The following is a 144,179-nucleotide window of genomic DNA, read 5'->3' as shown; positions in this document are numbered from 1 at the left end:
CCATGTATTGTAGTATCTCTCCCCATGAATTGTAGTCTCTCTCCACATGTATTGTAGTCTCTCTCCCCATGTATTGTAGTCTCATCCCCATGTATTGTAGTCTCTCCATATATTGTAGTCTCTCTCTCCATGTATTGTAGTCTCTCCATGTATTGTAGTCTCTCCCCATGTATTGTAGTCTCTCTCCATGTATTGTAGTCTCTCTCGCTACTTGTATTGTTGTCTCTCTCCATGTATTGTAGTCTCTCTCTCCATGTATTGTAGTCTCTCCATGTATTGTAGTCTCTCCACATGTATTGTAGTCTCTCTCCCCATGTATTGTAGTCTCTCTCTCATGTACTGTAGTCTCTCTCCCCATGTATTGTAGTCTCTCTCTCCATGTATTGTAGTATCTCTCCCCATGTATTGTAGTCTCTCTCCACATGTATTGTAGTCTCTCCATGTATTGTAGTCTCTCTCCCCATGTATTGTAGTCTCATCCCCATGTATTGTAGTCTCTCCATGTATTGTAGTCTCTCTCTCCATGTATTGTAGTCTCTCTCGCTACTTTTTTTGTTGTCTCTCTCCATGTATTGTAGTCTCTCTCTCCACATGTATTGTAGTCGCTCTCTCCACATGTATTGTAGTCTCTCTCCATGTATTGTAGTCTCTCCACATGTATTGTAGTCTCTCCCCATGTATTGTAGTCGCTCTCTCCACATGTATTGTAGTCTCTCTCCATGTATTGTAGTCTCTCCCCATGTATTGTAGTCTTTCCACATATATTGTAGTTTTTCCACATGTATTGTAGTCTCATCCCCATGTATTGTAGTCTCTCTCCACATTATTGTAGTCTCTCTTCATGTATTGTAGTCTCATCTCCATGTATTGTAGTCTCTCTCCACATTATTGTAGTCTCTCTTCATGTATTGTAGTCTCATCTCCATGTATTGTAGTCTCTCTTCATGTATTGTAGTCTCATCTCCATGTATTGTAGTCTCTCCGTGTATTGTAGTCTCTCTCTATGTATTGTAGTCTCATGTATTGTAGTCTCTCCATATATTGTAGTCTCTGTATTGTAATCTCTTCCCACCTTGAGAGAGAGAGAGAACTTGGTGAACTGGTGTTGGGCTCACTTCTAGCTGTGGAGAGAACGTCTTTAAGGTGGGCTAGTGTGGGGACATAGATCTGTCATCAACCCCTTTATGGATACATTGTGTCTGTCCTTCTTTTAGCCTATAGGCCAAAGTACACTTGCACACACACACAGGACCCTGTCCTGTTCTAGCTGGCTACCACCCGCTACTTTATATACTGTCTATACACACCATTATACTGTATGTATATATTATGTGTAAATACAGTATATATATATATATATATATATATATATATATATATATATATATATATATATATTTATATTCATGTTATTCTTAATTTTTTAAACTTCTGGATTATGTTTATTGTGTTATTATTATCGCACCTGCGATAACATCTGCAAATCTTTGTATGCAACCAATACATTTGTATTTAATTTGGAATTTGACACACAAGCACACATAGCACCATACCAAAGAGATGGGAGTAGAAGTCCACACAAAAGGAAATCAGCCAGACAAATTAGGCCTCTGGAGAAAAGCACAATGAAACCAGGAAGAGAAGAGAGATTGTGTGCGTGTGTGTGTTTGTTTGTGTGTGTGTGTGTGTGTCAGACTACAGAAGACTAATAAACTATGCAATGCGACAAGGCCTGTCTGGATTCGGAGGAATTAACATTCCATATTACATTAAACCACAAACGGATATGTACAATATAGCATCATCACTGGGGGTGGAAACAGGACATCAACTGAATGATCAAACTCGTATCATATGACCCAAATCAAGAGAGAGAAACTAACATACATGTTGACATTTTCATGGAATGCTGAGAGTGCTATTACTGTATATGATACAATATCAGTGCTTGTTGCATTTACAATTTGTCTAAATCCTATCATCAACTGATTTCAGCCAGTATATGGCTGTGGATTGACTGCATTGAATGTAAGGTTTGCATATTAGCAGTTCATTTGTAAAATGTATGTAGTCATTCTTCCAAAACTGTCTGGCTAGCTAACTAACAAACATACAATGCAGATAAATTATTTAAATTCATTATTTTACACTATCTTATTACAGCACTAGCAAACCATGGTTAACCATCTCACTGACCAAAAATGGCTGACCTTTATCTCATCATAAGAAGGTTCAAGTCCATTCTAGTATTCTAATTCTATGGGGGTGACCTTCAGAGAAAAAGAGAAAAGAGAGATTAAGAGAGAGATGAAGAGAGGGGTGAAGAGAGAGATGAAGAGAGCGAGATGACGAGAGAGATTAAAAGAGGGATGAAGATAGGCTTGGGCGGTACCCAGATTGTCATACCTTCACACCGACCTTGTGCCATACCGGGATATTGGGTATTACCAGCACTGACCACAAGGAGCGCTGTTTTCAAACCCCACTGATACTCTGTAATCTGAAGGTTAACAATACTAACAAGTACATGTAGAATCCCATAGAGAATGCTAGCTAAATGCTAACGAGCACATTGCGAACTGTTTGTACAATTTTTGACCTAAAATATACATGCATACAAGTAACTCAAAAATGCTACTCACAGTTTGTTGCACACACAAAACAAATACTAGCCAGCAAGGCTCTTGATGCAGGAGGGAAAGAAGCTAACCACTTAGCTAGATAGATAACTAGCTACTAAATTAGAAAACCAAATGCACAACTGCAGAGCATTTAGCACATTTTTGACAGCTAAATTAATAGTTATAAGATATCTAGCTGGCAAACATTTTGTTGTGAAGTCCATACTGTAATTAGATCACCTAGCGCTGCACAACAGTGAGTGACTCGCAAAGCTCCAGTCTCTCATCAGCTTGTAAACAAACACCACGTGACATGTGACTGGGAACTAAGCTTCATAATAATGTGACAGCTGAATTGAAGAATGCAATGTTCTTTATCTCCTAACGTATTGAACAAGTTGACTGCCGGTATTTACTTAAATCAATCACATTTATTTATAAAGCCCTTTTTACATCAGCTGATGTCACATAGTGCTATACACAAACCCTGCCTAAAACCCCAAACTGCAAGCACTGCAGATGTAGAAGCACGGTGGCTAGGAAAAACTCCCTAGAAAGGCAGGAACCTAGGAAGAAACCTAGAGAGGAACCAGGCTCTGAGCGGTGGCCAGTCCTCTTCTGGCTGTGACGGGTGGAGATTATAACAGTACATGGCCAAGATGTTCAAACGTTCATGGATGACCAGCAGGGTCAAATAATAATAATCACAGTGGTTGTAGAGGGTGCAACAGGTCAGCACCTCAGGAGTAAATGTCAGTTGGCTTTTCATAGCCGATCATTCAGAGTTAGAGACAGCAGGTGTGATAGAGAGAGAGTCAAAAACAGCTGGTCCGGGACAAGGTAGCACGTCCAGTGAACAGGTCAGGATTCCGAGGCCGAGGATAGCCCACAAAGATCTCCGCCACGACACAACCCAAGGGGGGGGCGCCAACCCAGACAGGAAGATCACTCAAGTGACTCAACCCACTCAAGTGACACACCCCTCCTAGGGACGGCATGGAAGAGCACCAGTAAGACAGTGACTCAGCCCCCGTAATAGGGTTAGAGGCAGAGAATCCTAGTGGAGAAAGAGGAACCGGCCAGGCAGAGATAGCACAGGTGGTTCGTCGCTCCAGTGCCTTTCCGTTTACCTTCACACCCCTGGGCCAGGCTACACTCGATCATCGGACCTACTGAAGAGATGAGTCTTTAATAAAGACTTAAAGGTCGAGACCAAGTCTGCATCTCTCACATGGATAGGCAGACCATTCCATAAAAATTGAGATCTATAGGAGAAAGCCCTGCCTCCAGCTGTTTGCTTTGAAATTCTAGAGATAATAAGGAGGCCTGCGTCTTGTGACTGTAGCGTACGTGTAGGTATGTACGGCAGGACCAAATCGGAAAGATGGGTAGGAGCAAGCAATGCTTTGTAGGTTAGCAGTAAAACCTCAAGTATTAAAAAACTTGAGTGTCTCCCTTGATCCTTGATCCTAGGTCCTGGCAGTGTTGTGCAAACTCAGGACAATTGAGCTTTGCAGAAATACGCAGATTTAAAGACGAGTCCATAATTTGCTTTCTAATGATCATGATATTTATGAACCTCTACCTGCCCTTTGCCTGCCCCTTTGTTATAATAAATATTCTGAGAACCAAACTATCCGCCTCCTGTGTCTGCATTTGGGTCATATCCTTAGTCTTGATAGTACGAACTGGCCTTGACTGACCCAGCAGACTGACCAGCTCCCCAACGCTGGCTCTTTCAAAGAAGCTGCCATTGGAAGACACAACATGTTATTTCAAACCCTTATGAAGGACTCCAGACCTTGGTGGGACGCACGCCATGACCACGCTTTCACTGCATTGCTGGAACAATTCCCGGATTATCTGCTAGGCAGCAAGCCACAGCAACCCTGGTTATCTCCTCCGAAGCGCTACACTGGAGATCCATAAACCTTCCGGCCGTTTCTCTCCCATTGCTCCCTCATCTTCGAGCTGCAGCCATCTTCGTTCCCCTCGGATCGCTCAAAAATAGCGTACCCGATAAATCTGATGTCCGGGAGGGCACTCGCCTGGGCTACGGCGGTGTGGGAGCAACAATCCACCATTTGCCTCAATCTGGAGGAGTTTGTGACAGAGTTTAGAATGTTGTTCAATTATCCGTCGTCCGGGAGAGAGGCTGCTCTGAAGCTACTTCAACTGGCAGACTACTTGGTGGATTTTTGCACTTTGGCCGCCGAGAGTGCCGGGAACCTGGAGTCTCTGTTCGTCACGTTCCTTCATGGATTATCGGAGGTGGTTAAAGATGAGCTCACAGCCTCCAGAGGCACAATCCCCCGATCGACTGGGCTACTGGTTGTATCATTGGTTGGAGCCTGTTCTGCCATGCGCATTGTCTGAAGTCAACGCAACCTGCCCCAGAACGTCTTCCTGTCGGCTTGGGAGAAGCCTCGGATCTCTCCGCCATTCCCGTGGAGTACCAGGATCTCTGGGAGGTTTTCAACAAGGCCCACGCTACATCTCTCCCTCCGCATCGACCCTACGACCGTGCTATCGACTTTCTCCCAGGAACTACAACGCCTCGGGGGCGACTTTATTACCTGTTGGGTCCGGAGACCAAGACCATGGAAATGTACGTTGAGGACTCTCTTGCTGCAGGGAGTATTTGCCCATCTGCCTCCCCCGCCGGCGCAGGGTTCTTTTTTGTGGAGAAGGACAAAACCCTGCGCCTGTGTATCGACTATCAGGGCCTTAAAACATGTTAGTATTACAGACTCAGACAGGGAGAGGTTGAAAATGCCAGTGAAGACACTTGCCAGTTGTTCAGCGCATGCTCGCAGTACACGTCCTAGATAATCCCTGCGGCCTTGTGAATGTTGACCTGTCTAAAGGTTTTACTTACATCGGCTGCAGAGAGCATGATCACACACTCTTCCGGAAGAGCTGATGCTCTCATGCGTGTTTCAGTCTTTTTTGCCTTGAAGTGAGCATAGAAGTAGTTTAGCTTGTCTGGTAGGCTCGTGTCACTGGGCAGTTCTCGGCTGTGCTTCCCTTTGTCTGTAATGGTTTGCGAGCTCTGCCACATCCGACGAGCGTCAGAGCCGGTGTAGTATGATTCGATCTTAGTCCTGTATTGACGCTTTGCCTGTTTGATGTTTCATGTCATGGACCATAGCGGGATTTCCTATCAGCTTCCGGGTTAGAGTCCCGCTCCTTGAAAGCAGCAGCTCTAGCCTTCAGCTCAGTGCGGATGTTGCCTGGACTTATTGATGAAGCCAATGACTGATGTGGTGTACTCCTCAATGTCATCGGAGGAATCCCGGAACATATTCCAGTCTGTGCTAGCAAACAGTCCTGTAGCTTAGCATCTGCTTCACCTGACCACTTTTTTATTGGTCTAGTCACTGGTGTTCCTGCTTTAATTATTGCTTGTGAGCAGGATTCAGGAGGATAGAATTATGGTCAGTTTGGTCAAAACTCTCTAGGAGGTAGTGTGGTCTACTTTTTATCATGAGATACTCGACTTCAGGCAAGCAATAGCTTGAGACTTCCTTAGATATCTTGCACCAGTTGTTATTTCCAAACATACATCGTCCGCCGCCACTTGTCTGCTCGTTCAGCAAAGTCTCCTTGAAGCATAAGATATTACAGTTTTGAATGTCCCGTTGGTAGTTTAATCTTCCGCGTAGGTCATCTATTTTATTGTCCAAAGATTGCACGTTTGCTAGCAGAATGGAAGGAAGTGTGGGTTTATTCGATCGCCTACAAATTCTCAGAAGGCAGCCCACCCTCCGGCCCCTTTTTCTCCGCATCCTCTTCATGCAAATCACGGGCATCTGGGCCTGTTCCCGAGAAAGCAGTATATTGTTCGCTTCGGCCTCGTCAGACTATAGGAAAAAAAGGATTCTGCCAGTCTGTGTTGAGTAATCGCAGTCCTGATGTCCAGAAGTTATTTTCGGTCATAAGAGACGGTAGCAGCAACATTATGTACAAAATAAGTACAAATTTAAGTTACAAACAACGCAAATAAATAAACAAAAAAACACAATTGGTTGGGGACACGTAAAACGTCTGCCTTCTTCTCCGGCGCCATCTTTTTCTTACATATAAAACTTGTATGTTTATTTGTTCATTGAAAATTGTGAATAACTCACTACAGGTTCATGAGAAGGGTTTGCTTGGAATGATGCACATACCTCTGCAATGTTGGGTTGTTTTGGACAGAGTCTCTGTCTTAAATCATTTTCCACACACAGTCTGTGCCTGTATTTCATTTTCAAGCTAGTGAGGGCCGAGAAACCACTCTCACATAGGTAGGTACGTGGTTGCAAAGGGCATCAGTTTTCAGCGTGATTTGCAGGATACTCTGAGTGCAGCCCAATCCGTAAATCTGGCAGTGGCTTCTGATTAAATAAAATTTTCACAGAACCACTTGTTGCAATTTCAAATATAGATAAGTGGACTGGAGGCAGGGCACGAAAGGGTTAACGAATCCAGTTGTTTGTGTCATCCGTTTCCAAACTCACTCTTGTGCTTCGCTATAACAAATTTGAATTGTCCATAGGCTTGAGTTAATTTGCACACCAAAAAATCATACAATGATGGAAAGACCTGTGTATTGTCCTTGTTAATGCAGACAGAGAAGAGCTCCAACTTATTAATCATAGCCTCAATTTTGTCCCGCACATTGAATTTAGTTGCGAAGATTCCCTGTGATCCTAGATTCAGATTATTCAGGTGAGAAAAAACATCACCCGGATAGGCCAGTCGTGTGAGAAACTCGTCATCATGCAAGCGGTCAGACAATGTCCAGTCTCTTGACAACAAGGTTGATGAAATCCGAGCAAGGGTAGCATTCCAGAGGGACATCAGAGACTGTAACGTCCTTTGCTTCACTGAAACATGGCTCACTGGAGAGACTCTATCCGAAGCGGTGCAGCCAACGGGTTTCTCCACGCATCGCGCTGACAGAAACAAACATCTTTCTGGTAAGAAGAGGGGCAGGGGCGTATGCCTCATGGCCAACGTGACATGGTGTGATGAAAGAAACATACAGGAACTCAAATCCTTCTGTTCACCTGATTTAGAATTCCTCACAATCAAATGTAGACCGCATTATCTACCAAGAGAATTCTCTTCGATTATAATCACAGCCGTATATATCCCCCCCCAAGCAGACACATCGATGCCTCTGAACAAACTTTATTTAACTCTCTGCAAACTGGAAACGATTTATCCGGAGGCTGCATTCATTGTAGCTGGGGATTTTAACAAGGCTAATCTGAAAACAAGACTCCCTAAATTTTATCAGCATATCGATTGCGCAACCAGGGGTGGAAAGACCTTGGATCATTGTTACTCTAACTTCCGCAACGCATATAAGGCCCTGCCCCGCCCCCCTTTCGGAAAAGCTGACCACGACTCCATTTTGTTAATCCCTGCCTACAGACAGAAACTAAAACAAGAGGCTCCCACGCTGAGGTCTGTCCAACGCTGGTCCGACCAAGCTGACTCCACACTCCAAGACTGCTTCCATCACGTGGACTGGGAGATGTTTCGTATTGCGTCAGATAACAACATTGACGAATACGCTGATTCGGTGTGCGAGTTCATTAGAACGTGCGTTGAAGATGTCGTTCCCATAGCAACGATTAAAACATTCCCTAACCAGAAACCGTGGATTGATGGCAGCATTCGTGTGAAACTGAAAGCGCGAACCACTGCTTTTAATCAGGGCAAGGTGTCTGGTAACATGACCGAATACAAACAGTGCAGCTATTCACTCCGCAAGGCTATCAAACAAGCTAAGCGCCAGTACAGAGACAAAGTAGAATCTCAATTCAACGGCTCAGACACAAGAGGCATGTGGCAGGGTCTACAGTCAATCACGGACTACAGGAAGAAATCCAGCCCAGTTACGGACCAGGATGTCTTGCTCCCAGGCAGACTAAATAACTTTTTTGCCCGCTTTGAGGACAATACAGTGCCACTGACACTGCCTGCAACGAAAACATGCGGTCTCTCCTTCACTGCAGCCGAGGTGAGTAAGACATTTAAACGTGTTAACCCTCGCAAGGCTGCAGGCCCAGACGGCATCCCCAGCCGCGCCCTCAGAGCATGCGCAGACCAGCTGGCCGGTGTGTTTACGGACATATTCAATCAATCCCTATACCAGTCTGCTGTTCCCACATGCTTCAAGAGGGCCACCATTGTTCCTGTTCCCAAGAAAGCTAAGGTAACTGAGCTAAACGACTACCGCCCCGTAGCACTCACATCCGTCATCATGAAGTGCTTTGAGAGACTAGTCAAGGACCATATCACCTCCACCCTACCTGACACCCTAGACCCACTCCAATTTGCTTACCGCCCAAATAGGTCCACAGACGATGCAATCTCAACCACACTGCACACTGCCCTAACCCATCTGGACAAGAGGAATACCTATGTGAGAATGCTGTTCATCGACTACAGCTCGGCATTCAACACCATAGTACCCTCCAAGCTCGTCATCAAGCTCGAGACCCTGGGTCTCGACCCCGCCCTGTGCAACTGGGTACTGGACTTCCTGACGGGCCGCCCTCAGGTGGTGAGGGTAGGCAACAACATCTCCTCCCCGCTGATCCTCAACACTGGGGCCCCACAAGGGTGCGTTCTGAGCCCTCTCCTGTACTCCCTGTTCACCCACGACTGCGTGGCCACGCACGCCTCCAACTCAATCATCAAGTTTGCGGACGACACAACAGTGGTAGGCTTGATTACCAACAACGACGAGACGGCCTACAGGGAGGAGGTGAGGGCCCTCGGAGTGTGGTGTCAGGAAAATAACCTCACACTCAACGTCAACAAAACTAAGGAGATGATTGTGGACTTCAGGAAACAGCAGAGGGAACACCCCCCTATCCACATCGATGGAACAGTAGTGGAGAGGGTAGCAAGTTTTAAGTTCCTCGGCATACACATCACAGACAAACTGAATTGGTCCACTCACATAGACAGCATCGTGAAGAAGGCGCAGCAGCGCCTCTTCAACCTCAGGAGGCTGAAGAAATTCGGCTTGTCACCAAAAGCACTCACAAACTTCTACAGATGCACAATCGAGAGCATCCTGGCGGGCTGTATCACCGCCTGGTATGGCAACTGCACCGCCCTCAACCGTAAGGCTCTCCAGAGGGTAGTGAGGTCTGCACAACGCATCACCGGGGGCAAACTACCTGCCCTCCAGGACACCTACACCACCCGATGTCACAGGAAGGCCATAAAGATCATCAAGGACATCAACCACCCGAGCCACTGCCTGTTCACCCCGCTATCATCCAGAAGGCGAGGTCAGTACAGGTGCATCAAAGCTGGGACCGAGAGACTGAAAAACAGCTTCTATCTCAAGGCCATCAGACTGTTAAACAGCCACCACTAACACTGAGTGGCTGCTGCCAACACACTGACACTGACTCAACTCCAGCCACTTTAATAATGGGAATTGATGGGAAATGATGTAAATATATCACTAGCCACTTTAAACAATGCTACCTTATATAATGTTACTTACCCTACATTATTCATCTCATATGCATACGTATATACTGTACTCTATATCATCGACTGTATCCTTATGTAATACATGTATCACTAGACACTTTAAACTATGCCACTTTGTTTACATACTCATCTCATTTGTACATACTGTACTCGATACCATCTACTGTATCTTGCCTATGCTGCTCTGTACCATCACTCATTCATATATCCTTATGTACATATTCTTTATCCCCTTACACTGTGTACAAGACAGTAGTTTTGGAATTGTTAGTTAGATTACTTGTTATTACTGCATTGTCGGAACTAGAAGCACAAGCATTTCGCTACACTCGCATTAACATCTGCTAACCATGTGTATGTGACAAATAAAATTTGATTTGATTTGATTTGATTTGACAAGTGAAAATTATGGTCAGTAAAGAAAACATTAAGCTCGTCTCTCAATTTAAAAAAACACGTCAATACTTTGCCCCTTGATAACCAGCGCACTTCTGTATGTTGTAAAAGCGTTACATGGTCGCTGCCCAAATCATTTCATAGCGCAGAAAATACACGAGTGTTCAGGGATCTTGCTTCAACAAAGTTAACCATTTTCACAGTCGTGTCCAAAACGTCTTTCAAGCTGTCAGCCATTCCCTTGGCAGCAATAGCCTCTCGGTGAATGCTGCAGTGTACCCAAGTGGTGTCAGGAGCTACTGCTTGCACACGCGTTACCAGTCCACTATGCCACTACCATCAGTACAGATACCAACATGAACAGCAGCTACGTTTGGCAACATAAGGACCGTTAGTGAAAATCCGCTTAAGAGTATGGTTATTATCTTTGGAAGTTAATTATTTGACTAGGCTACCTGTATTTGACGTTGCTGTTATTTCGCTGAACACTAGATGTTTTATTTTTATTTAACTAGGCAAGTCAGTTAAGAACATTAAGAACAAATTCTTATTCACAATGACGGCCTACCAAAAGGTCTTCTGCTGGGACGGGGCCTGAGATTTAAAATAAATAAATACAATATAAATATAGAACAAAACACACATCACAACAAGAGAGACAACACAACACTACATAAAGAGAGACCTAAGACAACAACATAGCAAGGCAGCAACACATGATAATACAGCATGGTAGCAACACAACATAACAACAACACGGTAGCAACACAACACAACAACATGGTAGCAACACAACATGGTAGCAGCACAAAACATGGTACAAACATCAATGGGCACAGACAACAGCACAAAGTGCAAGAAGGTAGAGACAACAATACATCACGCGAAGCAACCCCAACTGTTAGTAAGAGTGTCCATGATTGAGTCTTTGAATGAAGAAATGGAGATAAAATTGTCCAGTTTAAGTGTTTGTTGCAGCTCTTCCAGTCGCTAGCTGCAGCGAACTGAAAAGAGGCGCGACCCAAGGATGTGTGTGCTTTGGGGATCTTTAACAGAATGTGACTGGCAGAACGGGTGTTGTATGTGGATGATGAGGGTTGCAGTAGATATCTCAGATAGGGGGGAGTGAGGCCTAAGAGGGTTTTATAAATAAGCATCAACCAGTGGGTCTTGCGATGGGTATACAGAGATGACCAGTTTACAGAGGAGTATAGAGTGCAGTGATGTGCCCTATAAGGAGCATTGGTAGCAAATCTGATGGCCGAATGATAAAGATCATCTAGCTGTTCGAGAGCACCCTTACCTGCCGATCTATAAATGATGTCTCCGTAATCTAGCATGGGTAGGATGGTCATCTGAATCAGGGTTAGTTTAAAGAGGAGCGATTACGATAGAGGAAACCAAGTCTAGATTTAACTTTACCCTGCAGCTTTGATATGTGCTGAGAGAAGAACAGTGCACTGTCTAGCCATACTTGTATGAGGTGACTACCTCAGGCTCTAAACCCTCATAGGCAGTATTAACACCTTTGGGAAGAGGGGCATTCTTCTTACCAAACCACATTACCTTTGATTTGGAGGTGTTCAGAACAAGGTTAAGGGTAGAGAAAGCTTGTTGGACTCTAAGAAAGCTTTGTTGCAGAGCATTTAACACAAAATCTGGGGAGGGGCCAGCTGAGTATAAGACTATCATCTGCATATAAAATGGATGAGAGAGCTTCCTACTTCCTGAGCTATGTTGTTGATGTAAATTTAGAAGAGCGTGGGGCCAAGGATTGTGCCTTGAGGAACTCCCTTGCTGACAGGTATGGGCTGAGACATATTTTCTGACTTTGTACTGCAATATTTGAGAGAGGTAGTTAGCAGACCAGGCCAAAGACACCTCAGAGACTCCTTAGCCGGCGCACAAGAATGGAATGGTCTACCGTATCAAAAGCTTTGGCCAAGTCAATAAAAATAGCAGCACAAAATTGCTTAGAATCAAGGACAATGGTGACATCATTGAGGACCTTTAAGGTTGCAGTGACACATCCATAACCTGAGAGGAAACCAGATTGCATACACGAGAGAATACTATAGACATCAAGAAAGCCAGTCAGTTGATTATTGACAAGTTCTTCCAAGACTTTTGATAAACAGGGCAAAATAGAAATAGGTGTATAACAGTTAGAATCAGCTTGAGCTCCCCCTTAAAATAAAGGACGAGCCGTGGCTGCCTTCCAAGCAATGGGAACCTCCCCAGAAGGGAGAGACAGGTTGGAAAGGTTGGAGATAGGCTTGGTGATGATAGGGGCAGCAACCTTAACCCAGATGGTTTTTTGGGGTCAAGTTTAAGGAGCTCTTTTACCACCTCAGACCCAGTAATGGCCTGCAGGGAGAAACTTTGTAGCGGGGCAGGGGAAAAGAGGGAGGAGCATCGGGGATAGTTGCATTAGAAGGGTCACATGACAGCTCGATCAGCTGTTTGATGTCACTTACCGGCATGTCATCTGAGCCAAGATCACAGTCAAACGGATTGGGAAGTAGGTACCAAAGTGCCCTTCCAAGCATTAAGGTGAGCAGTCATCACTCGTGTGGGACACTTACTGATGCAGTTTTCTGTTATTTTCTTTTCATTACACAGGAAGTCAACCAGGTCTGTTTTATTTATTTACAACAGTTCCCCTCTCATTGCGAAAAGTCTTTCAACATTCCCCCTCTGGCCACCAAGGCTCTGTGTGAAATAGAACATCGTCATTCTCTGATCCCGTGTCTCCACATAGTTTAGCGAACAGGTGTGTGCGCAGTGGATGTGGTTTGATGTAGTTTACAATGGAAGTTACCTGCTGCAGTACATCTCAGAGTTCTGTGCTCAGCTCTTTTGCTGCCAGTTACTCTCAATGTATTATATGATGGGTCCATATGGCAGAGGGAGACCCATAACTCGGGTGCAGATGACTGCCCGCCGTCCAGCCCTAGATGGAGTATCTGTGCAAAAGCCCACCGTTCAATCCCATGGAATCTGTTTCATCAATTTAGGCATGCAGCTAACTGAACATCCCATATTCCGTTTCATGCTCGGGAATCACGAGACAGGACAATATATCCTTGTGAATGCATAACCCAACATGTATAGTGAACAAAAGTCAATGCATGGGCATCTCGGCCCTTAGAGCTAATGTCCATTTGGAGAGCATAAGCTGGGGAGTTTTTGAGTCGTTCAGTCAGTATAAATTCGTTGTTGAACAGTGTTATCTGACAAAGGTACTGATGTGAGTTTCTGTGTCTCTGCCTCACCACAAATTGTTTTCACCATATTAATTGCAGCCGGTAATATCAAAGTCTCTGCAATGATTCAAGTGGGAATGATTCAAGTGCAACGGTCAAGTGCGGCCTTTTCCCATGATCTAAGGGCACTCTTGTTGAATTTTATCTTTTAGATTTGAATAGTTTGATTTAGATTTTGAAGGTTAACCACGTGACAATGATTTTGAGATACAAAGACGATTTTATAATATATACCTGTATATATATATATATATATATATATATATATATATTTTGTTTATTTGTTTTGTTTTTGTTTATTGGATATTTCAAACTTTTTTAACAAATCAAAAACTGAAAAATTGGGCGTGCAAAATTATTCAGCCCCCTTAAGTTAATACTTTGTAGCGCCACCTTTTGCTGCGATTACAGCTGTAAGTCGCTTGGGGTATGTCTCTATCAGTTTTGCACATCGAGAGACTGACATTTTTTCCCATTCCTCCTTGCAAAACAGCTCGAGCTCAGTGAGGTTGGATGGAGAGCATTTGTGAACAGCAGTTTTCAGTTCTTTCCACAGATTCTCAATTGGATTCAGGTCTGGACTTTGACTTGGCCATTCTAACACCTGGATATGTTTATTTTTGAACCATTCCATTGTAGATTTTGCTTTATGTTTTGGATCATTGTCTTGTTGGAAGACAAATCTCCGTCCCAGTCTCAGGTCTTTAGCACACTCCATCAGGTTTTCTTCCAGAATGGTCCTGTATTTGACTCCCTCCATCTTCCCATCAATTTTAACCATCTTCCCTGTCCCTGCTGAAGAAAAGCAGGCCCAAACCATGATGCTGCCACCACCATGTTTGACAGTGGGGATGGTGTGTTCAGGGTGATGAGCTGTGTTGCTTTTACGCCAAACATAACGTTTTGCATTGTTGCCAAAAAGTTCAATTTTGGTTTCATCTGACCAGAGCACCTTCTTCCACATGTTTGGTGTGTCTCCCAGGTGGCTTGTGGCAAACTTTAAACAACACTTTTTATGGATATCTTTAAGAAATGGCTTTCTTCTTGCCACTCTTCCATAAAGGCCAGATTTGTGCAATATACAACTGATTGTTGTCCTATGGACAGAGTCTCCCACCTCAGCTGTAGATCTCTGCAGTTCATCCAGAGAGATCATGGGCCTCTTGGCTGCATCTCTGATCAGTCTTCTCCTTGTATGAGCTGAAAGTCTAGACGGACGGCCAGGTCTTGGTAGATTTGCAGCGGTCTGATACTCCTTCCATTTCAATATTATCGCTTGCACAGTGCTCCTTGGGATGTTTAAAGCTTGGGAAATCTTTTTGTATCCAAATCCGGCTTTAAACTTCTTCACAACAGTATCTCGGACCTGCCTGGTGTGTACGCCCAATTTTTCAGTTTTTGATTTGTTAAAAAAGTTTATATCCAATAAATGTCGTTCCACTTCATGATTGTGTCCCACTTGTTGTTGATTCTTCACAAAAAAATACAGTTTTATATCTTTATGTTTGAAGCCTGAAATTTGGCAAAAGGTCGCAAAGTTCAAGGGGGCCAAATACTTTCGCAAGGCACTGTATATATATATATATATATATATATATATTTATTTTTTTTTTTCTTCAGGATTTTGGAAATTCTCACGACCCCTTGTTTGGGAACCATTAGAATACATGGAATGGTATTAAACATATTGAAACCACACTTTTTTTCCTTTCCTTCTATCGTTCCTCCCACCAGCCTCCTCTGGTGTGTGTGTGTGCGTGCGTGCTTGTAGTGAGGAGTGTGTAATTAGTGATGGTAACTGGTCACTGCATGGGCCAGACAGACTGCTTCTCAGAACAACAATAATCTTTTTGTAACACTGCCAGGGTGGAGGGGGGGTTCACAGCATTTATACAATATACAGCAGTGGAGGCTGCTGAGGGAAGGACGGCTCATAATAATGGCTGGAACAGAGTACATGGAATGGCATCAAACACATGGAAACCAAGTGTTTGATGTATTTGTTACCTTTCCACTTATTCCGCTCCAGTTATTACAACGAGCCCATCCTCCCCAATGAACGTACCAGCATCCTCCTGTGATATACAGTAGATCCACGGACAGAGACATTTCTTCCTCTTTTCTCTCTCCTCTTTCTCTTCATCTCTCTCACCATACAACAGTACCCATCACAACCAATCTCTCTCCCAGGATGTGTTAATTAACTCATAATGAGTGAGGAGTTTAGAGTGAAGAAGGGTGTTGTTTTGTCAAGGCAGATAAGCACCATTGGTGGGGGTGGTATGTGTGTGTTCCATCCTGTCTAATTGGCTGTTGGATGTGTCAACCTTGTTCTGGCACAAGTGTTCTGTTACAAGGTGTTTCTTGGAACAAGGAATGATGTAGCGAGGGAGAGTATGTGGGGAGGTAATCTGTATTTAAAAAAATGTTACCTTTATTTAACTAGGCAAGTCAGTTAAGAACAAATTCTTATGTTCAATGACAACCTGAATTGCCTGTTCAGGGGCAGAACAACAGATTTGTACCTTGTCAGCTCAGGGGTTTGAACTTGCAACCTTCTGGTTACTAGGCCAACACTCTAACCACTAGGCTACCCTGCCGCCCCAAGTGAGGAAACCTATTCTCGTCTACTTTGTCATGAAGGCAAAAGTGCCATAAACTCACAGTATAACTGTAACAGCATGTTACCTCACCAACAGTTCTCCCTGAATGAGGAGAACGGGCATCCTAAAATGACCTGGGCTAACCTGGCATAAAGCATTCACAGCACATCTTCAATGAACAGCGATAATAAACATCCCTTAAACGGGACATACCAGGCAAGAGAAGCTCTCAACCTGTGGCTAAATCCATGAATTCAACTGTGCGCACCAACCTTGAAAGAGCAAGTTCAGAGCAGCGCTAGGTAGAGACAAGTTGGTGAGAGAACCAAAACAAATATGAAGCTAAACATTGCTAAATTACTGATATGATTACCAGACTCTGGTGTTTGTTTTAAGTTGACAAAACACAATTATTAACTTCTTCATTCTCTCTGGTAAATATTAGATACACAAAAACTAAATATTTGAAATCTGTCCCAACTCCCAGATCACACAGGTTTATATCATAGGTTTATACAACTGTAATCCCTGACCTTTCTCTGTTTGTTCACTTTTGTGAAACTGTTGTCACTGACAATTGATGTGTAGTAATTCCTATTTCTTAAATATAATTTGAACAACCACAATAATAACAATACAACATTGTAATATGATATTTTTCACTGCACTATGAATGTGAAAATGTAATACATTTTACAATAATCTAGCTGTTATTCTAAATAGGATAGTTTGTAGCCCAGACCATATTCTCCAGCCCAGGAATAGCAGTCTTCAGTTACAGTGTTCTGTTTTACTTCTCTGTGGGCCCATGTGGCCTAACACAACTAGAGTAATGATCACAAACACAGGCATAGACTAGTGTTATCTCCATGTCTTTCCAATAGAACATGTTTGGGACAGATATTGTGCAGATATGACCCTTATCTGCTGAACCTTCACACTTAGTTTGTGTGTGCAAAATGTACATGGGTCTGTCCCTGCGTGCGCACGCGTGGTGTGTGTGCATCCATGTGTGTGTGTAAATGTGAAATTGATTGGGGCAGATGTTGCAGATGGCCAATGCTACAGATGGTCAGTCCTGTGCTGTGCTGTCCTGTGTTATCTTGGCTGGCTGGTCATTAGACATGCAGGCATCTCTGTCCTCCTCTCCTTTCGTGAGGCTCTCCAGCTGCTACTGCCATTGTTCCTTCATGCTTGTGTGTGTGTGTGTGTGTGTGTGTGTGTGTGTGTGTGTGTGTGTGTGTGTGTGTGTGTGTGCACACTATGTGTATGTTTGAGAAAGGTCTAGCAGGTTTGAGTCTTTGTGGTTGTGTAACTAAGCCAGTGTTTATATGAGCATAAGACATAGGGAGAGAAGAAAGTGTGTCAAGTCTACAAGAAATGTGGGTCTTATGTGTATGAATTTATGTTCAGAGATGGGCAAAAATGACTAAATACAATTACAAAATACCATAAAGATCATTGTATCAAAATTATAAACTATAAAATACTTTTAAAAAAAAATGTATTTCATTAAAATACATATATTTTGTATTTTAAAATACAGTCAGCCCGAACCGCAACAACATTCTCAGTAGTGTTTACAGAAACTGTGACTGTGATATGTTGTTGTTAATTACTTTAGTTGAATGCACTGACTGGAAGTCACTCTGGATCATGTCTGCTAAATGACCAAAATGTATATGTATTATATGTGAAAATGAACATACTAAAATGCAAATCACACTGGGTATTATTATTGGCCTTGTCATGGAGCAGAATCATTTTCAGCATGCTTTGCAATTGTTCATTTCTACGTATACATTTACAGTGCCTTGCGAAAGTATTTGGCCCCCTTGAACTTTGCGACCTTTTGCCACATTTCAGGCTTCAAACATAAAGATATAAAACTGTATTTTTTTGTGAAGAATCAACAACAAGTGGGACACAATCATGAAGTGGAACGACATTTATTGGATATTTCAAACTTTTTTTAACAAATCAAAAACTGAAAAATTGGGCGTGCAAAATTATTCAGCCCCTTTACTTTCAGTGCAGCAAACTCTCTCCAGAAGTTCAGTGAGGATCTCTGAATGATCCAATGTTGACCTAAATGACTAATGATGATAAATACAATCCACCTGTGTGTAATCAAGTCTCCGTATAAATGCACCTGCACTGTGATAGTCTCAGAGGTCCGTTAAAAGCGCAGAGAGCATCATGAAGAACAAGGAACACACCAGGCAGGCCCGAGATACTGTTGTGAAGAAGTTTAAAGCCGGATTTGGATACAAAAAGATTTCCCAAGCTTTAAACATCCCAAGGAGCACTGTGCAAGCGATAATATTGAAATGGAAGGAGTATCAGACCACTGCAAATCTACCAAGACCTGGCCGTCCCTCTAAACTTTCAGCTCATACAAGGAGAAGACTGATCAGAGATGCAGCCAAGAGGCCCATGATCACTCTGGATGAACTGCAGAGATCTACAGCTGAGGTGGGAGACTCTGTCCATAGGACAACAGTATATTGCACAAATCTGGCCTTTATGGAAGAGTGGCAAGAAGAAAGCCATTTCTTAAAGATATCCATAAAAAGTGTTGTTTAAAGTTTGCCACAAGCCACCTGGGAGACACACCAAACATGTGGACGAAGGTGCTCTGGTCAGATGAAACCAAAATTGAACTTTTTGGCAACAATGCAAAACGTTATGTTTGGCGTAAAAGCAACACAGCTGAACACACCATCCCCACTGTCAAACATGGTGGTGGCAGCATCATGGTTTGGGCCTGCTTTTCTTCAGCAGGGACAGGGAAGATGGTTAAAATTGATGGGAAGATGGATGGAGCCAAATACAGGACCATTCTGGAAGAAAACCTGATGGAGTCTGCAAAAGACCTGAGACTGGGACGGAGATTTGTCTTCCAACAAGACAATGATCCAAAACATAAAGCAAAATCTACAATGGAATGGTTCAAAAATAAACATATCCAGGTGTTAGAATGGCCAAGTCAAAGTCCAGACCTGAATCCAATCGAGAATCTGTGGAAAGAACTGAAAACTGCTGTTCACAAATGCTCTCCATCCAACCTCACTGAGCTCGAGCTGTTTTGCAAGGAGGAATGGGAAAAAATGTCAGTCTCTCGATGTGCAAAACTGATAGAGACATACCCCAAGCGACTTACAGCTGTAATCGCAGCAAAAGGTGGCGCTACAAAGTATTAACTTAAGGGGGCTGAATAATTTTGCACGCCCAATTTTTCAGTTTTTGATTTGTTAAAAAAGTTTGAAATATCCAATAAATGTCGTTCCACTTCATGATTGTGCCCCACTTGTTGTTGATTCTTCACAAAAAAATACAGTTTTATATCTTTATGTTTGAAGCCTGAAATGTGGCAAAAGGTCGCAAAGTTCAAGGGGGCCGAATACTTTCGCAAGGCACTGTATATTTAGTTAATTCAGCAGACACTCTTATCACACCATGGTGCCATCAGACTTCTGATACCAATATAGGGTGAAAGGAGACCACAAAATGTGAACCACTATAAAAAATGGAATAGAAAAGCAGGGTGGTAGTCAAGTCATTAAACCTCAAGTCTGAGTCTTGCCCGAAGTCCCCTGTGCCCAAGTCCGAGTCGAGTCACCAGTCCCAGTGCTCAAGTCCGAGTCGAGTCACCAGTCCCAGTGCTCAAGTCCGAGTCGAGTCACCAGTCCCAGTGCTCAAGTCCGAGTCGAGTCACCAGTCCCAGTGCCCAAGTCCGAGTCGAGTCACCAGTCCCAGTGCTCAAGTCCGAGTCGAGTCACCAGTCCCAGTGCTCAAGTCTGAGTCACTGGGTCTGAACTTATCAAGAAATACGACATTAGTGTTGATATATATGCATATAAAAAAAACAGAATGATTCATGAATCTGTATATATATTTGGTATTTTGGTTACTGCTGTTTTCTTTGCTAAGTGTGTACGATCCATATGTCAGACGGCGGCAAGGATGAGGCGTGAGGGGGGCTGTTCTAACAATTCTGGCAGGTGTCCTGGCCCTCTGTTCTGACCCTGTCCTTCTCCTGGCCTTCTGGCCCCAACACTCATTAACTGGCGAAACGACAGAACCTCCTGTTGCTCTGGGGCATCTTAAGACATGGCGTGTGTGTGTGTGTGCCTATGTGGTGAGGGCTGCTTCTTAAGATCGGGGCCAAAGGTCAGACAATAGGATGGTTTGTGTTTGACTGACAGTCAGGGAAGTGCTATTGTTAGTCTCAAGACAAACACAGACACGCCAGACATTATGGCCTGCTGTCACTGAGTGTGTACAACATGTCTGCTGTGCCACGTGTCAGGGAGCGCTCTCTGCTGTCTCTATCATCTGCTCTTTTTTAACATCTTTTTAAAATTTCACCTTTATTTACTCTTTACCTCATTTCCTTTCTCTTCTACCCTCTCCTTTTTTCATCTCTCTTCTCATTGCAGTCTCTCTTTCTCTCTCCCGCTCTCCCTCTCTCCCTCTCTCTCTTTCCTCATAGTCTGCCTGATGATGTCATGGTCATTGTGGTCTCTTTCCCGCTCTCCCTCTCTCTTTCCTCATAGTCTGCCTGATGATGTCATGGTCATTGCAGTCTCTCTCCCTCTCTCCCTCTCTCTTTCCTCATAGTCTTCCTTGATGATGTCATGGTCATTGTGGTCTCTCTCCCTCTCTCCCTCTCTCTTTCCTCATAGTCTGCCTGATGATGTCATGGTCATTGCGGTCTCTCTCCCTCTCTCCCTCTCTCTTTCCTCATAGTCTGCCTGATGATGTCATGGTCATTGTGGTCTCTCTCCCTCTCTCCCTCTCTCTTTCCTCATAGTCTGCCTGATGATGTCATGGTCATTGTGGTCTCTCTCCCTCTCTCCCTCTCTCTTTCCTCATAGTCTGCCTGATGATGTCATGGTCATTGTGGTCTCATTGTGTTACAGCAGTGTTATTGTGTTTCACTGCTTAATTCACTTAGTGGGTTTTTCAGTCTATAGTAATGGGTAAGGGGATTGTTTCGTGCTTTTCTAAATTAAGTTATTAACATTTATCACATTTAAAATGGCTGTTGACAATTAATTAGACATATAGCACATTCATTAACCCTGAGAGTCAGCAAATAATAACAAGCCTTTCTTTCATGGTTCAACAAAGAGTCCAGAGAGGGTCATCTCCTCCATCAATCTGTCCTGTGTGTGTCTGTGTGTGTGTTTGTGTCAGGCCTGTGTGTGTGTGTGTGTGTGTGTGTGTGTGTGTGTGTCAGGCCTGTGTGGTGTGTGTGTGTCAGGGCTGTGTGTGGACCATCTGATGCTGCTGACAGATTGACAGGAAGCTGTTTGTGAGAGGGGGGTGGAGTAGCCTTGTAATTACCAGACTACTGATTACTGCTGCAGCGAACATTCATGTAAGCTCGCAAGATCAAGCAGCTTGTGAGGCTAGGGGTGGATAGGAGTATGGTGCATCACTGTAGTCATGACAACTCTTACCCAATTACCGGCTAGGCTTGCTCCTCTCTCTCTCTGTCTGGACTAGATCATTTTTTTGTCTCTGTCTGTTTTTCTGACGTTCACGTAACAGGAGTTGGGAGGGTTGTTGTGTAGTGTGATAACACCTCAGAACCAGCTGAGCACAAAGGTCGTTTGGTGAGCGGTCACATCTCAGTCACAGAGTCAAGCATCCTGGTCTTACAGAGTGAGTGGTCACATCTCAGTCACAGAGTCAAGCATCCTGGTCTTACAGAGTGAGTGGTCACATCTCAGTCACAGAGTCAAGCATCCTGGTCTTACAGAGTGAGTGGTCACATCTCGGTCACAGAGTCAAGCATCCTGGTCTTACAGAGTGAGTGGTCACATCTCAGTCACAGAGTCAAGCATCCTGGTCTTACAGAGTGAGTGGTCACATCTCAGTCACAGAGTCAAGTATCCATCCTGGTCTTACAATGTGAGCGGTCACGTCTCAGTCACAGAGTCAAGCATCCTGGTCTTACAGAGTGAGTGGTCACATCTCAGTCACAGAGTCAAGTATCCTGGTCTTACAATGTGAGCGGTCACGTCTCAGTCACAGAGTCAAGCATCCTGGTCTTACAGAGTGAGTGGTCACATCTCAGTCACAGAGTCAAGCATCCTGGTCTTACAGAGTGAGTGGTCACATCTCAGTCACAGAGTCAAGCATCCTGGTCTTACAGAGTGAGTGGTCACATCTCAGTCACAGAGTCAAGAATCCTGGTCTTACAGAGTGAGTGGTCACATCTCAGTCACAGAGTCAAGTATCCTGGTCTTACAGAGTGAGTGGTCACATCTCAGTCACAGAGTCAAGCATCCTGGTCTTACAGAGTGAGTGGTCACATCTCAGTCACAGAGTCAAGTATCCTGGTCTTACAGAGTGAGTGGTCACATCTCAGTCACAGAGTCAAGCATCCTGGTCTTACAGAGTGAGTGGTCACATCTCAGTCACAGAGTCAAGCATCCTGGTCTTACAGAGTGAGCGGTCACATCTCGGTCACAAACAGAGTCAGACAATCCAGTCAGTCAGATCAGAACGTCCTGGTTCTGAAGGGGTCGTGGCCCAGAGACGTGACTGTATCATTTATCTAAGAAGCCTGGACTGACTGCTCTTTCTCTAGTCAAATCCTGTTTTTACTCCTGATAGTGGATTATTGGACAGTCACCATGTCCACAGGTGTTATGGCCTCATTCATCATGTGGAGGAGTGTGTGTGTCTGTCTGTGCGTGTGTATGATTCATGTGTCCCTTGGCTGTCCTCTTGGTGCTTCATATAAAGCCGTGGAGATTAATGGAGAGAGGGCAGACCTCCAGGCCCTCCAGCAGAGCAGCCCCAACCATCCACTTTGGACATACTGCGGTTCTCTATTCTCTATTTTCCTGTAAAATTCTGATGTCGGACTCATCTGTCTCTCTCTGTGTATCATGTCCCTCTATAACCCTCCAGCTCTCTGTGTGTTTTGTGTCCCTCTATCCCCCTCCAGCTCTCTCTGTGTTCCATGTCCCTCTATCCCCCTCCAGCTCTCTCTGTGTTCCATGTCCCTCTATCCCCCTCCATCTCTCTCTGTGTTCCATGTCCCTCTATCCCCCTCCAGCTCTCTCTGTGTTCCATGTCCCTCTATCTCCCTCCAGTTCTCTGTTTTCCATGTCCCTTTATCTCCCTCCAGCTCTCTCTGTGTTCCATGTCCCTCTATCTCCCTCCAGCTCTCACCCTCATTTTTACTCCCTCCCTCTGTTCTTTCATTTCCTCCCTATCTCTGTAGCTCTAAATATTTAAACAGCTCAATTAGTGTGGTACCTGATGCCGATGAGAAGGGCCATTTTATACTGAACAAATTATACATGCAACATGTAAAGTGTGATGTCATGTCATGAGCTAAAGTAAAAGATTCCAGAAATGTTCTCAAAAATGTTGGGAACAAATTTGTTTACATCCCTGTTAGTGAGCATGGCTCCTTTGCAGAGATAATCCACCCAACTGACAAGTGTGGCATATCAAGAAGCTGATTTAACAGCATGATCATTACACAGGTGCGGCTTGTGCTGGGGACAATAAAAGGCCACTCTAAAGTGTGCAGTTTTGTCTTACAACACAATGCCACAGATTACTCAAATTTTGAGGGAGCGTGGAATTGGCATGTGGACTGCAGGATTGTCCACCAGAGCAGTTGCCAGAAAGCTGAATGTTAATTTCTCTACCATAAGTCGCTTCCAACATCATTTTAGAGAGTTTGGCAGTATGTCCAACACGTGTAACCACACCAGCCCAGGACCTCCACATCTGGCTTCTTCACCAGCAAGATTTTCTGAGACCAGCCACCAAGACAGCTGGTGAAACTGTAGGTTTGCACAACCGAAGAATTTCTGCACAAACTGTCAGAAACCATCTCAGGGAAGCTCATCTGCGTGCTCGTGGTCCTACCCAGAGACTTGACCTGACTGCAGTTGGGCGTCGTAACTGACTTCAGTGGGCAAATGCTCACCTTTGATGGCCACTGGCACGCTGGAGAAGTGTGCTCTTCATGGAAGAATCCCGTTTTCAACTGTACCGGGAAGATGGCAGACAGTGTCGTGTGGGCTAGCGCTTTGATGATTTCAACAATGTAAACAGAGTGCCCCGTGGTGACTGTGGGGTTATGGTATGGGCAGGCAAAAGCTACGGAATAAATGAACACAATTGCTTTTTATCGATGTCAACTTGAATGCACAGAGATACTGTAACGAGATCCTGAGGCCCATTTTTGTGAAATTCATCCACCGCCATCACCTCATGTTTCAGCATGGTAATATACGGCCCCATGTCACAAGGATCTGTAGACAATTCCAGGAATCTGAAAATGTCCCAGTTCTTCCATGACCTGTATACTCACCAGAAATGTCACCCATTTGAACATGTTTGGGATGCTCTGGATCGACGTGTACGGCAGCATGTTCCAGTTCCCACCAATATCCAGCAACTTCACATAGACATTGAATATGAGTAGGACAACATTCCACAGGCCACAATCAACAGCCTGATCAACTCTATGTGAAGGAGATGTGTTGCACTGCATGATGCAAATTATGGTCTCCCCAGATACTGACTGGTTACAGTATTACAACAATACTGAATGAACACTTATTTTAACTTAATATAATACATCAATACAATCAATTTAGCCTCAAATAAATAATGAAACATGTTCAATTTGGTTTAAATAATGCAACAACAAAGTGTTGGAGAAGAAAGTAAAAGTGCAATATGTGCCATGTAAGAAAGCTAACGTTTAAGTTCCTTGCTCAGAACATGAGAACATATGAAAGCTGGTGGTTCCTTTTAACATGAGTCTTCAATATTCCCAGGTAAGAAGTTTTAGGTTTTAGTTATTATAGGAATTATAGGACAATTTCTCTCTATACCATTTGTATTTCATATACCTTTGACTAATGGATGTTCTTATAGGCACTTTAGTATTGCCAGTGTAACAGTATAGCTTCCGTCCCTCTCCTCGCTCCTACCTGGGCTCGAACCAGTAACACATCGACAACAGCCACCCTCGAAGCAGCGTTACCCATGCAGAGCAAGGGGAATAACTACTCCAAGTCTCAGAGCGAGTGACGTTTGAAACGCTATTAGTGCGCACCCCGCTAACTAGCTAGCCATTTCACCTCGGTTACACCAGCCTAATCTCGGGAGTTGATAGACTTGAAGTCATAAACAGCTCAATGCTTGAAGCACAGCGACGAGCTGCTGGAAAAACGCACAAAAGTGCTGTTTGAATGAATGCTTACGAGCCTGCTGGTGCCTACCATCGCTCAGTCAGACTGCTCTATCAAATCATAGACTTAATTATAGCATAATAACACACAGAAATACGAGCCTTAGGTCATTAATATGGTCGAATCCGGAAACTATCATCTCGAAAACAAGACGTTTATTCTTTCAGTGAAATACGGAACCGTTCCGTATTTTATCTAACGGGTGGCAACCCTAAGTCTAAATATTCCTGTTATATTTCACAACCTTCAATGTTATGTCATAATTACGTAAAATTCTGGCAAATTAGGCAGCCCAAACTGTTGCATATACCCTGACTCTGCGTGCAATGAACGCAAGTGAAGTGACACAATTTAACCTGGTTAATATTGCCTGCTGACCTGGATTTCTTTTAGCTAAATATGCAGGTTTAAAAATATATATTTCTGTGTATTGATTTTAAGAAAGGCATTGATGTTTATGGTTAGGTACACATTGGAGCAACGATACGCACCGCATCGATTATATGCAACGCAGGACACGCTAGATAAACTAGTAATATCATCAACCATGTGTAGTTAACTAGTGATTATGATTGATTGATTGTTTTTTACAAGATAAGTTTAATGCTAGCTAGCAACTTACCTTGGCTTACTGCATTCGCGTAACAGGCAGGCTCCTCGTGGAGTGCAATGTGTGGAGTGCAAGGTGGTTAGAGCGTTGGACTAGTTAACTGTAAGGTTGCAAGATTGAATCCCCGAGCTGATAAGGTAAAAAGCTGTCGTTCTGCCCCTAAACAAGGCAGTTAACCCACCGTTCCTAGGCCATCACTGAAAATAAGAATGTGTTCTTAACTGACTTGCCAAGTTAAATAAAGATTAAATAAAGGTGTAAGAAAAATACAAAATCGGCCAAATCGGTGTCCAAAAATACCGATTTCCGATTGTTATGAAAACTTGAAAAGGGCCCTAATTAATCGGCCATTCCGATTAATCGGTCGACCTCTAATACATAATAAGCTTGGACAATCTATTGGTCAATCTCTTTTCCGCTCAAGTTTTTTCTTATCTATTCTCTATATGCAAACCTTCACACAGAGCCTCCATTGACCACCCCAATAACCTCTGGACTGGTTAACATAGATCCTCCATTGACCACCCCAATAACCTCTGGACTGGTTAACATAGATCCTCCATTGACCACCCCAATAACCTCTGGACTGGTTAACATAGATCCTCCATTGACCACTCCAATAACTTCTGGACTGGTTAACATAGATCCTCCATTGATAACCCCAATAACCTCTGGACTGGTTGACATAGATCCTCCATTGACCACCCCAATAACCTCTGGACTGGTTAACATAGATCCTCCATTGATCACCCCAATAACCTCTGGACTGGTTAACATAGGAGCCCACACTACAGATGTCAGCAGAGGAAGAAATGTGAGGCATTCTCCCTCCATCCTTGTGGCCTTTGGATAGACCCACTGTTGTTGACGCAGAGAGAGAGTGAGACATATTAGAGACACATATTTCCCTCAGATTACACAGATCCACAAAGAATTTTTAAACAAACCCAATTTAGCTAAACTCCCGTATCTTCTGGGTGAAATACCAGTGTGCCATCACAGCAGCAATATTTGTGACCTGTTGCCACAAGAAAAGGGCAACCAGTGAAGAACAAACACCATTGTAAATACAACCCATATTTATGCTTATTTACTTGTACTTTCACTATTTGCACATTGTTACAACAACTGTACATCATTTGACATTTGAATGACTTTATTCTTTTGGAACTTCTTTTAGTGTAATGTTTACTGTACATTTTTATTGTTTATTTCACTTTAGTTTATTATCTATTTCACTTGTTTTGACAATGTTAACATGTGTTTCCCATGCCAATGAAGCCCTTGAATTGAATTGAGAGAGCATAGGGAAATGGGACTTGCAGAGTGAACCTTTAATATCCTTTATGTTCTCTTAGCCAGATAAATAATGTTGTTTTTATACAGTATTTATCTTTATTTGGCTCCTGAACTAAATCTAAAGCTGAGTCATCTGAGAGGGTCAGCATGGGAAAGCATGAAGTCTTATGTCTCAGATTATAATTATTACACCATCTGATCTGTTCATCTGAACATCTATTTATTTATGCATTCAAAGGTCAATGTGTGTGTGTGCTGTATAAAGCAGTATAAACATTGTGATTGGCCTCAAACAGAGTTTAATAACCAAAGATATGCTAGAGTTCATGGGATGGGGTAACGTGTGTGCGTGCGTGTGCATATGTGTACGTGTGTGTGTGTGAGACGCTTGGCCCCTGCCATAAAATGAGCCCAGTTAGATATGTCCTCTATCGTGTGTAGTCTCTTTCTCTCTCTCCCCTCTCCCCTCTCTCTCTCTCGCTCTGTCTCTCTCTTTCAGCAGTCTCCCATAGCTCTGGGATGTGTTTGTTTGTCTGAAAGTGTACACTACAGATTTTTAAATGCCAACACAAAACCTTCTCTGGAGATACTGTAGTTTCGAAGGGCCACTGAACAGGCATTTTACTTGTCTGCAAGGAATGCGGGACTGACTTCCATCACTAGGTAACCAGAACCGTCAATCAACCATTCTCTCTTAAAAAGGTACTTTGAAGTTAGTTAAATACTGTGACTTACCATGACATTTTCCGCTAGGAATCGACTCCTAAGATTCGGTATTTTTGGAACAGAGGAGACTTATTAGTTGCCGTACTTCCGAGAACACAAACACTTGCATCTTTCATAGCGGGTTAGTGAGGGACGGAGAGAGAGGGGAGGGTCACAGTATAGGCAGGTCGGCCACCACGCAAACGGAGTCAGAACCTTGCACTAGGACTATCTATCGGCAATCAAAATCTGTATCTCGCTATAGAAAGCTGTATTTCACAATTTCTTGTCTTGCAATGTCTTCTAGTAAATCATGGCCTGTCATCAATGAATAGGCTAGGATATTCTACACGCAACAGGCCGAAGACTGAACACGCAGTCGCATCATTAGAGAAGAGCAGGCGAGCCAGCCGCACTGTGATTTGAATTTTGTTTGGGGAAAAAACAAAACATTGTTTTTCTGTTAGGGATTTTTCTTAGTGTGTGTGAGGGGGTTGCGGTAGGCTGTTGTTAGGTTAGCATACGGTTGAATCATATGTGAGGAGGGTCATTAGCATGTTACTGGTGGGAAGGGGAGGGGGTTATTGATTGGTTGGGTAAGGGTGATTGCATAAGGATAAGCGGAGATGAGAGCGGGAGTAGACAGACGGGAGGTGAAATGCCGGACGAGGTGAGGAGGTCAATAATCCAAGACGCTACGGGGGGATATCTACCCACCCCCATCACCGCCCATCTCATTCACCCTCCAATCTCCTTTAACAAGAAAGTACTGCTTTCTCTACACCCCACCCCTGTCCCGCTTCCTGTCCCCCTCTCCTCTTGCTGCTCTCTGTGACCTCCAGCCTACTCAAGACGCTGTTGGGGATATTTAACATGCCCCGGAGGCCTCTCCATGCTCTCTTAGATACACCTCCCACACACACCCTCGCTCCCTCTACGAACACACACATCCACCCTAACTGCCCCCTCCTCGCACATGCACACAGGCCCCTGATCACGCACGGATGCAAATAAAAATCAAATCAAACATTTTATTGGTCGCATACACATATTTAGCAGGTGTTATTGCTGGTGTTGCGAAATGCTAGTGTTTCTATATCCAACAATGCAGTAATATCTAACAATACACAACAATACAAACAAATATAAAAAGTAAAATAATCTAATTAAGAAATATATAACTATTAGGACGAGCAAGTCCAGAGTATAAATATATACAGTATATATGTGATGGAATGTTTAGACATTATGAACTGTATATGGATATAATAGTTGAATAGGATAGGCCTTGACTAGAATACAGCATATACCTTGCAAAAGTATTCATCCCCCTTGGCGTTTTCCCTATTTTGTTTCATTACAACCTGTAATTTAAAATGATTTTTATTTAGATATCATGTAATGGACACAAATACACAAAATAGTGCAAATCGGTGAAATGAAAAAAATAACTTGTTTCAAAAAATTTGTGGTACGTGCATATGTATTCACCCCCTCTGCTATGAAGCCCCTAAATAAGATCTGGTGCTACTAATTACCTTCAGAAGTCACATAATTAGTTCAATAAAGTCCGCCTGTGTGCAATCTAAGTGGTCACATGATCTGTCACATGATCTCAGTATATATACACCTCTTCTGAAAGGCCCCAGAGTCTGCAACACCACTAAGCAAGGGGAACCACCAAGCAAGCAGCACCATGAAGACCAAGGAGCTCGCTAAACAGGTCAGGGACAAAGTTGGGGAGAAGTACAGATCTGTACTGGGATAGGGAGAGATTGAACATGTCTGTAAACACTCCAGCCAGCTGGTCTGCTCATGCTCTGAGGACGTGGCTAGGGATGCCGTCTGGGCCGGCAGCCTTGCAAGTGTTAACACGCTTAAATGTTTTACTTATGTCAGTCAAGGGGAACGAAAGCTCAAAGTGGGCAAAGAAGGTGTTTAGCTTGTCCGGGAGCAAGACTTCTGTGTTTTCCCTTTATTGTCCGGAGTCCCTGCCATATACGTCTTGTGCCTGAGCCATTGAATTGCGACTCCACTTTGTCTCTGTACTGACATTTTGATTGCCTTATGAAGGGCATATCTGGACTGTTTGTACTCAACCATATTCCCAGCCACCTTGCTGTTGTTAAATGCGGTGGTTTGCACTTTCAGTTTTGCTCAAGTGATGCTATCTAGCCACAGTTTTTGGTTTGGGTAGGTTTTAATAGTCACAGTGATGAACTCTGTCACCATGTCTGTGTATACGTTAATGTTATTCTCAGAGGCAACCCGGGACATATCACAGTCCCCGTGATCAAAACAATATTCAAGCATGGATTCCTATTGGTCAGACCAGCGTTTAACAGTCCTTACCGCGGGTACTTTCCGTTTGAGTTTCAGCCTATGGGAAGGGAGGAGCAGCATGGAGGCATGGTCTGATAAACATACACCCACCCACACGATCTCTCTGGCCTGCTTCTGACCCCTCCAGTCGTGGAAGGGTTGGCCATGACAGTGCTGTAATCCCTCCCAGCTGAGGTTCATCCTCGATGGGCTACATCTCCAGCTACGCCTGGGAGGATGGAACTGTGTGTGTGACTGTGTGTATTAATGTGTGTGTTTGTTCGTGGTCTGTGTTCACGCATGATTGACTCTGTCTTTATATAGGAGTATGAGTATGCTCTGCATGTGTTTTCACGATGACGTGTGTTTAGGCTTTTATGTGGTCATGTATGTATGTATGCATGTATGTGTGTGTGGTTGAGCGTGCTTGTGTGTAGATGCATTTGTGTGTCTTTGGCTGGGTTTGGCTGTGTGTGTGTGTGTGTGTGTGTTTGTAAGCTGTAGGTGTGTATTTGTCTGTGAGCGAGCCTGCGTGGGTGCCTGTGTGTGTCCGTTCAAGCAGTGGAGCGTGTTTGCCCTGGGGCTAATTAATAATTCATGAGGTGGGCATGGAGAAGGCAAGGGGGCGGTGGCAGATGGAGGAGCTGTGTGTGTGTGTGTGTGTGTGTGTGTGTGTGTGTGGTGTGTGTGTGTGTGTGTGTGGAACGAGTCAGAGCTAGGAGGACAGAGAGAGAGTGAAGCAGTATTTCACCTGGTCAGGAAACCGTTTCCAAAAGAGGTAACTTGTCTCTCTTTAGAGGTGTGTGTGTGTGTGTGTTGAGCTGTCTGTGCAGAGGCTTTTGTTAGAGAGCTCTGCTCATATTTTTCTCATGGCTACACATGTTCACTCTACCGTGCTTTGTAAGATTTTAAAATATGATTTTTAGTTGTAAAAACTGTTTCTGATTGTCCTCTTGTTGATTTTTTCATACAATAATGTTGTCATTCATGAACATGAAAAATCCTTCCAATCGTCTTTTGTGGAATATTGAAATGGTTTTCATCAAACTGGTCCATTTGTCATTGTCCAACACAAAAGCTGTTTTATTTCTTCTTTTCAATCAGCTTGTAATCAATCATCTGAGCAATGAGGTGGTTAGTTTGTCTATCTTGTGTATTCTGTAATTTGTCCGTCACATAATTGTATGGTGGTTTGCTATATTGTAAGTTTTGTAAGACAAAAATGAAATTTCTATCATTTATTAACAGTGTGTGTAGCAGTGTCAATACTACCAGATACACACACACACTCTTAATGTGTCTGACACAGTTGATTGCTGGTATTGACAAACCAGTGTAGTCAAGTGTACATGTCACTGCTGTCCTTTGCCCATCATAGTCTGTCTCTTTAAAGGGGCCATCCGCAGTTGAAACCATAATAAATACATTTCCCTGCTTTTGTTTTGTTAAAAAGCTGAGGGATGGGCCTAGTGAAATGTAACCACTCTCAAATTGATAGACAGAGCTATGGATGCAAGGACTAACCATCCAAGATATCAAAATGATAGTTTTAAGCGTTTTGAAGCTATACAGTGTTTGTTTAAATTTACAATGTTTACAAATATTAGAATAGAACAAGCTTATATATTTTGGTTCTGATGCGGTTTGACTGTTGAACTAAGCTCAATAGGCATTTATAAGTTATATACTTTAATAATCAATTGATATATATCATTCATTTCTAAGTTATATTCTTCAATAATCAAATTGGTATATATAATTAATTAATAAGTTATATACTTTAATAATCAATTGGTATATATAATTAATTTATAAGTTATATACTTCAATAATCAATTGGTATATATAATTAATTAATAAGTTATATACTTTAATAATCAATTGGTATATATCATTCATTTATAAGTTATATACTTTAATAATCAATTTGTATATATAATTAATTTATAAGTTATATACTTTAATAATCAATTGGTATATATCATTCATTTATAAGTTATATACTTTAATATTCAATTGGTATATATAATTAATTTATAGGTTATATACTTTAATAATCAATTGGTATATATCATTCATTTATAAGTTATATACTTTAATAATCAATTGGTATATATCATTCATTTATAAGTTATATACTTTAATAATCAATTGGTATATATAATTCATTTATAAGTTATATACTTTAATAATCAATTGGTATATATCATTCATTTATAAGTTATATACTTTAATAATCAATTGGTATATATCATTCATTTATAAGTTATATACTTTAATAATAAATTGGTATATATCATTAATTTATAAGTTATATACTTTAATAATCAATTGGTATATATCATTCATTTATAAGTTATATACTTTAATAATCAATTGGTATATATCATTAATTTATAAGTTATATACTTTAATAATCAATTTGTATATATCATTCATTTATAAGTTATATACTTTAATAATCAATTGGTATATATCATTCATTTATAAGTTATATACTTTAATAATCAATTGGTATATATCATTAATTTACAAAAGTAAAAAAATGGATGTAGCAGCTGCAGATTGGAATCTGAGTGTGTGAATGTGAGTGTGTGTGTGTGTGTGCGCGTGCGTGTAAGTGCATTTACCTGCTGCTGGATTCTTGTCTCTCCCAGTGTGTTTGGTAACCTGTTCATGCTGCTGTCTGCTGTCAGTATTGATGCAAGTGTGTGAGTGTGTGCGTGGGAATCTGAGTGTGTGTGTGCGCATGTGCGTGTAAGTGCATTTACCTGCTGCTGGATTCTTGTCTCTCCCAGTGTGTTTGGTAACCTGTTCATGCTGCTGTCTACTGTCAGTATTGATGCAAGTGTGTGTGTGTGTGTGTGTGTGTGTGTGTGTGTGTGTGTGTGTGTGTGTTCTGTGTTGTCAGCGGTGTTCCAACTTTAAAATGCTGTCAGAAAAATGGGAGGGGTGTTAGAACACCTTATCTGACCATTAGTCAGTCGGACACACACACACACGTTTGTTTTACTCTCTTTGTGGAGACCAATCAATTGATTCCCATTTAAAATCCTAGGGTGTTTCTCAAAATGCAGGGTCGGAATATGAGTCCAAATAAAAGTATGCGAAACGGAACATGGAGGGCACTTTTTGAATGCCTACTCCGTTTGTACATATTTTGAAGCATGCATCGATGCAAGCTTCAATGGAAAGTATGCCACGAAATATGGAGCAATTATGTACAAAATTACACATGAGCTGAAGCGAGAGAAAATACACTCTGACTTCGGAATGGAATGTTGCCTATTCACTTCCTATATGTTGCCTGACTACAACATTTTATCTTGATATGTTAATAAATGCATTGTGTTAATTTTGGCATGTTTACCCATAATATGTCAATAGGGGTAACTGGCTAGCTACTAGTACTGTTAGCTAGCCCAGATATCCATGAATAATTCTTAGCTAGCTAGCCATAATGAATTGCCTTCTATCTTGCATAATGTTAGTTAATATTAGGTCATTTTTTCCTTCTATACTATTTGGCTAGCTCCATTATTATGATTCACATATAGCTAGCTGATAGCTATGAAGTAAAACGGTTGCTTTGTGTACGTATATCTTGTTTCGTCTCTATTGCCATTATTGTCCTGGCTGGAGACAGTTCAGTGAATGGGTACCGCAAGTCCATAGTAAGTCAATAAGGCTAACTAGCTAGCTAGCAAGCCACAAAGAATTGGTTCACGAAAAATGTACATCTACCATACAATTCTGTACAATTGACTTTTTTTTAGATTTCAAAAAACATAATACTTCCAGATCAACTCTAATATCAATACCATTGTAAAGGACAATTTCTCCCCTTTCCAACAAAACCAATGACGAGCCCTTCATGATTCAACGAGCCCATCTCTGCATGATTCAAGAAGGCAATGAGCTCCGCCGGTCTTTTTAAAAATGGCGGGTGCGGAAGCAACATCTATTGCGTCATAGTGAAAGGCAGAGAGACTCTACCGTTCAAAAGTTTTGGGTCACTTAGAAATGTTCTTGTTTTTGAAAGAAAAGCAAATTTTTTGTTCATTAAAATAACATCAAATTGATCAAAAATACAGTGTAGACATTGTTAATGTTGTAAATTGTAGCTGGAAACAGTATATTTTTTTTATGGAATATCTTCATAGGCGTACAGAGGTCCAAACAGCATTTTTCACCCGATCTGTCCAACTTATCACCTTATCACCTCTGAAATGTAAATAAAACACTATAAAGAGTTTATATAAGGTGTCATTACATACCTATTTGAAGGTCTGTGTTGAATTTAAATCGCGTTTTTAGGGCGACGCTGAAGTTAACAGTGGCTGTCGTGGCTTTTGAGAGTCATGATGGCTTGCACTGATGATGCAAAAAATGACTAGGTATCCCCCCTGTCCCTGTCTCTGTCCCTGTCTCTGTCTCTGTCCCTGTCCCTGTCCCCGTCCCCGCCCCTGTCCCCGTCCCAGCCCCCGCCCCTGTCCCTGTCCCCGCCCCCGTCCCTGTCCCCGCCCCCGCCCCCGCCGCTGCCCCTGTCCCCGCCCCCGTCCCCATCTCTGTCCCTGCCCCCGTCCCGTCCCTGTCCCTGCCCCTGTCCCCGCCCCTGTCCCCGCCCCCGTCCCTGTCCCTGTCTTGTTTTTAAACAGCGACAGAAGCTCTACACCTGGTGGAGAGAGGCTGTAAGACACAGAATGAGTTGCTTTATGCGTGCTGTTCATTACGTCATGACACGTCACAATTTAACATACAGCGTCAGAGGGGTCCGTTTTTTCAACTTTTCTCCAATACTATTGGACCATTACCATGTCAATCAATGCTTGAATAGAAATGTAATTCACACCCCAGATGTTGATGTCAACACAGTCGCTTCAGTCCCATTAGTTTTCATTGCAGCCTCGTTTGAATGTTGCAATTGCGCAAATTTGTACGGAATGGGGTTAGTCACCGTTATATGATTATGATGGTCATAATGCTTTTTGACACGGTCATCAAGTGTATTTTCTTAGTCCAAGTAAAGTGACACAGGAAGGTCATAATGCTTCATGACAGTATCATAAAGTGTATTTTCTTAGTCCAAGTAAAGTGACACAGGAAGGTCATAATGCTTCATGACAGTATCATAAAGTGTATTTTCTTAGTCCAAGTAAAGTGACACAGGAAGGTCATAATGCTTCATGACAGTATCATAAAGTGTATTTTCTTAGTCCAAGTAAAGTGACACAGGATGGTCATAATGCTTCATGACAGTATCATAAAGTGTATTTTCTTAGTCCAAGTAAAGTGACACAGGAAGGTCATAATGCTTCATGACAGTATCATAAAGTGTATTTTCTTAGTCCAAGTAAAGTGACACAGGATGGTCATAATGCTTCATGACAGTATCATAAAGTGTATTTTATGCAAGTTATTTAAAATATGATTTTTAAAAAAAAATGTAAAAATTCATTACAACAACAAAGGACTGTTACACAGGGCTTCTTAGAAAGTGTGTGTGATATGACAGAGGAGTGGAAGGAGGAGAGGCCAAATGCATACAGATGGCCTTTCACTGTTAATATTGGAGCCTTCAAATCAACCTCACCATCCCCCGTTCTTCTCATCTCCTCACCTCCCTCTCCATCCCCCATCTCGACTACCCTTGTCGGCAGATCAGAAAATATTCTCACTATAGGACTGGAAATATTCTCTCAGATAGACAGGGGAAAGAGACTGTATATGTCAGTCCAGGATGCATAGTGAGTACTGAGGTAGTAGATTGGGACTCATAGTCAATCTGTCACAGTGATATGATGTATTGATGTATTGTAAGGCAGCAGAAGACACAGTGATGTGATGTATTGATGTATTGTAAGGCAGCAGAAGACACAGTGATGTGATGTATTGTAAGGCAGCAGAAGACACAGTGATGTGATGTATTGTAAGGCAGCAGAAGACACAGTGATGTATTGTATTGTAAGGCAGCAGAAGACACAGTGATGTATTGTATTGTAAGGCAGCAGAAGACACAGTGATGTGATGTATTGTAAGGCAGCAGAAGACACAGTGATGTGATGTATTGTAAGGCAGCAGAAGACACAGTGATGTGATGTATTGTAAGGCAGCAGAAGACACAGTGATGTGATGTATTGTAAGGCAGCAGAAGACACAGTGATGTATTGTAAGGCAGCAGAAGACACAGTGATGTGATGTATTGTAAGGCAGCAGAAGACACAGTGATGTGATGTATTGTAAGGCAGCATAAGACACAGTGATGTGATGTATTGTAAGGCAGCAGAAGACACAGTGATGTGATGTATTGTAAGGCAGCAGAAGACACAGTGATGTGATGTAATGTAAGGCAGCAGAAGACACAGTGATGTATTGTATTGTAAGGCAGCAGAAGACACAGTGATGTGATGTATTGTAAGGCAGCAGAAGACACAGTGATGTGATGTATTGTAAGGCAGCAGAAGACACAGTGTTGTATTGTAAGGCAGCAGAAGACACAGTGATGTATTGAAAGGCAGCAGAAGACACAGTGATGCGATGTATTGTAAGGCAGCAGAAGACACAGTGATGTGATGTATTGTAAGGCAGCAGAAGACACAGTGATGTTATGTATTGTAAGGCAGCAGAAGACACAGTGATGTTATGTATTGTAAGGCAGCAGAAGACACAGTGATGTATTGTAAGGCAGCAGAAGACACAGTGATGTATTGTAAGGCAGCAGAAGACACAGTGATGCGATGTATTGTAAGGCAGCAGAAGACACAGTGATGTATTGTAAGGCAGCAGAAGACACAGTGATGTCATGTATTGTAAGGCAGCAGAAGACACAGTGATGTGATGTATTGTAAGGCAGCAGAAGACACAGTGATGTATTGTAAGGCAGCAGAAGACACAGTGATGTCATGTATTGTAAGGCAGCAGAAAACACAGTGATGTCATGGATTGTAAGGAAGCAGAAGACACAGTGATGTCATGTATTGTAAGGCAGCAGAAGACACAGTGATGTCATGTATTGTAAGGCAGCAGAAGACACAGTGATGTCATGTATTGTAAGGCAGCAGAAGACACAGTGATGTCATGTATTGTAAGGCAGCAGAAGACACAGTGATGTCATGTATTGTAAGGCAGCAGAAGACACAGTGATGTCATGTATTGTAAGGCAGCAGAAGACACAGTGATGTCATGTATTGTAAGGCAGCAGAAGACACAGTGATGTGATGTATTGTAAGGCAGCAGAAGACACAGTGATGTGATGTATTGTAAGGCAGCAGAAGACACAGTGATGTATTGTATTGTAAGGCAGCAGAAGACACAGTGATGTATTGAAAGGCAGCAGAAGACACAGTGATGCGATGTATTGTAAGGCAGCAGAAGACACAGTGATGTCATGTATTGTAAGGCAGCAAAAGACACAGTGATAGGATGTATTGTAAGGCAGCAGAAGACAGTGATGTATTGTAAGGCAGCAGAAGACACAGTGATGTATTGTAAGGCAGCAGAAGACACAGTGATGTCATGTATTGTAAGGCAGCAGAAGACACATTGATAGGATGTATTGGAAGGCAGCAGACGACACAGTGTTGTATTGTAAGGCAGCAGAAGACACAGTGATGTATTGTAAGGCAGCAGAAGACACAGTGATGTCATGTATTGTAAGGCAGCAGAAGACACATTGATAGGATGTATTGATGTATTGTAAGGCAGCAGAAGACACATTGTTATGATGTATTGGTGTATTGTAAGGCAGCAGAAGACACAGTGATGTATTGTAAGGCAGCAGAAGACACAGTGATGTGATGTATTGATGTATTGTAAGGCAGCAGAAGACACAGTGATGTATTGGAAGGCAGCAGAAGACACAGTGATGTGATGTATTGATGTATTGTAAGGCAGCAGAAGACACAGTGATGTGATGTAATGTAAGGCAGCAGAAGACACAGTGATGTCATGTATTGTAAGGCAGCAGAAGACACATTGATAGGATGTATTGGAAGGCAGCAGAAGACACAGTGATGTGATGTATTGTAAGGCAGCAGAAGACACAGTGATGTCATGTATTGTAAGGCAGCAGAAGACACATTGATAGGATGTATTGGAAGGCAGCAGAAGACACATTGTTATGATGTATTGATGTATTGGAAGGCAGCAGAAGACACATTGTTATGATGTATTGTAAGGCAGCAGAAGACACAGTGATGTATTGGAAGGCAGCAGAAGACTTATGAGGTATTAAGAGGGGGGATATGAGGAGGTTTGATGAGGGGGGTTAGAGGATAAGGGAGAATTTGATGATGGGGGATAGGGGGAAGTTTGATGAGGGGGGTTAGGGGATAGTGGGAGATTTGATGAGGGGGATAGGAGGATGTTTGATGAGGGGGGTTAGGGGATACTGGGAGGTTTGATGAGGGGGGTTAGGGGATAGAGGAGGTTTGATGAGGGGGGTTAGGGGATAGGGGAGGATTGATGAGGGGGGTTGGGAGGTTTGGATAGGGGAGGATTGATGAGGGGGGTTAGGGGATAGGGGAGGTTTGATGAGGGGGGTTAGGGAATAGGGGAGGTTTGATGAGGGGGGTTAGGGGATAGGGGAGGTTTTATGAGGGGGGTTAGGGGATACTGGGAGGTTTGATGAGGGGGTTAGGGGATACTGGGAGGTTTGATGAGGGGGGTTAGGGGATACGGGAGGTTTGATGAGGGGGGTTAGGGGATAGGGGAGGTTTGATGAGGGGGGTTAGGGGATAGGGGAGGTTTGATGAGGAGGGTTAGGGGATACTGGGAGCTTTGATGAGGGGGTTTAGGGGATACTGGGAGGTTTGATGAGGGGGTTTAGGGGATACTGGGAGGTTTGATGAGGGGGGTTAGGGGATAGGGGAGGTTTGATGAGGGGGGTTAGGGGATAGGGGAGGATTGATGAGGGGGGTTAGGGGATAGGGGAGGTTTGATGAGGGGGGTTAGGGAATAGGGGAGGTTTGATGAGGGGGGTTAGGGGATAGGGGAGGTTTGATGAGGGGGGTTAGGGGATACTGGGAGGTTTGATGAGGGGGTTAGGGGATACTGGGAGGTTTGATGAGGGGGGTTAGGGGATACGGGAGGTTTGATGAGGGGGGTTAGGGGATAGGGGAGGTTTGATGAGGGGGGTTAGGGGATAGGGGAGGTTTGATGAGGGGTTTAGGGGATACTGGGAGGTTTGATGAGGAGTGTTAGGGGATACTGGGAGGTTTGATGAGGAGGGTTAGGGGATACTGGGAGGTTTGATGAGGGGGGTTAGGGGATAGGGGAGGTTTGATGAGGGGGGTTAGGGGATAGGGGAGGTTTGATGAGGGGGGTTAGGGGATAGGGGAGGTTTGATGGGGGGGTTAGGGGATAGCAGGAGGTTCTGGTGCTTGTTATTATGCCCCTGATATATTTCTTAGACTTGAATTAATGGATTTGTCAGCATCTCCACAACTCCTTACCCTATTTTTAATCACACACATACAGGCATGGACACATACACTCACTCACTCTTTTTCTTCTAACAGACCATAAGCACATGTACACACACATGCCCACATACACACTCTTAATCACACCTTCTAACACATGCAAACAGCATGCTCACTTATGTCCACACACACACTCTCTATCACACCTTTTAACTACTTCACGACCACCACAGATGGACATAATCACATGCACACACACAATCTCAAGTCAGTCATTTTAGCGTCAGAGTCCCTGGGGGTTCTAATCACACCTCACTCTCTCTCACCTCACTCTTTTTTCTCTAATCCTTATCCGTTATCACAGAGAAAGGAAGTGGAGAGAGAGAGAGAGGCCGAGGGAGGGACGAGGTAGACAGAGTCAGACAGGGGCCAGACAAACCCTCTAATTTATTTGGATCCTAGGGAGACCAACAGAATCAAGAGGATGTAACATAGGATGACTCAACAGAACCAAGAGGATGTAACATAGGCATCAACAGAACCAAGAGGATGTAACATAGGAGGCCTCAACAGAACCAAGAGGATGTAACATAGGAGGCCTCAACAGAACCAAGAGGATGCAACATAGGAGGCCTCAACAGAACCAAGAGGATGTAACATAGGAGACCTCAACAGAACCAAGAGGATGTAACATAGGATGCCTCAACAGAACCAAGAGGATGTAACATAGGATGCCTCAACAGAACCAAGAGGATGTAACATAGGCCTCAACAGAACCAAGAGGATGTAACATAGGATGCCTCAACAGAACCAAGAGGATGTAACATAGGAGGCCTCAACAGAACCAAGAGGATGTAACATAGGAGGCCTCAACAGCCACCACGCTCTCACCAGAATTAACCAAATTACATCTGAAAAACAGAATATTGGATAGAGAGAGAGTGGGAGAAATGAGAAGAGAGATGGGATGATGATGGCCCAGGAGGTGAAAATGCAGGACTCACCAGCCACTCCAGAATGGCTTTAATCACCACGGTAACCCCAGGCAGATGGGCCCACCCTGGTAAATTAGGCCTCGCAGCCATGTGCCACTCACATAAACACATGAATGCACAAATGGAAGCACACACTCACACAGACACTGGTCTTGCTTTGGCAAACACACATCGGTTGTGGTAGGAGACTACACACACATGCATATTACACATTTTATATTACACATTTTTACTACCAAACACTATTTGCCATCCATGCACTTTATCCATGTCCTTTTGTGTGAGCTTTTTTTTGATTACATACTGTATGGTCCCTCCAAGTGTGTGTGTTACATACTGTATGGTCCCTCCAAGTGTGTATGTTACATACTGTATGGTCCCTCCAAGTGTCTGTGTTACATACTGTATGGTCCCTCCAAGTGTGTGTGTTACATACTGTATGGTCCCTCCAAGTGTGTATGTTACATACTGTATGGTCCCTCCAAGTGTGTGTGTTACATACTGTATGGTCCCTCCAAGTGTGTATGTTACATACTGTATGGTCCCTCCAAGTGTCTGTGTTACATACTGTATGGTCCCTCCAAGTGTCTGTGTTACATACTGTATGGTCCCTCCAAGTGTGTGTGTTACATACTGTATGGTCCCTCCAAGTGTCTGTGTTACATACTGTATGGTCCCTCCAAGTGTCTGTGTTACATACTGTATGGTCCCTCCAAGTGTGTGTGTTACATACTGTATGGTCCCTCCAAGTGTCTGTGTTACGTACTGTATGGTCCCTCCAAGTGTGTGTGTTACGTACTGTATGGTCCCTCCAAGTGTCTGTGTTACGTACTGTATGGTCCCTCCAAGTGTCTGTGTTACGTACTGTATGGTCCCTCCAAGTGTCTGTGTTACGTACTGTATGGTCCCTCCAAGTGTCTGTGTTACGTACTGTATGGTCCCTCCAAGTGTCTGTGTTACGTACTGTATGGTCCCTCCAAGTGTCTGTGTTACGTACTGTATGGTCCCTCCAAGTGTCTGTGTTACGTACTGTATGGTCCCTCCAAGTGTCTGTGTTACGTACTGTATGGTCCCTCCAAGTGTCTGTGTTACATACTGTATGGTCCCTCCAAGTGTCTGTGTTACGTACTGTATGGTCCCTCCAAGTGTCTGTGTTACGTACTGTATGGTCCCTCCAAGTGTCTGTGTTACGTACTGTATGGTCCCTCCAAGTGTGTGTGTTACGTACTGTATGGTCCCTCCAAGTGTCTGTGTTACGTACTGTATGGTCCCTCCAAGTGTCTGTGTTACGTACTGTATGGTCCCTCCAAGTGTCTGTGTTACATACTGTATGGTCCCTCCAAGTGTCTGTGTTACATACTGTATGGTCCCTCCAAGTGTCTGTGTTACGTACTGTATGGTCCCTCCAAGTGTGTGTGTTACATACTGTATGGTCCCTCCAAGTGTGTGTGTTACGTACTGTATGGTCCCTCCAAGTGTCTGTGTTACGTACTGTATGGTCCCTCCAAGTGTGTGTGATACATACTGTATGGTCCCTCCAAGTGTGTGTGTTACGTACTGTATGGTCCCTCCAAGTGTCTGTGTTACATACTGTATGGTCCCTCCAAGTGTGTGTGTTACGTACTGTATGGTCCCTCCAAGTGTGTGTGTTACATACTGTATGGTCCCTCCAAGTGTCTGTGTTACGTACTGTATGGTCCCTCCAAGTGTGTGTGTTACATACTGTATGGTCCCTCCAAGTGTCTGTGTTACGTACTGTATGGTCCCTCCAAGTGTCTGTGTTACGTACTGTATGGTCCCTCCAAGTGTCTGTGTTACGTACTGTATGGTCCCTCCAAGTGTGTGTGTTACATACTGTATGGTCCCTCCAAGTGTGTGTGTTACATACTGTATGGTCCCTCCAAGTGTGTGTGTTACGTACTGTATGGTCCCTGCAAGTGTGTGTGTTACATACTGTATGGTCCCTCCAAGTGTCTGTGTTACATACTGTATGGTCCCTCCAAGTGTCTGTGTTACATACTGTATGGTCCCTCCAAGTGTCTGTGTTACGTACTGTATGGTCCCTCCAAGTGTGTGTGTTACGTACTGTATGGTCCCTCCAAGTGTGTGTGTTACGTACTGTATGGTCCCTCCAAGTGTGTGTGTTACGTACTGTATGGTCCCTCCAAGTGTGTGTGTTACATACTGTATGGTCCCTCCAAGTGTGTGTGTTACATACTGTATGGTCCCTCCAAGTGTGTGTGTTACATACTGTATGGTCCCTCCAAGTGTCTGTGTTACGTACTGTATGGTCCCTCCAAGTGTCTGTGTTACGTACTGTATGGTCCCTCCAAGTGTCTGTGTTACATACTGTATGGTCCCTCCAAGTGTCTGTGTTACATACTGTATGGTCCCTCCAAGTGTCTGTGTTACATACTGTATGGTCCCTCCAAGTGTCTGTGTTACGTACTGTATGGTCCCTCCAAGTGTCTGTGTTACGTACTGTATGGTCCCTCCAAGTGTCTGTGTTACGTACTGTATGGTCCCTCCAAGTGTCTGTGTTACATACTGTATGGTCCCTCCAAGTGTGTGTGTTACATACTGTATGGTCCCTCCAAGTGTCTGTGTTACATACTGTATGGTCCCTCCAAGTGTGTGTGTTACATACTGTATGGTCCCTCCAAGTGTCTGTGTTACGTACTGTATGGTCCCTCCAAGTGTCTGTGTTACGTACTGTATGGTCCCTCCAAGTGTCTGTGTTACGTACTGTATGGTCCCTCCAAGTGTCTGTGTTACGTACTGTATGGTCCCTCCAAGTGTCTGTGTTACATACTGTATGGTCCCTCCAAGTGTCTGTGTTACATACTGTATGGTCCCTCCAAGTGTGTGTGTTACATACTGTATGGTCCCTCCAAGTGTGTGTGTTACATACTGTATGGTCCCTCCAAGTGTCTGTGTTACATACTGTATGGTCCCTCCAAGTGTCTGTGTTACATACTGTATGGTCCCTCCAAGTGTCTGTGTTACATACTGTATGGTCCCTCCAAGTGTCTGTGTTACGTACTGTATGGTCCCTCCAAGTGTCTGTGTTACATACTGTATGGTCCCTCCAAGTGTCTGTGTTACATACTGTATGGTCCCTCCAAGTGTCTGTGTTACATACTGTATGGTCCCTCCAAGTGTCTGTGTTACGTACTGTATGGTCCCTCCAAGTGTGTGTGTTACATACTTTATGGTCCCTCCAAGTGTCTGTGTTACGTACTGTATGGTCCCTCCAAGTGTCCGTGTTACGTACTGTATGGTCCCTCCAAGTGTCTGTGTTACGTACTGTATGGTCCCTCCAAGTGTGTGTGTTACGTACTGTATGGTCCCTCCAAGTGTGTGTGTTACATACTGTATGGTCCCTCCAAGTGTCTGTGTTACGTACTGTATGGTCCCTCCAAGTGTGTGTGTTACATACTTTATGGTCCCTCCAAGTGTCTGTGTTACGTACTGTATGGTCCCTCCAAGTGTCTGTGTTACGTACTGTATGGTCCCTCCAAGTGTCTGTGTTACGTACTGTATGGTCCCTCCAAGTGTGTGTGTTACATACTGTATGGTCCCTCCAAGTGTCTGTGTTACGTACTGTATGGTCCCTCCAAGTGTGTGTGTTACATACTTTATGGTCCCTCCAAGTGTGTGTGTTACATACTGTATGGTCCCTCCAAGTGTCTGTGTTACATACTGTATGGTCCCTCCAAGTGTCTGTGTTACGTACTGTATGGTCCCTCCAAGTGTCTGTGTTACGTACTGTATGGTCCCTCCAAGTGTGTGTGTTACATACTTTATGGTCCCTCCAAGTGTCTGTGTTACGTACTGTATGGTCCCTCCAAGTGTGTGTGTTACGTACTGTATGGTCCCTGCAAGTGTGTGTGTTACATACTGTATGGTCCCTCCAAGTGTGTGTGTTACATACTGTATGGTCCCTCCAAGTGTGTGTGTTACATACTGTATGGTCCCTCCAAGTGTGTGTGTTACGTACTGTATGGTCCCTCCAAGTGTGTATGTTACATACTGTATGGTCCCTCCAAGTGTGTGTGTTACATACTGTATGGTCCCTCCAAGTGTGTGTGTTACATACTGTATGGTCCCTGCAAGTGTGTGTGTTACGTGCTCTATGGTCCCTCCAAGTGTGTGTGTTACATACTCTATGGTCCCTCCAAGTGTGTGTGTTACATACTGTATGGTCCCTCCAAGTGTGTGTGTTACATACTGTATGGTCCCTCCAAGTGTCTGTGTTACGTACTTTATGGTCCCTCCAAGTGTGTGTGTTACGTACTGTATGGTCCCTGCAAGTGTCTGTGTTACATACTGTATGGTCCCTCCAAGTGTGTGTGTTACGTGCTCTATGGTCCCTCCAAGTGTCTGTGTTACGTACTGTATGGTCCCTCCAAGTATGTGTGTTACGTACTGTATGGTCCCTCCAAATGGAGCAGCAGCATCAGAGGGTTTGTTACATATTCATGACTGGCCTATTCTTGACCTCATCATTCCTCACAGAGAACACTCACATAGACACTGTGTGGTCATAGCCTAAATGATCATTATCCTCCTTAATAATCACTGTTAGTTAAGGATCTATAACATACACATTCAGTTGGCTTTGAGCAGGTGCTGGATATTCAACTAAATTATAATTGTATTAATCAACAAAGGAAAACTGCACTTTGGATGACATGCGTCTGTGTGCATTCATTCATTCAATATAATGAATCAACACACTAGGGAGCACTACTGTAGATCTCTACTGTATATCACGGTCTTCTTTTTTGCTAATGAACACAATCATCAATGTTATCTCTGCCTGGTTTTTAGTCTGTTTAGCAACAGTACAAGATATTTAATGTTTCAGGCAGTGCATTTAGTCTGTCTGGGAAACAAAGGAAAGGATTTGCTACTTGTTGGATATTTCCTCAGTCATAACCCTGGCAACCAAACATGACTGGAGGCCATCTTTGTTTAGTGTAACTTCTTACTGTCAGGAGCAGGTGATGTTTTCTCAGCACCAAGCAAGCACACACACACACACACACACACACACACTAATGTACGCACACACACACACATACCTCTCAGGTTTACCCAATTGATCATAAATACAGTTTTGCACAGAACAATGCAAACTTTTCTTTCAAAAACATTTTTAAGTGACCCAAACTTTTGAACAGTAGTGTATACACGGGAGGGGACACACACACACACACACACACACACACACACACACACACACACTGAATCTTTCTCTTTCCCTCTCTTATGGGGGTGCACGGGATGCAGGGGCTTGATTTTGGGAAACACATCGCCATCCTCACTCTGCTGGGGTTAGCCTCCCCCTGGTGGGGCTGTTGCTTAGGAACCTTGTTGACCAGGGCTCTTTCTGTTGGGTGAGGTGGGATTGAGGGGAGGAAGAGAGGGGAAGATTGGAGGAGAAGGTGAGGGGGAAGTGAGACCTAGATGTGATAATGAGCTGGTTTTCTGTTTTTATATTTCAGACAGGGAGAGACCGAGAGAGAGTCAGAGACCGAGAGAGAGTCAGAGACCGAGAGAGAGTCAGAGACCGAGAGAGAGTCAGCAACGGAGAGAGAGTCAGAGACCGAGAGAGAGTCAGCAACCGAGAGAGAGTCAGAGACCGAGAGAGAGTCAGAGACCGAGAGAGAGTCAGAGACCGAGACAGAGGCCTAGAGCGAGACAGAGGCCGAGAGCGAGACAGAGGCCGAGAGCGAGACAGAGGCCGAGAGCGAGACAGAGGCCGAGAGCGAGACAGAGGCCGAGAGCGAGACAGAGGCCGAGACCGAGACAGAGGCCGAGACCGAGACAGACAGAGACGAGAGAGAGACAGAGACAGAGACCGAGAGAGAGACAGAGACCGAGAAAGACTGAGACAGAGACAGAGACAGAGAAAGACTGAGACAGAGACAGAGAAAGACTGAGACAGAGACCGAGAGAAAGAGAGAGACAGAGACCGAGAGAAAGAGAGAGACAGAGACCGAGAGAAAGAGAGACCGAGACAGAGAGAAAGACAGAGACCGAGACCGAGAGAAAGAGAGAGACCGAGGGAGAGACAGAGAGAGAGAGACCGAGAGAAAGAGAGAGAGTCTGAGAAAGAGAGAGACTGAGAAAGAGAGAGAGACTGAGAAAGAGAGAGAGACTGAGAAAGAGAGAGAGACTGAGACAGAGAGAGACCGAGACAGTGAGAGACCGAGACAGAGAGAGACCGAGACAGAGAGAGACCGAGACAGAGAGAGACAGAGAGAGACCGAGACCGAGACAGAGATAGTTGTAGGCCTCTTCTGTTGTAGTTGACTAAACCAGTCTGTGTCTTGTTCCATGTATAGTTGTAGACCTCTTCTGTTGTAGAGTTGACTAAACCAGTCTGTGTCTTGGTCAGTGTATAGTTGTAGACCTCTTCTGTTGTAGAGCTGACTAAACCAGTCTGTGTCTTGGTCAGTGTATAGTTGTAGACCTCTTCTGTTGTAGAGCTGACTAAACCAGTCTGTGTCTTGTTCCATGTATAGTTGTAGACCTCTTCTGTTGTAGAGTTGACTAAACCAGTCTGTGTCTTGGTCAGTGTATAGTTGTAGACCTCTTCTGTTGTTGAGTTGACTAAACCAGTCTGTGTCTTGGATGATAGGTCCTGAGTGGCTGTCATTATTTGCATGTAGGGTTGTCCTATCCAGTGTGTATGTTCTTGCATGACTTTGTCTTTGTCCTTTGTTGCTCTCTCTCTCTCTGTCTTGTTTTGTGTGTGTGTGTGTGTGCGCGCACCTATGTGTGTGTGCGCGTTTGTGTGTGTGTTATGTACTGTATGCAGACAAATTGCTTCATAATACACATTAGCTTATTGCTAAAGGTGAGAGGTGTCGTGGTAAGGGGGTGTTTCATTTTTCAGAGAGGGGAGATGTTTATCAAGTCATGTAGCCAAAGTAGACTAAACAATTGTCTGTCACTCAGCATCTCCGGAGACGTGTGTGTGTGTTTGTGTGTGTGTACTAGCTGTTCTGTTTCTACATCTATTCGGGTGTGTTTGTTCGCAAGCTGGTTTTGTGCTCAACCACCTCTCAAACTTAGTTGATGTCACTGTCATTATTAATACAGTTTAGATGTAGGCTCAAAGTTACAATTTATGTTTTTTATTGTATTTTTGGAGATCCCATAACCCAGTTGAGAGTGTGTGTGTGAATATTAACCTAGTTTTCAAAATTGAGTTATGATTATTGTAAGAAAATGTGAGTAAGTAATGGGCCTGTCATTTTGCACGAGCTATTCACAGGAGTCGCTGACAATGACGGACACTCATCAAATAACGATGCCACAGCATATTCATGTTCATTCATTCATATGTCCAATCAGTCATTCATTCAATCATGCACCATTCATATGTTCATTCATTCATATGTTCAATCAGTCATTCATTCAATCATGCACCATTCACATGTTCATTCATTCATATGTTCAATCATTCATTCATTCAATCATGCACCATTCATATGTTCATTCATTCATACGTTCATTCATCATTTATATGTTCATTCATTCATATGTTCAATCAGTCATTCATTCAATCATGCACCATTCATATGTTCATTCATTCATACGTTCATTCATTCATACGTTCATTCATCATTTATATGTTCATTCACCAGTTCATTCGTTCATTCATTCCTTCATACGTTCATTCACCATTCATATATTCATTCATATGTTCATACGTTCATTCATACGTTCATTCACCATTCATACGTTCATTCATTCATTCATACGTTCATGCATACGTTCATTCATTCCTTCATACGTTCATTCACCATTCATATGTTCGTTCATTCATTCATACGTTCGTTCACCATTCATATGCTCATTCAATCATTCATACGTTCATTCATTCAGTTAGTTGTTAACCAGAAGAGTACTTGTAACATTGTGAAAATAGTTAAAGCAAGAAAGGGAAAATAAATAAATATGGGTTTTCACCTCATTTTGTGGGCAGTGTGCACATAGCCTGTCTTCTCTTGAGAGCTAGGTCTTCCTACGGCGACCTTTCTCAATAGCAAGGCTATGCTCACTGAGTCTGTACATAGTAAAAGCTTTCCTTCATTTTGGGTCAGTCACAGTGGTCAGGTGTTCTCTGTTTAGGGCCAAATAGCATTCTAGTTTGCTCCGTTTTTTTGTGAATTCTTTCTAATGTGTCAAGTAATTATCTTTTTGTTTTGGGTCTAATTGTGTTGCTGTCCTTGGGCTCTGGACCAGCTTGCTTAGGGGACTCTTCTCCAGGTTCATCTATCTGTAGGTGATGTCTTTGTTATGGAAGGTTTGTGAATCGCTTCCTTTTAGGTGTGGTTGTAGAATTTAACGACTCTTTTCAGGAATTTGATAATTAGCGGGTATCGGCCTAATTCTGCTTTGCGTGCCTTATTTGGTGTTTTACATGTTACACAGAATATTTTTGCAGAATTATGCATGCAGAGTCTCAATTTGGTGTTTGTCCCATTTTGTGAATTATTGGTTGGTGAGCAGATCCCAGACCTCACAACCATAAAGGGCAATCGGTTATAACTGAAAAATGGCCAGATCCTAATTGGTATGTAAAATGTTATGTTCCTTTTGATGGCATAGAAGGTCTTTCTTGCCTTGCCTCTCAGATCGTTCACAGCTTTGTGGAAGCTACCTGTGGCGCTGATGTTTAGGCCGAGGTACTGTATATTCGTTTTTTGTGGTCTCTAGGGCAACGGTGTGTAGATGGAATTTGTATTTGTGGTCCTGGTGTAACAGTATAGACTTTACGTCCGTTCCCTCGCCCCGACCTGGGCGCGAACCAGAAACGCTCTGCACACGTCAACAGTCACCCTCGAAGCATCGTTACCCATCGCTCCACAAAAGCCGTGGCCCTTGCAGAGCAAGGGGAACCACTACTTCAAGGTCTCAGAGCAAGTGACGTCACCGATTGAAACGCCACTAGCGCGCACCACCGCAAACTAGCTAGCAATTTCACATCGGCTACACTGGCAACTGGACCTTTTTTGGACACCATTTTACTGTCAGGGCCCAGGTCTGATAGAATCTGTGCAGAAGCTCTAGGTGCTGCTGTAGGCCCTCCTTGGTTGGGGACAGAAGCACCAAATCATCAGCAAACAGTAGACATTTGACTTCAAATTCTAGTAGGGTGAGGCCAGGTGCTGCAGACTGTTCTAGTGCCCGTGCCAATTTGTTGATATATATGTTGAAGAGGGTGGGGCTTAAGCTGCCCTGTCTCACCCCACGGCCCTGTGGAAAGAAATGTGTGTGCTTTTTGCCAATTTTAACCGCATACTTGTTGTTTGTGGTCATAGATTTTATAATGTTGTATGTTTTCCCCCCAACACCACTTTCCATCAATTTGCATAGCAGACCCTCATGCCAAATTGAGTCAAAAACTTTTTTTAAGTCAACAAAGCATGAGAAGACTTTGCTTTTGTTTTGGTTTGTTTGTTTGTCAATTAGGGTGTGCAGGGGGAATACGTGGTCTGTCGTACGGTAATTTGGTAAAAATCCAATTTGACATTTGTACATTGTTTTCAATTAGGTTTAATAAGCTTACGTATCGGCCTCACGGCCTTCCTCAGAGCTTTTGTGAATAAAAAAAAAACATTTGCACCCTTATGTAGACCTAGCCCCTCCCACATTCGTTCTACATATCAAATGGGGTTGAAGGCAAAGGGCAAAACAAATAAGTGCTACCAAATATATCAATATGCATTTCATAAATATGTAGGAGAGGCAAGCGGTCGAAGAGGAGACCAGGAACACAGGCCGTGGACACGGAGCTACAGCAGGACGAGGTAATTAACCTTACTGACGCTCAAGTCTCAGTCTTATCTAAGGGCCTCTCTTTTGTACCTACATGTACAGATAAACCATTCGAAACGAAAGTAGATCTGTTTGAGTTCTTTTGCGAGATTAAATTTAAGCATGTGTTTTAGCAAAATACTGATTCGGGCCTAGAAACACATCAAAGAACTGGTACCCATTTTAAGCCCAAAAGCAAATTCTGTTCCATGGTTAACAACTCCTTGATTAATACCTATTGTAGGTTAGTCGAACAAGAAGCCATGTCAGTATATACGAGACAAACAAACCACATTCAGAAGAATCTCACTAGAACAGAAGAACTGGCACTCAATGAATTAATGAAACATTCATCTTTGGTTATTAAACCTGCAGACAAGGGGGGTGCTGTGGTTGTTTTAGACTGAAAAATATAAAGAAGAAATTCAGAGACAACTCAGTAATGAACGTTTCTATAGAAAACTGAGTGTTGATCCCACACAGGTATTCAAAAGGGATATATGCTCTAATCTGGAGCCCTATTAAACCACCTCATCTCAAAACCGGAATATGAATATCTATGTTGCAAATGTGCCATACGTCCATGCTTGTACATTTTACCAAAATTACACAAACCTAAAACACAACAAGGCAACTATCCAGGCAGACCAGTGGTTGCAGGAATAGGCTCAATGCTAGAGCCATTGTCGAACTTTGTAGACTGTTTTATTAAATCTCATGTGCAAGCATTGCCATCATATGTAAAAGACTCTATAAACAAGATCTCACCAATAACAAGTTTAAAAGAAGACTATTCTGGTCACATTAGATGTCGAGAGTCTATATAGCAGCATTCCCCATGTGGAGGTGCTGGCAGCACTAGCACACTATTTGGGAGAGAGATACTAATGAATATCCACCAACAAACTTTATTTTAGAGCTGGCTGAATATGTTTTGACATATAACTATTTCAGGTTTGATGATGAATACTACCTCCAAACGAATAGAACATCGATGGGCTCCACATTCGCTCCGAGCTATGCGAACCTCTATGTGGGTCTTTTTGAAGAACGCTTTGTTAACAATTAAAACGAAAATCCATTTTTGAATAAAGTCCTGAAGTGGTATCGATATATTGACGACATGTTTTGCATATGGGAAGGAACTGAAAAATAGCTGTCAGATTTTATGGCATTACTCAATGTCATTGACCCAAATCTCAAATTCACAATTGAACGTGACACTCAACGTATTAACTATCTCGATATGTGGATTGAGAAATCAAACGGAACCCTGTTTACAACTCTGTGTAGAAAAGAAACTGACAGAAATACTCTATTACAGGGGGACAGCTTCCATCCTGAGCCATTAAAAAGAGGACTTCGAAGAAGCCAGTTTTTCAGGCTGCGCCGTATATGCCACTCCACAGAGGATTATCTAGAAAAAGCAGCGGAGATGCGCATGAGGTTTCTAAGAGGCTATTCGCCACAATGTGTGGATGAAGCTCTTCATTTGGCATTGGGAAAAACACGAGATGAACTGTTACAAAAAAGACCCTGCTAAAGAACACTCCGTAAGGTTCACAACCACATATACTTTGAACTCACGAAAAGTGGGAGGGATGGTCAAGAAACACTGGCATATTTTATCACCCAGCTTTGCCGGCTGAATTTAAAAATCCATCACTTGTTGTGTATAGGAGAGGTCGCAATTTACGCGATAAATTGGTTCATGCCAACTGCCAGCCACAAGAATATCAGCCAAGCCCTTTTACGCCCTCTACCAAATGGTAGCTATAAATGCAGAGGATGCGCACAGTGCAACAATATGATGTAGTGTGAACATTTCTGCCACTCACATACAGGAAAACGGTTCCAAATATATGACATTATTACGTGCTCCACCACCCATGTTATTTACATTATGAAATGTCCATGTGGGCTCTGTTATGCTGGTAAAACCTCTCGCTCTCTCAAACAGAGAATCAGTGAACACAAAAATGAAATCGGGAGAAACGACGCAGTACATTTCAATGACCTGAAGCATGATATTTCTACCTTTTTAGATTTTTTTGGCATCGAGAAAGCTAAGATATCAGACAGGGGAGGTGATATCAATAATACTCTGAGTAGAAGGGGATGTTTTGGGATTTTCACCCTCCAGACATTATTTCCTAAAGGACTTAATGATGAAATGCTATGTATGTATGTTATGTTGTGAATTTGAACATGAATGATGTGCCTATTTAAGATTTCTGTTTTTGGTATGATGTACCCAATGACTAATGTAAACTTGCTATGTCCTCATTGTGATTTTACAGACGTGTTTCATGCATCTTATTTATATACTTTTGTAATATTTATGAAATGCATACTGAAAACGTATTTGTTTTTCTCTTTTCCTTCAACCCCATTCGACGTGTAGAACGGATGTGGGAGGGGCTAGGTCTACATAAGGGTGCAAATGTAAAAAAAATCACACAAGCCATGAGGCCGATATGTAAGCTTATTAAATATCAGTAATACTATCAAGAGCAGTGTGCAGTTTCCTTTTTCCTTCATCTTGTTCAATTGTTGCCATGCACCTGCAAATTAGATTGCTCAGATGTGCGAGTGCCTTTTGAATTGTACATCGTTTTCAATGAGGAAATGTACAGGTCTGCTGTCAATGATAATTAATGCAGAGGATTTTCCCAAGTTTGATGTTGACCCATATCCCACGGTAGTTATTGGGGTCAATTTGTCTCCACTTTTGTGGATTGGGGTTATCAGTCTTTGGTTCCAGATATTGGGGAAGATGCCAGAGCTAAGGATGATGTTAAAGAGTTTTAGTATAGCCAATTGGAATTTGTGGCCTGTATAATTTATACTTTCTTTGGGGATACCATCAACACCTCAGGCCTTTTTGGGATGGAGGGTTTGTATTTTGTCCTGTCGTTCATTCAGGGTCATTTGAGAATCCAGTGGGTTCTGGTAGTCTTTAATAGTTGATTCTAAGATTTGTATTTGATCATGTATATGTTTTTACTGTTTGTTCTTTGTTATAGAGACACAAAGATTGGAGAAGTAGTTTATCCACACATCTCCGTTTTGGATAGATAACTCGTTGTGTTGTTGTTTGTTTAGTTCAATTATATTGAGCTTATTTCTGACATGCTGTTCCTTCTTTTACCGTATTGTATTTCTGTATTGTTTTAGTGGTTCACCATAGTGAAGGCGTAGACTCAGGTTTTCTAGGTCTCTATGTTTTTGGTTGGATAGGATTCTCAATTTCTTTCTTAAGTTTTTGCGTTCTTCTTCAAACTGTTTGTCATTGTTGTTCATTTTCTTAGGCTGTCTGCTTGAAATTCTCTGTTCTCTCTGTTCTCTCTCCTATCTCTGTTCTCTCTACTCTCTGCTCTTTATTTTTTAGTTGTTTCTCCCCTGGTGAGCATGTTGTAAACCCTGAGGCCATGACTGCTTCGCTCACAGACAACACACTTCTTTAAACACACTCCATGAATCAACAGAGCTATGAGATGAGTGTGTTTGGCTCAGTGTCAGACACACACTGTATCTCTGTGGTAGACTCCTGAGGGGTGTGTTAGTGAGGTATTCCTCTCCTCCCTTACTGTCTTCCTGTGTTGAGGAAAACAAGGAGATAAATGAACCGTCAGCAGATCTGGATAGATAGAGAGCTTCTGAGACTCCTGGTTTTCTATTGATTTAAATAAATGATCTATGTCTCTCTCTCTCTCTCTCTTCACAGGTCAGATTCGTTCCTGTTTTAATCAGTCAGGAAACAGAGGATATCAAAGAGGATATCAAATCAAATGAAATCATACACTCACACGTGTTTAGCAGATGTTATTGTGGGTGTAGCGAAATGCTTGTGCTTCTAGTTCCGACAGTGTAGCAATATCTAACAAGTAATATCTAACAATTCCACAACAAATACCTAATACACACATATCTAAGTAAAGGAATGGAATTAAGAATATATAAATATATGGTCGAGCAATGTCAGAGCAGCATAGACCAAATACAGTATATGCATATGAGATGACTACTGCAAGATACAGTTGAAGTTGGAAGTTCACATACACTTAGGTTGGAGTCATTAAAACTAGTTTTTCAACAACTCTACAAAACTATAGTTTTGGCATGATGGTTAGGACATCTACTTTGTGGATGTGACAAGTCATATTTACAACAATTGTGTACAGACAGATTATTTCACTTATAATTAATTCACTGTGTCACAATTCCAGTGGGTCAGAAGTTTACATACACTAAGGTGACTGTGCCTTTAAACAGCTTGGAAAATTCCAGAAATTGTCATGGCTTAATAAGCTTCTAATAGGCTAATTGACATCATTTGAGTCAATTGGATGTGTACCTGTGGATGTATTTCAAGGCCTTACCTTCCAACTCAGTGCCTCTTTGCTTGACATCATGGGAAAATCAAAAGAAATCAGCCAAGACCTCAGAAAAAAAATTGGAGACCTCCACAAGTCTGGTTCATCCTTGGGAACAATTTCCAAACGCCTGAAGGTAACATGTTCATCTGTACAAACAACAGTCCGCAAGTATAAACACTATTGGACCACGTAGCCGTCATACCGCTCAGGAAGGAGACGCGTTCTGTCTCCTAGAGATGAACGTACTTTGGTGTGAAATGTGCAAATCAATCCCAGAACAACAGCAATAGACCATGTGAAGATGCTGGAGGTAACCGGTACAAAAGTATCTATATCCACAGTAAAACAAGTCCTATTTCGACATAACCTGAAAGGCCACTCAGCAAGGAAGAAGCCACTGCTCCAAAATTGCCACAAAAAAGCCAGACCACGGTTTGCAACTGCACATGGGGACAAAGATCGTACTTTTTTGGAGAAATGTCCTCTGATCTGATGAAACAAAAATAAAACTAAATGGCTAAGCCTAAATGGCTTAAGGACAACAAAGTCAAGGTATTGGAGTGGCCATCACAAAGCCCTGACCTCAATCCCATAGAACATTTGTGGGCAGAACTGAAAAAGCGTGTGCAAGCAAGGAGGCCTACCAACCTGACTCAGTTGCACCAACTCTGTCAGGAGGAATGGGCCAAAATTCACCCAACTTATTGTGGGAAACTTGTGGAAGGCTACCCAAAACATTTGACCCAAGTTAAACAATTTAAAGGCAATGCTACCGAATACTAATTGAGTGTATGTATGTAAACTTCTGACACTGAGAATGTGATGAAAGAAATAAACGCTGAAATAAATAATTCTCTCCCTACTATTATTCTGACATTTCACAATCTTAAAATAAAGTGGTGATCCTAACTGACCTAAGACCCTAATTGTTACTAGGATTAAAATTTCAGGAATTGTGAAAAACTGAGTTTTAATGTATTTGGCTCAGGTGTATGTAAACTTCCGACTTGAACTGTATCCATAGTCACTTTAACTATACCTACATATACATACTACCTCAATCAGCCTGACTAACCGGTGCCTGTATGCCTTGCTACTGTATAAAGCCTCACTACTTTAATTTTTCAGTCTTTTTTACTGTTGTTTTTATTTCTTTACTTATCTGTTGTTCACCTAATACTTTTTTTTAACTTAAAAATTGCACTGTTGGTTAGGGCCTATAAGTAAGCATTTTACTGTAAGGTCTACACCTGTTGTGTTCAGCGCACGTGACAAATACACTTTGATTTGGAAGGCATTGAAAGGCATTCAGTTGTACAACTGAAATGTTTCTCCTGCATTTAACCCAACCCCTCTTAATCAGAGTGGTGCGGGGGGCTGCCATAATAGACATCCACGTCTGTGGCACCTGGGGAACAGCCTTGCTCAGGAGCAGAACAACATATTTTTACATTGTCAGCTCGGGGATTTGATCCAGCAATCCTTCGGTTGCTGGCCCAACGCTCTAACCACTAGGCTACTTATCGCCCCTCAATGTAACTCTGTGTGTGCTTGCACGTGTGCATGAGTGTGTGTCTGTACTGCAACAGCTGAGGAGCTGGTAAGGTGGAAGGAGCAGCTGAGTATTTCAATTCAGTTGGTTTCAGCTTTGGGGTTGTAGGGGTGGAGGGACCTGTGTTTGCGACCAGGCTGTACTGTGTGTCTGTGTGGTGGGCTGGCTTGGGGTAGGCTGAGGTGGGGTGTGCTAGGGTGGGTTTGACTGTGGTGGGCTGGGATGGGCTTGTTTGGGTTGAGGTGGGGTGGGGGTTCTGAGGGTAATTGTGTGTACTCTGGTATTTATTGAGCTGCCTCTGGTCTACAGGACTGTACTCTGACTGTACTGTCATCCACAGATGGACCTTTCTTACTTCAGCTCTCCGTAGGGAAAAAGGCCTCTCCAAAACATTGTCTTTTGAAGGATCTATCTGGGGATGGGAGGGAAGAGAGGGGTGGGGGGTGTTGAAGTGCCATCACTGCATTAGGCACACACTCGCACTCAAACTCATATGCATGCACTTACACAATACACACAGACACTGGAACACACACTGGAACACACACACACCCTTTAGATCCACCAAAGCTTATTAATTTCACCTCCTTTGCAGTCTGTTGTCCCACAAGAGCTCCATTAGCCTGCATCACGTAACCCCAGAATGGCTTAATGGAACGACCCATTACTGTCACGCAACAGGATTAGATACCATTGACATGGTCCTCGTATAGAGAGATACTCTACATTAGTAATGATCCTCGTATAGAGAGATACTCTACATTAGTAATGATCCTCGTATAGAGAGAGACTCTACATTAGTAATGATCCTCGTATAGAGAGAGACTCTACATTAGTAATGATCCTCGTATAGAGAGAGACTCTCTATATGTCTAGCACACTTATGGCAGCACACATGAAAGAAAACACACACACACACAGAGTCAGAATGAGCCCCTAGGACTGTGTTGGCAGGAGGTTTTGCTTGGCTCAGCTTGGGCTGCAGCTGCTAGGTCACCTAGCACAAACACATGTGACCCAGTAGATATCCAGGAGTTTAAAGAGGCTTCACAACAATCAGCTCAGTACTAGTTCTATCACTGGGGCTTCGTGACACAGGGCAGTCACACACTTGGGCAACACTCAGGCTCTTCTGCTCTTCTCTGTCCAAACACTTCTTAGCAGAGTGCAGAATCAACCCAACGAGTGTAGCTGTGTTTGTCTTTCCTTCTGTCCTCCACACCAAAGGCATAAAGACCCATCTTGACAAGAGTCGACTTCACTAATGTTGGATCACAGGAGAAGGCCTTGAATCGGTTTAACTTCTAGAGAGCAGAAGGGTTAGTGTAGACAAGTCTCCCTGTTGTCCACACGAGTGTTCCAAAATGGTAGGTAGCCCATGGCTGGTTCTGCCTAACCTGGTTAACCAGTGATTTCAGATCTGGTTCTGCTCTCTGGACATCTACATTGTTGAGCCAAACATGTTGTTCTTTATCTCAATTCCATAAGGAAGTGTGAAGATGGCGGCATTGTGGCTGGGTTGTGGTTCAGAAAGCTAGCACAGTAACTGCTATTATCTGCTATCTGATCTGCTGACAGGGAAGTAGATGCTGTGGATTCTGTTCATGTGTGCACTCTGTTGTGTTTTAGCCTGTGGTCTTTAATGTGTGACTTAAGAATAAATGTGTGTATGTGTGTGTATGTATGCGTGCGTGTGTGTTCTCAGTAGTAACTTTTCAAAAAGCGTTGGAAGTGGATTTGAGGAAGCGGTCTAATTTTTGTCACCATGAACATCATAACAAATACAGATAACGACGGTAGCATAAATTAAGCTAAAACCTAACATGCTAAGGTAAATGAGACTATTATACAGAATAACTCTCTAAATTATGCATGTTTTCCTCCATTTTTTAAACCAAGGCAATTTGTTAAAGAAAACCCATGTTATCTATCCCCATTGGAATACTGTACTTTATCATAAGTACTGTTTAAAGTAAGCTTCTGCCAAGTATATATAGCTGATATTCAGGTTAGTTTCCTAATTATTTTTCTTGGCAGGAGGATTTGGAGTGACTTATTTGAGTAATAATTCTACAGGTACAGTGCATTCGGGAAGTATTCAGACCCCGTGACCTTTTCCACATTTTGTTATGTTACAGCCTTATTCTAAAATGGATACAATAATTTTTTTCCTCATCAATCTACACACAATACCCCATAATGACGAAGGGAAAACCAGGTTTTAGAGATTTTTGCAAAAGTATTACAAATATTTATTATTATTTATGAATGGTTTTAAATATTTATTTACATAAGTACTAGAGGTCGTTTTCATTACAATCGGTAATCGGCATTTTGGGATTATGGCCGATTTATATTGCACTCCACGAGGAGACTGCGTGGCAGGCTGACTACCTGTTATGCGAGTGCAGCAAGGAGCCAAGGTAAGGTGCTAGCTAGCATTAAACTTGTCTTATAAAAAACAATCAATCTTAACATAATCACTAGTTAACTACACATGGTTGATGATATTACTAGTTTAACTAGCTTGTCCTGCGTTGCATACAATCCATGCGGTGCCTGTTAATTTATTATTGAATCAAAGCCTACTTTGCCAAATGTGTGATTTAACAAGGGCATTTGCGAAAAAAGCACTGTCGTTGCACCAATGTGTACCTAACCATAAACATTAATGTCTTTATAAAAATCAATACACAAGTATATATTTTTAAACCTGCATATTTAGTTAATATTGCCTGTTAACATGAATTTCTTTTAACTAGGGAAATTGTTTCACTTCTCTTGCTTTCTGTGCAACAGATTATCCAAATGGGGGATGATTTAACAAAAGCTTTTTTTGGTCCTCCAATAATCGGTATTGGTATCAGCGTTGAAAAATCATAATCGGTCAACCTTTAATAAGTACTCAGACCCTTTGCTATGAGACTCGAAATAAAGCTCAGGTGATTCCTGTTTCCATTGATCATCCTTGAAATGTTTATCCAACTTGATTGGTGTCCACCTGTGGCAAATTCAATTGATTGGACATGATTTGGAAAGGCACACATCTTTCTATATAAGGTCACAGTGGACAGTGCGTGTCAGAGCAAAAACCAAGTCGTGAGGTTGAAGGAATTGTCCGTAGAGCTCAGAGACAGGATTGTGTCAAGGCACAGATCTGGGTAAGTGTACCAAAATATGTCTGCAGCATTGAAGGTCCCAAAGAACACAGCGGCCTCCATCACTCTTAAATGGAAGAAGTTTGGAACCACCAAGACTCTTCCTAGAGGTGGCTGCCCGGCCAAACTGAACAATCGGGGTAGAAGGACTGTCACGCCTGCTCCCTCTCCCCTTCTCTGGCGCTCGAGGGCACCAGGCTGCCCATCATTATGCACACCTGTCGCCATCATTATGTGCATCAGCGCTCATTGGACTCACCTGAACTCCTTTACTTTGTTGATTGCCCCTCTATATCTGTCTGTTCCTCAGTTTGTTTCCCGTGTCAGCATTAATGTTGTTTTGTTTCTCCTGTCCAGATAATCTCTGTGTAATGTTTGTTGTTTGTTGTTTATTAAATGTTCACTGCTTGTACTTGCTTCTTGTCTGTACTTACAGAATGCTGACACCACAATTTGAAGCATCAAGGAGTTTTTGTTTTTTGTTTTTGTTGGTGACGTCGGGTCCGGCTTCCTCTGCCGAAGGAACCGGGGTAGCCTCAGTTGGCTCGTCGGGCTTCCACGCCTTAGCTGGTTCAAGAGGTTTACTTGCCTCGGTTGGCTCGGCAGGCTCCCACCCCACATCATGCCTCAGCTGGCTCGTCGGGCTCCCACGCCTCAACCGGCTCGTCTGGCTCCCACGCCTGAGCCGGCTCGTCGGGCTCCCACGCCTCAGCCGGCTCGTCGGGCCTCCACGCCTCAGCCGGCTCGTCGGGCTCCCACGCCTCAGCCGGCTCGTCGGGCTCCCACGCCTCAACCGGCTCGTCTGGCTCCCACGCCTCAGCCGGCTCGTCGGGCTCCCACGCCTCAGCCGCCACGTTCGACTCCCACATCTCGGCCAGTCTGTCAGGCTCGCCTAGGTGGGATGCCGGGTGGCGGCTCTGGGGGGGGGGGGTACTGTCACGCCTGCTCCTACTCCCCCTCTCTGTGCCAGGCTGCCCATCATTACGCACACCTGTTATCATTACACAGATCAACGTCATTGGACTCACCTGGACTTCTTCACTTTGTTGATTGCCCTTCTGTTTCCTGTCTGTTGTTTATTACATTTTCACTCCCTGTATTTGCTTTTTGTCTCCCAGTATCTGTCCTTACAGGGGCCTTGGTCTGGGGAGGTGACAAGGAACCCGTTGGTCACTCTGAAAGAGCTCCAGAGTTCCTCTGTGGCGATGGGAGAACCTTCCAGAAGGACAAACATCTCTGCAGCACTCCAACAATCAGGCCTTTTTGGTGGAGTGGCCAGACGGAAGCCACTCCTCAGTAAAAGACAGCCCGCTTGGAGTTTGCCAAAAGGCACATAAACACTCTCAGACCATGAGAAACAAGATTCTCTGGTCTGATGAAACCAAGATAGAACTCTTTGGCCTGAATGCCAAGTGTCACGCCTGGAGGAAACCTGGCACCATCCCTACGGTGAAGCATTGTGGTGGCAGCATTATACTGTGGGGATGTTTTTCAATGGCAGGGACAGGGAAACTAGTCATGATCGAGGAAAATATGATCAATACCAAAGTTCAGAGAGATCCTTGATGAAACCCTGCTCCAGAGCGCTCAGGACCTCGCTCTGGGGCAATGCTTCACCTTCCAACAGAACAACGACCCTAAGCACACAGCCAAGACAATGCAGGAGTGGCTTCGGGACAAGTCTCTGAATGTCCTTGAGTGGTCCAGCCAGAGCCTGGACTTGAACCCGATCGAACATCTCTGGAGAGACCTGAAAATAGCTGTGCAGCGACACTCCCCATCCAACCAGACAGAGCTTGAGAGGTTCCGCAGAAAAGAATGGGAAAAACTCCCAAATACAGGTGTGCCAAGTTTGTAGCGTCATACAGAAGAAGACTTGATGCTGTAATCGCTGCCAAAGGTGCTTCAACAAAGTACTGAGTAAAGGGTCTGAAAACGTATGTAAATGTGATATTTACATAAGTTATATTGCAAAAAAGTATATCATGTTTTTGTTTTGTCATTATGGGATACTGTGTGTAGATTTAATAAGGCCATAATGTAGAATAAGGCTGTAACGTAGCAAAATGAGGAAAAAGTGAAGGGGTCTGAATACTTTCCGAATGCACTGTACCTTGGATGTAGGAGATGCAACAAAACAATACATTGATGTGCAATGTTTTTGGTATTTTGCCATGGATTTCGTTTGTTGAAGTGGAGGTGAATGTTAAATGGTCAGCGTCTTCAGCTGCTGTGTGATTGAGTTTGGTTCTTTACACATGTCTATCTCTTTATCTCAGTCTGCAGCACTGGTTAATGGTCTGGGTTTGGATAGCCTCTGCTGAGTCACCAACAACCGGATGTTCAAGTTTTCAGGGAAAGTGGAAAAAGAGATACTTTTGAGGAGATGGGAAACTCGTTTGGAATCGTATTACCAACCATTGTGTATGTTGCCTATGCATCGCCAATGGGCCACAATTCTAGGACAAAGAGAGCTCTCCTTCAAGGAGGGAATGGGAATCAATTGGGCGCTAGCTCAAAAACCAAACATTACAAATATTTTCCGAGATGTGAGATAATGAGCTTGTTCTCTGTAATATTATAAGGCTTTGCAATTGTGACATAACGTACTTTTGAGGAAAATAGGCCCATTTCTGAACTCATACCCTGACTTTGTGAAGGGATCACATGACGCAGCATAACATCTGCTGGGTGGAGCGTTATATCTTCCTCCATTCATTGACTTTGGGATTTTGTATCTTCTCTTGTCTCTAATATCTTTGTTAACAAGGTGACACTCCATCTTAAATCTATTTACTGTATTAATTGAACAGTGCACCTCTCCCAAACTTTTGTATGTCAGTGATCTAGTTTCAAACTTTTGTAGGTATGTCAGTGATCTAGTTTCAGGTGTTTATTTTACACCTGCTACGTACGTTTTAAAACCATTTTTTAGTCCTTTAGCAAACGCTCTTATCCAGCGTGACTTACAGTAGTGAGTGCATACATGTTCATTCTTTTTTCATACTGGTCCCCCACAGGAATTGAATCCAGTAGGCAGAGTGTATGAGGTTAGTAGGCAGGGTGTATGGATTTAGGAGGCAGGGTGTATGTGGTTAGTAGGCAGAGTGTATGGGGTTAGGAGGCAGGGTGTATGGGGTTAGGAGGCAGAGTGTATGGGGTTAGGAGGCAGGGTGTATGGGGTTAGGAGGCAGGGTGTATGAGGTTAGTAGGCAGGGTGTATGAGGTTAGGAGGCAGGGTGTATGGGGTTAGGAGGCAGGGTGTGTGGGGTTAGTAGGCAGGGTGTATGGTGTTAGGAGGCAGGGTGTATGGGGTTAGGAGGCAGGGTGTGTGGGGTTAGTAGGCAGGGTGTATGAGGTTAGTAGGCAGGGTGTATGGGGTTAGTAGGCAGGGTGTATGGGGTTAGTAGGCAGGGTGTGTGGGGTTAGGAGGCAGGGTGTATGAGGTTAGGAGGCAGGGTGTATGAGGTTAGTAGGCAGGGTGTATGAGGTTAGTAGGCAGGGTGTATGGGGTTAGGAGGCAGGGTGTGTGGGGTTAGGAGGCAGGGTGTATGGGGTTAGGAGGCAGGGTGTATGAGGTTAGTAGGCAGGGTGTATGAGGTTAGGAGGCAGGGTGTATGGGGTTAGTAGGCAGGGTGTATGGGGTTAGGAGGCAGGGTGTATGAGGTTAGGAGGCAGGGTGTGTGGGGTTAGGAGGCAAGGTGTGTGGGGTTAGTAGGCAGGGTGTATGGGGTTAGTAGGCAGGGTGTGTGGGGTTAGTAGGCAGGGTGTATGGGGTTAGTAGGCAGGGTGTATGGGGTTAGTAGGCAGGGTGTATGGGGTCAGTAGGCAGAGTGTATGGGGTTAGGAGGCAGGCTGTGTGGGGTTAGTAGGCAGGGTGTATGGGGCTAGGAGGCAGGGTGTGTGGGGTTAGTAGGCAGGGTGTATGGGTTTAGGAGGCAGAGTGTATGGGTTTAGGAGGCAGGGTGTGTGGAGTTAGTAGACTGGGTGTGTGGATTTAGGAGGCAGGCTGTGGATTTTGGAGGTAGGGTGTACGGGGTTAGTCGGCAGAGTGTATGGGGTTAGTAGACTGAGATGGTACCCTGGTCTGCGCTCTGGTACTCTGGGTTTGGAGGTCTTGTGGTCTGGAGGAATGGGGATCTGAAGGTCGGGGTCATTAGGAGAAGGAGGGAGAGGAGTAGTCCTGGGCCTGGGGTTCTGATACTGGTTTGGGGTAATGGGGGAGTGGATGATTGGAGGAGAGGTGGAACTGTTCTGTGTGATGTCTTCATTGTCTCTGGGTAGCTCTCTCTGGGGAGTAAGGGCCTCAGCTGCTGATGTAGGCCAGCCACACATACTGAAAACACATCTCTCTGTCTCTCTGATAGGTCAGAGCCGTATCGGGAGCCAACCAGGAGTTGTGACAGGAGAGGAGATCCAATCAGAGGAGAGAGATGTTGGTGCAGGGCGGGCCTTGGGTCCTGTCTGTCATGTCGTTGCTCCTGCTGCTGTGGCAAGAAATGTCTGCTATCGAGGTTCCTCTTGATCGTAAGTCCATCAATCAAATCGTAAACACATGAAATCAGTCAAAACATTGTTTTATAATATATATTTTATCGTAAACCTTTGGTTCTCATACAATGGATACCGGTGACCCACACAATGGTTTTGGAATTGAAGGACAGTGAACAAAAAATGAAGAAAACAAAGTTTCATGCCACATCCCTTACTAACCTATTGGTGTTTACAGATGGAGCTTCAGGAAAAAAGCATGCGAAATGAAGTGATTTATATTTACATGTACAGTGTATACTCTATGTAAAACACAACACAGTTATCCTGTCTTTGCATCTGCAGATCCAGCTTCATGAAAAGTGATATCTCTTAACATTAGAACTGAGCTCACATACACTCATCTCTCTGATCATCCTCCATCCCGCGCGCACACTTAGACACACACACACACACACACACACACACACACACACACACACACATACACATACACATACACATACACACACTTACACTCACACATATTGATGTGTTACCCAGTGAATCTGTTCAGTCCATCCATATGATCTAAAGATATTTCTGCATGGTTTAACTATAGTCGAGTGTATATTCTACCAACTGAATTATGAATTATGGCATGCTAATTCAATATGAATTTAATGTACATGTTTTCATCCAACACAGAGCTGGAATCAATTTAGCAGTAACCGATATTCAAATCTACAGTTGAACCATAGAACTCTGCACATTAACATTTATGCATATAGAGTAGGTTGTTCCATAGTACTGTGCAATCATTTGACAGTTTCTCACGTATGGCTGACTACGGTGGCTCTATCTTCTCATAACCATTCAACTCTGACTACCCATCATTGATTTCAAATCAAATCAACATTTCAAATCAACATTTCCAATCAAATGTAATTTTATTGGTCACATACACATGGTTAGCAGGTGTGAATGCGAGTGTCGCGAAATGCTTGTGCTTCAAGTTCCAACAGTGCCGTAATATCCAACAAATAATCTAACAATTCCCAACAACTACCTAACACACACAAATCTAAAGGGGTGAATAAGAATATGTACATATAAATACTGTATATGGATGAGCGATGGCTGAGCGGCATAGGCAAGGTGCAGTAGATGGTATAAAATACAGCATATACAAGTGATATGAGTAATGCAAGATATGTAGACATTATTAAAGTGGCATTATTTAAAGTGCCATTGTTTAAAGTGATTAGTGAGCCATTTATTAAGGTGTGAAGTGATTGGGTCTCAATGTGGGCAGTAGCCTCTCTGAGTTAATGATTGCTGTTTAGCAGTCTGATGGCCTTGAGATAGAAGCTGTTTCTCAATATCTTTGATGCACCTGTACTGACCTCGCCTTCTGGATGATAGCAGGGTGAACAGGCAGTGGCTCGGGTGGTTGTTGTCCTTTATGATTTTTTTTACTTTCCTGTGACATCGGGTGCTGTAGGTGTCCTGGAGGGCAGGTAGTGGTGCGGTCTGCCCCCGGTGATGCGTTGGGCAGACCCTCTGGAGAGCCTTGCGGTTGAGGGCGGTACAGTTTCCGTACCAGGCTGTGATACAGCCCGCCAGGATGCTCTCGATTGTGCATCTGTAAAAGTTTGTCAGATTTCAACGAAAACATCAATACATACATACGCACGCACACACACACACACACACACACACACACACACACACACACACACACACACACACACACACACACACACACACAAGTCCTATACCAGGCCATTCTAACATGTATAAAAGCTTGTGCCTCCCATTGGACTGACTCCAGTGTGAATATGAAAGTAAGAGACAAAGGAAAGGAGACCTTTTCTCTCTACTTTCTCTCTCGTTTTTTTTTCATAGGAGAATAATAGCTGTGAATGTCTCACAGTGGTGTTATGAAAAATGATTTGATCGGGATAAAGTGCCATGGGCACCTGCTATTTGGCGGTCAAACACACCTGCACACTACTTATTCTCGATCTCACACACACGGCCATCAGCTGTCATTACCTCTGTAGTCTCCACCTCATCTACCCTCTACAGCACCCTCAATGTCTCTTTATACTCCACAACCTTTCACCGCTGGCCTCAGAAAGCTCTATTAATTAGTCAGACAGAGGACTCAAACACACACACACACAACAGGGAGAGAGAGGGGGACAGAGAGAGAGAAGACCCCACCCACAGAGTAAAATGCATAGTACCCTCATAACCCTCTGACGTCTCCCAAACATATTAAGAGGGAGGGAGGGAGGGAGAATCAGCGCTGGTCATTGAGAGACCACAGAGAGGTTATCCCAAATCTTCTGGTGCTCCCAGTGCATTTAATGCTATACCTGAGAGGACTGAATGGTAACATGGGCTGTCTATAGGACTGAATGTATCTAATGTGAGGTGATGACAGATGGATTTATCTCTGTTGTCATTCCCCTTCCCTCCCCCAACCCTCTGTCCCCCAGCTTCCAGTGGTGATCTCTATTGATGATGGTTGTCATGTCCATGTTAGCCTATTATGTTCTTTCCCTCCAGCATGGGCATGGCTATATGGCACAATGAATATCATAAAACAACCTTGGACACACGCACACACACACACACACACACACACACACACACACACACACACACACACACACACACACACACACACACACACACACACACACACACTAGAACATGTAAAGACAGAAATTCCGGAGAGGAATGTGCTCTTGTCAATCAGACACAGCATTGGACCACTACTGTAATGCCAATGACAGTATGTCAGCCATGGCCATTTACAGGGTAGCTAAAGAGTGCGATGAAGACAATATGAAATATATTATAAATGTAAATGTACTGTTTTGGGATAGATTATTTATGCAGTGGAATATAATTACATGTATGTGTATTTTATGTTCATCTGTAGTGTTCTTGAAAATGACTAACTTGCTGATTGTAGCAGATGAAAATCATATCTCTCTTTCCCTCTCTCCACTGCTCCCTCCTTTACAATCAACCTTTTCCCGTTGTTGAATCATCAACAGGTAAGTTTACATCTCATTGTTTCAGTTTCATTGTTTCAGGACATATTCAGTCACTGTAGTCAATAAACGTATTATGCTACGCTAGTAACAAAATGTACTTTACATACAAAACATGGATATAACAGTATAATAACTTTGTTTTGTAGAATAACATTTTATGACATGCCTACTCCATAACAATAGAACTGTAACTACAGTATGTGACTTACATTGTTTAACACTGTAGACATGCTCTAGCTATAGGCCTGTGTTGCAAGGAACACTCTAATATCACTAACACCACCTGCAACATCTCTATCTCTGCCCTTCTCTCTCACTCACTCTCTTTGGGACTAACAGAAAAGATCCAGCAGGATTGTAAGTATTATTTATTAACACAGTAATATTTTGTATTGTGTCTACTGTGTCTATTTTCTGTTGTGTCCGTTGTCTTCACTCTTAGGGAAAAAAATGTTATTCAAAGGGTTCTATGGGGACAGCGGAAGAACCCTTATTGGTTCTAAATAGCACTTTTTCTTCTTAGAGTGTATTGTGTCTGCTGTAATACTCAATCAAGTTTCTACATTGTCTCTATGGGGGATGAAAATACCAATTTGAACCCACATTTACAGCAGTAAATGATATAATGGTGTTGTACTAGGAGCTAGGGCTGTTGCGGTGACTGTATTGCCGCCACACCGGCGGTTACGAGGCATGATGGCAGTCAAAAACCACATGACCGTTTAGTCAGGGTAATTAGGCTTCTTCAAGCTCTGATGCTGCTGATGGTCATTAGTAGCCTACCAAACTTGCTAACTGCCGGGTACTCAGCACTCTAGAAGCACTCAGCACTCTGACATAAAATCTAATTTTATTGGTCACATACACATGGTCAGCAGATGTTAATGCGAGTGTAGCGAAATGCTTGTGCTTCTAGTTCCAACAGTGCAGTAATATCTAACAAGTAATCTAACAATTCCCAACAACTACCTAATACACACAAATCTAAAGGGGGGGTGAATGAGAATATGTACATATAAATATATGGATGAGCGATGGCTGAGCGGCATAGGCAAGGTGCAGTAGATGGTATAGAATACAGCATATACATATGATATGAGTAATGTAAGATATGTAAACATTATTTAAAGTGGCATTGTTTAAAGTGACTAGTGATCCATTTATTAAAGTGTCCAGTGATTGGGTCTCAATACACTATACACATGTGGTATGAGTAATGTAAGATGTGTAGACATTATTAAAGTGGCATTATATAGAGGCATTGTTTAAAGTGACTAGTGATCCATTTATTAAAGTGTCCAGTGATTGGGTCTCAATACACTATATACATGTGGTATGAGTAATGTAAGATGTGTAGACATTATTAAAGTGGCATTATATAGAGAGGCATTGTTTAAAGTGACTAGTGATCCATTTATTAAAGTGTCCAGTGATTGGGTCTCAATACACTATATACATGTGGTATGAGTAATGTAAGATGTGTAGACATTATTAAAGTGGCATTATATAGAGAGGCATAGTTTAATTAAAGTGACTAGTGATCCATTTATTAAAGTGTCCAGTGATTGGGTCTCAATACACTATATACATGTGGTATGAGTAATGTAAGATGTGTAGACATTATTAAAGTGGCATTATATAGAGAGGCATTGTTTAAAGTGACTAGTGTTCCATTTACTAGTCACTTTAAATTTAAATGTATTCCAATCTAATGAAACACTTCATGAGAGCCCATGAGCTGATGTTGTGCAACATCTCTATAGGCTATGCAACTGCATGAGAAAACAGAGGGGATCCCATCAGCTTTCTATAGGCTAGGGCTACTACGTATGTTTATTTCTCAACTTGCCTAATATTAAGCACATTGCTTCTCTTTACAACAGGAGTATAGCCTACCTGGCTGGCATGAAAATGAACCACGGGAAAAAGCATCCTCCATTTGCTATTTTCAGCTGCCCCTGTTTCGAGACAGGTGCATGATAATCGTGTGATGGGGGACAATATTAGCCTATCACTTGTGAATGATGCCCAGCAAACAGTGCACTTCTTCAAATCATAGTCACACACTTCATGTAGCCTGGCCTATATGTTTTGATAAGGTTTGCATCACAACTAAAGTGACCAAATAACTTTGTAAAATGAAGCACATTAATCTGCTTCACAAGGGGTGTAGAGCCTAACTGGCATACATACGCAGCACGTGAGCTTCAAGTTTGAGGAAGATCATTTTCACCATAAAAATGCACAAAAAAATGCATATCACATTTGTGGTCACTTTTGAGAATGGTGTTTTCCTGCTAATGGAACATACACACTTATAGCCCACTGCCGTGTGCACATTGCTGCACTTATGTGAAGAAATTGCCTAATAGTTGATCAACATTTTAAGCTAAACGTTCTGATCTGTTGCGTCAGCCTCATTGCTTAAAACCGTTTTTCTGATGTTAGTGGTTGTATTCATTTGGGATCTATCGCATCCCACAACTGTCCCAGACTATGTCTGGAATATTTATTTATCGTACAGAATATAATAGGTCAACTTTTGTATTATTGGCGATAGTAGATTGACAGGAGTGTTTTTGCTGTTCGTTAGGCCTACTCATCTTGTTGGCTGACAAAAAGTAAATGTGGATAGTTCTTCCAATATCTTCAATATGCTCCTCAGAATTCGATAATGACACGCACAGTTTCGCATCCTTATCAGCCCAAGGGCCACTGGCCGCAAAAGGCATGTCTTTTTTGAGGTGGCATTACAGCCACACAAAGGTGATGCCACCTGGAAAATCAAGGCATTATCAAGTGCTTGTCAAATAGTGAATGAGAGACTGATGAAGTGTTTACAGCCTGTGCAAAAAAAATAAGTCTCATCATACAGCCTTACAATGTATTAAAAATCAAAACATATAGCCCAAAGTTTGTAGAACAACTAAAGTTGCATTAATAACTCAAAATTAAGCATAGTGGAGTACCTGTTTCTTTCTTAACAGCTCAACACAGAATAGCCGCATGTGCGCACTCCCTCCAATATTGGAGAAAATATCCTTTCTATTTTATTCAGCTTTGTTCAATTGTATTCTTCGTACTATAAAATAATTACATGGAATTCTAAGCAAATCATGTCTGCTAAATGAACTAGTGTAGCCCACAGCCATATGGAATAGCCAGATCAGGGCCTAAAATAAGGATAACTCGGAGTATGCCATTCTGTTCTTCCGAAATATACTACATTTTTTCCATATCATGTACCTTTAGACCTGTCTAAAATAAATAATGGATTTATTGTGAAGGTGTCAGCTATATTACATGGATTTATTAGACTTTTTTAAGTGTAGATTTTCCAAAGGTCTGCATCAGTGGCTTGTAGGTGTCACGGCTGTTGACGGATGAGGACCAAGGTGCAGCGTGGTGAGCGTACATTTGACTTTATTTAAGAATGACGCCGACCGAAAACAATAAACCATACAAAACAAACCGTGAAGCTACAGGTCATGTGCCATAAACAAAAGTCAACTTCCCACAAACACAGGTGGGAAAAAGGGTACCTAAATATGGTTCCCAATCAGAGACAACGATAGACAGCTGTCGCTGATTGAGAACCATACCCGGCCAAACCATAGAAAATCATAGAAACACAAAACATAGAATGCCCACCCCAACTCACGCCCTGACCAAACCAAAATAGAGACATAAAAAGGACATAAAAAGGTCAGGGCGTGACAGTACCCCCCCAAAGGTGCGGACCCCGGCAGCAAAACCTAAACTATAGGGGAGGGTCTGGGTGGGCATCTACCCGCAGAGGCGGCTCAGATGCGGGACGCAGACCCCGCTCCACCGCTGGCTCACCCCACTTTGGTGGCACCTCTGGTGCGGGGACCCTCGCCGCCGACCCCAGACTGGGGAACCTAATAGCGGGCCCCGGGCTGGAGGCCGTCGTCTCCGGAGGGGCCGGGCTGGGCGCAGGACTCATCAGGCTGGGGAGACACTCAGGAAGCCTCTTCCTTGGCCGAGGCACCGGATACACTGGGCCGTGGAGGCGCACTGGCAGTCTCGAGCGCAGAGCTGGCACCACCCGTTCTGGCTGGATGCCTGCTTCCACCCGGCAAATGCGGTACGCTGGCACCGAGCACACCGGCATGTGAATGCTCAGCCTCGACATCACCCCATAGCACTGGGCCTGACCAGTCACATGCTCGCCACGGTAAGCACGGGGAGTTGGCTCAGGTCTCCAACCTGACTCAGCCACACTCCCTGTGTGCCCCCCTAAACAATTGGGCTTCCTCTCGGGCTTCCTTGCCAGCCGTGTTCCCTCATAACGCTGCCGCTCTGCTTTAGCTGCTGCCTTTGCCTTCCTCTCTGCTTCTACCTGCTTCCCGGCCAGGATCTCCTCCCACATCCAGGATCCCTTGCCATTTAAAATGTCCTCCCATGTCCAGTCCTCCTTCTTACCACGCTGCTTGGTCCTTTGGTGATGGGAAGTTCTGTCACGGCTGTTGACGGATGAGGACCAAGGTACAGGGTGGTGAGCGTACATTTTACTTTATTTAAGAATAAACCATACAAAACAAACCGTGAAGCTACAGGTCATGTGCCATGAACAAAAGTCAACTTCCCACAAACACAGGTGGGAAAAAGGGCACCTAAGTATGGTTCTCAATCAGAGACAACGATAGACAGCTGTCCCTGATTGAGAACCATACCCGACCAAAACATAGAAATAGAAAATCATAGAAACACAAAACATAGAATGCCCACCCCAACTCACGCCCTGACCAAACCAAAATAGAGACATAAAAAGGATCTCTAAGTTCAGGGTGTGACAGTAGGCTGTGTGTGGAAGCCAGGAAATGCTAAATGTATTTATGTTAATTAACGGTCAATTACCGTGAGACCAGCAGTTATTTGCTTGACAATAACCGGTTGACAAAATGTCATGACTGCCACAGCCCTACTAGGAGCAGGTTTTATTTTCCAATCCGAAGCAACTTACATTAACTAGCTCTGTGTTTGTATGGTTGCCACAGAAACACAAATGGATGGATGACTCCGCCTGTTACCTATTGTTTACAGTAGTGCATAAGAACAGTTGGGTAACAGGCGGCATCCCCAAACTGAGGACAAACAGAGAATAGTAATGGGCGATGGAATTCCCTCTTTCTCTCTAACGGAAATCTTTCTATCTTGACAAGGGGACTTCCAATAGGACTTGGGCTATTCCCTTTAAAACTGTGGTTACTCTGGAGAAGATTTATGACACACACACACACACACTCACCGGTTGTTCCTCTCTCCCATGTTGGTACATCATGGCAAGGAAGTATCTCTTTCAACTGGGGCTCTTTTGCACAATGGGAGGGGAGGCAAGCAATTTTCTTTGAGGCTGGGCTTGATAGTGTGTAGTGTCAGTGTACAGATTTAGGATCTCAATTTGAGCCAGTTTGCTACAGCAGGAAAATAATCCTGCAGCAACAGTAATGTGAATTATTATGTTGATTATAATGAATGGACATTGTTGTAGGGGTTGATACATTTACCAAAAGGGAAAATCAAGTATGACATTTCAAAGTGAAAATTACTAACTTCAGAAGCTTTTTTAAACCTAAAATACACTACAAATAGACTCGACTGCGTCTGACAGTCGAGGCTGGGTCTGACAGTCAAGGCTGGGTCTGACAGTCGAGGCTGGGTCTGGTAGATGTGTGGTGACAGTACAGAGCGGAATGAGTGCCCGGTGCTCAGTGATCTAGAAGTGGACCAGGGCAGAGAAACAGTGGGGAATCATCTGGCTTAAGTGGGCAATTAAATAAGAGTGAGCACAGCTGTGTTAAGGCCAGAGGGAGGGGAGAATACACCGTATCAACACCATAACCCAATCCTCTCCTCCTCACTTCACTTCTCCTGGATATGGCTGGTGTGTGTGTGTGTGTGTGTGTGTGTGTGTGTGTGTGTGTGTGTGTGTGTGTGTGTGTGTGTGTGTGTGTGTGTGTGTGTGTGTGTGTGTGTGTGTGTGTGTGTGTGTGTGTGTGTGTGTGTGTGTGTGTGTGTGCGCGCTGTGGGGTTGTCTGGTGATTGGCTGAAAGCCGTGATATATCAGACGTATACATGTACCATGGGTATGACAAAAAATTACTTTTACTGTTCTAATTATGTTGGTAACCAGTTTATAATAGCAATAACCCACCTCGGAGGTTTGTGGTATATGGCCAATATACCACGGCTAATGGCTGTATCCAGGCACTCCGCATTGTGCATATGTTGGCCATATACCACACCTCCTCGGACATTACTGCTGAATCTTGCTCTCTCTATCTCCTTTTCTTTCTCTCTCTGTTTGCATTCTTTCTCTCCTTTGTCTCTCTCTTTCTCTCTCTCTCTAGTGAAGCAGCCTCCCACCATAATGAAACAGTCATTGAAGGACTACATTGTTGATCCCAGAGATAACATCATCATTGAATGTGAGGCCAAGGGGAACCCCGTGCCAACGTGAGTTACACACAAATACCCATCCCTCTCTCTGTCCTTCCCTCATCTGTCGCCGCCCTCCTCCACTCAGCTTGTCTCTAATTTCTCACTCCCTCTCACCCACTTTCTCTCTCTCTCTCTCTCTCTCTCTCTCTCTCTCTCTCTCTCTCTCTCTCTCTCTCTCTCTCTGATTATTCTATTGTCTTTTTGTTTGTGATTGTTTCGTTCTCTCTTCATCCTGCATACTTTCTGACTCCGTTGTTCTATCCCTCGCTTTAACCCCACTGAAGCTGGGTCTCCACTTGTTATCCCTCCTCATTCTTTTTCTCTCATATTTACTCTCCAGTTCTCTCCTTCTTTTCTTGTTTCCCTTCAGTCCTATCTCCCTGTTGTCTCCCTCTTTAACTCCCCCTTTCCTACTGTTACCCTGCATTGTCACTTGCTCTCTCTCTCTTCCCCTGACTGACTGTGACAGTTATACAGGGTGGCAGTCATTATTGTGAGCATGAATAGGCCAGCTCAGCACTGCTCTGCCATCCTGCACCCCATTTCACCCCCCTACCCCATGACAGCCTCCAGCCACCCCATGACAGCCTCTGACAGCCTCCAGCCACCCCATGACAGCCTCCAGCCACCCCATGACAGCCTCTGACAGCCTCCAGCCACCCCATGACAGCCTCCAGCCACCCCATGACAGCCATCTAGCCACCCCATGACAGCCATCCAGCCACCCCATGACAGCCATCCAGCCACCCCATGACAGCCTCCAGCCACCCCATGACAGCCTCCAGCCACCCCATGACAGCCTCCAGCCACCCCATGACAGCCATCCAGCCACCCCATGACAGTCATCCAGCCACCCCATGACAGCCATCCAGCCACCCCATGACAGCCTCCAGCCACCCCATGACAGCCTCCAGCCACCCCATGACAGCCATCCAGCCGCCCCATGACAGCCATCCAGCCGCCCCATGACAGCCATCCAGCCACCCCATGACAGCCATCCAGCCACCCCATGACAGCCATCCAGCCACCCCATGACAGCCATCCAGCCACCCCATGACATCCACCCAGCTACCATCCACCCAATAACAGCTACCCCATGACAGCCACCCCATGACAGTCACCAGCCACCCCATGACAGCCACCAGCCACCCCATGACAGCCATCCAGCCACCCCATGACAGCCATTAAGTGACCCATGACATCCATCCAGCCGCCCCATGATAGCCACCTCATGACAGCCACCGCATGACAGCCAGCCAGCTCTCCTGACATTACAATATGATCCCACTGAACCCACATGATACCCCGCCCCCTCCTTTTTCCACCTTGGGAAAGGGGATACCTAGCCAGTTGCACTGAATGCTTTCAACTGAAATGTCTCTTCTGCATTTAACTCAACCCCTCTGAATCTGAGAGGTGCAGGGGGGTCTTAATCGGTGTCCACATCATCAACACCTGGGGAGCAGTTGTTGTTGAGGGTTAACCACCTTGCCTGCTCGGGGATTCGAATTAGCGACCTTTGCTGGCCCAATGCCCATAACTGCAAGGCTACCTGCCGCTCCTAAAAACTTGATATGCCAGCCTGTTCCCTCTACCCCAATCTTCTACTGCCTCCTCTCTCTCTCACTTTCCCTCCTCTCCCCTCACTCCCGTCCTCTCCCCACAACCGCCTCCTCTCTCTCTCACTTTACCCTCCTCTCCCCTCACTCCCGTCCTCTCCCCACAACCGCCTCCTCTCTCTCTCACTTACCCTCCTCTCCCCTCACTTCTGTCCTCTCCCCACAACCGTCTCCTCTCTCTCTCTCACTTACCCTCCTCTCCCCTCACTCCCGTCCTCTCCCCACAACCGCCTCCTCTCTCTCTCTCACTCCCCCTCCTCTTCCCTCATTCCCGTGCTCTCCCCACAACCGCCTCCTCTCTCTCTCACTTACCCTCCTCTCCCCTCATTCCCGTCCTCTCCCCACAACCCCCTCCTCTCCCCTCACTCCCATCCTCTCCCCACAACCCGCTCCTCTCTCCCTCACTCCCGTCCTGTCCCCACAACCCCCTCCTCTCTCGCTCACTCCCATCTACTGCCTCCTCTTCCCTCACTCCCCCTCCTTTCCCATCTACTGCCTCCTCTTCCCTCACTCCCCCTCCTCTCCCCTCACATCTACTGACTCCTCTTCCCTCACTCCTCCTCCTCTTCCCTCACTCCCCCTCCTCTCCCCTCACTCCCCCTCCTCTCCCCTCACATTCACTGCATCCTCTTCCCTCACTCCAACCTCCTTTCCCATCTACTGCCTCCTCTTCCCTCACTCCCCCTCCTCTTCCCTCACTCCCCCTCCTCTTCCCTCACTCTTCCTCCTCTTCCCTCACTCCCCCTCCTTTCCCATCTACTGCCTCCTCTTCCCTCACTCCCCCTCCTCTCCCCTCACATCTACTGCCTCCTCTTCCCTCACTCCCCCTCCTCTTCCCTCACCCCCCCCTCCTCTTCCCTCACTCCCCCTCCTCTCCCATCTACTGCCTCCTCCTCTTCCCTCACTCCCCCTCCTCTTCCCTCACTCCCCCTCCTCTCCCATCTACTGCCTCCTCTTCCCTCACGGCGGAGCTGTTGGCCGAGGTTGGAGTAGCCAGGAGGAAGGCAAGGCCAGCCGTTGAGAAATGCTTGTTTAAGTTTTCGATTATCATGGATTTATCGGTGGTGACTGTGTTACCTAGCCTCAGTGCAGTGGGCAGCTGGGAGGAGGTGCTCTTGTTCTCCATGGACTTTACAGTGTCCCAGAACTTTTTGGAGTTAGAGCTACAGGATGCAAATGTTTGCTTGAAAAAGCTGGCATTTGCTTTCCTGACTGACTTTGTGTATTGGTTCCTGACTTCCCTGAACAGTTGCATATCGCGGGGACTATTCGATGCTATTGCAGTCCGCCACAGGATGTTTTTGTGCTGGTCGAGGGCAGTCAGGTCTGGAGTGAACCAAGGGCTATATCTGTTCTTAGTTCTGCATTTTTTGAACGGAGCATGCTTATCCAAGATCGTGAGGAAGTTACTTTTAAAGAATGACCAGGCATCCTCTACTGACGGGATGAGGTCAATATCCTTCCAGGATACCCGTGCCGGGTCGATTAGAAAGGCCTGCTCGCAGAAGTGTTTTAGGGAGCGTTTGACAGTGATGAGGGGTGGTCGTTTGACCGCGGACCCGTAGCGGTTACAGGCAATGAGGCAGTGGTCACTGAGATCCTGATTGAAGACAGCGGAGGTGTATTTGGAGGGCCAGTTGGTCAGGATAATGTCTATGAGGGTGCCCATGTTTACAGATTTAGGGTTGTACCTGGTAGGTTCCTTGATGATTTGTGTGAGATTGAGGGCATTTAGCTTAGATTGTAGGACTGCCGGGGTGTTAAGCATATCCCAGTTTAGGTCACCTAACAGAACAAACTCTGAAGCTAGATGGGGGGCGATCAATTCACAAATGTTGTCCAGGGCACAGCTGGGAGCTGAAGGGGGTCGGTAAGCAGGCGGCAACAGTGAGAGACTTATTTCTGGAGAGATTCATTTTTTAAATTAGAAGTTCGAACTGTTTGGGTATGGACCTGGAAAGTATGACATTACTTTGCAGGTTATCTCTGCAGTAGTTCTGACCCTGTTCTGTTATGTTCTTTTTGTTTCCATGGTGACTCAGGTTCTCATGGCGACGGAACGGGAAGTTCTTCAACGTGGGGAAGGATCCACGGGTGACGATGCGGAAGCGCTCGGGAACGCTGGAGATTAGCTTCCGGAGCGGAGGGAGGCCAGAGGACTATGAGGGGGAATACCAGTGTTTCGCCTCTAATGACTTTGGAACGGCGGTGACCAACAAGATCCTACTACGAGTGTCCAGTGAGGAGTCTGTTAATTCACATCCACGCACACACACACACACACACACTCCCATGGATTAAATGCAGAAGACACATTTCAGTTGAAGGCATTCAGTTGTACAACTGACTAGGTATCCCGCTTTCCCTCTGACACACACACACACACACACACACACACACACGCACACACACTCACACACACATATAGACATAGACACAAAAATCAGTAGTCTATATTCTGAAATGTTATAAAGTGAATATGACTTGTAATAAGTATCTCATACACGGGAGGTTGGTGGCACCTTAATCGGAGAGGATGGGCTCGTGGTAATGACTGGCGCGTAAACAGTGGAATGGTATCAAATACATCAAACACATGGTTCCCAGGTGTTTGATGCCATTCCATTTACTCCGTTCAGTCCATTATTATGAGCCATCTCCCCTCAGCAGCCTCCTGTGATCTCATGTCATCTAAATATCTCTCTCCCTCCCTCTGTCAGAGTCCCCTCTGTGGCCCAAGGAGGTGTTGGAGCCAGTAGTAGTGGGTGAGGGTTCTTCCCTGGTCTTGGCCTGTAACCCTCCTCCAGGTCTGCCCCCTCCACACACCTTCTGGATGAACAGCGGTGAGTCTAGCTCTCTCTCTGTCTCTCTCTATGTCTGTCTGTCCCCCTCTCCCTCTGTGTCCTTCTGTCCCTCTTTATCCCAGTCGTTTGTCCTCTTAGGTGACCTCTCAGCTCTTCTGTCACTTGCTATTTAATGCTATTGCTTTCTTTTCTCTCTCTCTCTCTCTCCCTCTCTCTCTCCTGCTCTCTCTCCCCTCTCTCTCTCTCTCTCTCTCTCTCTCTCTCTCTCTCCTCTCTCTCTCTCTCTCTCTCTCTCTCTCTCTCTCTCTCTCCTGCTCTCTCTCTCCCCTCTCTCTCTCCCTCTCTCTCTCCTGCTCTCTCTCTCCCTCTCTCTCTCCTGCTCTCTCTCTCCTGCTCTCTCTCCCTCTCTCTCTTCTGCTCTCTCTCCCCTCTCCCTCTGTGTCCTTCTGTCCCTCTTTATCCCAGTCGTTTGTCCTCTTAGGTGACCTCTCAGCTCTTCTGTCACTTGCTATTTAATGCTATTGCTTTCTTTTCTCTCTCTCTCTCTCTCCCTCTCTCTCTCCCCTCTCTCTCTCTCCCTCTCTCTCTCCCTCTCTCTCTCTCTCTCCCTCTCTCTCTCTCTCTCTCCCTCTCTCTCCTGCTCTCTCCCTCTCTCTCTTCTGCTCTCTCTCCCCTCTCTCTCTCTCTCCCTCTCTCTCTCCTGCTCTCTCTCCCTCTCTCTCTCCTGCTCTCTCTCCCCTCTCTCTTTATCTCTCTCTCTCTCTCTCTCTCTCTCTCCCTCTCTCTCCTGCTCTCTCTCTCCCCTCTCTCTCTCCCCTCTCTCTCTCCCCTCTCTCTCTCCCCTCTCTCTCTCTCCCTCTCTCTCTCTCTCTCTCTCTCTCTCTCTCTCTCTCTCTCTCTCTCTCTCTCTCTCTCTCTCTCTCTCTCTCTCTCTCTCTCTCTCTCCCCTATCTCTATTCTGTCTGGAAGTGTTTCAAATCTCTCACTCTCAAGATATCCTCACTTTCTTTCTTTCTCTCTCTCTCTCTCTCTCTCTCTCGCTTGATCACTCGTTCACTCTCTCTCGCTCCCTCCTTTCTATCTCTCTATCCCTATCTCTCTTCTCTAGTGGTGTGTGTTACTGCTGACCCACTGTAATTCTGTGTGTGTGTGTGTGTGTGTGTGTGTGTGTGTGTGTGTGTGTGTGTGTGTGTGTGTGTGTGTGTGTGTGTGTGTGTGTGTGTGTGTGTGTAATTATCTGACTGCTGGGTAAAGAGCTGAGGCCAGAACCCAAGAGCAGGCAGAAGCCATTTTAAGAGCCCAGACTGAAGTAGTCCTTCACAGCTAATGGTGTCGCTATACTCTCTGGACTGTACTTCACTACTCTCACTTCACTAAATCTTTATTAGCCAGGCTAATTATAGCCATGGGGCCACTATGAACATAATACATCAAGTATATAATAGCAATCATAGCATTATGGCACATTGCCCAGTCACAGTTACACACCACCACTACATTTGACCACCAGCTGGGGGATGATTGGACCACAGCACCGTCAAGACAACCAGATTGGCCCTATCACTCGTCTTAGTTACAGAGTGTGTGTTCATGTGTCGGGAGCATCTTTGTGTGTTAGGAATTAACATTAACACAGAGCCCCAGAGTGACAAGTCCCAGTCCCAGTGCTACATCATCACAGAGGATGACAACACTAGAGCTGACCTAGCTGGCACCATAGATATAGAATCCTAGTTAGGATATATTGTCTATAGCTGGCCCCACTGGCTACCTCTGTGTCCTAACACTGCTGGTACTCTGTTACACGTTACATACACTCAGCTCAGGTCCAGTCTAGTTAGGAGTTTAAGCCAATGAGACCAGACTACAGTTAGATTTTAAAGGGTAACGTCTATTTGATCTTTATCTATCTGGTTGGGACTGACTCTGTTTTTCAAGTCACATGAGATGTAGGCTACTCCACTTGGCCAGTCTAGTGGATGCCTCTGAAATTAGATCATGTTATGGTCCATTATGAAGCATACAGTCTAAATGATTTAATATCTTTCTCACTCACTCCCTCTCCCTTCATTCTCCCCCATATTTACCTCTCTCTCTCCCTCTCTTTCCTCCCCCATCATTACCTCTCCTTCTCTCATCTCTCCCTCCCTCCTTCCTCTCTCTCTACCGCCTCCATTCTCTCTCTCTCTCCCTCTCTCCTTTCCCTCACTCCAATCCTCCCTCACCCCCTCCCTCCCTCTGTCCTTCTCTCCCTCCACAGCCATGATGTCTATAACCCAAGATAGGCGTGTGTCCATGGGTCTGAATGGAGATCTGTATTTCTCTAATGTTCTGGCTAAAGACTCGCACACAGACTACAGCTGCAACGCCCGCTTCCTCTTCACACACACCATCCAGCAGAAGAACCCCTTCACACTCAAAGTGCAGACCAGTAAGTAGGCTACAGACACACACACACACACACACACACACACACACACACACACACACACACACACCAACCAAAAGTCTTTGAATGTAGTCATGTTCTATCGCTGTGTATGAATAGGATCATCTATTGTATCACCTATTGTATGGTCAACCTGTATGCCTCACATGAAATATGAGATGTCCCCCTCTAGTGGTGGCCATGGCCATGACATGTACAGGATGTTATTTTACCAGGACTTTCTCCTTTGTTCCTCAGTGTGTGCTGTTGTGGCTGTGTTCGCTCCTCCAGCTCTGCCACAATTGTCCCTGACAGGAATTCTCCACAGTGCCCTGCGTCTGTAAGAAGTTTACATTTCTCTTTTTCTGACGCAGGGGAGAAAGCTGCTCAGTGCTCATTTCTGACACAGGGGAGAAGCTGCTCAGTGCTCATTCCTGACGCAGGGGAGAAGCTGCTTGGTGCTCAGTGCTCATTCCTGATGCAGGGGAGAAGCTGCTTGGTGCTCAGTGCTCATTTCTGACACAGGGGAGAAGCTGCTCAGTGCTCATTCCTGACGCAGGGGAGAAGCTGCTCGGTGCTCAGTGCTCATTTTTGACGCAGGGGAGAAGCTGCTTGGTGCTCAGTGCTCATTCCTGACGCAGGGGAGAAGCTGCTTGGTGCTCAGTGCTCATTTCTGATTGCCCATAAGGTCCTTTATCCTTGCAAATCCTTCTCTTTCAGAAGCTGACTCATTGCATATGCAGTAACTCTGACAATAGGCCAATTGAGGTTGTCCCTTATTAACTCAACCAATGTCAAGCATGCCCTTAGACTTAGAGCCTCTCCAAACTAAGTCAGATCTGACAGTAGAGCTTTGGGGAATCTCCCTGGGGCACTGTAGCAGTCTAAGAGGGGGTTAGAAAGGTCTTCTCTTCCTAAAATACATCCCCCTTGGTCTCTCCCCATTGGCCCTCCCCCACAGTTTTACTTACACACACACACACACACACACACACACACACACACACACACACACACACACACACACACACACACACACACACACACACACACACCATCACTTGGAGGATTGTACAGAGTAAAGCTTCTCCTCCTCCTGTGTATCGTAAAGCCCTTAAAACCCAAGTCCATTCCACAGTCAGCCCATAGCCAGAGGGGGAACCAGTGGCATATGTTCTTACTGCCCTGGCCTTGGGGAGTAGGCCTGGGAGTGATGGCATGTGAGGGGACTCTCATAAGGACAGAATGGGGAAAGCCCCCAACTAAACCCCTATGGGAAGGTCATGTAAGAGATAGGCTGAGTAAACAGGGATTATCCTAAATCATGCATGCAAATAAGAGTATTTGTGTTGATGATTCATTGTTCGTTCATTCATTATTATAAGCATGCAGATGCAAATGTACACACATGCGTGTTCACACACAGAGAGCGAGCATAGGGGATGGATAGAGCTGCACCACCTGTCATAATGAGTATCTCTTACACACATGTACATGCGCGTGCACACGTGGTAGTAAGCTTGTCCCTAGGGGCCAGGCCTAGTTTTCTTCTCGGGTCTCAGTGCACCATGGGAGGATATCGATCAAGGATGGCTATTGGCTACACTTTGCCATGGCTGCACGTTGCCATGGCTATAATGTCACCATAGCTACTTGTCACAGTGATGGCGTGCATACAAGTAACAGCCAAAATGAAGGTAACACCAACATAAAGTGTCTCAATAGGGCGTTGGGTCACACTGTTAAAATATAAAGTCTGAAAACACCATGATTGTGTAATGAAACTATGAAAAGTAGTTCACTTAAAGCTGAGCTCTTGTGTTGTTCAAAGCCCCGAGCTGACAAGGTACAAATATGTCGTTCTGCCCCTGAACAGGCAGCTAACCAACTGTTCCTAGGCCGTCATTGTAAATAAGAATTTGTTCTTAACTGACTTGCCTAGTTAAATAAAGGTAACAAAAATAAAAATCCCACACACATTGTCAATGGAAGAGGCAAGTGCTGCAGAAACATCAGTTCTTGCAGTTCAATATCCAGTTACTGATGGTGGTTTGAACACTGTGCTTGACAATGCCTGTCAAAACAGTCTAAAATGGCAAATGATGAAATACATAGAACAATGATAAACATTAAGACACTTCAGAAAAAGGGAACTAAATCTGCACTAAAAAGGATTCAAAACAGCATCATAGTGTTTAGAAGCTTTAGAAAGAGGAAACAGCATCATAGTGTTTAGAAGCTTTAGAAAGAGGAAACAGCATCTTAGTGTTTAGAAGCTTTAGAAAGAGGAAACAGCATCATAGTGTTTAGAAGCTTTAGAAAGAGGAAACAGCATAGAAAGAGGAAACAGCTCATAGTGTTTAGAAGCTTTAGAAAGAGGAAACAGCATCATAGTGTTTAGAAGCTTTAGAAAGAGGAAACAGCATCATAGTGTTTAGAAGCTTTAGAAAGAGGAAACAGCATCATAGTGTTTAGAAGCTTTAGAAAGAGGAAACAGCATCATAGTGTTTAGAAGCTTTAGAAAGAGGAAACAGCATCCTAGTGTTTAGAAGCTTTAGAAAGAGGAAACAGCATCATAGTGTTTAGAAGCTTTAGAAAGAGGAAACAGCATCATAGTGTTTAGAAGCTTTAGAAAGAGGAAACAGCATCCTAGTGTTTAGAAGCTTTAGAAAGAGGAAACAGCATCTTAGTGTTTAGAAGCTTTAGAAAGAGGAAACAGCATCATAGTGTTTAGAAGCTTTAGAAAGAGGAAACAGCATCATAGTGTTTAGAAGCTTTAGAAAGAGGAAACAGCATCCTAGTGTTTAGAAGCTTTAGAAAGAGGAAACAGCATCATAGTGTTTAGAAGCTTTAGAAAGAGGAAACAGCATCATAGTGTTTAGAAGCTTTAGAAAGAGGAAACAGCATCATAGTGTTTAGAAGCTATAGAAAGAGGAAACAGCATCATAGTGTTTAGAAGCTATAGAAAGAGGAAACAGCATCATAGTGTTTAGAAGCTTTAGAAAGAGGAAACAGCATCATAGTGTTTAGAAGCTTTAGAAAGAGGAAACAGCATCATAGTGTTTAGAAGCTATAGAAAGAGGATACAGTATCCATTTTGAGGGTAAGTACTGTGATATGTGACTGTGATATGAAATGTATGAGTTATCCCACCAATAGCACACACTTTTCTGTCCTTAAAACTCAACAAACAAATAAGCAGCTCACAGCCACAAGTGTTACCACTGATCTATGTGTAACCTCCCTTCATGACGCAGTACAACATTTCTTATACATTATCTTCAAGAGGATAAATCCTTTTAACCCTGAACCCTACTTAGAGCGCAGAAGGTTCTGGAAAGGATCCAAACGTTGGCAGGGGAAAACGTCAGTGATTTAACATCACCAGCCTAATGCCTAAGCCCTGCGGTGGTGTTCTTATATGAAGCATGTCACTGAAATTTACGAACTTACATTTATGATCTCAGCAAGATCAAACGATTTCCTTAGAAGAAAGGAAATAAAATAAAAGAAGAAACAGTGTTTTCTGTGTAGTCTCTTTTCTCTGGCGGACTGAAAGTCAGAGATCAACATTGTTGTTTTTCTTTCTCCTCTGATTTAAATGGCACTCCATGGGAGTTGACAGACAAAGGAACAGCTAACAGGTTGATCTGGCTGCGGAAACCAACAGGAAAACCAGCCAATGCTACGTGGGGCGGCATAAAGAGATGGATGAGGACATTCTACGGATGTAGATTAGCTGTTTAATCCGTTTGCTTGGTGGAGATGCTGACATAGAAGCATGAACATAATAAACCAATTTGTTTTCATTTGTCTCTTATCCTTATAAGGAGCTTGTACACTTATGGTGTCGGAAGTGCGTTTTGGAATAAACATAAACTCCAATGATTGTGTTTGATTAGAATTTGGATAAAGGTGAATGTGTTGAAAATTTAGTGTGGGTGTGATCATGGTGGTTTGTGTGTTAACCCCTTCCTCTCCTGTCCCCAGGTCGTAAGGTAGCAGAGACCCCCTAACTTCCTCTCCTGTCCCCAGGTCGTAAGGTAGCAGAGACCCCCTAATTTCCTCTCCTGTCCCCAGGTCGTAAGATAGCAGAGACACCCCTAACTTCTTCTCCTGTCCCCAGGTCGTTAGGTAGCAGAGACCCCCCCTAACTTCCTCTCCTGTCCCCAGGTCGTTAGGTAGCAGAGACCCCCCTAACTTCCTCTCCTGTCCCCAGGTCGTAAGGTAGCAGAGACACCCCTAACCTCCTCTTCTGTCCCCAGGTCGTAAGGTAGCAGAGACCCCCCTAACTTCCTTTCCTGTCCCCAGGTCGTAAGGTAGCAGAGACCACCCTAACTTCCTCTCTTGTCCCCAGGTTGTTAGGTAGCAGAGACCCCCCTAACTTCCTCTCCTGTCCCCAGGTCGTAAGGTAGCAGAGACACCCCTAACTTCCTCTCCTGTCCCCAGGTCGTTAGGTAGCAGAGACCCCCCTAACTTCCTCTCCTGTCCCCAGGTCGTTAGGCAGCAGAGACCCCCCCTAACTTCCTCTCCTGTTCCCAGGTCGTTAGGTAGCAGAGACCCCCCTCACTTCCTCTCCTGTCCCCAGGTCGTAAGGTAGCAGAGACCCCCCTCACTTCCTCTCCTGTCCCCAGGTCGTAAGGTAGCAGAGACCCCCCTAACTTCCTCTCCTGTCCCCAGGTCGTAAGGTAGCAGAGACCCCCCTAACTTCCTCTCCTGTCCCCAGGTCGTTAGGTAGCAGAGACCCCCCTAACTTCCTCTCCTGTCCCCAGGTCATAAGGTAGCAGAGACCCCCCTAACTTCCTCTCCTGTCCCCAGGTCGTAAGGTAGCAGAGACCCCCCTAACTTCCTCTCCTGTTCCCAGGTCGTTAGGTAGCAGAGACCCCCCTAACTTCCTCTCCTGTCCCCAGGTCGTAAGGTAGCAGAGACCCCCCTAACTTCCTCTCCTGTTCCCAGGTCGTAAGGTAGCAGAGACTCCCCCTAACTTCCTCTCCCCCACGGGGACTGACAGCTCAAGGATGATGGTGCTGAGAGGACAAAAACTACAGCTGGAGTGTATCGCTGCTGGAGTGTGAGTGAATGAAATACTCAAGCACACACACACACACACACACACACACACACACACACACACACACACACACACACACACACACACACACACACACACACACACACACACACACACACACACACACACACACACACACACACACACACACACATTAATACTTTTCTCAAGAAAAATAACACCCAACACACACACACACACACACACACATTAATACTTTTCTCAAGAAAAATAACACCCAACACACACACACACACACACACATTAATATTTTCTCAAGAAAAATAACACCCAATCTCACTCCCAATTTCCCCTTTCCCCCCCTCACCCACTCTCTCCCTATCCCTCTCAGTCCCACCCCCAGTATAAAGTGGTTTAAGAAGGGAGGAGACCTGAACCATAAGGTGAAGCTAGACAACTTCAATAAGACTCTGCGTATTGACAGCGTGTCAGAGGAGGACGCAGGGGAGTACATGTGTATGGCCAACAATCAGATAGGAAGCATCCGACACTCCATCTTCGTCCAGGTTAAAGGTATACAAGGAGGAGGTGTTTTCTGTGTCTGGCGCGTGTGTGTGTGTCTGTATGTTGATCTTTGTGGTTGACCTTCTGACCAATGGCATCTCTTGAACCCATCAGCGGCTCCCTATTGGCTGGACAAGCCGTTCAACCTGGTGTTAGCACCGGATGAGAGCAGTCGCCTGGTGTGTCGGGCCAATGGGAACCCCAAACCACTCATCCAGTGGCTGGTCAACGGAGAGCCTATGGAGAGAAATAGTGAGTCCTTCACAACCCATTCAACATCAATTATCACCCTGCTGTGTTCTAATGGACATAGAGCACCATCTGGATAAACAAACTCAAATCAGCATTTCTATTGCCAACCAGTTTTGACTATTTACATTTATATCCCTCTATTCTTTCTCTTCTATCTTCTCTCCCCCTTTCTCTCCCTCTGCCCTCTACCTCTCTCCCCATCTCCCAGGCTCCCTGCCCAACACCAGAAGATCGGTGGTAGGTGACACCATCATCTTTCACTCTGTTCAGATCGGCAGCAGCGCTGTGTACCAATGTAACGCCTCCAATCACCATGGTTACCTGCTGGCCAACGCTTTCGTCAGCATATTGGGTAAAGAGAGGGAGTGGTGTTGGTGGTGATGAAGATGATGATTGTGATGATGAGTGATGAAGCTATAATGAAATAGGACTAAATATGTCAATTGTTTCCCTCTCTCTTGCTCTCTCTCTCTCTCTCTCTCTCTAGACATGGCTCCCAGGATGCTTGGTGCTAAGAACCAGCTAATAAAGGTGATAGAGAACAACAGAACCTTCCTGGACTGTCCCTTCTTTGGCTCGCCACTTCCTGAGCTACGTTGGTGAGTTTACTTTATTTGGATCCCCATTAGCTGTCGTGCAACAGCTACTCTTCCTGTGGTCCACACAAAAGCTAAAATACATATACTGATGAGTGTGGAAAGATAGACCCAGGTAGAGAATATATGGGGATGTACAGTATATGTAAACCACTTCTCCAATCTTTTTGGCCCTACAACAAAGAACAAACAGCAAAAACATATACATGATCAAATACAAGTCATAGAGTCAACTATTAAAGACTACCAGAACCCACTGGATTCTCCAATTACATTGAAGGAACTACAGGACAAAATACAAACCCTCCAACCCAGAGAGGCCTGCGGTGTTGATGGTAACATCAATGAAATTAAATTATAAAATATAAAGACATCAGTTTCCAATTGGCTGTACTTAAACTCTTTAACAACATCCTTAGCTCTGGCATCTTCCCCAATATTTGGAACCAAGGACTGATCACCCCAATCCACAAAAGTGGAGACACATTTGACTGCAATAACTACCTTGGCATATGCGTCAACAGTAACCTTGGGAAAATCCTCTGCATTATCATTAACAGCTTGTACATTTCCTCAGTGAAAACAATATACTGAGCAAATGTAAAATTGGCTTTTTACCAAATTACCATATGACAGACCACGTATTCACCCTGCACACCCTAATTGACGAACAAACAAGCCAAAACAAAGGCAAAGTATTCTCATGCTTTGCTGATTTCAAAAAAGCCTTTGACTCAATTTGGCATGAGAGTCTGCTATACAAATTTATGGAAAGTGGTGTTGGGGGAAAAACATAAGACATAAAATCAATGTACACAAACAACAAATGTGCAGTTAAAATTGGCATAAAAACACACATTTCTTTCCACGGGGCCGTGAGGTGAGACAGGGAGACAGCTTAAGCCCCACCCTCTTCAACATATACAGTGCCTTGCGAAAGTATTCGGCCCCCTTGAACTTTGCGACCTTTTGCCACATTTCAGGCTTTAAACATAAAGATATAAAACTGTATTTTTTTGTGAAGAATCAACAACAAGTGGGACACAATCATGAAGTGGAACGACATTTATTGGATATTTCAAACTTTTTTAACAAATCAAAAACTGAAAAATTGGGCGTGCAAAATTATTCAGCCCCCTTAAGTTAATACTTTGTAGCGCCACCTTTTGCTGTGATTACAGCTGTAAGTCGCTTGGGGTATGTCTCTATCAGTTTTGCACATCGAGAGACTGACATTTTTTCCCATTCCTCCTTGCAAAACAGCTCGAGCTCAGTGAGGTTGGATGGAGAGCATTTGTGAACAGCAGTTTTAAGTTCTTTCCACAGATTCTCGATTGGATTCAGGTTTTTTTCATTGTTATAAACTCCCATATCTACTGGGTGAAATACCACAGTGTGCCATCACAGGAGCAAAATTTGTGACCAGTGAAAACAAACTCCATTGTAAATATAACCCATATTTATGTGTAATCATTTTCCTATTTGTACTTTAACTATTTGCACATCGTTACAGCATTGTACAGTCGTGGCCAAAAGTTTTGAGAATGACACAAATATTAATTTTCACAGTCTGCTGCCTCAGTTTGTATGATGGCAATTTGCATATACTCCAGAATGTTATGAAGAGTGATCAGATGAATTGCAATTAATTGCAAAGTCTGTCTTTGCCATGCAAATGAACTGAATCCCCCAAGAACATTTCCACTGCATTTCAGCCCTGCCACAAAAGGACCAGTTGGCATCATGTCAGTGATTCTCTCGTTAACACAGGTATGAGTGTTGACGAGGCCTAGGCTGGAGATCACTCTGTCATGCTGATTGAGTTTGAAAACAGACTGGAAGCTTCAAAAGGAGGGTGGTGCTTGGAATCACTGTTCATCCTCTGTCAACCATGGTCACCTGCAAGGAAACACGTACCATCATCATTGCTTTGCACAAAAAGGTCTTGAAAGGCAAGGATATTGCTGCCAGTAAATCAACAATTTATCGGATCATCAAGAACTTCAAGGAGAGTGGTTCAATTGTTGTGAAGAAGGCTTCAGGGCACCCAAGAAAGTCCAGGAAGCGCCAGGACCGTCTCCTAAAGTTGATTCAGTTGCGGGATCGGGGCACCACCAGTACAGAGCTTGGTCAGGAATGGCAGCAGGCAGGTGTGAGTGCATCTGCACGCACAGTGAGGCAAAGACTTTTGGAGGATGGCCTGGTGTCAAGAAGGGCAGCAAAGAAGCCACTTCTCTCCAGGAAAAACATCAGGGACAGACTGATATTCTGCAAAAGGTACAGCAATTGGACTGCTGAGGAATGGGGTAAAGTCATTTTCTTTGATGAATCCCCTTTCCGATTGTTTGGGGCATCCGGAAAAAAGCTTGTCCGGAGAAGACAAGATGAGCGCTACCATCAGTCCTGTGTCATGCCAACAGTAAAGCATTCATGTGTGGGATTGCTTCTCAGCCAAGGGAGTGGGCTCACTCACAATTTTGCCTAAGCACACAGCCATGAATAAAGAATGGTACCAACACATCCTCCGAGAGCAACTTCTCTCAACTATCCAGTAACAGTTTGGTGATGAACAATGCCTTTTCCAGCATGATGGAACACCTTGCCATAAGGCAAAGTTATAACTAAGTGGCTCGGGGAACAAATCATCAATATTTTGCGTCCATGGCCAGGAAACTCCCCAGACCTTAATCCCATTGAGAACTTGTAGTCAATCCTCAATAGGCGGGTGGACAAACAAAAACCCACTTATTCTGGCAAACTCCAAGCATTGATTATGCAAGAATGGGCTGCCATCAGTCAGGATGTGGCCCAGAAGTTAATTGACAGCATGCCAGGGTGGATTGCAGAGGTCTTGAAAAAGAAGGGTCAACACTGCAAACATTGACTCTTTGCATCAACTTCATGAAATTGTCAATAAAAGCATATGACACTTATGAAATGCTTGTAATTATACTTCAGTATTCCATAGTAACATCTGACAAAAATATCTAAAGACACTGAAGCAGCAGACTTTGTGAATATATTTGTGTCATTCTCAAAACTTTTGGCCACGACTGTATATAGACATAATATGACATTTGAAATGTCTTTATTCTTTTGGAACGTCTGTGAGTGTAATGGTTAATGTTAATTGTTATTGTTTATCTCACTTTTGTTTATTCTATTTTTCACTTGCTTTGGCAATGTTAACATGCTGTATGTTTCCCATGCCAATTAAAGTCCATTGAATTGAAATTGAATTGAAATTATAGAATGTAAAAGTTGTGGATGTGCGTGAGTGTGTGTGTGTGTCTTACCCTGAGTCTTACCCTGAATATTTTCCCCTCTGTGTGTGTGTGTGTAGGTTTAAGAATGGTCAGGGCAGTGGTCTGGACGGTGGTCAATACCGGGTCTACATCAACGGGAGCCTAGAGATCAAGCGTGCGCGGGTTGAGGACCAGGGTACATACACCTGTGTGGCCAGCAACATCCTGGGCAAGGAGGAGAACCAGGTCCGACTGGAGGTCAAAGGTTAGAGAGTAACCAATCTCATCACAGCACGACTTCATGCTTCTGTTTTTATGTTTCCTTCTCAGACCAAATAGCCCCTGTGTTGTTGCCAAACATGTCCTTGTGCCTTATCAACCTATTTTGTTTCTCAGAGCAGATGCAGATTCACATTAGACAATCATATTCTGTAGTCTGTTTATTATACTCATTCATCCCATGTGGCCTTAATGTCATCTCATATCATGAGAAAAAACACTCTTAATCTAATTGGTTGAGCTCCAGCTGTTCAGGAATTCCATACAAGGCATTTGGCTTCCCTATCTATCCCCATCATTTTCCCGGATATGTCTGTCCTGTGTCTGTCCTGCGTCTGTCCTGTGTGTGTCCTGTGTGTGTCCTGTGTGTGTCCTGTGTCTGTCCTGCGTCTGTCCTGTGTGTGTCCTGTGTGTGTCCTGTGTCTGTCCTGCGTGTCTGTCCTGCTTATCTGTCCTGTGTGTGTGTGTGTGCCCTGTTGTATCCTGTGTGTGTGGTGTACATGGTTTGTTTCAGAGCCGACCCGTATCGTCAGGGCTCCAGAGCACCAGTCAGCAATAAGAGGCACCATGGCTCGTTTTGACTGCCGGGTCAAATCAGACCTCACCCTGCCCATCACTGTTACCTGGCTGAAGGATGACAAGCCTCTCTCTCTGGGATGGAGGTGAAAGAAACAACTCAACAACAGTTTTCTCTACCATCAGCTTTTAAAGGCTCAAACTGTAACTTGATTGAGCCCTGTGACCATGGGATGAAATGCACAAACAATGCATGTACAAAAACACACAAAAACAGTGTTGTTGAAAGAGCATAGCTATAGTTGACGTGTAATAACATGTAATAGTGATGTTCTGTAATGTCATGTTATAGTGATGTAATAACATGTTTCCTCCCATGACTGGTCTGTAGGTTAAAGAAGGATGAGGATTCCCTGTCCATCCCTAATGTCCACGAGCAGGATGAGGGAACATACACCTGTACTGTTAAATCAGAGATCGACCAAGACACTGCCTCAGCACGCCTTACTGTGATAGGTATACACGCACACACACAACACACACACACACACACACACACACACACACACACACACACACACACACACACACACACACACACACACACACACACACAGCAGGTAGGATAAGTAGATGGCAGGTAGCCTAGCGGTTAAACAGCCACCACTAACATTGAGTGACTGCTGCCAACATACTGACTCAACTCCAGCCACTTTAATAATGGATATTTGATGGATATTGATGTAAAATATATCACTAGCCACTTTAAACAATGCCACTTAATATAATGTTTACATACCCTACATTACTCATCTCATACATCTCATATGTATATACTGTACTCATTTAAACTGCTGCATCTACTGCATCTTGCCATCTTTATGTAATACATGTATAACTAGCCACTTTAAACTATGCCTTATGTTTATATACCCTACATTACTCATCCCATATGTACAGTGCCTTGCGAAAGTATTCGGCCCCCTTGAACTTTGCGACCTTTTGCCACATTTCAGGCTTCAAACATAAAGATATAAAACTGTATTTTTTTGTGAAGAATCAACAACAAGTGGGACACAATCATGAAGTGGAACGAAATTTATTGGATATTTCAAACTTTTTTAACAAATCAAAAACTGAAAAATTTGGCGTGCAAAATTATTCAGCCCCTTTACTTTCAGTGCAGCAAACTCTCTCCAGAAGTTCAGTGAGGATCTCTGAATGATCCAATGTTGACCTAAATGACTAATGATGATAAATACAATCCACCTGTGTGTAATCAAGTCTCCATATAAATGCACCTGCACTGTGATAGTCTCAGAGGTCCGTTAAAAGCGCAGACAGCATCATGAAGAACAAGGAACACACCAGGCAGGTCCGAGATACTGTTGTGAAGAAGTTTAAAGCCGGATTTGGATACAAAAAGATTTCCCAAGCTTTAAACATCCCAAGGAGCACTGTGCAAGCGATAATATTGAAATGGAAGGAGTGGCAAAAATGTGGCAAAAGGTCGCAAAGTTCAAGGGGGCCGAATACTTTCGCAAGGCACTGTATATACTGTACTCGATACCATCTAGTAGTCATTATATACAACGTGTTAGTCATTTAACATACACTCTTAGCACTTAACCCACATTTCTCCTTGTTTGTTGTCTATAATGGCTGGCCCTGGCCGTGACCCCACTCTCCGAGGGTGTCTCAGGGGGAGTTGGGATATGCAAAGAAACACATTTCCATTTCACACCTCACACTCGTACAGGTTACCCATTTGTACATTAGGTGAAACAGGACAAATATAAGCACCCCCTATTTGACCTTTGAAACCAGCTACACAAACTGTCAAAGTCTTCAACATGGATGTGAAAATATTCTACTTTCATTGTACAAATCCTCTTCTCATCTACCGTCATGTTCTTAACATTGTTGTGAGCCCTCGTAGATAACACTTCTAGATGTTAAAGATTCTAATGCATGAATGTGCCTTGAAGTGGTTGCATGTTGGACTGTCACTATATTTACTGTCACTGTATTTACTGTCAATAGTGACTACTAGCACACTTCTGCTACTAATAGTTGTGTATGTAGACCGTGGTGGATCATACTCCATGGTTTCCCAGTTGTGTAGTTGTAGTGCTCCAAAGTTAAGGTTCCCCTAGGTACAGATCTAGGATCAGCTTCCCCTCCCCAATCCTAACCATTAGTGGGGAAAATGCTAAAGTCACCCAAGATCAGTGTCTAGGGGCAACGTCACCCTGCACCAGTTGTAGTAGTACTGTAGTGGATGGGGGTTCCTCCACTGTACTAATGTTCTGACTAACCTTTAACCTCTGACCTTTACCCCCCTGCTCCCCTCACAGAGGACACCTCCCTGTATCCCACACAGTCTAGTGCCTTGCCTGCTGGTAACATCTGTGGCCTTTTCTACCTCTCTCTCCATCTCTCTGTTTCTGTCCATCCCTCGCGCTGCTCTCTGTCTCTGTTTCTGTCCATCCCTCGCGCTGCTCTCTGTCTCTGTTTCTGTCCCTCCCTCGAGCTGCTCTCTGTCTCTGTTTCTGTCCATCCCTCCCTCGAGCTGCTCTCTGTCTCTGTTTCTGTCCATCCCTCCCTCGAGCTGCTCTCTGTCTCTGTTTCTGTCCATCCCTCGCGCTGCTCTCGGTCTCTGTTTCTGTCCATCCCTCCCTCGAGCTGCTCTCTGTCTCTGTTTCTGTCCATCCCTCCCTCGAGCTGCTCTCTGTCTCTGTTTCTGTCCATCCCTCCCTCGAGCTGCTCTCTGTCTCTGTTTCTGTCCATCCCTCCCTCGAGCTGCTCTCTGTCTCTGTTTCTGTCCATCCCTCCCTCGAGCTGCTCTCTGTCTCTGTTTCTGTCCATCCCTCCCTCGAGCTGCTCTCTGTCTCTGTTTCTGTCCATCCCTCCCTCGAGCTGCTCTCTGTCTCTGTTTCTGTCCATCCCTCCCTCGAGCTGCTCTCTGTCTCTGTTTCTGTCCATCCCTCCCTCGCGCTGCTCTCTGTCTCTGTTTCTGTCCATCCCTCCCTCGCGCTGCTCTCTGTCTCTGTCTCTGTTTCTGTCCATCCCTCCCTCGAGCTGCTCTCTGTCTCTGTTTCTGTCCATCCCTCCCTCGAGCTGCTCTCTGTCTCTGTTTCTGTCCATCCCTCCCTCGCGCTGCTCTCTGTCTCTGTTTCTGTCCATCCCTCCCTCGCGCTGCTCTCTGTCTCTGTCTCTGTTTCTGTCCATCCCTCCCTCGCGCTGCTCTCTGTCTCTGTCTCTGTTTCTGTCCATCCCTCCCTCGCGCTGCTCTCTGTCTCTGTTTCTGTCCATCCCTCCCTCGCGCTGCTCTCTGTCTCTGTTTCTGTCCATCCCTCCCTCGCGCTGCTCTCTGTCTCTGTTTCTGTCCATCCCTCCCTCGAGCTGCTCTCTGTCTCTGTTTCTGTCCATCCCTCCCTCGAGCTGCTCTCTGTCTCTGTTTCTGTCCATCCCTCGCGCTGCTCTCTGTCTCTGTTTCTGTCCCTCCCTCGCGCTGCTCTCTGTCTCTGTCTCTGTTTCTGTCCATCCCTCGCGCTGCTCTCTGTCTCTGTCTCTGTTTCTGTCCATCCCTCCCTCGAGCTGCTCTCTGTCTCTGTTTCTGTCTTTCCATCTTTTTTCTTTCTCTCTTTTCACTCCAATAAGAATAACAGGTTAGTTTGGACTAATGCTTCAACATTCCAAAGGAATGAAGGCAGTGTGTATGATATATTAGTGTACATGTTTCTATGAGAGGGATATTTGTGTGTGTGTGTGTTTATATTTGTGTGTGTGTGCGTATCAGTGTGTTTGTGCATGCATTTGAATGTGTGTGTTCATATGTGTGTTTGTGCATGCATTCGTGTGTGTGTGTGTGTGTGTTTGTGTGTGTGTGTGTGTGTGCACCTAACCCCATGGCCCTCCTGTGTGTAGACTATCCTGACCCTCCCATGGACCTGGAGTTGTCTGACCCAGACAAACGCAGCATACGACTGACCTGGATACCTGGAGATGAACACAACAGCCCTGTCACAGGTAAATACATACACACGGAACTACTCGCCCAATGTAACCACAATACATACAGTGTGTTCTACTGTTCCATGGCTTGTGTCACACCTTCCACCCCCCCCCCCCCCCCCCCCCTCTCTCTTGCTCTCTCTCTCACCCCCCTCATCTCTCTCTCTCTCTCTGCAGAGTTCCTTGTTCAGTTTGAGGAGGACCGTTGGGAACCTGGCCAGTGGCAGAACCTGTCTAGTTACCCCAGAGACCTCAACTCTGTCATCCTGCAGCTCTCTCCCTTCGTCAACTACCAGTTCAGAGTTATCGCTATCAACTCTGTGGGCAAGAGCCGGCCCAGCCGCCCCTCGCAAAGATATCAGACCAGCGGAGCCTGTGAGTCTCTCACCGGGAGGGAGGGATGGGGGGGGGGGCTGTTGTTATGAGGGCTACAATACTATTATAGATAGAGGGAGGGAATTATGTTATAGCCAGAGAGATCACATTTTTCTTTGTGCCCCTGTGTGTTTCAGCTCCTGATGCTATCCCTAGTGGCCTGAAAGGCTGGGGCACCAAGAACACAAACATGGAGATCAGCTGGGAGGTGAGTGAGTGAGTGAGTGACTGTTTGTCACTGTTTCAGCCTTTCCCCTTCATACACAGTCATTATACCCTCAAAGACAAGGTTGTTCTAATTATACTGCTAGTGTATATTTTTGTGCTCTCCAGCCCTTGTTGAACACAGAGCAAAACGGCCCTAACCTGCACTACATGGTGTGGTGGAGGCGGAAGGATACGGGGGAGGAATGGAACAACGTGACTACGGTGGGGGCGAAGCACATTGTCCACGACACAGAGACCTACGTTCCCTATGAGATCAAACTGCAGGCCAGGAATGACTTTGGACCAGGACCTGAGTCCAACATCATCATAGGATATTCTGGGGAGGACAGTACGTACACTCACAAACCAATATACAAATGAAGCAACATTTATTTTCTATTCCTAATCTTTTTTCCCAATTTTGCTCTCTTCTCTCACTCTCTTTCTCTCTTCCTCTCTCTTCTCTCACTCTCTTTCTCTCTTCCTCTCTCTTCTCTCACTCTCTTTCTCTCTTCCTCTCTCTTCTCTCACTCTCTTTCTCTCTTCCTCTCTCTTCTCTCACTCTCTTTCTCTCTTCCTCTCTCTCTCTCAAATCAAATCAAATCAAATTTATTTATGTAGCCCTTCGTACATCAGCTGATATCTCAAAGTGCTATACACAAACCCTGCCTAAAACCCCAAACAGCAAGCAATGCAGGTGTAGAAGCACGGTGGCTAGGAAAAACTCCCTAGAAAGGCCAAAACCTAGGAAGAAACCTAGAGAGGAACCAGGCTATGTGGGGTGGCCAGTCCTCTTCTGTCCAGTCCTCTTCTGGCTGTGCCGGGTGGAGATTATAACAAAACATGGTCTCGCTCTCTCATTCTCTCTCTCACACACACATGTTCACTCATCATGCTGGTGATGTCCTACCTGTGTGTGTTTTTCCCCAGAGCCTACAGCCCCTCCTACAGACCTGCATGTGTCAAAGATTGACAGCACCAAGGTCAACATCCACTGGACCCCGGTAGACCCCAACACTGTCCTGGGAGAGTTCAAGGAGTACAGGGTGAGATCTGGACTCTCACGACTACACACACACACACACACACACACACACACACACACACACAGACAGACACACACACACACACACACAGACACACACACAGACACACACACACACACACACACACAGACACACACAGACACACACACACAGACACAGACAGAGACACAGACACAGACACAGACACAGACACACTCACAGGCACACACACACAGACACAGACACACTCACAGGCACACACACAGACACAGACACACACAGCCTGTGACGACAGTGTGTGTGGCCCTCTCTCCCAGCTGTACTACTGGCGTGAGGGCAGCATGGTGAAGGGTCTGCGTGTGAATAAAGAGAAGAAGACTAAAGGGTTCTACAGTACCGTGGCCCAGCCTACTGGCATATTGACAGACCTACAGCCATACAGCCACTACCGCATGTTTATGGTGGTCGCCAACAGTCGTTACGATGGGCCGCCTAGCAACCATGTGGATTTCCATACCAAGGAAGGAGGTGAGACTGGGAGAGGGAAGGACGACACCAACTAGGGCATCAGACAAATTAATTACAGTATGTATTTACACCGTAGAAGATTCGCCACTACACCCTTTAACACTCTCTCTCTCCCTCTCCCTCTCCCTCCCTCTCTCCCTCTCCCTCTCTCCCTCCCTCTCTCCTTCTCCCTCTCCCTCCCTCCCTCCCTCTCTCTCTCTCTCTCGCTCTCTCTCTCTCTCTCTCTCTCTCTCTCTCTCTCTCTCTCTCTCTCTCTCTCCCTCTCTCCCTCTCTCTCCCTCTCCCTCTCTCTCCCCTGTGTGTGTAGTGCCAGATCTTCCTCAGTTCTTTAAGATCGTCCAGAGGAGTCCAGAGTCTATCCACCTGGAGTGGGACAAACCCCTGGAGCCTAACGGCATTCTGATTGGATACACACTCAACTATCAAGCAGGTGAGCCCTTCTGATTGGTTAGACTGTCAATTACCAGACAGGTGAGGACTTCTGATTTGTTACATAGTCAAGTACCAAACAGGTGAGCCCTTCTGATTGGATACACAGTGAGGTGAGCACTTCTGATTGGATAGATGATAGATGACAGGTGATCAGTTCTGGACACAGTGGTATAGACTGACCAAGAAGTTACCGGGTCAGAAAGGTCTTTCTAATATTGATTCAAATCTAAGCTCATAACAGAGAGAAACTAATGTTAAGAAGAGATGATGGTATGTTGATAGATTGCACTCTGCATTAGCTGACTAGCTGTCTGTGTGTGTTGTGTGTGTGTGTGTGTCCCTGTAGTGAACGGGTCACGTGTGGGCCACATGCAGATGGAGAGTTTCCTGCCTAACGTGACAGCCTACAGACTCCGCTTGCCAGACCAAGCTATTCGCTTCAGGTTCTACCTGGCGGCCCACACACAGGTGGGAGCAGGGAAGATCTACACTGGGGAGTCTCCACATTTCACCAATGAAGGTGGGTGAGTCGCCTCGCCACTGCATGCACACACACACACACACTCACTCACTCACTCACTCACACACACACACACACACACACACACACACACACACACACACACACACACACACACACACACACACACACACACACACACACACACACACACACACACACACACACACATACACACACACACACACACACACACACACACACACACTCGGGCTCACACACACAGACACACACTCAACTCAGACCTTTTTGCTATTACACATACTCACATACATGTATGTAGACACATTGTTGTCCCCCACGATGATATCGGGGAGGGGACTGTGGATCTTAGTCACACGCGATATCTCAGACAGCACTGTCCCGATTTGGATGAAACTTGGGTGAAGGATGCGTCTTGCCATAGAGATTCTGCATTTACAAAATGCCACTGATTGGCCCAAGGCGGGAGCTATAGTAATGAACTGAAACGTGTGAGTCACACACAATATCTCACTTGGCCCAAGGGGGTCGTTGCATCATTTGTGGGGGATGACATGTTTACTGTGAGTTACAGGTGAGTTGTTTAAGGCTGATATGCAGTATGTCACCAGCTTGCATGGTCATGTCTTTCCTGGGCCACACACAGAATGTATTATTTTCTTCTTCAATGATGTAGTATGCTGGGTAATGAAGGATTTGGGGGTCATTGCAGAGGAGACATCGAACAGAGAACCAGAACGTATCTATACAGATTGTTAATTCACTGTTTAGAGTGACAAACTTCACAAAGACTGAATCCAAAAATGAAACCATCTATACTATGTAGACACAAAACAAGAGTGATTCAAAAAAAGGTGTTATATCTGGGTTAGTCTTAGCTCTTTCTGGGAATCACACACATCACACACACACATATACACACACACCCATCACACACACATACATATACACACACACATATACACACACACACACACACACATCACAAACACACACACATCACACACACACATATACACACACACACATCACACACACACTGGTGTTAGTAGTGATCAATAGGCCAGTCAGTCTCTGAGTGTAGAACCTTCTTGGTCTGTCTGTCTGTCTGTCTGTCTGTCTGTCTGTCTGTCTGTCTGTCTGCCTGCCTGCCTGTCTGCCTGTCATTGTGCTCTTTTGTCAGAATGTTCTCTTTCTATCCCCTTATCTCTCTCTTTGTCTCTCTTCCTCTCCTGTGGCTGACCTCTTATCTCTCTCTTTGTCTCTCTTCCTCTCCTGTGGCTGACCTCTTATCTCTCTCTTTGTCTCTCTTCCTCTCCTGTGGCTGACCTCTGATCTCTCTCTTTGTCTCTCTTCCTCTCCTGTGGCTGACCTCTTATCTCTCTCTTTGTCTCTCTTCCTCTCCTGTGGCTGACCTCTGATCTCTCTCTTTGTCTCTCTTCCTCTCCTGTGGCTGACCTCTTATCTCTCTCTTTGTCTCTCTTCCTCTCCTGTGGCTGACCTCTTATCTCTCTCTTTGTCTCTCTTCCTCTCCTGTGGCTGACCTCTTATCTCTCTCTTTGTCGCTCTTCCTCTCCTGTGGCTGACCTCTGATCTCTCTCTTTGTCTCTCTTCCTCTCCTGTGGCTGACCTCTTATCTCTCTCTTTGTCTCTCTTCCTCTCCTGTGGCTGACCTCTTATCTCTCTCTTTGTCTCTCTTCCTCTCCTGTGGCTGACCTCTTATCTTTCTCTTTGTCTCTCTTCCTCTCCTGTGGCTGACCTCTTATCTCTCTCTTTGTCTCTCTTCCTCTCCTGTGGCTGACCTCTTATCTCTCTCTTTGTCTCTCTTCCTCTCCTGTGGCTGACCTTCTGTAGTGTCTTTTAACACTTTGTCTTTCTCTCTCAGCCTCTCCGATTCCCACTCTTGTTTTCCCTCCTCCACTTGCTGTCTCTCACTTTTCTTCCCCTCTTCTCTGTCTCCCCCTCCCTCTCACCTTTATCCCACTCCCCCCTCACCTGTCTCCCCTCAACCTGTCTCCCCTCCCTCTCCCTTGTCTCCCTCTCCCCTATTTCCCCCTCCATCTCCCCTGTCTCCCCCGCCTCATCCCTTTACCCTGTCTCCCCCTCCATCTCCCCTGTCTCCCCTGTCTCCCTCTCCCTTGTCTCTGTCTCCCCCTGTCTCCCTCTCCCCTGTCTACCCCTGTCTCCCTCTCCCATGTCTCTCACTCACCTGTCTCCCCCTCCCTCACCCTCCTCTCTGTCTGTCTGTCTCTCCCTGGGTGTTAACAGAATACTTTTCCAGCTCAGGTACTGACCACTCAGGTGCAGGTAACGGTAATTGCACAGCCCATCTGTCTGTCTTACTCCTCTCCGACTCTGTCTCACTCCATTTTTGAGCAATGGTGAACAGCTCAAATTAGTGACCATGTCATCTTTGCATTTCCGTACTACTTTGACTGGTGGACATATCATGGGTTTCTTCTCCCCCTACTGATGACAGTAGTACAGACCCAGGCACTTTCTATCCTCAAAAAGGGGTGGATTACTTTTACGCTGTAGGAAACAAACAAAACAAATCAGGGGGTAACTTTGAGGTCTGTCAAGGGTTAAACCGTGAGTTCTCTTCGAACAATTAAAGCGATTTGAAATGTCAATCAGTAGATGTATTTAATAGAACAATTAGTAAGCAGCCATAAGGGTTGACATTGTCATCTAAATAAATGAACAATTCATCTTGACAGAGAGCTTTGTACTGTGATCAGACAAAGTTCTCTGTACTGGACTGAACTGCACTCTAACAAACACTGGCTTCCCCTCTGTCCTCCGTCTGTCTGTCCTCCGTCTGTCTGTCTGTGATGTCTCTCTATCTGTCACTATATCTGCTGGTGTATCTGTGCGTGCTTTCAGGGATTGAACAAGGGTCCTATTTGATCTTGATCATAGAACCTACAGTATGTGGTCAGTTGTAACACTAATGTACACTGTAAAAGTAAAGGAATGAGTTTTTAAGCAACTAATGTCACAGTCTCTGCTTCAACCTTCAGTATTTTCAGCAAAGTTGAACATGAATTGGACATGTATTTCTATCCTAGTTGTGTGTAGTCCTGGTGTACTGTAAGTCCAGGTCAGGATCCCCTGTAGTGTAGTCAGTGTCAACTTTCTGCTCTTTCTGAGGTTTGAACTTTGAACTTTGGGGCGGCAGGGTAGCCTAGTGGTTAGAGCGTTGGACTAGTAACCGGAAGGTTGCAAGTTCAAACCCCCGAGCTGACAAGGTACGTTCTGCCCCTGAACAGGCAGTTAACCCACTGTTCCTAGGCCGTCATTGAAAATAAGAATTTGTTCTTAACTGACTTGCCTAGTAAAATAAAGGTAAAATAAATAAAAATAAATTAAAAAAAAACCCAATCCCTGATGGCACACATTTCAATTTGGGTGGCAATGTCTCTGGTCTCTGCCTTTTGACTGACACAGCCTGGGATTGGCACAGATTTTAGATTTGACATGGCTTGGGGCCAATGTGATCTCTGGCTGGCTGTTGAGTGTTACCTGGGCAACAAGGGTTCTTGAGCACCTGCCTGTACTGATGCCTTATTTTACTCTTCTTCCTCTTCTTCTCTCATGGCTGGCTCTCTCTAGCATGCTGCTTGTCATGTCTGACCTGGGGGAGTTTGGAACTATGCATGGGGGAGGGAGGAGGGAGGGATGCAGTTCAACAAGCATATAAGTTCATCTGCTCTCTAGTGGGATCCTCCAAATGGAGATGTTCATCCACTACAAGGTAAAAAGAAGCGTAACAAGAAGTCCTACAAAGAATGTATGCCCCCCTCTGTTCACTGTAGATACTGTGATGATGATGCTCAAAATGGCTTCCAAAGAAAACAAGGCTCCTTTGTAATAACAGTAGGGTATCTAGATATGGATTTCCCATAACTTCCTGTTTATTCTAGAAGAAAATCCACACACCATAGAGCTGCTCTGTTTGTTGGTTTGGGCCAGGATGGAGGTGAGGTGTGTCATAGCATCAGTTGGCCACTTGGGGGCACTGATATTCCATTTAAGACCCTCATCATGGGTTGTGTGATGAGTAAATGATTTATGAATACCTAGTCCCAGATAAATCCTTACTGTTGTATTTACCCACACAATAAAACATGTACTTTATTATTAACTTCTAATGCTTAAAAGGACAATTATCTATAAAAAAAGTATATTTCTGTTTACCTCTTTTTGTTAATTGGACTGTTGCCTTTTCCTTATTTCTGCACCAGTCAACAGTGCCTGTTCTGGGAAATTCCATATCACCTTTCTGCTCATTGTTTCATTGACTTTCTCTCTGTGTCTCTATTGGTGTGTGTGATTACCTGTGATTTCCTGCTTTTGTCTTTAACCCTGTGCTCTCTTCCCATTGCCCTGTAGTCGAGCCTACAGACGTCTCCATGTCTACAACTGTCCCACCTCCTCCTCCTCCCACTACTACCGCTGCTACTACAACCATTAGTACTACTACCACTACTACTACTACTACTACTCCTACTACTACCACAACTGTTACTGCTTCTACTACCGCTACCACTCCTGTGTTGGTCACCAGCACCAAGCAAGCAGATACAAATGTGTTGGGTACATACAGTAGGCCTACCTGTTGTTTACTTTTAGTTCAGTCATTTTCTTCCATGGCAGTGTAGATAAAATAGATTGACAATGGATGCCACCTTTAAAGAGACATTTTAAAGGTGTGTTGTGTTATTTGTATATCTTCCCCAAGATTCAAGCGATAAATGAATATGCTTTAATTTGAAGCATTTTGATTGGATACTCTCTCCTGACCAGGAAGGAAGCATTTGGAGGAACTGGCTGCATTCCAATACCACTTCATTGCCTTGTCATATCTCCTTGGAAATAGGTTACAGGAAATCAAGTCACTTTAAAGTATTGGAAAGTAACCATTAACTCAACGCTGTTCGGTCAGGCTGTGAGAATCCAACGTATAAATATAAACAGTTAGAGGGTGTTTGTGGGCCGTTCACTTTGTTCAATGCCGTGTTCCTATTAAGGGGATACCTGGACTACTGGGCACCTCCATTACAAATCAGGACACCCCTAGAAGGGTTAAGGCATTAACTGTGGAGTGGACACCACCAGAATTGTTAGGACATCAACGTTGACACTCCTTAAAGGTGTTCAAATATATCACTGGTCCAATCCACTGTTTATAGGGCAACCCGAAATCTAATCCTAACCCTAGAACCATTGTGTGATTGCAACCCTGCGGGTGTGGCTGTTGTAACACGCCCTTCTCTGCTCCATCTTTCCCTTGACACCACCCTGACCCCGCCCGGCCCTCTTGTAGGCATGGCTCCTGGGAGGGTGATCTGGAACTTGACGGTGAAGCCTAACAGTAACTACGCTAACGTCAGCTGGAACCACAACTTCCCAATCGGCAGCAGCGAGTTCCAGCTAGAGTTCACACTGGACGGTAAGATCCACACCCAATTTGTGTCAGCTCTTAGGCTGGACAATAAGAGAAGACCCAGATTTTGTCAGCTCTTAGGCTGGAAAATAAGAGAAGACCCAGATTTTGTCAGCTCTTAGGCTGGAAAATAAGAGAAGACACAGATTTTGTCAGCTCTTAGGCTGGAAAATAAGAGAAGACCCAGATTTTGTCGGCTCTTAGGCTGGAAAATAAGAGAAGACCCAGATTTTGTCAGCTCTTAGGCTGGAAAATAAGAAAAGACAGAGTTTGTGTCAGAACTTCTGGATGGTACGAAAATGACCAGAGTTTTTGCCATTGCAACAGTCAAACTAAATCAAGCCCAGCTCAAGTATTTGAAAGGATTTTACATATGTATTTAACCCAAGTCTATCGTATCGAAACTACAGTTCAAAACCCATCCTAGGAAGAAATGTCAATAGTGAAGTCAGTTTTCAGACATTCTATCTCTGCAGAGATACTAGGCTTTCTGAAAGGAACTGTGAGGCATTCCTGGGGCAGAGATATACACCAAACTGACTTTATTAAAGAAATCCAGTCCAATTCATGACAGCCCTTCACTCTAGTAGAGAAATGAGGCTTTTATTTGGAGGCGAGTCATGCAACATTCTCATTTCTATTCATAAAACTCCCAGGGAATGTCTGAGGGGAAACTCTCAACTCTCATTTCATTTTGCTTCAGCAGAGCTGAGTTCAATTGCCTATATAAGTCAGATTATGATCTGTATAGCTGTAGATAGAGTGAAATATATAATATATTCTGTGGGATTTCCATTTAAATAATGGCTGTGTTATTTTATAGCACCCCCAGTTTTTATTGTACTTTGATTGGAGGTTTTGAGTTTCTGTTTTCTTAAAAAATCCCCTTGTTAGATTTGCCTTTCATTGTGCCCGTGTTCATTTTCTCTCTCCGGTTCGAACAGAAGTTCCTTTCAGAAAGTATTTTGTGAGGCTGGGGGAGAAATTAAGAGAGATCTTAGACAGTACTTTGAAAGAGGAAATCGTGAAAGGAGAGAGCTAGAGAGAGAAACCCAGGGATGGGGTGATGTTCTCACACAACTATGAAGAACTTGTCCCTATATATTATATATACGTTCTTATAACTCTATATTGTTTATACGTTCTTATAACTGTATATTATATATAAGTTCTTATAACTGTATATTATATATACGTTCTTATAACTGTATATTATATATACGTTCTTATAACTGTATATTATTTATACGTTCTTATAACTGTATATTATATATACGTTCTTATAACTGTATATTATATATACGTTCTTATAACTGTATATTATATATAAGTTCTTATAACTGTATATTATTTATACGTTCTTATAACTGTATATTGTTTATACGTTCTTATAACTGTATATTATATATAAGTTCTTATAACTGTATATTATTTATAAGTTCTTATAACTGTATATTATATATAAGTTCTTATAACTGTATATTATATATAAGTTCTTATAACTGTATATTATTTATACGTTCTTATAACTGTATATTATATATAAGTTCTTATAACTGTATATTATATATACGTTCTTATAACTGTATATTATTTATAAGTTCTTATAACTGTATATTGTTTATACGTTCTTATAACTGTATATTATTTATAAGTTCTTATAACTGTATATTGTTTATACGTTTTTATAACTGTATATTACATATACGTTCTTATAACTGTATATTGTTTATACGTTCTTATAACTGTATATTGTTTATCAGCATTTTCTAATATTATCAATGACATAGTTATAATGCACAAAATCCCAAACTCTCTCCCTATCTCCACTGTTAAGTGAGATGAGAGAGAGAGAGAGAGAGAGAGAGAGAGAGTGTTACGTTTTATTTTACTGGAGGGAAATACACAGTTTAATGAAAACATTCCTTAAATATATGCTACTTACTACAGTATACTGATGGTACAGTGATGTCAGTATATGTGTGTTCAATCATCCTGAGTGAAAAGAGAAGATGTTAGGGTGATGTTCACAGGAGCTGAGCATGTGCACACATTGATCTGTTTTCCACTGTATCAATGACATAGTTCTAACACACAAGATACCTAACTCTCTCCCTCTTTCCTGCTCTTTGTCCATTTCTCTGTTTGGAAATGTGTCTTTGTACTGTTCATACGCATAGTGTAATATGATGTCCTAACTGCCCATACTGTGCAGTGTGCATACTTCATGGCTACTACCCAGTATCATGCTGCTGCTTCACCTGTCTGGCTGGCTGGGTGGCTGTGTGTCTGTCTGGCTGGCTGTGTGTCTGTGTTTCTGGCTGGCTGGCTGGCTGGCTGGCTGGATGTGTGTCTGTCTGTCTGGCTGTGTGTCTGGCTGGCTGGCTGTGTGTCTGTTTGTCTGTCTGCCTGGCTGTCTGGCTGTGTGTCTGGCTGGCTGGCTGGCTGTGTGTCTGTCTGTCTGTCTGGCTGGCTGCGTGTCTGTGTGTCTGGCTGGCTGGCTGTGTGTCTGGCTGGCTGTGTGTCTGGCTGTGTGGCTGTGTGTCTGGCTGGCTGCATGCCTGTGTGTCTGGCTGGCTGGCTGTGTGTCTGTTTGGCTGGCTCTGTGTCTGTGTTTCTGGCTGGCTGGCTGGCTGGCTGTGTGTCTGTCTGCCTGGATGTCTGGCTGTGTGTCTGGCTGGCTGGCTGGCTGTCTGGCTGGCTGTATGTCTGGCTGTCTGGCTGTATGATTGGTTGTGTGGCTTGTTTTTCTATTGACTGTTTAGAGTAAGAGTGAGGGGGAGGGAGGATGTTGTCTTTATACACACATTTTACATGGGCATTTTAATCATTAGCTTCAGCTTCATGTTTTAATGGTTGTAAGGAATGTGTTTTTATATTAGTCAGACATTCTTCCCACTGATTGATTTTCGCAGTGCTTCAGGTCTGTTTGTTGTCTAGTCAAGGATGCATTTTGTTTCGTATGATTTGGTTTAGTTGCTTCAGAGGCTGCAGTGGATGTACTAAGCTTTGGAATGAATTTGGTTGATTGCTGTATGATGATTGCTATATGATGATGTCACCCTTTCAGGGGATCAAAGGTCATGTCATAGCATGGTGCACGATGCCACAGGTTTGCGTGCGCCACCAGCTATCACCAGCCCATGCCCACAGCTTGGTGATGTGATAAGGGGCACGTCTTTCCATTGAAAAGACGCCGCGTTTCGTTTTCACCATCGGTGTGTTTCTTTTTATTGAGATGAGTGGAGGACTATGGGTAATCGAGACACAGTGCTTCTCTACCCTCCCGCCCTTTTTATTGAGATGAGTGGAGGACTATGGGTAATCGAGACACAGTGCTTCTCTACCCTCCCGCCCTTTTTATTGAGATGAGTGGAGGACTATGGGTAATCGAGACACAGTGCTTCTCTACCCTCCCGCCCTTTTTATTGAGATGAGTGGAGGACTATGGGTAATCGAGACACAGTGCTTCTCTACCCTCCCGCCCTTTGCTATTCCAGAATACAGAGTGTTTCATAATGGTCCATTTAAATTCCACCAGTCAGGGTAATACAACCAACTTACTGCTGCCAATTCAGCAGGAGTTTAGTTTCGTAAAACTTTGATGTCCACTGTATTATAGTAGCCTGAAGGAACACCTGCTCTCTAGCTCTACCTCTTCTCCCGCTTCACAAAAAGTGCCCTTTTTAGATTAGATATTTCAGGAGCATTATCCCCAGGAGAAAAATGTGGTTTCACTTCCACTGAGAAGAAAATGAACCAAAAAGAATCCTCTAAAAGCCATATTTTAAAAGCTTCCTTAAAGAGCTGCAGCTCTATTCACTTTCACTCTCTAGTAATTCTATTAACATAGCCGTATACGTGACATTGGTTTACTGCTATTCATTTCAACGAGGTTGTTAATGAGTGGTGGATGTTGGAGGTAGGGTGTGTGTGTGCTGCATTGGTTCAGTCTCAATTTACTCCAGTGGCCCACCATCTCATAGGGGAAGAAACAGTCCCACCCATGTCGCATCATTACGTGGTACCCTTCCTATTTACTTTGTTACCATGGTAGCCTGGCAACGCCCAATGACGTAGTATGATTGGCACCTCTCTTGTGTTCCAAGGCAATGGCAGTGTGTCAAGCGTACCAGTGAACCAGCCGCCCATTAAGCTGGCGGGGCTGATCGAAGGGGCCAAGTACCGCCTGAGGGTGTACTCCAACGAATACCACAGCATCTCCAGCAATGTTGTCACCTTTGAGACCAGCGCAGGTGAGTCTCCACCTGTCTGCATCAGCCCAGTCTAGGAGTCTATAGCAGGCTAATGCAGAGACATGACAGCACCCAGGCTACAGAGACCCCATGGATACCCCAGCTCCCTAACAACGAGGTCTGTTGGGTCAGATCACAAGGCTAGGAGTTGATATAGCTCCAAGGAGTTGGTATTGAAGTGAAGTTATTCAACTGTAGTGTAGAGGGACTGTTTTGTTTCTGTTCTTTAGAGTTGGTAGTTCTGAACTTTGTGGAATATCGATTTAGCTGTTTGTGATGTCTTGATTTTCCATAGGAGCGTATTCCATGTGGTAAGAATACTCCAATGAAATGTAATGTGTGATAGGCTCATGAGTAAACAAGTCATATACAATGGATCTGATACTTTGACCTGTACTTTACTTTTCTATCTTTGCTTTGTTCTGAGCAAATTCACTTTTCTAATGTCACACTTCTCTGGCACTGGCAGAGCTGTTACTTGGTTAGTAATTATAAGCTATTAATGTCGTTTTTTCCTCCTATTTATGCCTGCATTGTGTTACAGAAGTGTTTCAATAAAGTAGCTTATTTTACAGTTAGAAGACTGGTGTCAAATAACAAAACTTTTTTTGTGGTTGGTTGCTTTTAAAATGAGCTGTGAATGATATTTTGTTCCTTCTGCTAAAGTACCTCGGTTCTGTGTTCAAATTGACCCAACTGAATGAATCATTTGTTATACAGATAGATTTACTGGGATACCATCTAGAGTTATAGCTCTATGTTGAGGGAATACTAGAATGCTGTGATGATGGTTTGGGTTGTCATACTTGGCGTATCTTGATTTGAACATCCTTGGATGAGGACAGATTGTCGGATGTATTTCCAGTGACTCATTTGGGGCAAAACAGACTCTTATTATTTTTCTCCCTCTCTCTGTGTGTTTCATCTCTCCCATCTGTGTGTGTGTGTGTCAATGTTTTTGCCTGCTGACAGCCTACATTAAAGACCAGGTGGACATTGCTACCCAGGGCTGGTTTATCGGGCTGATGTGTGCCATCGCTCTCATCATCCTCATCCTCCTCATCGTCTGCTTCATCAAGAGGAGTCGCGGAGGCAAATATCCAGGTAAGGGTTAAAGGCCCGGTGCAGTCAAAAATGTGATTTCCTGTGTTTTATACACCAAACAAAAATATAAATTAAACATGTAAAGTGTTGGTACCATGAGCTGAAATAAACTAATAAAAAGAAACCTGTCTTTCAAATATATTTCTTAAAAATCCAAATAATCATTGTAAAGGGTGTTTCCCATGCTTGTTCAATGAACCATAAACAATTAGTGAACATGCACCTGTGGAACAATCGTTAAGACACTAACAGCTTACAAACGGTAGGCAATTAAGGTCACAGTTATGAAAACTTAGGACACTAAAGAGACATTTCTACTGACTCTGAAAAACACCAAAATAAAGATGCCCAGGGTCCCTACTAATCTTCGTGAACATGCCTTAGGCATGCTGCAAGGAGGCATGAGGACTGCAAATGTGGTCAGGGCAATAAATTGCAATGTCCATACTGTGAGACGCCCAAGACAGCGCTACAGGGAGACAGGACGGAGAGCTGATTGTCCTCGCCATGGCAGACCACATGTAACAACACCTGCACAGGATCAGTACATCCGAACATCACACTTGCAGGACAGGTACAGGATGGCAACAACAACTGTGTCGTGACGTTGGCCTGTTGGGGGAGGTTTATGACCCCCATAAAAACATTTCCCCTTTCCTCTCTCTCTACTCTATAGAGTTGACTCTTGTAAAGCCTTTGTAACATAGAGAGTCTGGTAACATTGAAAGGGGGGAAACGGAACCATATTTCGGTAATCCAAACAGTTGAAAATATGTGTTGGTACTTAATGAATATGATCTCAGATCAGTTGTTGTCTGAGACATTACTACTAATGACAGGATGACATAAATTGTATCTTGGAAAGTCGACACATTCTAGTTATCAGATTCACATGGAATTGTTGTGCAATTTAAATGTTTAAATATGAAACTATGTGTGAAAAGATTAAATATAATTTTAGCTTCTTAAATGAGAGAACGGTTGTCATAGAGAAACTCTGCTCACTCAGAGGACCCGCCCAAGTGAACAGACTTTGGTTATAAACTATGAAACACGCCCTTCTTTCACCACTATATAAACCCGTTGACGAAAATTCAACTTTCTGTTCCGAGGACGTGAGGACGACGGTCCTACGTTAAAAAGGGCTCAGATAATAACCTAACGAAATTAGCATCTTGTTCAATGTGAAGGTGCCGATCGACACGCCGAAAGGATGAATTTCGACTATACCAGCCAGAATATAGCACAAACTTAAAAGTATGGCAACTTAGTATGAACTTTGAAATCTTATTCACTTCGTTGAGTTAGCAGCAGCCGCTGTAAACGTGGGCTAGGAAAGGACGGACGATGTATCCAGTCTAACACAAACAACGATACTACAATGTATCCAGAGAGATTCTTCAGAGGACAAGAGATCCCTGCAGGGCAACCCGGCCTTTCATCTACGACCAACCATTTCAAGAGCAGCTCAGAGTAAATATTCCTTGCATTTTCCTTTTCCAAATGGGCGGTTATTTAGAATGCATAAGATACTGTATTTAAGATAGCATAGCTGCCTACGGCCCGATAGAGACACAAAATCTTTTTTGTTCCTCAGTCTTCCCGCTCTTTCATTCAAAACCAACCCACTTTCTTTGTGGAACTAGCCGTCATATCTGTTCCGTCCGATGGGACGTTTTCCTTTATGACATCATTTGTAATCAATGCATAATCCATTCTGTGTAGATGTAATTCAGTGTGATTATTTAGGTATTTAGTAAATAAATAATTAAACTACATTTTGAATTGCTGATTCAACTTGTTAGCTAGGGTTTGTGAAGATAACAAAGAAATTACAACTTTCAGATGAGACTGAATAAAGTGACAAATAAATATTGACTGCTACTGATGTAAAAGATTACTAGGTCTTTACGAATTTATTCGGAAGATAACAGCTCTATACACATTATTTCGTGGTGCCCCGACTTTCTAGTTAATTACATTTACCTGATTAGCTTAATCAGCCGATATTACTTACAGAGAAATTATTTTATAGAATAGCATGTCATATCACTTAATCCGGCATAGCCAAAGACACAACAACTGCCTGAGTTACACCAGGAACACACAATCCCTCCATCAGTGTTCAGACTATCCACAATTGGCTGAGAGAGGCTGGACTGAGGGCTTGTAGGCCAGTTGTAAGGCAGGTCCTCACCAGACATCACCGGCAACAATGTCGCCTATGGGCACAAACCTACCTTCGCTGGGCCAGACAGGACTGTCAAAAAGTGCTCTTCACTGACGAGTCGCGGTTTTGTCTCACCAGGGGTGATGGTCGGATTTGCGTTTATCGTCGAAGGAATGAACGTTACACCGAGGCCTGTACTCTGGAGCGGGATCGATTTGCAGGTGGAAGGTCCGTCATGGTCTGGGGCGGTGTGTCACAGCATCATCGGACTGAGCTTGTTGTCATTGCAAGCAATCTCAACGCTGTGCACTACAGGGAAGACATCCTCCTCCCTCATGTGGTACCCTTCCTGCAGGTTCATCCTGACAGAATCCTCCAGCATGACAATGCCATCAGCCATACTGTTCGTTCTGTGCACGATTTCCTGCAAGACAGGAATGTCAGTGGTCTGCCATGGCCAGCGAAGAGCCTGGATCTCAATCCCATTGAGCCCATCTGGGACCTGTTGGATCGGAGGGTGAGGGCTAGGGCCATTCCCCCCAGAAATGTTCAGGAACTTGCAGGTGCCTTGGTGGAAGAGTGGGGTAACATCTCACAGCAAGAACTGGCAAATCTGGTGCAGTCCATGAGGAGGAGATATACTGCAGTACCTAATGCAGCTGGTGGCCACACCAGATACTGACTGTTACTTTTATTAATCCCCTTTGTTCAGGGACACATTGTTCCATTTCTGTTAGTCACATGTCTGTGGAATCTTGTTATGGTCATAAAAATATGTACACATGTTAAGTTTGCTGAAAATAAAGGCAGTTGACAGTGAAAGGACATTTATTTCTTTGCTGAGTTTAAAAGATACCAGAAATTTTCCATACGCACAAAAAGCTCTCAAATTTGGTGCGCAAATGTGTTTACATCCCTGTTAGTAAGCATATCTCCTTTGCCGAGATAATCCATCCACCTGACAGGTGTGGCATATCAAGAAGCTGATTAAACAGCATGATAATCACACAGGTACACCTTGTGCTGGGGACCCTAAAAGGCCACACATGCAGTTTTGAGACATCTAAGTTTTGTCACATAACACAATGCCACAGATGTCTCAAGTTTTGAGGGAGTGTGCAATTGGCATGCTGACTGCAGGAATGTCCACCAGAGCTGTTGCCAGAGAATTTAATGTTCATTTCTCTAATATAAGCCCCCTCCAATGTCGTTTTAGATAATTTGGCAGTACGTCCAACCGTTTTCACAACTGCAAACCACGTGTAACCAAGCCAGCCCAGGACCTCCACATCTTCTTCACATGCGGATTTGTCTGAGACCAGCCACTCGGACAGCTTAATGAAACTGTGGGTTTGCACAACTGAAGAATTTCAGCACAAACTGTCAGAAACCGTCTCAGGGAAGCTCATCTGCGTACTTGTCATCTTCACCAGGGTCTTGACCTGACTGCAGTTCGACGTCGTAACCGACTTCAGTAGGCAAATGCTCACCTTCGATGACCACTGGCACGCTGGAGAAGTGTGCTCTTCATGGATGAATCCCGCTTTCAACTGTACCAGGCAGATGGCAGACCGTGACGAGATCCTGAGGCCCATTGTCATGCCATTCATCACCTCATGTTTCAGCATGATAATGCACGTCTGTACGACAGCGTGTTCCAGTTCCCGCCAATATCCAGCAACTTCGCACAGCCATTGAAGAGGAGTGGGACAACATATCACAAGCCACAATCAACAGCCTGATCAACTCTATGTGAAGGAGACGTGTCGCGCTGCATGGTTGGATACTGACTGGTTTTCTGATCCACGCCCCTCCCTTTTCTTTGTAGGTATCTGTGACAAACAGATGCAGATCTGTATTCCCAGTCATGTAATGCATTTGTTTCAATTGACTGATTTCATTATATGAACTGTAACTCTTAGAAATACATCTTAGAAATATTTTTGTTCAGTGTGTATAGATTTCCACGCTATGAGGTTGGAATAATACTGTGAAATTGTGAAAATGATGATAATGCTCTTCTACTGTAAGAGCTGTTTGAAAATAACACCTTTTCAGCCTGTTTTGGTGGTATGGAGACTTGACATCACCAGGCAGTAAATTAGTTAGTAGACCAATAGACAGGCTGGTTGTTTAGCAACACAACCGACGCATGTGCAACTATTGGGCAAAACAGATGGGTTGGCTTAGATTGTTTGACAAGATGTAAACTATATTTCATCTCCAATGTTTATTGAAAACATAAATATATTGTCTCAGTTGTTGGTTAACTCACTAGCGAATTTAGTCATTAGCATTGACATGAAATCTGTCAAAACACCTCAAAACAAGACAGGGTATCAAGAAGAAGATGAAACATGGCAGTTTCTTGTCATTGTTGGTAGATATCTGGCCATCTAAAATCACAACAACTCTCGAACCCCATTGAAGAGTGCACATCATTTTCATGACATAATCAGCTAAACCATCTATAAGAAAGACAGTTCCAAACCTCTCTGCCAATAACAGCTCGTTTTCAGTTGCCCCCCCCCCCCCCCCGCTCTGACCACTCCCATACAGCCCTAGCAAAGTTCTTGCTTGAGAAATCGCTCCTTGCTAAGAAGCAATTTTTTTCATTTTTGACCATTTCAATTGAAATCAATCATAATAAGGTCCTTAATTTTGAGCCAGAAATGATTTGATATTGAGATAAAAATGGCTGCATTGGACCTTTAACACAAGGTGGTCCAGTATCCAAGCAAGGGTTAACACAGGGGGGTCAAAACTAATCTAGTAACTAGTAACCATGTAAGGATATACTAGACAGGGTCAAGTATTAGGTTAAGGGTTAACACATTGAGGGCATTTGGGAGCAGGAAAAGACGGTGGGGGTTGAAATACCCAGGTAGGGTTTAGAACGAGGGCAAGTGTCCAGTTAAGTCACAAGATGGTGGCACGTTCAGTATAATCATATACCTCTATTTGTTTTATCACTATTCAGTACGAGATAAAAAAGATCTCCCTCTGGAGGGAATGGATCAGAAGGGAGAGGATGGATCATTTGACTACCAGTAAGTATTTCTCTTGAATATTACATATCTCTGGCCTACACATCTCTGGAACAATTGCCAGCCAGTGAATGATCTATATATGCAGAGTTTCTATTGCAAAACATTAGTAATCATGGCTAGATATGACTGTGTATCATCCAGGATTATACAGAGGAGGATGTGGTAGTTTGTCTTGTTTTCTTTATTATGGAAGTGTCATTGTGATTATCATGTGTGGTATTCAGGCTTAGGATCATGTTTAGTACTGTTTATCTGCAACTACTTAGGCATCAGGAATGAGGGACAGGGACTATTACTTTGGCCTTGTAATATTTGGGAATGCTATTAAGACGATCGAGACGAGCTACAGTAAACAGGAGTTATTATGTCTTAGGTCTGGTAGTGCATGTTTGCAGTGTGTATTTGTTAGTTAGTGATTGTCTTTTGCTCATTCCAGGTCTCACTGATCTCCAGTCATTCTTCTCTGTGGGGAATGAGAATCTTTCCATCTTTACTGTTTAATTAACCCTCTAACTTAACTGTCAAATCAGCACTAACACACTCCAACCGGTTTACTCACTCTAATCATCGTGGTCCTACTTTATATTGAAATGGTGCTAAAAACCAGTGTCCTTACATGGTACAGTAGTTACATAGGCAGACACACGCTTAAAAGTTTAGCAACTGTTTCCATGATGATTATCATATTAGCCTCAGCAGGGAGTCTTTAGAACTTCAGAAGAAGAGGAAGGCAGCATCGTATTAGTGGAAACCAAGACTGTTCTCAAGGCAAGCCTGGTGTAGCTAGATATGTTCGAGTCACGTCGGGGATGCCCTAACCCTAATCCTAACCCTTTTCCTAACCTTAACTTAATTATCCTAACCTGCCACGTTAATTCTCCTAACCTGACACGTTAAATCAAATCAAATCAAATCAAATGTATTTGTCACATACACATGGTTAGCAGATGTTAATGCGAGTGTAGCGAAATGCTTGTGCTTCTAGTTCCGACAATGCAGTAATAACCAACAAGTAATCTAACTAACAATTCCAAAACTACTGTCTTATACACAGTGTAAGGGGATAAAGAATATGTACATAAGGATATATGAATGAGTGATGGTACAGAGCAGCATAGGCAAGATACAGTAGATGGTATCGAGTACAGTATATACATATGAGATGAGTATGTAAACAAAGTGGCATAGTTAAAGTGGCTAGTGATATATGTATTACATAAGGATACAGTCGATGATATAGAGTACAGTATATACGTATGCATATGAGATGAATAATGTAGGGTAAGTAACATTATATAAGGTAGCATTGTTTAAAGTGGCTAGTGATATATTTACATCATTTCCCATCAATTCCCATTATTAAAGTGGCTGGAGTTGAGTCAGTGTCAGTGTGTTGGCAGCAGCCACTCAATGTTAGTGGTGGCTGTTTAACAGTCTGATGGCCTTGAGATAGAAGCTGTTTTTCAGTCTCTCGGCCCCAGCTTTGATGCACCTGTACTGACCTCGCCTTCTGGATGATAGCGGGGTGAACAGGCAGTGGCTCGGGTGGTTGATGTCCTTGATGATCTTTATGGCCTTCCTGTGACATCGGGTGGTGTAGGTGTCCTGGAGGGCAGGTAGTTTGCCCCCGGTGATGCGTTGTGCAGACCTCACTGCCCTCTGGAGAGCCTTACGGTTGGAAGCGGAGCAGTTGCCGTACCAGGCAGTGATACAGCCCGACAGGATGCTCTCGATTGTGCATCTGCAGAAGTTTGTGAGTGCTTTTGGTGACAAGCCGAATTTCTTCTGCCTCCTGAGGTTGAAGAGGTTCTTCACGATGCTGTCTGTGTGGGTGGACCAATTCAGTTTGTCCGTGATGTGTAACTTAAAACTTACTACCCTCTCCACTACTGTCCCATTGATGTTTTTTATTTTATTTTTTTATTTAACCTTTATTTAACCAGGTAGGCAAGTTGAGAACAAGTTCTGTGGATAGGGGGATGTGGATAGGGGGGTGCTCCCTCTGCTGTTTCCTGAAGTCCACAATCATCTCCTTTGTTTTGTTGACGTTGAGTGTGAGGTTATTTTCCTGACACCACACTCCGAGGGCCCTCCCCTCCTCCCTGTAGGCCGTCTCGTCGTTGTTGGTAATCAAGCCTACCACTGTTGTGTCGTCCGCAAACTTGATGATTGAGTTGGAGGCGTGCGTGGCCACACAGTCGTGGGTGAACAGGGAGTACAGGAGAGGGCTCAGAACGCACCCTTGTGGGGCCCCAGTGTTGAGGATCAGCGGGGTGGAGATGTTGTTGCCTACCCTCACCACCTGGGGGCGGCCCGTCAGGAAGTCCAGTACCCAGTTGCACAGGGCGGGGTCGAGACCCAGGGTCTCGAGCTTGATGACGAGCTTGGAGGGTACTATGGTGTTGAATGCCGAGCTGTAGTCAATGAACAGCATTCTCACATAGGTATTCCTCTTGTCCAGATGGGTTAGGGCAGTGTGCAGTGTGGTTGAGATTGCATCGTCTGTGGACCTATTTGGGCGGTAAGAAAATTGGAGTGGGTCTAGGGTGTCAGGTAGGGTGGAGGTGATATGGTCCTTGACTAGTCTCTCAAAGCACTTCATGATGACGGAAGTGCCTTAGCGCGTTAATTGTCCTAAACTGCTAATGCTAGTTAAAACTGGCAGACTTGCCATGAGAATAGTCTTGGTTTCCACTAATACGATACAGCAAGATGAAGTGCCCCTGTACTCTGTCCCCTATAACCCCACACAACCAGTAACCCAAACCCCTAATTGTTCTTATAAGCCACAAAGGAAACATGGCACATTCATTTAGCCAGACCAGTTACAAAGGATTTTTAAAAATTAAAGAAATATTTAACCTTTATTTAACTAGGCAAGTCAGTTAAGAGCAAATTATTATTTACAATGACGACCTACCCCGGCCAAATCCTAACCCGGACGATGCTGGGCCAATTGTGCGCTGCCCTATGGGATTAGGAATGTATATTTAGAGCAATTTGAAGAGATTTTATTCATTTTGCATTTGGCTGTCAAAAGCATTCCGACCATGAAGGAAATAATTTGAACAGTGTTGTTGTAGGTGTTTATTCTGCTTGACAGCACAGTGCTGTGGTTTTAAAGTGTTAATGTAAAGTGAGATGTTCAAAGATGTTATCAACAATTATCACATATGTGTGAGGCATGTCCACAATGGAAAATCTAAGCAAGTCTGCTATCGTCTCTAATCAATGTTTATTAATATTACCCTCTTTCCTACAGTGAAGGTCATTGCTAAACTCACAATCTGACACACTCAATAGCACTGGGACTAATCACTCTGTCTACCCAACTCACACGTTGTGTATGTGCGTGTGTGTCTGGGCATTTCTTTCAGTGTGTGTTTTTGTGTGTGTGTTTTTTTGTGTAAGTGTAATTGTGTGCGTGAGTCTGTGTGAGTGTGTGTGAGTTTGTGCGTACGTGCGTACGCGCATGTGTGTGTGTGTAGTCTCTGGCTCTCATTTTGTGTGCTTGTGTGTCACCTGGAGGATGTATCTCCTTCCTTCCCTCTCTCTCTTTACCCTCTCTCCTATCCTATCTCCTCCCTCTCTTCTCCATGCTGAAATGGTCGTCTGTCCCTGACAGGAATGAAAATAAGAACGAAAAGGAGAACAGGTACTTTGGTTTCGGCACGGCATCCACCTCCCGGCCTGCGCATGTCAGAGACAGATACTGAACTCCCCTTCAGACTGAGGGCTTGGGGGTGAGATTGGGGGATGAGGAGGCGAGGGCTTATGGGTGAGATTGGGGGATGAGGAAACGAGGGCTTGGGGGTGAGATTGGGGGATGAGGAGGCGAGGGTTTATGGGTGAGATTGGGGGATGAGGAAACGAGGGCTTGGGGGTGAGATTGGGGGATGAGGAAGCAAGGGCATGGGGGTGAGATGGGGGGGATGAGGAAGTGAGGGCTTGGGGGTGAGATGGGGGGATGAGGAAGCGAGGGCATGGGGTGAGATGGGGGTATGAGGAAGTGAGGGCTTGGGGGTGAGATGGGGGGATGAGGAAGCGAGGGCTTGGGGGTGAGATTGGGGGATGAAAACGCGTGGGCTTGGGGTGAGATTGGGGGATGTGGACTGAGGCAGTGACTGTGATGCTAGATCATGGTCTATGAACTACTTCACCCTCCTCCCTTTGCACTACTGTTTCTGGGGTAGAAGGGGAAGGTGGGAGATGGGGGGTGGGGAGGGTCAAGGTGGGCATGGTACACCGGCCAATCAGTGATATCGGTTCCTGGGGGTGTCAAACATGTGATCAGGGCACAGCTGAGACTCTCTGGGTAGTGTGAACCCACAGAGAGAATTGAGAAGAGTGTTGTTTCTACACACAGCTAGAACTCCCGTCACGGCACTTCACCAATCTGTAGTGAATCGCAAAAACGTATATCATACGTTGCTTACTGTTTTGGTCTATAGTCTACTTCCATAAAATGTATTCCATCTGGGTCAACTATCCCTTCAATGCAGATTAGTAAATAGGACAATCTTACTTTAGGACTAAGCCATGTTACAGATGTAGGATATGTATTTGATCACCCTGTTGCAATGCAGGACATTTTAAACTTGTAGTGTATTTGAAGTTTAAAAAGGCTTCTAAAGTTTGTAATTTCCACTTTGAAATGTCAGACTTGATTTTCCCTTACGAAAAATGTATCAACCTCTACAAAAATGTTCATTAATTATAATCAACATAATAATTCACATTACTGTTGCTGCAGGATTATTTTCCTGCTGTAGCAAACTGGCTCAAATTGAGATCCAACATCAGTATGCTTCACCAGTATGCTTCACCAGTATGCTTCACCAGACTACAATCATAAACACTAGAGCTAAACCTAGCCCAAAGCTATGCATTAACCTTGGTTTAGCCTTGAGGCTAAAGTCATCAATTGACCTGGCTATTTTTGGCCTGGCCATGGATGTGTTCCACACCTGCTACCTGTGTTCCACACCTGCTACCTGTGTTCCACACCTGCTCTCTCACAAGCAGAACGACAGATAGGCAGAATATCTTAGGCCCAGGGCTGTTCTGGACCTGTTCAATACAGGCCTCTGGTGGAGAGTTGTCTTGGCAGGGACCTATCCTATCCATGGGTGGTTCAGGGTTAAGAGCAGCGGGTGTTCAATATGGGGAAAGAGACGCTAATCACAGCTGTGGTTTAAGCATCGCCTCAGGCTCATGATATTCAAGTCAGAAAAGCGTATTAGTGTTCAAGGCTCAGCTGGTGTTCAAACAGTGAGCCAAGGCTTCGCACTGTGAAATCGTCTTCTCATTACCAGTCTGCAGGATATCACAGAGTTAGAAAAGCAGCTTTTCTGAAAGTGTCAATTTAATCAGGTAATAAACTGTCAGGTAAATAAATCAAGGTGATTTGCAGATTAGGGGAGAGAGATCGAGAGAGTGTGAGGAGGCAGTAAGGTCTTATCTCTCCCCAGAGAAACGTCAAGTGTTTCATGGATCAGGTAGGTGATGTAATGATCGTGAAACTGATCGTGAACACTCTGAGAGGTCCTGAACCCGTTTGTCTCTGTCGAGGGCTTGATCGTGTTTTTACCCCCTTAAGGTTAATTGCTTTGTTTTTCTTCCGACAGCTGACATTTAACAGGCAGCAACCACCAGGTGCAGAGGTGAAGGCTGAGGACGGAAATCAATTTGGCTGAAATGAGGGAGGTTGGGAGGTTTGAGAGAGGGTGTAGAGTAGATGTAGTGAGGGTTTAGGGAGGAAAGTCTACCGTTCGAGTTTGATGCCCTTGAGGAACCGATTTGGGGAATTTGCGTCAGCGAACCTTTTGTATGGAGATGAAATATCAACACCACTATGTCCTTTCCTTGTTCCTTCCTACATGACATAGTCATCAATGATGATAATCACTGCTGCTCACATCCATCTCTGCATGTTTTTTCTGTCCATGTTTCGGTCAAGTAGACCTCAGCTTTCAAAAGATATTGATAAAATAAACATGCAGGGGTAAACATATGTGCTGGATTAATTTTCATCATTGCTAATGTCTGGTCCCTGTGTAGCATAAGCTGACTGATTTGACAGTTCTGTCTCTGCATGTATGGGACTCTATGGCAGGGGTGGCCAACCCTGATCCAGGAACGCCGCAGTGAGTGCAAGATTTTGTTCCAGCCCAGCTGTAACACAATTGATTTAACATTCTATGGTTCTCGGTTAAAGACCATGATTAGTTGATTGTTTCAAGCTGGCCTGGAACGAAAGCCTGCACATACTGCAGCTTTTCAGGACTAGGTATGGCCACCCTGGTCTATTCCAGTTTGACTCACTGTGGTGCTATAAATTCACCTGTTAGATGTCCTTTTTATGCCAATTGCCAAACCCACAGATGCATGCCTTGATTTAGCTCTGTTCTCGGCCGTTACATGTGGCTTGAGCCTCCTTCAGCGCCCTGCATCTTTTCATTTATCCCTCCAAAGATGATTTTGTTTTCAGTTGAAGAAGGTTCAAGCCTCACGTAACACCATGAACCAGACCTAGCCCTGCAATAGACTAGTGTCCTGTCCAGGGGATGTACTTGTACGTCAAGCTGCCTCACGCTACAGAAACAGGAGATAGACTAGTGTCCTGTCCATGGGGTGTACTTGTACGTCAAGCTGCCTCACGCTACAGAAACAGGAGATAGACTAGTGTCCTGTCCATGGGGTGTACTTGTACGTCAAGCTGCCTCACGCTACAGAAACACGAGATAGACTAGTGTCCTGTCCATGGGGTGTACTTGTACGTCAAGCTGCCTCACGCTACAGAAACAGGAGATAGACTAGTGTCCTGTCCATGGGGTGTACTTGTACATCAAGCTGCCTCACGCTACAGAAACAGGAGATATGCTCTTGCTCCTACGAGCTGTTCTGGGTCGCATGTGCCAAGGCTCGTGCATGGCAACTTTCACATAAAGCCTGATTCTAGGGCTTATTGGTGCCCTATGATTATTGTTGTTTTTTGGGGCTTTTGTTTGTTTGATATCACAGTAGTAGTATTGTGCAACTATGTGTGAGCACCCAACTGTTTTTGACCCACTAGTAAATATAATTTTTGGCCAATGTCACTCAGGTATATTAGCAATCTCCACACATGTTCAGTCTGTGTTTAAAAAGTATGTGTCTGTTCAGTGTGTTTTTAGCCATCTCTGTTTTTTGTTCTTCCTCACCTTTTCCTTTGTCTTTCTGTTCTGGTTTCTGTTCCCATTGGTCCAAATCAAGTTGTTCACTCGAAAGGTATGACAGGAGTCTATCCCGCACAGTGCATACCACAACCAGAATAACCTTGAAATAATATGCATTATTTGCATTATTTACTTTTTAAGACCGCTCAATTCTTGCATTGTGTTTTAATCGATTAATATCTAATCACACACATAATCACCTTTGTCAACCTTCTGAAGTGGCTAAACATTGACCATACTGTTTTCAATTCAATCAACATCTTCCTCCAACGTATAAGGCTTAACCAACTAAAATCCTCCTTTTATTTCCATGATATTGATGCACAGGTGGACAGTAACAAACAACTGATGTTGACATTTACGCAATTGATTTCTCTAGTCCAATTGTTATGTTAATTGGGCTGCATAAGATTTGTCTTTATAGAACAATGCTCAAAGATCAAAGATCAAGAGCAGTTTGTTTTGAAAGTCATTTTAGGAGAATAAAGTCTTCCCAGTTACTTTTTCCACCTTTGCTCCTCTCTCAAAAGTTAATCTAATCAGATAATTGAATCATTCTACACTCTCATTCTAAAGACATTTTAAAGTGGAAGAATGCTTGATCTTTCTAAACCCTCTGCTCACTAAAATGTCTCGAGTGATAAGGTCAACAAACAAAAGCTGTCAAACCCGTGACTAAAGCTGAGCTTTTAAAACAACTTTGCCACTCTGGTAGATTTATTCAATTACACAAAGAGAAATAATAGGCTCATAATTAAGATGTAATAGTTCCCTCTTGAGTGGATTTAGAGCTATGAACAATAGTTACGTATTGACCAGCTGCTATGCTAATCTCCTTATAATTGGATACATTTTACTGAATTTGAGGGCTATGAACATCTAATAAGGCCATTTCTACATTACGCTCACGTCTACTGTACTAAAAATCAAGGTTGTCATTTTCCATGCCTGTATTAGGCCAAAGTCTACATACGGTATTGTATGACAGTGAACTCAATGTTCTCACAATCCTTCTGCAGTATATTAATCGATTAAAACATAAAAAAATATCTCCTGCGCAGTTATTCAGTTTCTTCACATGTATTTCACTCTCCCTCTTTTCTTTGGTCTACTTATCTTCTCTAGAGTCTCTCTCTCTCGTACTTTTGTCCAGCACCTGTTTCCTCCATTCCTTTCCTGATTTTAGTCTCTCTCTCTCTCTCTCTCTCTCTCTCTCTCTCTCTCTCTCACTCTCTCACTCGTAACACCTGAATCTGGTCTGTTTGAGTTCAGAGGTTTGATTGTGGGTTGACTTGTTGATACTTTGGTATGGTTGCCTTGGTAATTCTCTGTTGATGACCTTGTGTGCCCCGTTGGCTTGGTGAGCCCTGCTTTCAGGTAATCTCTGTCAGATTATATTGCCTTGTAGTTTGTCTACTAACTGGCCAGCCATACAGTACCACACCAGTACTTCACCAAAGAAAATATGTCAACACGGTCTGGTTTGTAGATGCATCCTCTCTACAATGAAGAGAAATAGACAACACCTCCAAATACGATGCAAAAACTGTTGAAGAGCTAAACTTCATTATTTTCTGTTCCCTCTTCTCTGGTAATGCCTTTCTGCTGTTTGCTATCTGGCTGTTGTAAGAGTCTAGAGAGCTAATGCTGGTTGAAAGTCCCTGATCCCTTCTGCATGACAATTCTCTCCCCCTACTGCAGAGGTAGAAGACATAGGGACATGTTCTGAACTGAGATACGCACACCTACTATAACTTGGGCTTTCACACAAATACACTTAACACCTGCAACGCTCAGACTTTTGTGTGTGTTTGAGCTTTATGCACAGATCTCAGATCAGAACATAGCCCAGACTGAGCAGCATGTGTATGATAATGCATTGGTTTGAGCATTTAAGGTCAGCGTACAGCTTCCCCAAAGACAAAGGGGCTCTGTAGTAGTTCTTCTAGACTACAAGATTTACTGCAGGGCTTTTTATATTTTAGCAAGCTTATATTATTGCACTCAGGTTGACCATTGCCAGTGTTTTTATATCATAGCTAAAGGCAAGTATCGATGTTGTTCCAAAATGAGTTTGTGAAAGTGCTTGTGTTCCAGTCTGCACTGAATGACCCCAGCTACAGTCTGTACTGTAAGAGAGACGACAGTGGAAAACTACAGAATCAACACTTCTCTTGTTGACAGTTGTTCCCTTCCCCAGTTTTCTTCTTACCCATAACCCCTCTCCTCTCTTTCCCCTAACCTTTGGGATGGTAAGGACTCGCCTGCGTTGATGACCGTGTTGATGACATCACAGGCGGAATCTAACCTTTGACCTCTTGACCCTTTGCAGCAGCGACGAGGACAACAAGCCTCTGCAGGGCAGCCAGAACTCTCTGGACGGCGGGGTGAAGGAGAGTGACGACAGCCTGGTGGACTATGGCGAGGGAGGGGATGGCCAGTTCAACGAGGACGGCTCCTTCATCGGCCAGTACACTGTCAAAAAGGACAAGGACGAGACGGAAGGCAACGAGAGTTCCGAGGCCACCTCACCCGTCAACGCCATCTACTCGCTGGCATAGTGCCCCTGCCCGGCCTGGGGATCTGAGGAACTCCCCCTGGCGGTCGGAGGGTGATATTACCACCACTACTACTACTACACACACACATACGCGAACACACACACATATGAATATAAGTGTATTAATATATAAAACACATATACACATGTAAACACACGCAGCACCTGCCTGGAGACTGTTTGACCTCTTAAACCGGAGGGAGAAACCATTCCTCTGAGAATTAAGGGGGTGTGAATGGAATGGAGTTGAAGTTACTGTGAGCCAAGCCCTGACGTTCGGCTATTGACGTTCTATAGAAATGGCTTGCCAAGGTGAAGTTTGGTAATCTTCAACAGTACCAGTATCTCTATGCTCCTCCTTCTGCCCCTCACACAGACTGAGTGTGCCTAACGGGCAAGCTTCAGTTGTAGAGGACTGGTTTACTACCATTTTGTGTGCCTCTAGAGCTTTCTTTGTTTTCAACGTACTCAGCTTTCCCCCCAAACCCCTCTCTTTCTCCCCACACACATCCTCACGCCCCCCTGTGTCTTTACCGAGCGTCCCTAGGGAAGGAGACACAGACACTCGTCCTGTGAGCATATCAGCTACGGACCACCAACATAGCAGGATGTTGGCAGATATGTTTATCACATTGATATTTCCACAGAGAGAGATGGTTTTTTGTTCTCAATTGATACAGCAGATGAGTCATTTGAATATATGAATGCTGTAAACAGTGCTAGCTCACCTTCTAGTTCACTGCAAAACTATGCATTACCAACACCTCATGTTTTTGGGTAAGGTCTGGTTATTAATTAAATTGTTTATTTTTCAGTGTTGACTCACAGGTTTAAAGAAGAATAACCTGCTTAATGAAATTCTATTATTCCCTTGCCTTCCCGCTGTCGTAAATGTACCTATGATTCACCTCCAAACTCAAGTCGTGTGGAGATATTAAAAACGGCCACAGTTATAGCAATGCTATTCCTGCCTCAAGCTTTTTTTATAGTACAAGCCACTACAATGTCAGTTATAAATGACATTAAAAAATATATTTTATTTTCAAGCATGGTAGTACTTTAGTGCAAGAGACCTAGGACAAGTAGCTTGGAGAGGAGGTTTTACCTGCTTTGCTGTTTGTACATCTCTATGGCGACTGGCACTCTGAGGATGTGACTCACTTCCTGTTTACTTCATGGTTAGCATGGCTGTGATCCTTAGGCTTGATTGGCACCCCTTTTGTATGCTTCTTTTATAACAGTAGTTAGAAGCAGGCTGAATCTGCAAAGGCAGGACTTCTCAACCCTTCAGAACTTATTTAGAATCCTAATTTACTTTTGAACAACTCAAAATAAAACCAAAACATATTTTATGTCTTTGAATATAGGTTACAGACAACTCTGTGAAGGTATTGAACATTGAACGTCCCTGCAGATTCTGCCTGGCCCTAGTCATCATTGACATGTAGCCATTATGTCAAAGAAGTGTGAAGAAGTTGGGGTGCACCAATACAGTGGTGAACCGCCATTTTACCACCGATACTGATACAGTGGTGAACTGCCATTTTACCACCGATACTGATACAGTGGTGAACCGCCATTTTACCACCGATACTGATACAGTGGTGAACTGCCATTTTACCACCGATACTGATACAGTGGTGAACTGCCATTTTACCACCGATACTGATACAGTGGTGAACCGCCATTTTACCACCGGTACTGATACAGTGGTGAACCGCCATTTTACCACCGGTACTGATACAGTGGTGAACCGCCATTTTACCATGTGATCTTTTCATTAGTAGAACTCACTAATGAGTCTTCCTTGATGTTTCACCTCTTAAAGTGGCAGAAAGCTCAGCACCCATATTTACAACTTATTACAACGGCACTACTAAAGTCTTTCATGTTAAATCAAATAGATCTTAGCTAATCAATGGTGATTAGCTAACAGACGTCACATTGTATTTCAGGTTTGTATTTCATATTTTAATTTAATCCCTTATGTTTATATTATTCATTAATATATTATTAATTCACTTATTAATTGTTGAATACACATTTTTGACCGATTGACTTGGTCTCACATCAAAACCAACTCAGAACCCACGATAAAGAACTTTACTGAATTTGAAAATTGCCGTATGACATATTTTTCTGCTGTAAACGAGCAACATTCACTGTATGTCACCATTAAAGAGGTTGTGCTGATCTATTCACTGCTCTTCATGTTGAGTATTCATGTTATATTACTGTTAGTATTCCATGTTGGTATTATCATTTATTTCATATCAATTTCACATAATACAGGAATGTAACATTGCATTTGTCATACTGTAGCTATAGGTACACACACTGTAGGTCCTGAAAAAAAGATGTCTTTGTAAATATCCATGAGAAAAACAGCTTGATGGGTAAAAGAAAGAATCACACATCTGTATCCACCAAGCAAGTGTACCTGGTGCATCTCATGATTGGGACTCAAAATGACTTCATCAATGTTGTCCCGATGAACTTCATTTGAAATGTTAATAGATGGCTTGTGTCTCTCTGTCGGTAACTTTTCTGATCATCACTAATTCAAAAGAGAGAGTTGAGAATAAACAGTATATTGTGGAACAGGTATACAGGAGGCCTAGTCAGCCCCTTTATGGTGTAAATGAAAGTGCTCATGAAATGTATCATTCTCTGCACACATGTACGAAGCATATAAAAAAAGGCATTTTCTGAGTTACCGAATAGCCAATTTTGTTTTTGTATTAAGGCAAACCCGGGACTTTCTCAAGGCTGCACAGACTCATCATGCCTTTCACCTAACATGCCTGCTGCTCCACCCCTCCTGGTGACAGCCCAGTAACTGGTTGCCATTTTGAAAGGGATACATTTGGTCCTGTGCTTCAGTCCTTCAAAGAGATGTCTTTTGTCCTGCCTTCATCCTCACCTAAGTCTTGAAAAAAGAATATGCTGTATGTCCACCAACAGCCTCTGTGAACTGGTCCTCTTTAAACCTCCTTCTTTCTCCAGCTTCTCAAAGCAATCTCCACATAGAATTGTGACCCATTTGTTTTTTATGCGGTTGCTTTGTGATAAAGTTCACCATGACCTCTGGGTACACTTGCCTACCATCTACAGACACCTGACCACTGTATAAACATGATGAAACAGGAGACCAGGAGTGCTGGCAGAGACACAATACAGTGCCCTTCCTGTTGCTATATGCTCTTCTAAACAAAGCAAGACTAAGCGCACAGAGACAGTCCACTCTCAAACCTTCAACAAACCTTAAAGACTGCTGAATCACGGTTTGTTAGATGACGGATTTAGAACTTCTAGTTCAGAACTTTAGCCTTGATCTCACCGTTGTTTGTGTTTGGGTCACGATACTGTACAAGCTCTCAGCATTTGTCCTTTCCCTGTATGGATCCTAAAGGGGAATTAGTGAACTGGCTAGAAAACAATAAAAAGAGAATTATGCATATTTGCTGATACACAGTGCTTTCTTATGTCTTATTGTTTGTTTGTGCACGATGATTGGAGGTGCATACAGATGTAGGATATTAATTTGATCACCCTGCTGCAGGAGAACTTTACTGCAATGCAGGACATTTTCAACGTGGAGTGTATTTGAGGTTTAAAAAGGCTTCTGAAGAAATGTAGACATTTCAGACTTGATTTTCTCATTATGAAAAATGTATCAACCCCTACAAAAATGTCCATTCATTATAATCCACATAATAATTCACATTTCCTGCTGCTGCAGGATTATTTTTCTGTTATAGCAATCTGGCTCAAGTTAAGTTCCTACATCTGTATGGAGTAGTGTGTCTTCTCATTCCGTTTGTAATGTTTGCATCGTCTAGACACCACTCCTCCCCTACAATAGCAAAGGAACTAACAAGGGGTTACAGAAATGTAAGAGTATCTGTGTATTTTCACAGCTTTGAGTTCAGTTTATTTGTGATTTTGCAAAACTGGGATTTTATCCTTACAATGAGACGCACATAACAATTATAAAATTGGAGCTTGGATTATTATACTTGTTGTGGAATTATTTTAGTACATTGGTATTTCTCTGTTTACTTTTACAAGTGTATCAAAGCAGCTTCCCAGTCTTTCTTCTACTCACGAAATTACATATTTTGTAAGGTACATCTAATCAACATTAAAATGGCATATTAATATATTCACCATGTTTGCGTGTATGATGAGATGTTGCAACTTCTGCTAGAGACGCCTTCTTTATAGTAAAGCTATCTCTTTTTCTCTAACTCCTGACTTCTCTCTTTCTATTGTTTGGATTATATTAGACTACTGTTCTGTCTGAGTCAATACTACTGGCACTATTCAGTCACTTCCTGGAGTATGGAACACTTAGATATCCAGAAAACTAAGAGCAATATATTTCCTGAGTGTACATTTTAAACATATTTTAAAAACAATATTTTTGTACATTGAGTATTGCATTGAGTATTTGTAATAGCCTCGGTCAATAGCCTACGTTTTATTACAAATACTCAACACAACCTCCAAAAGGAATAAGTGTAAATACTGTATACTGGACAAAAATATAAACGCAACATGTAAAGTATTGATCCCATGTTTCATGAGCTCAAATAAAAGCTCAGAAATCCCAGGTATTTTCCATATTCACAAAAAGCTTTTCTCTCTCCATGTCATTCCCTGACCATAGACAGCCTTTTTATTCTCTATTTTGGTTAAGTCGGGGTGTGACTAGGGGGGGGGGGGTTCCTATCTAAGTGTTTTATTTCTATGTTGGCCAGCTGTTTATTGTTGTCTCTGATTGGGGATCATATTTAGGCAGCCATTTCCCCACTGTGTTTTGTGGGATCTTGTTTTGAGTTAGTGCATGTGGCACCTCTAATGTCACGGTTCGTTGTTTGTTTCTTTTTGTTTGGAAGGTTCGCATAAATAAATATGTGGAACTTTAATCACGCTGCGCCTTGGTCCGTCTCTCCACACAACCGTGACAGAAGATCCTACCACAACACGACCAAGCAGCGTGCCCAGGAGGAGAAGGTATCCTGGGCTTGGGAGGAGATGAAGGAGGAGAAGACATCCTGGACTTGGGAGGAAATCATGTCAGGACATGAAAGCCTTCCTTGGAAGCAGACGCAGGGAGAGAGGGAGGACAGCGACGATGCCGGGGTTCGCGGCCACAGAGAAAGCCCAAAGGACAGCTCAAATTGTTTTTGGGGAGTGGCACACGGGGTGGGCGCCGGAGCTAGCGGTTGAGCAGCGGAGAGGGCCAGAGCCTGTGTGGGAGTCGATAGAGGAAGGTAATGAGAGACACCGGAGAGAGGTTTTGGCAAGGAGTATGCTGCAGCGCAGGCGCGCTGAAGAGCACCTTCTCAGCCCGGCACCATCTGTGCCAGCTCTACGCACCAAGTCTCCAGTACGCCTTCACAGCCCAGTACGTCCTGTGCCAGCTCCCCGCACTCACCGTGCAAAGTGTGTCATCGTTCGGTACAATTTGTGCCGGCTCTATGCACCAGGTCTCCAGTGCGCCTCCACAGCCCAGTACGTCCTGTGCCAGCTCCCCGCACTCGCCGTGCGAAGTGTGTCACCGTTCCGGTACAATTTGTGCCGGCTCTACGCATCAGGCCTCCAGTGCGCCTCCCCAGTCCGGTACGTCCTGTGCCTGCTTCCCGCACTCACCCTGAAGTGCGTGTCACCAGTCCGGTGCCACCTGTGCCGGACCATTCCCGGGCCGGAGCTGCCGTCGACGGTCCTTGGTCCGGAGATTCCGGCGACGGTTCACGGTCAGGAACCTCCTGCGACGGTCCACGATTTGGAACATCCTGTGACGGTCAACGTTCCGGGACGTCCTGCGACGGTAAACGGTCCGGAGCTTTACGGCAAGGCGTCCAGTCCTGCTCCAAGGCCGGAGCCTTCGTCTGCGCCGGTACCCAGCCCAGGCACGGCGCCCAGTCCCACTCCATGGCAGGAGCCTTCCTCTGCGCCGGTGCCCAGCCCAGGCACGGGGGCCAGTCCCGCTCCATGTCAGGAGCCTTCCTCTACGCCGATATCCAGTCCAGGCACGGCGTCCAGTCCTGCTCCATGGCAGGAGCCTTCCTCTGCGTCGGTGCCCAGTCCAGGCACGGCGTCCAGACATGACGTCCAGTCCCGCTCCAAGGCCGGAGCCTTCCTCTGCGCCGATGCCCAGCCCAGGCAAGGGGGCCAGTCCCGCTCCATTGAAATGGTTAGTTTGGGGGGGGGGGGGGTGTTCTATTTCTATGTCGGCCTCGTATGGTTCCCAATCAGAGGCAGCTGTTTATCGTTGTCTCTGATTGGGGATCATATTTAGGCAGCCATTTCCCCACTGTGTTTTGTGGGATCTTGTTTTGCATTAGTGCATGTGGCACCTCTAATGTCACGGTTCGTTGTTTGTTTCTTTTTGTTTGGAAGTTTTGCGTAAATAAATATGTGGAACTTTAATCACGCTGTGCCTTGGTCCGTCTCTCCACACAACCGTGACACTCCAATTTTGGGCTCACATTTGTTTACATCTCTGTTAAAGAAGCTGATTAATCAGCATTATCATTACACAGGTGCATGTTGTGCTGGGGGCAATAAAAGGCCACTCTAAAATGTGCTGTTTTGTCACACAACACAATGCCACAGATGTCTCAAATTTTGAGGGAGAGTGCAATTGGCATGCTGACTGCAGGCTTGTCCACCAGAACTGTTGCCAGAGAATTTGTTAATTTCTCTACCATAAACTGCCTCCAACATTGTTTTAGAGAATTTGGCACCGATCTCAGAACCGCAGACCATGTATAACCACGCCAGCCCAGGACCTCCACATCCGGCTTCTTCACCTGCGGCATCGTCTGAGACCAGCCTCCCAGACAGCTGATGAAACTGGAGTATTTCTGTCTGTAATAAACCCCTTTTTTTGGTAAAAACAAATTCTGATTGGCTGGGCCTGGCTCCCAAATGGTTGGGCCTATGTCCTCCCAGGCCCACCCTTGGCTGTGCCTCTGCCCAGTCATGTGAAATCCATAGATTAGGGCCTAATGAATTTATTTAAATTGACTGATTTCCTTATATGAACTGTAACTCAGTAAAATCATTGAAATTGTTGCATGTTGCGTTTATATTTTTTGTTCAGTATAAGTTGTTTTTAATACTATACTGTACATATGTGTAAATACTTGGAGCTTGGTATATTTTTAGGATCAGTCCAGATTTAGCATCAAAAGTTTACCACTATTGGACCCTGGCCCAGTTTAGTTTTAGCCCACCCAACAGCCCTACCATAAGTCTAATTTACTGATTTATCTTCTGATGTACGTAGGCCTACAGTGGATTACACCATTTGTAGAAAAGTCCCTGCATTATATCACTTCCTGGGTGCCTCGTCACTCATAGAGTTCACCCTTTTATTCACCATTCCTATTAAACTAGCAAGGCTACTGCTATCCCTCCACACCGACGACAAACACAAAAACACTGGTGAGATTAATACAAGCAGCACAACAATCAATCAGCTGGCAGGCTGAAAGAGAGAGGGAGAGCTGGAGCCGGCCGATGGCATGCTTTATTAAATAGTGCTGAATACATTCTGCCTGCCTTGACCCCCGCAAGGCTACTAAATATTAATGTCCTAACCACGCCGACATGCTTGCTTTCTAAAGAGAGCGACATACCTCTTCCTCTCTCCATCCCCGACTGTCACATAAACGTCACCCATAAAAGCCATTAGTGAACGTATCCATGGCTGGTGCTGACAGAACCTACACTAAATCAAATCAAATTCCCACAAACATAGAAATCTATACATCCACACAGTCTAACATAGAAATCTATACATCCACACAGTCTAACGGACGTACGTTTCCACACAGGGACACAGTCTAACATAGAAATCTATACATCCACACAGTCTAACATAGAAATCTATACATCCACACAGTCTAACGGACGTACGTTTCCACACAGGGACACAGTCTAACATAGAAATCTATACATCCACACAGTCTAACATAGAAATCTATACATCCACACAGTCTAACGGACGTACGTTTCCACACAGGGACACAGTCTAACATAGAAATCTATACATCCACACAGTCTAACATAGAAATCTATACATCCACACAGTCTAATGGACGTACGTTTCCACACAGGGACACAGTCTAACATAGAAATCTCTATACATCCACACAGTTTAACATAAGTAAGTTTCCATACAGGGACACAGTCTAACATAGAAGTCTCCACACAGAGACACAGTCTAACATAGAAGTCTCCACACAGAGACACAGTCTAACATAGAAATTCCCACACAGGGACACAGTCTAACATAGAAGTCTCCACACAGAGACACAGTCTAACATAGAAGTCTCCACACAGGGACACAGTCTAACATAGAAGTCTCCACACAGGGACACAGTCTAACATAGAAGTCTCCACACAGAGACACAGTCTAACATAGAAGTCTCCACACAGGGACATAGTCTAACATAGAAGTCTCCACACAGAGACACAGTCTAACATAGAAGTCTCCACACAGAGACACAGTCTAACATTGAAGTCTCCACACAGGGACACGGTCTAACATAGAAGTCTCCACACAGAGACACAGTCTAACATAGAAGTCTCCACACAGAGACACAGTCAAACATAGAAGTCTCCACACAGAGACACAGTCTAACATAGAAATTCCCACACAGGGACACAGTCTAACATAGAAGTCTCCACACAGGGACACAGTCTAACATAGAAGTGTCCACACAGAGACACAGTCTAACATAGAAGTCTCCACATAGGGACACAGTCTAACATAGAAGTCTCCACACAGGGACACAGTCTAACATAGAAGTCTCCACACAGAGACACAGTCTAACATAGAAGTCTCCACACAGAGACACAGTCTAACATAGAAGTCTGTACTCTATATCATCGACTGTATCCTTATGTAATACATGTATCACTAGCCACTTTAACTATGCCACTTTGTTTACATACTCATCTCATATGTATATACTGTACTCGATACAATCTACTGTATCTGCCTATGCTGCTCTGTACCATCACTCATTCATATATCCTTATGTACATATTCTTTATCCCCTCACACTGTGTACAAGACAGTAGTTTTGGAATTGTTAGTTAGATTACTTGTTGGTTATTACTGCATTGTCGGAACTAGAAGCACAAGCATTTCGCTACACTCGCATTAACATCTGCTAACCATGTGTATGTGACAAATAAAATTTGATTTGATTTGATTTGATTTGAAGTCTCCACACAGAGACACAGTCTAACATAGAAGTCTCCACACAGGGACACGGTCTAACATAGAAGTCTCCACACAGAGACACAGTCTAACATAGAAGTCTCCACACAGAGACACAGTCTAACATAGAAGTCTCCACACAGAGACACAGTCTAACATAGAAGTCTCCACACAGGGACACAGTCTAACATAGAAGTAATTACACAATGTGACAACCCGAAAGACAAACCTAACCAGCCAACATTTCCCACCTCCTCAGAACAGATGCTCTGTGAGCTCCACAGGGGAAAAAAGAAGCAGATGTTCACAACACCAGGTAGCATATCACATTACTACTGTACCTGTCTAGGGACAACTCAACACACACTTTGTCTGATTTAATCTACCAGAGTGCTCAACCTGGTCTCAGAGCATTTCGTATTATTATTCTGTAGGTAAATCCCAGACATTCAATTTAATATGATATGTTTTATGAATTACAATTCGTATTATATGTTACACATTTGTTAAATGTACAATATGTTACGATTTAGCTAAATGTACAATATGATACGAATTTTCTAAATGTATATGTCACAAATTCTACCTAGATGGCTAATGTTAGCTAGGTGGCTAATGTTAGCTAGGCTAGGGGGTTAGGAGTTAAGGTTAAGTTTAGAACTTAGATTGAAGGTTTAGATAAAATGGTTAAGGTTAGGGGAAGGGTTAGCTAACATACTAAGTGGTTGCAAAGTAGCTAAAAAGTAGTAAGTAGTTGAAAAGTTATTAGCTAAAATGTTAAAATTGTCCTTGATGAAAATTCCTTTTGGTTGCTAGATGTTTGCATTATATGCCCACCCACCTATCCATCCAACCGACCAGCCCGACCAACCACCCTACTTTCATTTTTGCCTTAAGTAACCATTTGTCTTATGTAACCATACCAAACGCAACCCATCATATTCATTTGAGTGTCCCAGATTTACATTTACTATGTTACGGCTAGTCTATGAGACCAGGATGAAGTGCGATAGTGCTAATGTTTTGCCCCTCTCTGTGGATCAAGCTATAGAGACATGAATCTCCTTTAAACTAAACTAAGTTACTTAGGCAGAGTATTTATTATGGTCATGTTGTGACAGATTTTCATTGATTGATATTGTCATCATGTAGACTACTATGCTGTGTCTTAGATTTTGTTTGGCCTCAAATCCAAATTATTATTTAGCGATCAATAATGAGAGCCCATCCATAGGGTATGAGATTACTGCCAAAACCCCCCACCCACTGCTCCACTGAAATTGTTATTTATGTTAAATCAGCTTGACCTGTTCATTTTGCAAATGCACTCCACTAGCAGGCATTTGTATCACACACACCAAGGAGTAAATTGGAACACATGGCTGCTGTTGCGTTGAATGAATTCATTTCCAAGGGGGTTAAAATCGCAGTGTTTCTTTCCTGCAGCCATTAAAAGATAGATGACATGAAGAAAACACACAAAGCATTTTTGACAACCTGATTTATCTGTGCTCCTTACGCAAGGCTTGTATGATGCATCTACCCAGGGGCTGTCCATACAAAGTGGACTTTGACTGGAGTCAAAGTCCACCCTCTGCAGTGAATTCATCTTCAGCGTCCAAATGGTACCCCATTCCCTTTATAATGTACTACTTTTCCACACAAAGGTAGTGCGCTATATAATGAATAGAGTTCCATTTGGGATGCATTCATCACTTCTTCAGTGCATTCTGGAGTTGATTGAAAGGCAGAGGAGGTTAGAGTACCTGGTCGATTCCGTTGATTATCACAACACTTATCAAAACACACATCTGGTGCATCGTACATACTCAGCAACCCCAAACAGCCAAGCAAGGCTCCCTGGTTCATGTGGCCCATTAAACTAATATAGAAGCAGAGGAGCTTAGAGAAAAGAAAACTATGTATGTATGTTAAAGATGTGGAGCTGTGTAGATGAAGAGTACAGAACAGTAGGTCCTGGTGGGGGTTAGGAGCTGAGCTGTAGACAGACATAGTAGACCAAGGATACTGGATAGAACAACGGCTAGATGTGCATGCATGTAGATAATTATGTGTAATCTACTGTATGATAGGCTGGAGGTCAGGAGTGGTAGCGTGGTTGGAATAACCTTGAAACAGTGTATCAACTATTGCGTAAGCTAGATGCAGGTATTGCACAGCCTTGAAAACAACATGTTATATCAGTTAAGAGTTGAAAGCTTTTGTGGTATCTCTATATCTCTATCTCTATATCTAGCTCTATCTCTCTCTCTCGCATGACGTAACAATGTACATATTGCCAAAGTTTACTTTGCATATTTACAATATAAAAATAAGAAGAATCAAAATTGTCAACGGGACAACAGTAACAACAATGACCAAGGGTTAAAATAGCCTTACATTGAACAATAAAAATAGGCATCTGATGTCGGATGGGGTCACAGTGTCTCCTGACCCCTCCTGTCTCAGACTCCAGTATTTATGCTGCAGTAGTGTATGTGTCAGGGGGCTAGGGTCAGTCTGTTATATCAGTATTTCTGCTGTCTTATCAGATGTCCTGTGTGAATTTAAGTATGCTCTCTCTAAATCTCTTTCTTTCTCTCTCTTTCTCTCTTTCTTTCTTTTCTTCTCTCTCTCGGGGGACCTGAGCCCTAGGACCATGCCTCAGGACTACCTGGCCTGATGACTCCTTGCTGTCCCCAGTCCACCTGGCCGTGCTGCTGCTCCAGTTTCAACTGTTCTGCCTGTGGCTATGGAACCCTGACCTGTTTACCGGACGTGCTACCTGTCTCAAACCTGCTGTTTTCAACTCTCTAGAGACAGCAGGAGCGGTAGAGATACTCTGAATGATCGGCTATGAAAAGCCAACTGATATTTACTGCTGAGGTGCTGACCTGTTGCACCCTCAACAACCACTGTGATTATTATTATTTGACCCTGCTGGTCATCTATGAACATTTGAACATCTTGGCCATGTTCTGTTACAATCTCCACCCGGCACAGCCATTAGAGGACTGGCCACCCCTCATAGCCTGGTTCCTCTCTAGGTCTCTTCTTAGGTTATGGCCTTTCTAGGGAGTTTTTCCTAGCCACCGTGCTTCTACACTTGCATTGCTTGCTGTTTGGGGTTTTAGGCTGGGTTTCTGTACAGCACTTTGTGACATCAGCTGATGTAAGAAGGGCTTTATAAATACATTTGATTGATTGATGTGCAGGTTGGTTGGTCTGTCAGACACTGTCCCTCATCTTATGGCAGGCAGCAATGTAGTGCGCTGCCAACCCACAGCGTCCTCTCTGCGTCCTCCCCCAACAGGACGGGTAGCCTATTCTCATCAGAGAGGTCTTTGAAACCTTGAATAATGGTTTCAAATTTGGGGACATGACACTCTCTAATTGTTTTATATTTTTTACATTTTGTCAGGAAATGCAGCTCCGTCTCAGGTTCTGCTGTTGTGCAGTGGTTGCACAGCCTTTCCTCTACAGGGAGCCAGGTTGTCCTGTGTGTACCCTTCTCAATGGCAAGGCTGTGCTCACTGCCTGTACTTTGTCAAGGTTTTTCTAAGGTTTTGATCAGTAACCATGGTCAAATAGTTAGCCACGGTGTACTGTCCATTTAGGGCCAGATAGCACTGCATTTTGCTTTGTGCTTGTGTTTCCCAATAAGCAATGACATTTTGTTTTGACTCTGTTGTAATTTGGTTTATTCTGATTGATTGGATGTTCTGGTCCTGAGGCTTCAGTGTGTTAGTAGAACAGGTTTGTGAACTCAGCTCCAGGACCAGCTGGATGAGGGGGCTCTTTTCTTTGCTCAGCTCTTGACATTGCAGGGTTTGGTAATGAGAGGGGGTCACTGTATTTTAGATGTTTCCAAAACTGAATTGCTCTTTTTGAGTTTTTATTATTAGTGGGTATTGGCCTAATTCTGCCCTGCATCCATTGTTTGTAGTTTTTGTCTGGACATGGAGGAGAATCTTATTGAACTCTGCATGCAGGGTTTCAATGGGGTGTTCGTCCCATTTGGTGAAATCTTGTTTTGCAAGTAGACCCCACACCTCGCTGCCATAAAGTGCAATTGGTTCAATCAGTTTTAGCCAAATTATTATTATAAAGGTATTTCAATTTGAATTTGATTTTAATGGCGTAGAATGCCTTGTGTGCTTTCTCAGTTCATTCACTGCATCATTAAGGTGTCCAGTTGAGCTTATTTTTAAACCTAAGTAATTGTTGTGTGTGCAGTACTCTATATATGTTCTTACCAATTTTAATGCTGCACCTATTGCCAGTATACATTGATTTAGTTATGTCATATGTTTTACCCCATACACCACTCAATAACTTGGTTGAACAGTCCAGTATGCCAAATAGAATCAATTGCTTTTTGGAAGTCGATAAAGCAAGCGTATATTTTGGTGGGCATGTTTATCTATCAGGGTGTCTAGGGTGTAAATATGATCGGTTGTACGATGTTTTGGTATAAATCCAATTTGGCTTTTACTCAAGACATTGTGCTTATTAAGGACGTTTAGAACTCTTACATTTGTAATAGTACAGAAAACCTTCCCCAGGTTACTGTTCACACAAATGCCTCTGTAATTGTTAGGGTCAAATTTGCCTCTGTTCTTAAAGATTGGGGTTATGAGTCCTTGATTCCAGATGTCAGGGAAATAGCCTACACTCAGCATTAAATTAAACAGCCAATTGAAATTTTGCACTGGTGATTTTTAGCATCTCATTTAGGATGCCATCAGGTCTGCATGCTTTTTTAAATGTGAGAGCCTGAAGTTTCTTATAGAGCTCCTGGTCAGTAATTGGGGAGTCCAATGGATTTTCATTGTCCTTTATGGCTTTTTCTAATCCATTCAACTTCTCATGAATTTGGCGTTGTTCTGCGTTTGTGTCAATTTGAACGGTGTTGTAGAGTGTTTTAAAATGGGTTGTCCATATGTCACCATTTTGTATCGATAATTGCTCTTGTTTTTATTTTTTGAATCTTTCTCCAATTTTGCCAGAAGTTGATGTGTTTATGGACTCCTCAATTAGTGTCAGCTGTTTGCTGTTGTACTGTGCTTTTTTGGTTACGAGTGTACGTTTACAGAGTTTTAAAGTCTCACAGTAATGAAGGCGTAATTCACCATTATCTGAGTCTCTGTGCTTTTGGTTGGATGGTGTTCTAAGTTTTTTCCTTATAATTTTACAATCTGCATCAAACCAGTTGTCATCTGTGGTCTTTTTTTGTTTTGTTTTTGATCAATTTCATTTATGCTTCTTTTGCCATTTGCCTGAATATATAGTTGATGTTTTGTACTGCCAGATTGATGCCTTCTTTACTGTGAGTGATTGTGGTATCCAGAAAGTTATCTAAGAGTGTTTGGATATTTTGGCTACTGGTTGCTTTCTGGTATTCTTCTGTGCTGTTTTGGGCCCATCTGTATGAATTTCTGATGTTGTACAGCTTACTGGGCTGTGAATGTGGGGTTGTTTTCATGTCTGTTCTTTTGTGGAACATCGCAATTTGGCTGTGATCAGACAGAGGTGTTAGTGGCTTGACAGTGAATGAGCTGAGAGAGAAAGGGTCAATGTCTGTGATCATATAGTCTACTGTACTGTGGCCAAGAGGTGAGCAGTAGGTGAATCTCCCCAAAGAGTCCCCCCGTAACTTACCATTGACAAAGTACAGACCCAGGCTTCTACAGAGCTTCAACAGATACCTTCTGTTTTTGTTGATGGTGCTGTCACTGTTGTTTCTATGGGGGAGATTAAGACAGTTAGAAACAGTATGGCCTGTAATAAAGCTGTCCCCCCTTGTGGTCATTAGATCAGGTAGGGGTCCTGTGCACTCATTTTTGTCCCCACAGATGAGCACATTTCCCTGGGCCTGGAAATGGCACGTCGCTACCTCAAGGGTGGGGAAGATCTCTGAGTAATATGGGGATTCTGAGGGGGGGATATATATTGCGCAAAGGAACACATATTTTTCTGTCAGTACAAGTTATTTTTTCCGTTTCCTGTGGAGTGGAGGGGGGCCAGGTCTGAGCCGGGGGGCTTCCTCTCTGGTCTGGTAGAGGTGGAGGTCTGGTGTGGGGTAGTAGGCTGGGCCCGGTCCAGTCTGGCTGCTCTGATGGAGGTGGTGATGCTCTGGTGGTGGGTGGGGCCAGTGGGATGCGCTGGGTCTGGTGGGGCGTTGAAGGGGCCTGGGGCTCCTTGGTGGTGCAGTGGTCTGGTAGGGGTCTCTGGGTGGTCCTCTGTCCAGTGCGGCATGGGTTGTTTGTCTACCAAGTGCCACGTCCTTCAGAGACTTGGCAAACATCCCTACTGTCTGCTTCCTCAGGTGGGAGTGGTCGTGAAGGTGCTCTGGGGTGATTGTTGGGTGGTGAGCAACGTGCACATTTGAGAGTAGACCACACCCTCTGGTGATGTCAGAGTTGACTTTCTGAATGGTACAGGGATGAAAGTCTTTGCAGGGCAGCAGAGTGGAGATGGTGATGTGGAAGTTGGGGAACCGCTCAGAGGCCCTCTCTGCTACTCTGTTGACCAGGCTGCCAACTCTCTCCTGCTCCTCTCGCAGGTTGTTGGTGCCGGTGTGAATAATAATGTGGCCTGGTGTGCCAAAGTCAGGCTGGGACAGGATGTGGAGTGCATCCTGTGTTTTTGGGCACCATATTTTGGACACCTTGTTGTGGGGGAAGAGTTTATCTTCTTGGATGAATTTCCCATTTGAGTCAATGAGGATGGCCACCTCAGTGGGATTTACCAGATTAGTGCGTTTACAGTCTGGGGCTGGAGTACACAGGGCCTGTGTATAAGGAGGGGTGTGTGGGTGTATTAGGGGGGACCAGAGAGCTTCTCTCTGTAGTAGGTGTCTCCATGTGAGCCTCCTTGTTGACTGGGGGTGTGGGTAAAGGGTTGTCGGTATGAGTGGGTTGTGGGTAAAGGTGGGTCAGTGGGGTTGTTAGGGGTGGTGAGGGGCTGCAGCTTCTCTCTAGGAGTCTCTACAGTCTGTTCTCTGTGCTGTAGCACCCTCTTGATGACAGGCTGCTCTGCCATCTCCTTTACTTGCACCAGCTCTCTCTTCATGGTGGCCTTTACCTCCTCAAGCGCTGTGGTAAGGCTCTCTATCAGCTCCTGGACAGAGTTCTTCAGCTGGGTCCTGCACTGGTTGATCTGGTCTTGTAGAAGCTATGTGTCTGGGCTGGTGGTGGTATAGCTATGGGGCTGCTCCTCTCGCTCTCTCTCTCCCTCTCTCTCTCTCTCTCTCTCTCTCTCTCTCTCTCTCTCTCTCTCTCTCTCTCTCTCTCTCTCTCTCTCTCTCTCTCTCTTTAGTGCATACGGTACATGCTGAGTTCAGAGGAGTGTGGTGAAGGGAGGCAGGCCATAATAATGAGTTACCCTGCTGACAATGTAAACCTCTTAGAGACCTAGAAAAAAGCACCATGCAGTATGAGCAAATCTAGCACCCAGCTTGTTTTAGCATTATGATTGGAGTTTGTCAGAGCTCTCTCTCTCTCTCTCTCTCTCTCTCTCTCTCTCTCTCTCTCTCTCTCTCTCTCTCTCTCTCTCTCTCTCTCTCTCTCTCTCTCTCTCTCTCTCTCTCTCTCTCTCTCTCTCTCTCACTCTTCTCTGTGATGGGTAACAGAACAGCAGTCCACTGTGACTCACTAATTCTCTCTAGCTTCAGAGCTTTAGTGGCCAGCTGATCCAGGTGAGGATCTGTCTTCGTCAGGCACAGTCCTCCTCACATAGCAGAGCCTCCTAAACTGGTAGGCTAGTATACACTATGGATTTTTATGAGGAGCTGTATTGGAGATTATATAGAGAAGAGTATACTCTCAAGATTATGGGCCAAATACGAACTTGAGATACAGTACCAGTCAAAAGTTTTGACACACCTACTCATTCAATGATGGACTGTCATTTCTCTTTGCTCATTTGTGCTGTTCTTGCCATAGTATGGACTTGGTCTTTTACCAAATAGGGCTATCTTCTGTATACCACCCCTACCTTGTCACAACACAACTGATTGGCTCAAACGCATTAAGAAGGAAAGAAATTCCACACCTGCCAATTGAAATGCATTCCAGGTGACTACCTCATGAAGCTGGTTGACAAAATGCCAAGTGTGTGCAAAAGGTGGCTAATTTGAAGAATATAAAATATGTTTAACACTTTTTTGGTTACTACATAATTCCATTTTCTAGTACTGTATATTCATCATGCCTGCATCATGGGCAGGAATAACATACTTTGCACAGGAGGTTGGTCACGGGAGCTTGCCAGGGCTGTAGATGTCCTTAATCTTCAACATTTCGGCCCTTCCCATGAACCATAGCCTTGTTCATCTCTCTGTCTGTTTGTCTGTATTACCCATTTCACATTATTGTTCTAACTTGAACCGTGCTGTGCTGCCTCTGATATTGTCTTTCCACATAATGCTTTCTGACAACGTTCAACTATGGTGGAAGTGTAACCAGTAGAGGTCAAAAAGGTACTCACACTCACAACCATGAAATGGAATAACTCAAGGAGGCTGAGATGCTAAAATAATATACTTAATTTAATCCAAGCTCGAAAGAATACAAATAGTGAAAGTGCAAGGTGCTATAAAAATAAAACACAAGAAGGAGCATATGTTTCAGGCTCATGCCTTCATCAGCACTGTACAAACAAATTAAGGAGACATGTACTTTAAGAGGATGTGTAACCAGGCCAGTCCAGCTCAGCCTAAGTCGCCTATCTCTCTTCCTGTCATTCAGTAGACAGTTGAAGCTCCATCATAGTTCCCCCTAGTCCATCTATGTCCACCCTAATGAACCTTCTTCATTAGGACACTCCATCCTGTGTTTTAAAATAGGATTATCCAGGCCCGAACATTGTACACATCCCTCATAGTTATAAATGCATCCTTCCACCTTTTACCAATTAATCAGGGTTATTTGTTGGCCGTTGTTCATTAGTCTGAGAGGAGGGGGAATAATAAAGCGTCGGACTGGGTGCAATATGGTGTGTAATGCCATTATTGTTCATTTGTCATGGGGAGCTGTTTTAGCGTTGCACCACTCCCTCCAAGAGCTTAAAAGCCACTAAGCCACAGCATCTATCAGTCGGGCCTGAATAATTCATGTCACTTAAAGCATCTGACCAGAGAAAGAAACAGATTGCTAGAGAAGGAGAAACACAGGATCTTAGAGAGGAGAGAGGACACAGGATCAGAAAGAAGGGTTAGGAGAGCTAGACAGGACCAATGAGAAGGTATAGGAGATAGTCAAAACAGGGCCAGAGAGAAAGACAGGACCTTCGTGAGTGAGAAAGACATGATCTTAAAGACAGAGTAAGAACGGACTAGAGGGAGAAAGACAGGATCTTAAAGACAGAGTAAGAAAGGACTAGAGGGAGAAAGACAGGATCTTAAAGAAGGAGAAAGACAAGATCTTAGAAAGGGAGAGAGACTGGATCAAAAAGAGGGAGAGAGAGAGGATATTAAAGAGGGAGAGAGAGAGGATATTAAAGAGGGGATCAGAGACTGGACCAGCAAGGGAGAAACACAGGGCCTTAGAGAGGGAGAAAGACAGGACCTGAGAGAGGGAAAGAGAAATAATTAGCGACTAGAGAAAGACAAGATCTTAAAGAGGGGAAAGATCCAGAGAGGGAGAAATACAGGGCCTTATAGAGGAGAGGGGAGACAGGATCAGAGAGGAGAAATACAGGATCTTAAAGAGAGGGAGAGAGATGCGAATAGAGAGGAGAGGGAGAAAGGATCAGAGAGAGAGGGAGAGAGATGTGAATAGAGAGGAGAGGGAGAAAGGATCAGAGAGAGAGGGGGGGGAGGGGGGACAGGACCAGAAAGAGAAGAGGGAAGACAGGGAGCAGAGGGAGGGAGACAGAAAGGGGAGACTGGACCAGAGAGAGGAGAGGAGATGGGAGCAGAGGGAGGGAGACAGGACCAGAGAGAAGAGAGGAGACGGGGAGCAGGGGGAGGGAGACAGAGAGGTGGAGACTGGACCAGAGAGAGGAGGAGAGGGGACACAGGCAGCAGGGGGAGGTAGACAGAGAGGTGGAGACTGGACCAGAGAAAGAGATTGATACAAGTAACATTTTCTCAAACTTTTGTGATGGACAACACAGTTTGAAGCTTGTCTTGACTTGTGTTGACGTATGCTTTCCAGCAACGCATGTGGAGAAAGGCTCTCAATGAAAAACAATGGGTAATTTTCAGCCATTTGAGAACGCTTTGTTCCTCCATCCATCATCAGTCATCCTTACATCACCTCTTCCTCATTGTTTAATTCCAATACATCTCTCTCCACACCTGCCTTATGACTCTCTCCTCTCATCCTTTCTCTTTCTCTCATCCTTTCTCTATGACTATCTACTTTCTCCCTTTCTTCATATTTTCACGCTTCTCCGGAAATATATTATCCTATATTCTCCATTTTAGGTTAAAAAGTGAATGAACTTACATTGCAAGTGCAAATGATCACAACAATAACAACATCAGTATCAATGATAGCCAAACTAATTAGATGAAGAATTATTAAGCAAAACAAGAAAAATATAATGAAAGAAATTATATTAACAACATCCATCTCTCCTCTTTAATCTCTATTTTTTCACGTCTGTCTTTTCTTCCCTCCACCTCTCCCTTTTTGCCTCCCTCCATCCCTCCCTCCCTCCATCCCTCCCTCACTCCCTCCCTCACTCTCCAGGTCCTGTGGGTCACAGCAGAGTTGCTTTGTAATGAGCTGCTTGTGAACCCACTGGGCAGATGCCAGTGGATAGTCAATAG

General features: G+C 44.1%; 1 protein-coding gene across 6 annotated transcripts; it reads left to right on the top strand.

Moving 5' to 3' along the window:
• The first annotated feature begins 31,267 nt into the window (after positions 1–31,267).
• LOC139413710 (neurofascin-like) lies at positions 31,268–125,119 on the top strand. Of its 6 annotated transcripts, XM_071161394.1 has the most exons (30): positions 31,282–31,354; positions 64,287–64,446; positions 67,803–67,820; positions 73,838–73,943; positions 77,590–77,786; positions 78,268–78,390; positions 80,612–80,782; positions 85,736–85,850; positions 86,203–86,384; positions 86,490–86,627; positions 86,836–86,979; positions 87,115–87,226; positions 90,567–90,733; positions 91,262–91,409; positions 91,655–91,779; positions 95,194–95,295; positions 95,458–95,655; positions 95,793–95,863; positions 95,989–96,211; positions 96,793–96,908; positions 97,205–97,415; positions 97,723–97,845; positions 98,194–98,367; positions 100,618–100,635; positions 102,745–102,948; positions 103,679–103,804; positions 107,908–108,054; positions 109,027–109,158; positions 114,309–114,378; positions 123,928–125,119. In XM_071161394.1, exons 2-30 carry the CDS (start codon positions 64,353–64,355, stop codon positions 124,154–124,156), a joined length of 3,984 nt encoding a protein of 1,327 aa, XP_071017495.1. In that variant the 5' UTR covers positions 31,282–31,354; positions 64,287–64,352; the 3' UTR covers positions 124,157–125,119. The 6 variants fall into 6 exon arrangements, with proteins under 6 accessions (XP_071017499.1, XP_071017495.1, XP_071017500.1 ...); XM_071161398.1 differs by lacking the exons at positions 67,803–67,820; positions 100,618–100,635; positions 102,745–102,948 and having other exon boundaries at positions 31,268–31,354; positions 64,287–64,466; XM_071161399.1 differs by lacking the exons at positions 67,803–67,820; positions 100,618–100,635; positions 102,745–102,948; positions 107,908–108,054 and having other exon boundaries at positions 31,283–31,354; positions 64,287–64,466.
• The last annotated feature ends 19,060 nt before the right edge of the window (positions 125,120–144,179 follow it).

Source organism: Oncorhynchus clarkii, chromosome 7, assembly GCF_045791955.1.
Source record: "Oncorhynchus clarkii lewisi isolate Uvic-CL-2024 chromosome 7, UVic_Ocla_1.0, whole genome shotgun sequence".
NCBI lineage: Eukaryota > Metazoa > Chordata > Actinopteri > Salmoniformes > Salmonidae > Oncorhynchus > Oncorhynchus clarkii.
Note: the sequence above shows the minus strand (reverse complement) of the source record. Positions and strands in the feature narration are given on the sequence as shown.

Coding starts and splice junctions, on each gene's coding strand:
- LOC139413710 (XM_071161394.1), top strand. CDS start 64,353: ATGTTGGTGCAGGGCGGGCCTTGGGTCCTGTCTGTCATGTCGTTGCTC. Junction 86,980..87,114: donor CGCTTTCGTCAGCATATTGG/GTAAAGAGAGGG, acceptor CTCTCTCTCTAG/ACATGGCTCCCAGGATGCTT. Junction 103,805..107,907: donor GCTAGAGTTCACACTGGACG/GTAAGATCCACA, acceptor TTGTGTTCCAAG/GCAATGGCAGTGTGTCAAGC.